Source organism: Sorex fumeus, unplaced genomic scaffold (genome assembly GCF_029834395.1).
Source record: "Sorex fumeus unplaced genomic scaffold, SorFum_2.1 ptg000081l, whole genome shotgun sequence".
NCBI lineage: Eukaryota > Metazoa > Chordata > Mammalia > Eulipotyphla > Soricidae > Sorex > Sorex fumeus.
The window spans coordinates 3054463-3198641 of record NW_026606138.1 but is presented as its reverse complement, the minus strand read 5'-3'; the positions used below and the strand labels follow the sequence as shown (position 1 = coordinate 3198641).

The following is a 144179-nucleotide window of genomic DNA, read 5'->3' as shown; positions in this document are numbered from 1 at the left end:
CTCTCAGAAAGCCTGGCAAGCTACCGAGAATACCCGTGATGTATTTGATATGCCAAACACAGTAACTACAAGTCTCACAATAGAGATGCTACTGGCCTGCTCGAGCAAAATCAATAAAAATGGTAGTGCAGTGCTCTTCTTTTTCAATTATATTTGTGGTCTGAGTTTTGAATTCTTTTAACTTAGTCTCTCTGTTCAGAGTCACTTATTTAGCATTACTTAAAAAATAATAAAATGTTGTTTTGTTTGGTGGAATGTAGTTCTGGAAAGAAAGTCAGTGGTTAGTGCTGTTAATGTTAGTAATAATAAAATTAAAACCGCTAATAGTTCTTGGTAAAGGTTTACCTAGAAATTTAGAAGGAAATATTTAGTTCGGAAGATGTCACCTGACGGTTTTTAAGTTACATTCTATTGTGTCATATTAAAAATAGCCTAATCACTTTTGTATATTTAAAAGTGTTTTTGTTGGACTGCACCCAATGTGCAGATAGTTTGCTTCAGGCTTTGTGGTCAGGAGTGATCCCTGGCAGTGATCAGGGGACCATGTGCAGTGCCTGGGATTAAACCAAGGCCAGCTGCATGCAAAGCCAAGTGTCTTATTTCCCTGTCCTATTTCTCTAGCACCAAATTTGAAGATTCTTAACATTCTTAGGACCATCTCCTAAATTTGTTTTTCTTGTCCCTGTTCCTTATACCTTGACTTTGTAATTCTCTGGCCACATTAAAAAGAAAGTATCGGTAGTCACCGAGATTGTAAAATCTTTTATATTACATAGTGCCTGGAAAAACATCCACTAACATAAAGTCACAACATAAAATTTTTTTCCTCCTCCATACTTGGGCGTGTTGTGTTCTGGTTGCCTGCTCAAAGCACATTATCAATTCATCAAGGGGACTGAATGAAGCCATAAAACAAGTACCATGGCCATGGAGCAATGGAGCTTTCTTAGAACAAAGACCTGACTCCATTTTTCCTCTGGGAAAGCACCTGTGAACGTGCCTGACAAGTAGGAAAACTCTGTCTTTTCAAACTCCCCTCCCCAACACACAAAAATGACATCATCAATCAACAGTTCTCTTTAGCAAACTTCTATGAAATGTGCTGTGGGGAACTACTTATTCTATGTCACATTATCAGCAAAAAGATTATTGAAAGGTAACCAGATATTTGACTGCCAGGAACATAAGACCATGGACCTAAGCCCCGGTTCATAACCTGGCTTCTCGGGTCCTACATGATTTAGTGCCATATTTCCCCAGATAATAGATCCCTTTGCACGGTGCTGTCCACATTGCCACACCTTCACCACAGCCATGACTGTGATAAAGCATAGGACAACCCACCCCCTCAGCTTTTACAGAAATTCATCTGAAAATCCCACTAACCTGTCCTCAGGCTTCAAGGTAAAAATTATATACCTTCATATTCAAGGTAAAAATCTTCCCGTTAGTATTTCAAAGATACCCTATTCTCTCCCCTTTGAGGGAAATTCTTTTGAGGCCTTGGATACCTTCTCCATCAAGAATTAACTTTGACTTTCTAACTCTAAAGAAATCAGCAAAGGATCCTTTAAGAATGCTTGACATGAAAACTTCTCTTTATATTTTCTCTGTTTCCTGCTACTATATTGCGTCATAGTTTTTAACCGGCTATGAATTTTAAAGTTTATTTGTGGAGAATGTCTTTCGCTAGAGAATACAAATCTGAAATAAAAAACCCATGCATTGAACCACCACTGACATTTCCTATAAAGCATCCCCAGAGAACAACCCTGGCGAAAGTTTTAACAACTTCGTTTCATGCTTGGCTGCTTAATTTGCAGGGCCCACTGCAAAATCAAACTGTGATAATGTTTAAAATAGATCAAAAAACAGAGTTAAATGTACAAAAGTGTGTATTTCCTTAAAAATATGCCAATATTGGACCAGAAAGATAATACCAGTGTTTAGGCACTTGCCTTCCATACCACTGACCTGGTCTGATCCCTGGCACCACACGTGGTCCCCTGCACACTTCCAGGTGTGATTTCTGAACACAGAGCCAGAAACAGTCCCTGAGTACTGCTGGGTGTGGCCATAAAACCCACTGCCCTTACCATATATATCAATACTAATAAGGCATAATTATATAATAATAATATATAAATATGAGCATAAACTTATAAACATGAGTGTCATTTGGTTGTCATTTTTGATTTATCACAATCACGATCATTCTGTTGTTTGTTGATTGCCTTGAGCAGGCACCAGTAATGTCCTTCGTCCTAGCACTGAGATTTTAAAAAGTGCCATATTCAAGGCTCTTTCAGGGTTAGGAGAATGAGACCCATCATTGATACTGGTATTTGGCATATTGAGTATGCCACGGGGAGTTTGTCAGACTCTGCCATGTGGGTAGGATACATTTGGTAGCCTGCCAGGTTCTCCAAAGTAAGAACAAGACAATAAGATGTCTCGTGGCGGCGGATTTGGCCGCTTGCTTCCAGGAGCTGGATTTTATAGTTTCTGGGTCTTGGCCGTTGATGGGATTACCTGGAGCCAGGGGCAGTTGGTGGGTGTGACGCCTACCTACTGGAAGATGGGGGATCTGGGTGGAGGAGGCCCAGTCCCGATCCAAGGAGGCTTGAAGATCTCAGCTCCGGGACCTGCGTGCCTGGGTTCCTCTGCCGGTTCCTTCATGTGTCTGGAGAGTGGTCTCAGCATGGCTGTGGCTGGTTCCAGAGGTCTGCAGTTGCCGGGGCTCTGCTCGGGGCATGGAGGGAAACTCAACCCGCCCCCCTCCATGGGGCCCCGGTGAGGACAGCCAGGCATGGGGGCAGGAAGCTCTGCACTGTTCTCTTCCGGGAGCTGGGTTTTGATTTATATAAAAAGTATCAAATATTTTATATTTGTGTGTATGTGAGAGTGTGTGTGTGTGTGTGTGTGTGTGTGTGTGTGTGTGTGTGTGTGCGCATTATCAGGAATAAAACCATTGCATCAGTCACAGAAAGCATGCACCGTATCACTGAGTCTCTCCCCTGGCCATGTGTCAGATTTTGATTGTCAAAGTTTCTAGCTTGGATTAATAAATATTTCTTAGCTATTTAAATATATTGCCAGCCTCATTTCTAATTGAGGAATTTAAAGTGATGTCTCTTAGAATGGAATAACGCAAACTATTTTATTTATTTTCAAAACAAATTTTACTTTTGAGAATGCTACACCTGCTACTAAACTTGTTAAGAATATTTTATGGATCATGACAATACGGGGCACATTTTAGATAAATTAGTTCAAAATATAAATTTGAGCAGAGCAAATGATTCTAATGAGACCAATTTCCAGAAAGGTGACTTTCTGTCACCTTTAAAGGGAGGACACAATTAAAATAAAATTAACTAATTTTAATTCTTCAAATAAATCAATTTGTGTAAGTCTGAGTTTAGTTCTAAATGTAAATGCATTGTAACGGTTCCTCTGACATTTCTTGTAATTTGTAGGGTTGATACAAGAAACCAGAAGTGGTTTCATAATTTGTCTACAGCTTAGAGTTCATCATTATGTATTCCACCAATGTATCTTCAATGACAAGGGACTTTTAGATAACTGTCCTTTTCTTAATATTTTGTTAGTACAAATTTTGATGTGAAATATTACTATTTTCCAACAACTGTGACATTTTTTAGACTTCTTTTCTATTTCTTTTCTTGATATGCTATTTTCTTTGCAATGCTGCTGAACTTGCAAAAACAGAAAACTTAAAATTTCCAAAGAATACTGGCAACTCCCTTATGTGCTTTAATTGGGCTATCCACTTCGTGTGGTGGTGGTGGGGGGCACTGATATTTACTGACTAGTTTACTGTCTCATTACCACCAAGACCTAATCCAGAGCTCAGGCCTGAAGGTAGTAGCCACAAAGATGCTACAAAAAGGGACTGATGATGGAATAACGGCAAGTGAACCTCCCTCTGGAGTCACAGGATGGCTCCCAGGCACAGTCCTTGTCTCCGCTAAAAGTTAAAGATGTTGTGCTCACTGCTGCTGCTTCTGCTGCTTATATAAGATTACCAGAACACCGGGCCCAGGTCCCAGCTACAGTGGCCCTCTTGAAGCCCCCCCCCCCCCCCCCCCCCGTGCATCTGATAGGGTGTGCAGGCAACATAGGTGCCTGAACTGCTGCTAATAGCACCTGAAGACTTTGCACTTCGGAGAAACTCAGAGGAACTAACACGGTGCTCACAAGCACACTCCATTTGCCCTGAAAACTTCATCTACAAAGCTCTTATTCAGAACTAGGAAATACTTAGAATTTTAGGATTGGCTTTCTCTTCCAGCCTGTGTTCTCCCTTGAACATGTATCTCGCTCACTTGGCCCTGTTTCTTTGTTTGTTATTTCTACTCTAGTGAAGATTGTGTCCTCTCATTCTATCCTCTCACATCTTTCTACACAAGTTTTGCTCAATGAAAACTACCTTGCTTTACTAAAGAGAGAGAGAGAGAGAGAAACGGAGAGAGAGAGCGGGGGAGGGAGGAGAGAGAGAGCGAGAGAGAGGATTTCAATACTGTGCCAACAAAACAATACACTAGGGATTCAGGGATCTTTTGGCGAGGTGGAATCTGCAAGACTGCACATGGTCACACAGGCAGGAAGCATCCTGCTAGTATTGCAGGAATTAGAACAAAGTCCTTTGGGCCTTAGTCATCAGCAAATCCCAAGCTGTGCTCTGCAGAAGAGGTGTCTGTGAAAAGGGGAATGGCCAATGTTTCATTCTACAACCCTACCACGGGGATTTGGAGTGCACATTAGCAAATTATAGGCTCTGAAAATCCTGAGTTAAAGACTGAATTTCACTTAATCCAACCCTTTTTCCATTTAATCATCTTTGTCTGGCACCAGAATCCCATTTACATAAAACACCTCTAAATATCTTGGGTAACATTACAGGTCCACAGAATATATCTTAGAAAAGTTGTGTTAAACTATTGTCCAGGCTCCATTCAAAGCACCCTAAAGGCTGATTTGTATTCTCTAGCTCAGAATGAACTTTCTCTTTCAATTACCATCTTCATAAAGATAAAAGGAAACTAAGTCTATCAGATTTAACACAGTGTATAAAAAGTATATGAAAATATATGTTGTTTGGCAATAAACTTTCAGTTATTTAAAGTAACATTATTTTTAAAGATGCCTAAAAGTTATTGCCCTGCTAAACTGAAAAAATATATATTAGGTTACTCTAGAGCAAAAACAACCACTGTTGATGCGGATATGGGAAAACGAGACTCTCTTTCATTGTTGGTGGGAATACTGACTGGTCCAGCCCTTCTGGAAAGCAATATGGGCATCTCGCAAAAAACTAGCTTCCATATGACCTTACAATACCACTTCTATGACTCCCAGGGGAGCAGGAAATCTCAGTAGAAATGATGTCTGTACCTGTATATTCATTGCAGCACTGTTCACAACAGCCAGAATCTGGAAACAACCCGAGTGTCAGAGAAAAGAGGGTTGATTGAAGAAACTGTGGTACATCTACACAATGGAACACTCTGCAGCTGTCAGGAGAGATGAAGTCATGAACTTTGTGTATAATTGGATAGACATGGAGAGTATCATGCTAAATGAAATGAGTCAGAATGATAGGGGCAGACATAGAATGACTGGACTCATTTGTGGAATATGAAATGACATAATATGAGACTAACACCCAAGGAAAATAGAGACAAGGACCAGGAAGATTGCTCCACAGCGGAAGCCTGCCTCATGAGCTGGGAGAGTAGGCAGCTGGGATAGAGAAGGGATCACTAATTTAATATAAGTTAATAATGGTTGGAGGAATCACTTGGAGTGGGAGATTTGCTAAAAGTAGACTAAGGACCAAATATGATCGACTCTCAGTATCTATATTGCAAACCATAAAATGCCCAAAAGTAGAGAGAGAGTAAGAAGAAAATTGTCAGCCATAAAGACAAGGGGTGGGGTGGGATCAGGTGGGGGTGGCAGGTCGGATACTGGGGACAATGGCAGTGTAGCATGTACACTGGTGGAAGGAGAGGTGTTTGATCAATGTATGACTGAAATTCAATCATGAATTTGTAACTGTATCTAATGGTGATTCGCTAAAAAAATTTAAAAAATTTAAAAAACTCATACAATTATCTTTTGATAAACTGCTATACAGAGCCACTAAAATCCACTGAACCTATCCTTGAGATCAAGAAAATATTTAAACCACAGTCAACTTCATTAAACCTTTTTAAAAAGTAGAATATAGGTGGAATCATTCCAATTTTTGGAATCTTCAATAACTTTTCACTTCACCTAACAAAAACATGGAAACTTAAAATGCTCTTCTAACTTTTGTTTATTTTAGGAACACATATTTCTCTTGAATCATTATGTACCACTATACTGCTCACTTTATTTGCCATATATCAGCTATACTGACTTTCATTCCTTAATTAGACAACTATTCATTGAAACATTAAAGGTAAAGGTAAAGGCCCTCCCGTTGATCATCGATTTGCTCGAGCAGGCCCAGTAACGTCTCCATTGGAGACTTTGTTGTTACTGTGTTTGGCATATCGAATACCTCACGGAGAGCTTGCCAGGCTCTGCCTGGCATGCGGGCGAGATACTCTTGGTAGCTTGCCGAGCTCTCCGAGAGGGGCAGAGGAATCGAACTCGGGTCGGCCATGTTGGCCGCGTGCAAGGCAAACGTCCTACCCGCTGTGCTATCGCTCCAGCCATTGAAACATTAAAAAAGAAAAATGAACCACTAAAAGAAGATGAGGATTATGCTCTCAATAGAACAATTAAATAAGGAATTCAGAATACATTATAGGATATTTCAATGGGTTGAGTGCCTGCAAAGCATGGTTGCATGACAGAGTCTTGAGTTGATCATGAGCACCACATGAATCCCTGAGAGTGACACCCAGTATGGCCTAAAACAACAACAAAAAAATCCCAGAGCCTACTGAATTATCTCTTACAGAGAAAATACCCAATGTTTGCTTGTTTATTGTTCTATACTTTTCATTGACACTTCATTGCTTTCTACCACCTTGTTTGCCAAATGTATGAAGACATACATGTGCTTATTGGCAATATACCTGAAAACTTCTCTCCAAAATTAAAGAAAAAAAGAGCCCAATGAAGATGTAACTCTGAGAGAAGAGAAGGCAGATGTAAAAAATTGTTTTTAGTTCCAAAATTGCATCTAGGGCCAAGTTTTTTTTAAATGACGGATATAACTGTTTTTGAAAAAAAAAGTATCCATTTATGCCAAGAAATGTTCAGAGAGTCAGATTATTATGGTGTGTCTCTTGTACCATGAAAGTAAAATTTGAACTTGGACCAATAACCTTACAAAAGCCTTCTGGACAATAAACTATAGATCTGTGATTTTATGCTTCATCACAGTGAATTACAGCTACAAAGTTCAAAGACCTCTCAAGTAATATGTAATTTACTACCTTGTCTTAGCTCATGCTGGAGGAGCTGTGTGCAACTGGAGAAATGAGACATTTCAAAGTGGAATCACCTCTTTAAAAATCTCTTCTAAAATCTTTCTTTTCCTAGGATCAAATTAAAAATGAACAGAGAAAAAAGTTAATGTTTTCTACCCAACTCATATATAAACCTGATTCACTTGAGAATGCATGACTGTATTACCCCTAACATTTCATCACACCTTTTCTTTCACTTGAAACTAGCTGTTTCTTCTTGAATTTCAAAAAAACACTAAGGAAAATCTATGAGCATCTTATAAGTTCCTGAATCACAATAAAATCCAACTTTATATCTCTTCATTTTTAAATATAATAATGAATAGACATCTTAGTAAAAACACCAAACAAGACATTTGTCTAGTGGGGACTTATACACTTAATTTGATAATTCCAAACCTTAAACCCATTTATTTCTAATTTAGAAATAAAATTGTTTTTAATATTATCACCTAATGTGACTTAAAGATGGATAACTAAAGTTGAGTGAAGATTACATGTTGTTCAATAAAATGAAATAGTTGTCTCAAGTCATCTCAAATAAAAATAATTTTCACATTAGAACCAAGTAAATAAAAACATAACAGCAAAGTTACTAAACAGATTCTGGATAGTCAGGAAACCATAATTGCATGGTTATAAATTTAATTTGTTTTTTTTACTAATCATCCAGCTAAAAACGTTGACAGTTTACATATTTTATGTTGTCTCCAGTAGTTACTAGACATTAATGAATATATTAAAACTAGTATAAGACTATGAGCCAAGAATCCATAAATATCATGTTCATAAGACATAACCCAGTGCCATGCATGATTTATTGAGTACATTCTCAATAAATATGTATTATTTACAGAGAAAAAATGGAGAAAATAAAAATAATGATGAAGAGCAACTTAAAAATAAACTTTTTAAAGCTAAGTAATGTCAGTATTTTTTGTATTGTTTAATTTGGAGCGTCTATTTGTGGGGGTGAGAGTTGGGGAAGTTGGGTCATATCTTGTGGTACTTATGGCTTGCTCTGTGCTCTGTGCTCAGGTGTCACTCCTAACACTACTCAGGAGAACATATAAGGTATTAGGCATTGAACCTGGGTCAGTCGCATACAAGGCTAATATCCTACCAGTATACTATCTCTTTAGCCCTGTAACTTCAATTTTTTAATCCCAGTGTTTGTTTTGATAGGATTTTAAAGTTTTGCTTAATGGGACTGGAGAGAGTACAGCAGGTAGAGCACTGTCCTTGCAGAGTCCCATCAAGCTTCAGTTCCTAGAATCCCTTGAGCCTGCCAGGAGTGATCCCTGAGCCCAGAGCCAGGAGTAATCCCTGAACACAGCTGTGTGTGGCCCAAAAACTAAAATAAAAAAATTCTATTTTTGTTTTACTTTACTGGGATAATAAGGATAATGCCACAATTTCTCTTTTATACTTCTCTTTTATATAGAAAATACAATTATGTTTTGATATTTTGTAAAAATTTCTTTATTTCATGGTATTAAATATTATAAAAATAATGCAAATTCATTTGTCATGCCAAATGATATTATCACTCACAACAGTAATAATCTTTCCTTCTCTCCTACCTTTTTTTGAGACCTGATGTGACAGTGTTGGTGCTTTGGTATAAATCCTTCCACACATTCTGTGCTTGAATACAAACTTCTCCAGTCACCACCTTTCCAATCCATAGATGAAACATACTTAACTCACCACAGTTCTGCTCCTGACTCATTGCTTTTCTTCAGACAATACCTCAATCATCACTTTCTCTGTGCATTCCTTTAAGAACTGCTAAGTAAACTTCTCTTTTGAATAGAAAATCAAAGCCATTCATACATATCTATTCTCTCTAACTAAACTCTTTCTAGTAGAAAATCCAAGCCATTCGTAAAAGCCTATTCTCTTCTTCTAGTGTGGTGTTCATAAGCATATATCTAGAAATACTCAACAACCTATTACAGTACTGTGTCCCCGTGCAATATTTATCATATGCAAGTGTGTTGTGCAGTGGATGTCCCCAGTATTCCCTTTTCTCCTATCCACTGCTCAAACTACCCATCTTGGAAGTGGCAGTTACACCTTCAGAGAGACTTACAAAACTTTGGGTAAGTCTTAGAAATAATATAGTCCTGACTTTCATTTGGAAAAAAATTTCCTTCCTCAAGTCCAGTGATCTATCTTGAAAAAAAAAATGATCCAATGATCTATCTTGAAAGAAAATCTTGAAAAAAAATTTTTCCTTCCTCAAGTCCAATGCATCTATCTCTACTTTGGAGGATGCATGGAAGTGGTATATTACTTAAGTTTCAAAACAAGCCTTATCCTCCTATCTGGTGACAATACTTAGCTCAGAGATAGGCATTTTACCAATGCTACCACAAGGAAAAGAAGCCTAAGAGTTTTCCTCTAATTCTTGAGGAGAGATGTTCTTTTGCTGCTACTTAGTGTGAATCCAGAAGTATACTATAACTGTAGACAGGTTGATGATTGTCTTTGCCACAGTGTCAACAGAGTTTGACTTAAGATGGTCCCATCTCAGAGGAAGATGAGATGAGTGAAGAAAGATTTCTACTAGAACGTTTGATCATTTTAAATCTAGTAAAACTCTTTACTGAGGCAATAAATTTTCTTTTGTCTTTTAAGACAGTTTGAGTAGAATTTCTGTCACTTGATACTGAGAACCTGAGTTATATCTATACCCCTCCCACCAATAAATCCCACATCTCTCTGATTTTACCTTATGGAGGGCAAATATCACTTTCTATCTTGTTTTACCCTCTTATCCAAACTTTTAAGTTCCATGGGGTAAAGATGCCTCTATTTTTCTTTGGTGTCTTCCAAGACCATAGCACAAAACCTCATACTTAATAAATTTTGAAAGACTGGATGGACAAAACAGATTCAATGGCACCCAGGGGGCAGATGGGAGAAGGTGAAGACATAGTTCCTTTCCTTAAGGAGTTTATAAATTACTATTAATTATTCCCAGATGGAGGTGTACTCATCCTAATTCATCAGCTCTAGCTATGAATTTAAGAACCTATTAATTATGTGTTTCTAGTGGATGGGTCTACTATAAATGTATGCTTATAGTGTGTCTTCTCTAAATGATACTCTTTTTATTCACCCTGAGTTTTTTTCATTATGTTCAACCTGACTTCCCCCTCCCGTCCCACTTTATCTTTGGGGGTCTGGCTTGCTGGCTTAGTTGAAATCTCTCCAAATATCCTTCCAGTCACATGATATTCATCCATCAGTATCCAAGCAGGACTTCAGGGGAAGGGAGAGTGGAGGGGAGAGAGGAGAGAAGACGAGGAAGGGAAACCACATGAAGTGGGCACAGTCCCAAAAACATTTTTGAAGTCTCTGGTGAAACTTTTTCTGGCATCACTACATAACAATAGCACATCATTTTCATTAACTTGAACAAACAAAACCAAAAAGAGATTAAAAGCCAGTACAGATGTGATATAACTTTCCATTCTTGGCCTGGGTCTCGGCCGCGCCGTATGGAGCCACTTCCACTCACAAGGCAGGACATGTTCTTTCAGTCTGTCCTGGGACAAACAGCACATGGCACCAGGACAGCTTCACCGCTTGGGATCATGGCACTTTCCTCACTCTACTCTTCCCAACTGTGCTCTTCTCTGATGACTGATGTGCTCCTGGTGCTCTGTCCTCCACCTCCCATCTTTCTCTTCCTTTTGTTACTAACTTGTGCAACAATTCCAGCACCTACCTTGCTCCTAGAGTGCCTCACAACTCCCTTTCCTTCCTCTTCCATCAGATACTTCCTTTAGCAGAGCTTTCCAAGGCTGACCTCATTCCAAATTATGTTTGCACACCCTGAGTAGCTTTATTGTTATCTCATGAATCATGACCATCTGAATTCCATTTCAATTTCCTTGGGGAAAGGCCTGTCTGGTGTGTGTTCCACACAGTCTCACATAAAGAGATGGCACTCAATAAATAATAAATTGTGACGATAACAATACTATGAACATACTCTCCAGAAATAATTCACCGAGGGGATGACTGTTGGACCTGTCCCTTGGTTGAGGGATGGAACTTATATAGTCACAACGGACTGTGAGTCTGAGGATACTTCATATGCTCTGTACTGGTGGTTTCTGAATTATAAGAAGCTGCAATTTCTTCAAGATTCCAGAAAAAATTATATGGGGGGGGTGTTGTAGCAATAGCACAATGGGAAGGGCATTTGCCTTGCACATGGCTGACCTGGATTCGATTCCTTCATCCCTCTTGGAGAGCCTGGCAAGCTACCAAGAGTATCCCACCTGCACAGCAGAGCCTGGCATGCTCCCCGTGGCATATTCGATATACCAAAAACAGTAACAAGTCTCACAATAGAGAAGTTACTGGAGCCCACTCAAGCAAATCGATGAACAACAGGAGGACAGTGCAGTGACAGTGCTATATATGTATACACACACACACACACATATATATACATACATACATACATACATACATAAATATATATAGGTTTGGGGGCCACACCCTGTGGTGCTCAGGGGTTACTCCTGACTCTGAAATTAGAGGTCACTCCTGCGAGTTTGGGGGACCATATGGAGTGCCAGGGATTGAACCTGGGTTGACCACATGCAAGGCAAGCATCCTACCCACTGTACTCACTCTAGTTCCAGGATTATAGAAAGATTTTCAATATAATAACTAAGCAGCTGCAAAAAGTTTAGTAATATAATTTTTCTGCTGAAAACTATGAGATAACAACAATTACATTGTTCTTAAATGCCAAAATATCAGACCAGAGAGATAGTGCAGTCTGTCAGGCGTTTACCTTGTACACAGTCAACCAGAGTTTGATTATCAACACCCAATATAGTTCCCCTAGACTGCCAGGAGTGATCCACAAGTACAGAGCCAGGAAAAAGCCCTAAGAAGTGCCAGATGTGGGCCCCCAAATGGGACAAAAAGCCAAAATATCTCAGGGATACATTATTAGATGATACGGGTTCTAGTGTTGATATGGAATATTTACCTAATTAGACTGTATTTTTAAAATCTTCTTATTTCATGTGAAATGATAATAGCCTCTTCTCCCTCACTTGTAAGGCTGGCAGAGACTCAAATAAGATAATAGATATTGAAGAGTAATAATTGCATTTAGCAGCTCATGTTTTATTATATAGTGACCATAGGCCATGCACTATTGGCAAACAGCTTCTATGAGTTAACTTAATCCTTACAATGATCTTAGAGATTAGATATTACTTTATTTTCACTCTATAGATTAAAAAATCTCTTAAAGTTAGACATAGCAAGGAATTTTCTCAAGCCTTCACAGCTGGAAGGTGATGGACCAGTTATTGTTAATGCACTTTGAATTTAGAGACTATTCTGTGGCCTAATTCAGAACTTCATAAACTGAAACAATGTGAAGCATTATTTTAAAAGACTGTGGAAATATGAGGTATTATTATAAGAGATAACAGATGCTACCATAAATAAAGGTAATTCCTCATAGTACAGATATAAATCAATTCTTCCTTCACTTCATGAGAGAAATCTTACCAGGATGCATTCAAAGTAAAATAAACATGATCCATAGCATGACATCTTATACCCTTAGGACATTTACTACTTCTACTACCTCATAAAAAAATAAAAAAGGGAAAGAAAAGAGAACAAGTTAATGTCTCCCATGATTCATCTACGTTTCCCTCAGAGAAGCATCCACCCCTATAATGGGTTGAGTCAGAATCAGCTTTCCTCCATCAGCTTCCACGCCTGCACTCCCCCTTCTCCTAGTGAGAGCATTTCATCTCAACAATCTGTGTATGACTAGAGTTTAAAGGTGATGTTTTTCATATGCAGAGCTTTCTTCTGTAGCCTATTAGAAGAAATCATGACTCCCTCCTTGTAAGGAAAAACTCAGCTACTGCTTACATTATTGGGTAACCTGGTTTTCCCTCAATATGGTACCCTCCTAGCATTCTCAAGGTGTTTTAACTATGCACAAGGATGGCATTGTTTGTAAGATTTTATCCCCAGATAAAACTACCCCAAGTAATGGAAGATGGAGATTGTCAGTGTTAGAGGGTTGGCTGTTTTACCAAGAGACATTTATCTAAGAACATTTTTGCCTGGAAAGATTACTTCAGTAAAGGTATGCTTCTTGAGTAGGTGACTAGATCATATCAAATAAATCCCAGCTTCTCTTCATTCTTTTCTTTTATCATTTTCTTGTCTAGGAATAACCAGTCATCAAACAGCAATATCTGCATAAGCTGTTTAAACAAATAGTCGTGAATGTCAAAGTACCTGGATTAAAGGTGTTAAAATACAAGAAAGAAACAAAAAAATAAATAAAACAAATAAATCAATTTCAATTTTTCATGTACCTAAAAAAATTAAGTGCTGAATTTCATCAGCTTTAAAATGCCTCCTTTGCACCCCCTCCACCCCGCCATTTCACTCTTTTTAAAGATCATCTGAAAATGTCTTACCAGCTGATTATATGTCAGTATAATTTTTTTATAATTTTATATAATTTTTTCCTTTGTGGTATATGAAACAATGAAACCTCCTACAAAGATAACAACTTAAACTCAATGGAAATGTCAAGTGGGAGACATGAACACCTTTGCAGATACATTTTTTACACTTGGTACCACATGAAAAATAAATTATTGGATTATTTCCAACACTAGCTAAGGGCTATCAAAATGCTTTGACAGTAAAAATGCTTCCTATTGATCGCATACAAGGAAAACTCCTTTCATATTTTAAATAAAGATTTTATTTCTTTTACTTGTTTGGTGCACTTGTTTCTAGTTTGGTCTTTATTTTTATTAATTAAAATTCTCCTTGAAATAGCCATATAATCTCCACTACATATATAGTATAACAGCCATGTTAACTTGAAGATGGTCTTTTTTCAGGTGTTTGCTTTTTTCATATTAAAAAAATTTGTTTCTGAGCTTACTTTAAAAAAGTCTCTCCTGAACACAAGGGATTGCCTTGCCACAGAGGCAGGGTGGGATGGGGGGATGGGGGTGGGAGGAATATTATCCATGGTGGTGGAAAATGGGCACTGGTGGAGGAATGGGTATTTGATCATTGTATAATCGAAACCCAAGCACAAAAATTTGTAAATCTACAACTGTACCTCATGGTGTTTCACTAATAATTAAAAAAAGAAAAAAAGAAGAAAAAAAAGAATATCATAAAAAAAAAAGTCTCTCCTTGCTTTTCTTTCATTTCTGTCCATCATTGTTGGGTGAAAACCGCTTCCTCTAGACATTGCTAAGCACACTTTTCTCCTCCTTATAAACTTATATCCAAGTCTTACCTGTTTATCCTCCAACTCTGCTTTCACCCCTCCCTGCTCAGAGCTTTCTCTCCAAGCTACCTGTGTTTTGGAGATTTGACAACCAGGACCTGCCTTCAGTGCCTCTGCAGATGTGTCACAGGTTTCTCTTGATGACTTATGTTAAGACGCTGGGCTTCCCTATTTTCTTCAGCATTTAAGTCACTCTTTTTTTTGGCAATTGAAGTTGTGAGGAGGGGAGTACTTTTTCTCTTCTAATGTTTCCATGTGGGAACCTTTACTCCCAGGCATAAACAATATTGGAGCAATCCCGTTCCCTCCCTTCCTCTCTCCTCACCAAGGGAGAGGAGATGATTGATCTGACTAACAAACCCTGGAGAGAGAACCATGCCTGCTGGCCACTTCCCTTCTGTTTTTCCCTCTCCCTGCACAAGAGGCCTCTCTGAGCTATTCCTGGGATAGCTTTACCCTCTGTCTGGGGAAAAGTCCCAGTTGTCAGAGAGGTCTGTCTGACTGAGCCTCGGAAATCCACAGAGGTGCCACCACAATCTGCTTTTTTGCCAATCCAACTTTACCAATGTAGTATCTGATGCCTGGGCTTTTACTCTTTTAATATGACCTAAAAATAGAACCCTGAATAGAAAGGTTTGGAAAGGCAGTTATTTGGCATTCCACAGCTTCATAAGGAGATGTACTATTGTTTTCTTTTTCTTTTACTTTTCAGTTTTCTTTTTTGCTTCTTTTTCCTTTTCCTTTCCTGTTTCTTTTTTTCTCACACTTGGCTCTACTCAAGCATTACTCTGGCTCTGCACTCAGGGATCACTCCTAGAAGTGTTCAGGAGGTCATAAGTTGTGCTGGGGATTGAACCCTTGGTCAGCTGCATGCAAGTCAAGTGCCTTGCCTGCTCTACTATCTCTTCAGTCTCATCTTTTCTTTCTTTTTTTCAGTAAAATAAATAAAAAAATATTTTGTTTCCATTCTTTTTTTATCCTATCTGGTAACCTCAGTTCTGTGACTGAAATCCATGTACTATTATTTTGTCTTATCCATATAAGTTTTGTTTCCTTCTATCCATGGATAGCTGAGATCCTCTGATAGCTTTTTTTCCTTCTGAATTAATATAATTTCCCTGAGTTACTTCCATTTTACTATAAGTGACTAAATTTCATTTCTTATTGCTGAATAACTTTCCATTGTGTATATTTATTGTGTCTTCTTTTTGCAGTTTAGAAGGATTGGTTTTCAATCCCAAAATGTTCACTCAGACTGTGCTAAGAGATACAGTAAATGACAATTGGGATAAGGAATTTTGAAAAATCACAAGTCTCTTCTAAGAAAATTATCTGCCTGCAAGTATTGTTGCTCCTCATTTCCAGTGATATCCAGCCTTAGGGAAGGGAAGAGGAGATAAAGATCTTTATGCCTTTGTTAGATGCCAACAAGTAGCGAATCCTTATGGAGTTGGATATCATTAGACTGTTTTCAGTTGACAGAACTGAGAACTTGAATAAATGCCATTGTCACCTTATTACAGATAAGAGAAACAAGATTATATTAGTCTGCACAAGCTGCTATAACTAAATCACTTAAGTAACAGAAATTCATCTTCTGATTGTTCAAGGGACTAGAAGTCTAAGATTGAGATCAAGATTCCATTGCAGGGGGCTGGAGCAATAGCATAATGGGTAGGGCACTTGCCTTGCACGTGGCCGACCTGTGTTCGATTCTCAGCATCCCATATGGTCCCCTGAGCACTTCCAGGAATAATTTCTGAGTTCAGAGCCAGGAATAACCCCTGTGCATCTGTGCATCACCGGGTGTGACTCAAAAAGCAAACAAAAAAAATTACATTGCTTTTGGGTCCTATGAGACCACTCTTTCTCATATAGTTTATCCTCTTGTAATGGAAGGAAAGGGAAAGCCACAGAGGCACAGAGAGGGTTTTTGGGTAGAGAGTCAAATATTCACTATTTCTTCAGTATTCAAAAACTAAAACAAGGCATAAGCACAAAAACCCGGTCTTCAAAAGTGAGACATTGTAGGGCTTATAGCCACCTACACAGTGTCTCATAGAGCTACATACATATTTCAGCCCTCGCTAAAAAGAAACACAATTAAAAGCACATAAAATTCAGGAAACAAAAGGATCTTGAGAAATGTTCATTGTGTAAGAGAAAATGGAAGAATTCGTTAGCCAAGGAACAAGAAAAAAGGGAACACTTGGAAAATGATTTTAAAATAATGAATTAACAAAGGAATAAAATTTGTAAAGTATAGAGAGGACAATGGGGGACTGGAGAGATAGCACTATAGACAAGGTGCTCCCCCAGCACTGAGCTTCACCAGGAGTGATCCCTAAGTACTGGGAGTAAGCTCTGAGCACCACCGGTATGTTCCACTGTACCCAACCTCAAATAAAAAAAATACAAAGATGTTTATAGGAGGAAGAAAGACTTTGAGAAAGAATAAGGGAGTGGGTCTGAGAGATAGGTAGCCCAGGAGTTTCAAAGCTTGCCTTGGACATGGCCTACCCATATCAGTTCCTGGAACCACAGATGGTCCCTGAGCATAGTCAGGAGTAATCCCTGAGCAAATCTGGGTGTGACCTAAAAACCTACCATCCCTGAGTAAAAAAGAATAAAGAAGAGAGGAGGAGAAAATAATAAAGTAGAAATTTCTATGTTAACAGCACATACCCTGGATCAGAGATTTTATTTTATTTTTTAAAGAATACCAACAAAATTAGTTGGTATTCTATGTCTTAATAGCAATTTTTATATAGAGAATTTTAAAATAAATATATTGTAAGAGTTAAGAAATCCAAAGATAAAGGTATCATACAGAAAGGAGCTAATAAATAAATATATTCACTTAAGTAATCTGCTTTTGAGCCTGGACTCATTGTTTTATGTTATGATTTTTATAGTCCACAAATGAGTGCCATCATTCTATGTCTGTCCTTCTCCTTCTGACTCATTTCACTCAGCATATTCTCCATGCCCATTCTTTTATAAGAAAATTTCATAATTTCATTTTTCCTAACTCCTGCATAATATTCCACTGTGTAGATGTACCATCAGAGATTTTGAACTGGGAAAGGAGGTAAAAGTTAAAGGGCTCAGATTAACTTGATGTTTCCTTGAACTATTGGTGTCTCATTAATAGGGTTTTTCAGGGTCTAGAAAACCTCTATATAGCGGTAGGGTGTTCGCCTTACAAGCGGCCAACATGGCCGACCCGAGTTCGATTCCTCCGCCCCTCTCGGAGAGCCCGGCAAGCTACCGAGAGTATTCGATATGCCAGACACAGTAACAACAAAGTCTCCAATGGAGACGTTACTGGGCCCACTCGAGCAAATCGACGATCAACAGGAGGGCCTTTACCTTTACCTTACCAAATTTTTTAGGTTCAAGAATCTAAGTGGGTGTTTGCACCAACTCACTATACTTTGCATAACAGCTTAATCGTTGGCACAACGTGCTGTTCAAATTTCATTCAATCTCAGTTTATTATCTTGCTTATCTTCTTTCTTTTGGGCTAACCTTATAATTTGCAACTTTCTCCCCACCCCTACCCCCTTCTAAGTATGTGGTGGTGCCTTAAGTCCTCTGAACTTCTGTGACAGAAAGATTTCCTTGACTAGAATATTTGCCAGCATTGTTACTAACAACAGCAATGGTAGATCCAAAATGGTAACATTCAGGGGCTTTCTGTTTGGCGCCAGCACAAATAGCTTTTCTATCATTTTAAACTAAATTTGCAATAAGTATACCATTCTCTGGAAATACAAGTGTTTTACTTTAAGAAATGTGTTTGTGTGGACTAAGAAAAAAAAGGTTAAATGTTTTTTGTTTCTCCCTTGACAGGTTCGTGGAAGGCTATTGAAAGTGTATAGGCAATGCCTCTGTCTTGTGAAGAACCTGGAGGAGAAAAGCGAAAGAAATGATGCCCAGAGAATTCACAGGTTGAATTTCCTTTCTCAAGTTGCTGGAAGAAGCTTGCCTTCAATTTCATATTTACTGGAGTATTTGATGGATAAAAAATTTTAAAACTGATCTGGGCTATTCATAATAGCCAGAACCTGGAAATAACCCAGCTACTTGAGAAAAGATGACTGGTAAAAGAAACTATGGTACTTCTATGCAATGGAATACTATGCAGCTGTTAGGAAAAATGAAGTCATGAAATTTGCTTAAAAATGATGGACATGGAGAATATCACAATAAATGAAATAAGTCAGAAGAGGTACAGATATAGAATGATTGGATTCATTTTTGAGATATAAAAAGATATAATATGAGACTAATGGCAAAGATAGGAGGATTAGTCAATTGTTGAAGGTATGCCTCAAGTGCTCGGGGGGAAGGCAGTTGGGAGAGAGAAGGAACTATTGTGACAATGATAGTTGGAAATAAGCACATTGGATAAGAACTTCATCCTGACATTAAAAGAACAAAAGCAACCAGTGCTGGTGTGGATGTGGGGGTAAATGGATGCTCTTTTACTGTTGGTGGGAATGCCGACTGGTCCAGCCTTTCTGGAAAACAATATGGACAGTCCTTCAAAAACTAGAAATTGAGCTTCCATATGACCCCACAATACCACTTCTAGTAATATATCACAAGGATGCAAAAAAGCACAGTAGAAAGGACATCTTTACCTATATGTTCATTGCAGCACTGTTCACAATAGCCAAAATCTGAAAACAACCCAAGTGCCCTAGAAGAGAGGACTGGTTAAAGAAACTGTGGTATATCTATACAATGGAATACTATGTAGCTGTCAGGAGAGATGATGTCATGAACTTTTCTTATAAATGAATAGACATGGAGAGTATCATGCTAAGTGGAATGAGTCAGAAAGAGGGGACAGACATAGAAGGACTGCACTCATTTGTGGAGTATAAAATTACATACCATGAGGCTGACACTCAAAGACAGTTGACACAAGGGCTAGGAAGATTGCTCCATAGCTGAAAGCCTGCCTCATGAGCGGAGGGGAGAAGGCAGCTGGAATAGAGAAGAGATCACTAAGAAAATGATGACTGGAGGAATCGGTTGGGATGGGAGATATGTGCTGAAAGTCGATAATGGACCAAACATGATAACCTCTCAGTATTGTATTGCAAACCATAATGCCCAAAAGTAGAGAGAGAGTATGCGGAATAATGTCTGCCATGGAAGCAGTAGGAGGGTGGGAAAAGGGAGTATACTGGGGATATTGGTGGTGGGGAATGTGCACTGGATGGAGGGATGGGTGTTTGATCATTGTATGATTGTAACCCAAACATGAAAACTTATATCTATCTCAGTGGTTCAATAAAAATTAAAAACAAAGAACTGTGTACTGAAAATAGAAAAGGAACAAACATGATAACATCTCAGTATCTGTATTGAAAACCATAATGCCCAAAGAGAGAGAGGGAGAGGGACAGAGAGAGAGAGAGAGAGAGAGAGACAGAGACAGAGACAGAGAGACAGAGAGACTGAGAGACAGAGAGAGAAAGAAGGAAAGTGCCTTTCATAGAGACATACTGGGTGGGGATGGGTGGAGGGAGGGAACATGGTATTGGTTGTGGGAAATGTACATGCGTTGGTGGATGGTTAGAATACTATGGGTGGGTGGGTGGGTGGATGGTTGGAATACTATGACTGAAACCGACTATGAACAGCTTTATTACTGTATTTCAGTGATCCAATTTAAAAAAACCGAGGTGGACAGATAACACAGCAGGTAAGGCATTTGCCTTATATCCTACTTACCTGGGTTTTGTCACTGGCATCCCATATGATCTCTTAAGCCCACCAGGAATGATTCCTGAATACTTCTGGGTGTGTTGACCAACCCCGACACCCAAAATAAAATCAGAGGCCATTGGACAGTCAGGTTTGGGCTCCCAGTGACTAGACACACAGGCCCTCATGGGATGGGGGTGGAGCCGGCAGAGGAAAAACAAATGCTGCATGATCTTCCTTTATCCAAGGAGTACAGGGAAACAAAATAGAAGAACAGATAATACTGAACATGAAAAACTCTTGACCTTGTAATAAAAAAATTATTAACAAGCACTAGGAGGAGAGATCCCCGAGGGAGATTAGATTACAGGTGAACTACGGACAATGGTGAAGGTTCATAGGCACTTTTGTGATGGTGAAAGTGCAGTAAATCAATATCATAAACCTTAGCAATATTATAAATAATAATGTGCATTACCTAAATAATAATATTTTAAATGTTTAAATTGTTTCTCACATCTAAGTACCTCCATTAGCTCTAAATAATCTCTTTAATAAATTCTCTCTGGCTAAATTTGAAATTGCTCCACAACGGTGATTATTTCATTCAGTTATTTCCTCATGTAAATGGTATGTGTTTAGTGTATGCTTTTTGAAATTAAAGTAGCAATAAAATGAGGCTATTAAGGAAGCATGCTGGGGGCTGGAGAGGTAGCACAGCGGGTAGGGCGTTTGCCTTGCACGCGGCCAACCCGGGTTTGATTCCCAGCATCCCATATGGTCCCTTGAGCACCGCCAGGAGTAACTCCTGAGTGTATCACCAGGTGTGACCCAAAAAGAAAAAAAAAAAGGAAGCATGCTGAAAGAACCAACTGAAAAAAAAATCAAAAACTCTTCAGAAATGTCTTTTTGTCTAAGAACAGAGTGAGAGATGCAGAGATAATAATGCAGAACAGAACAGCCATTACCAGAAAGCTGCTTGAGAGGAATTTGAGATTAGAAGAGTCTCCTGCGTTCCAGACAGACCACTGTCCAAGAAGAAAAGTCTAAATCCCTCAAGTTCCTCTTAACATATATATGTGTATTTTGTCAATAGTTATTTTTTACTTTCCAGTATGGGACCCTACTTATTTTAGGCCCCCTCATACAAAAACTTGAATTATTTCAAATCTTTTCTCCTGCTTCCTTCTGCTTTACATAGTCAGGCACAAAAGAACTTTGATACATCTACACAATGGAATACAATGCAGCTGTTAGGAGAGATGAAGTCATGAAATTTGCTTAGTGGATAGACATGGAGAGTATCATGCTAAGTGAAATGAGTCAGAAGGAGAGGGAAAGGAATAGAAGGACTGCACTTATTTCTGGAGTATAGAATAACATAACATCAGGTTGACACCCAAGGACAGTAGATACAAGGGCCAGGAGGATTGCCCCATAGCTGGAAACCTGCCTTCTGAGTGGAGAGGAGAAGGCAGAAGGAATAGAGAATGGATTTCACTAAGAAAATGATGGCTGGAGGAATCAGTCAGGAAGGGAGATGTGTGCCGAAAGTAGATAATGGACTAAACATGATGACCTCGAAGGAAGGAAGGAAGGAAGGAAGGAAGGAAGGAAGGAAGGAGAAAGAAAGAAAGGAAGGAAGGAAGGAAGGAAGGAAGGAAGGAAGGAAGGAAGGAAGGAAAGAAAGAAAGAAAAAAAGAAAGAAGAGGAGCAGGAGGAGGAGGGAGGAAGGAAGGAAGGAAGGAAGGAAGGAAGGAAGGAAGGAAGGAAGGAAGGAAGGAAGAAGAAAATGTGCAAATGGGGAAACATTTCTGAAAAATCTGAAATTTTTATTTTTTTTTATTTGTCTGTATTGCAAACTATAATGCCCAGAAGTAGAGAGAGAGTATGGGGAATATTGTCTGCCATGGAGGCAGGGGGAGAGTGGGGAAGGGGGTTGTATACTGGGGAGATTGGTGGGAGGGAATGTGCATTGGTTGAGAGATGGGTCTTTGATCATTGTGTGATTGTAACCCAAACATGAAAGCTTGTAACGTTCTCACCGTGATTCAATAAAATTTTAAAAATTACGCTTATCTTGGGCTGGACAAGTAATACTACAACATAACTATAAATTTCTAAATAAAATGGAGGAAAACAGGGATATATATCCTGTATAGAGACATGGTAGGGTGGGACCTGGGGGGAATTCAAGAACAAGAATCAAGGAAGAAGAGATTTCATGTGGCAAGAAGGGGATAATTCATCTTTTAGTCCGAGCAAAAGATTTCTCAGAGAGGACGAGTTCTCTGATAAACGTACACCTGGACACTACTGCCTCCAGCTACATTTGCCTGCATCACACGAAGAGGAGTGACAATCGATATCTTGATTAGGAAAAAACAATTGGAGACAAAGACGAGTATTTTTAGTGTCAAGGCCCTTTATCGTTCTTTACTCAAAAAAATCTCTATTCTTTGAGTAATTAGTTAACATTCTTCACTGGCCTTAGTTCACCATACCAACCAAGATCTTGATGATTGGAATAGGCCTATTCTGGTCATAATCTTATACAGACCTCAACATGCTGGGTCAGGAGTATCTAGAATCGTTGAGCTTCCATTTGACCCAGCAATTCCACTTCTAGGAATATGCCCTGGGGTCACAAAAACATAGCAGGAATGTCATCTGCACTTCTGCACTATTCACACTAGCCAGAATTTGGAAACAACCCAAGTGCCCGAGAACAGACCACTGGATAAAGAAACTATAGTACATCTACAAAATGGAATGCTATGCAGTTGTTAGGATGGATGGAGTTATGAAATTTTCTTATAAATGAATGAGCACAGAGAGTATCTTGCTGAGAGAAATGAGTCATAAAGAGATGGATAGACATAGAATAATTGCACTCATTTTGGGACATAAAAATACTATAAGACAAATACCCAAGGACATTAGAAACATAGGTAAGGAGGATTGTTCCGTGATTGGAAGCCTGACTCAGGTGCTGGGGGTGGGGGGAGAAGGTAGTTGGGCTAGAGAAGGAACCACTATGACAATGATAGTTGGAAATGATCATTCTGGACAAGAACTGCTTGCTAAAAGTAGGTAAAGGAACAAATCTAATAACCTCTCAGTATCTATATTACAAATCATAATGGCCCAAAAGACATAGAGAGAGATAGAGAGATAGAGAGAGAGAGAGAGAGAGAGAGAGAGAGAGAGAGCGAGAAGTGCCTGCCATAGAGGCAGGCTCAGGGTGGGGGTTGGCAAAAGGGTAACTGGGATCATTTACGGTAAAAAATGTACAGTCGTGGAGGGATGGTTGTTGGAACATTGTTTAACTGAAACCTTATCATGAACAGCTTTGTATCTGTGTATCTCAGTCACTCAATGAAAGAAAGAAAGAAAGAAAGAAAGAAAGAAAGAAAGAAAGAAAGAAAGAAAGAAAGAAAGAAAGAAAAGGAAGAGGAGGAGGAGGGAGGGAGGGAGGGAGGGAGGGAGGGAAGGAAGGAAGGAAGGAAGGAAGGAAGGAAGGAAGGGAGGGAGGGAGGGAGGGAGGGAGGGAGGGAAGGAAGGAAGGAAGGAAAGAAGGAGGGAAGGAAGGAAGGAAGGAAGGAAGGAAGGAAGGAAGGAAGGAAGGAAGGAAGAAGAAAATGTGCAAACGGGGAAACATTTCTGAAAAACCTGAAATTTTTATTGTTTTTTTAAATACCCTAGTTGTGATTTTGTGATTTTTAAATACAATAATCTTCCGGGGAATTTTTGTTTTTGAAAGTGCTCATTTGACTCTTGTCTTAAAAACGTTAAAGGTGTGATGATAGTCTTCAAATTTGAATGCCTAGAGATTATCTGAGTAGAATAACAGTAATGGAAAGGGTAGGAAAGGGTATGTCATTACAAACTTCGTCACTCTGGTGTGATATTTGTATGCTTCATGAAAAAATTTTATGAAACCTTCAGAGAATAGAGAGAGTATATAAAAATCATGTTTTCTAAGATTTATTATCAAGTATAACTTTCTAATTCTGTGGATACCTTAAAGTGTACTTTACAAAGAGCCTAAACAGCAATTAAAGATGAATAGATCTCCATGATATGTATCTTTAATTTGAAGAACTCCTTTCCAATTGTCAGTCATGATCTTTTTGAACCACCTTGTAAACATAGTCATTACTATATAAAGATCAATATCATTAATATTGAAGAAAAGCATGATTAATAGTAATGATATTATTTACATAAACCACTCATAAATACCAATCTCATGACTTAAGACATTTTCATGAGGATGGATTTGGGAAATACTTCTGTTCATCAAACCCTCAAAGAGAAAGAAAGAACATATAGTACTATAAAATTTTGCTTTGTATTTTATAAAACTTAAGAATGATACTATAAATCTGACACAAAAATCTAAGTACATAACAACTAACTCACTAATTTCACTCATGAATCATGTTGGTCCTAGTTAAGTCACATGGAAGCCTCTCTGGGCTCTTCTATACCACATTCTTTGTTAATTTGGATCTCACCCTCATTTCTTGATTTATTTTTCTTTCTATAATAAGTCCCAGAACAATGATGCTGGGTCATGTACCTTGATCTCAAATTGATGATCATTGTAGGTCAAAAGTCTATAGAAGAAAGGCAACGTTTTCTGATGAAATCACATGAGTTGATGAAATCCATAAAGAGCAGCTGTTCTTCAATGGAGTTAACCAAAATTTTCTAAAAAGTCACCCCCAATTTTTTATCTTTTGGGACTGGTGGTGGCCCAAGTTTTGTGCTTTAGTGTGTGCTTTAAACATTTTCAGTGTGAACTTAGAGAAGATTTTAGAGAAATACACTTAATAAGGTATTGATTACCCGGGTGAAATCTATGTGATTTCATCAGCAAATTCTTGCCAGCCAGTTAAATCTTGGTTCCTACATTAGTTGTTTATATGTCCTCTTATTTGCCTTTTATTATCAAGTTAAAATATCTTTCTTTCTTTGACTCTCCCACACCAGTAAAAACTGCTTTGTTACACAAGAAAGGAAACGAGACAGAGAGTAAAGCCAGATGCTCAAAGATTGAGAACTCACTCATGAAGATCTCTTTGGGCTTATCTACAGAATATTCTTTTCTGCATGTTTCAAAGACTTCATACAATCTCACATACAAATAATACTTAATATTTAAATATGATGTTCATTTCACAGCTAATAGACAAGGCTTACAATCACTGTCCAACTCATAATTGATACAAGTTGTACAATTTGTAAGACTATTTTTGAAGAAGGATCAGGTGGATAAGTAGGATCTTACTCTGCTCAACTTTTTTTTAATTTATAGTTTTGAAATTTTTATTTTCTAATTAAATCACAGTGAGATTACACAGTTACAAAGTTATTCATTATTGGGTTTCAGTCATATAATGTCCCAACACCCACTATCTCTTCACCAGTGTATATTTCCTATCACCAATGTTCCCAGTTTTCCTCACACCCATCTCCACCCGCCTCTATGGCAGGCACTTTTCTTCTGTCTCTGTCACCAGTGTTTCTCTCTCTCTCTCTCTCTCTCTCTCTCTCTCTCTCTCTCTCTCTCTCTCTCTCTCTCTCTCTCTCCATCTCCCCTTCCCTTTTGGGCATTATCATTTACTTATACTTTTTTTCCCCCACAAAATTTAGTGCATTATCATTGAAATAAATATTCGGTTCTTATTTTTATTTTCCCTGAGAAAGAGGAATATTATGGCTTCTAAAACTCACCCAATTATAGAAATAAAAATTAATATGGCCTACAGAGTATTGAAGAGTCCAGAGAAAGATCATACAATATTTCCTGTACCTTTTTTTTCTTTAAAAAAGTGATTTAAACTTGTGGATATTTGCACCTGGGAATGCTTTTCCACTAATCATCCAAAAAAGACTATGAAGTTGGTATTATCAATTTACTGGCAGACTCTGAACTGAAGTGGTATTTCACACATAATGTAATGGTCTTCCTTGATTCAAAACCTCCAAGCAGGGTTGGAAAGAAGCCAACACATCTGCTACATATCCCTGGATATATCATCACCATCTAAATAGAGATACATTTTGAAACTTGAACATTTTTAGAATACATTTTTTCTTCATTTGTTCTTTAGAGAATTTAGAATTATTTCCTTGTCATTTTATTTCTAAATTGCCAGGGTGGAGTCATTCCCACCATTTAATTTTTGTAAGCACTTCTAAATAAAATGTGAAGATAAACATCTATAGTTTAAGCATTTTGTTTTATAAACTATAAGACAGTAATGATTTTATAGAAAGTATTTTTAATGCCATATCAGAATTAAAAATATGTTCTAAAAGGCTAAAATATATCCTTTTGGTTCTCTTCACAGAAAAATTCTCTTTAGGCTTATGTGAATTCCAGAGACTAACTCTCTCCCAAGTGTTGAAAAGATTAAATACTTGTGCATGCCATTGAAATTATAAAGGACTTTAAACAAAATGTTTAGATCCCTCCTACAAGTCAATAGAAAAAAAGAAAAATCATTAGAAAATTTCCAAAGGACTTAAACAGATATTTCAAAATTTTATTTTCAAGTGTCCAATAAACATAAGCATATGAAAAAGTGATTAACTAAGTCATTAGAAAAAAATTGAATTCAATTCACAACTATTGGTGCATAGTCACTGTTATGACAAAGACTCACAAATATTACAATGATGTGGAGCAACCAGAACTCTAACATTGCTGGTGGAAATAAAATCACTTAATAAAAAGATTATTATTGGGTAATAAGAGAGGTAGTACATATAAATTTTCCTTTCATCTGCCTGCTCCCCATTTTGAATCCTCTACACTACATATCAAGGATTCCTACTACATATGGTTCCCCAGAATCACCAGGAGTTACACCTCAGCAGAGAATCAGAATTAGCCCCTGAGCACAGCCAAATAGGATACCTCCTTCAAATAAAATCAAGATAGTTTTCTAAAGTGGAACGCAATTTCCTCCTTAGACATATGTCTAATGCAAATGTTTACATATATTCACTGAAAGATGGGTAATAGAATGTTCTCAATTGTACCACTTTGTAACAGTCTCTGACTAAAAACTATCCTCAAAAATTCTAGTAGTAAAATAGAGAGATAAATTGTATTGGGGTGTTACAGTGGTGTCCTATCAATAATGGACCAAGCAGTCCTCAGTTATATGACACTATGTGAATCATACTCCTGAGTAATGAGCATGAAGGAAAGAGAATAGTGGGAGGGGTGATAGAGAGAGAGAAAATATTACAAAAAATTTAAATTAAATGTCAATTATAAAATTTGTTTAAAATTGTGAGACATTTAAAATGAATACTTATACACTGTTTTAATTTATTTGAGGTAAATACTAAACACAAAACACAGATACATTTCTGCAAAGAGGCATGCAATTTTATCCCAGTTATGGGCATCAGGCCACTATTACATGTGCTCTAGGAAAACTTTGAACGTTTATAGTCTATGTGACTAGAAATCCTAGAACCCATAAATGTGTAACTTACTTAATTGTGCATGACCACCATTCCTAGTCTACTATAAAACACTTTCATTTATTCATGAATGGAAAGATAACAAGCATTTAATTTTCCTTCTTAGATTTCTATACTTTCCACACTTCCTATAGTAGCAACATTTTTTTTTGTTTATTTGTTTACTTTTGGGCTGGAGCAGTAACAGAGCAGTAGGGCATTTGACTTGCAAGTGGCTGACCGGGCTGCCCTGGGTTCGATTCCTCCACCCCTCTCAGAGAGCCTGGCAAGCTACTGAGAGTATCCCACCCACACGGCAGAGCCTGGTAAGCTACCCATGGTGTATTTGATATGCCAAACACAATAACAAGTCTCCCAATGGAGACGTTACTGGGCCCGCTCCAACAAATCAATGAACAACAGGAGGACAAGGACAAAGACAGGGACAGGGGCTTACTTTTATTTATATTTTATTAGAAACACAAATTAGTGCTTAGGAATCACTCCCAGGGGTACCAAGGGGACAATATGATACTGAGGATTAAAGCCAGGAGTCCTGCATGCTAGACACTTATACCAACCCTTTGAGTGCTCCCTCACAGGCACTGTTGTTTTTCTAAAATTTCTTTTAAAATATAAAATGATATACATTTCAGTACACATTTTGATTGTTACACAGCAAAGTTAGGAACTACAGTTTCACTGTCAATTTTTTTCATTGGTGGCTATCAAAAAGAAGTAAAAGAAAAACTATTTTTTAACTTCTGGATCAAAGTGAACCACAATAATGCAATGAATGTACAGATTTAAAGCAGAAACATAGAAAATTAACACTGGGCTTAGAAGCCACACCTAACAATTACGCTTTTATGACTCTCTTGCAACCCTCCCCATTCTTCAATGCCTGGTTCAACTTTCAAATGCTATGATGATTAAGAACTTCTGGACCATGTTGTCAAAATTAGCTTATTTTTATTCTTCAAACTTCAAGTTAATTTTATTTCAGGAGACTGTCTGAATGTAGTCCCCACTATTACAAGTTATGCAGTCAAACTCTCTGTATTTGAGAAACTCACAGCGTTAACAATAGATAAACTTCACTCTGGAAAAGTGTGTTAAGAATCATTGTATCTCCTCTGTCAAGTGCATATCCAGGTTTTTTCCTAATTGGCGTAATTGATTCACTTATTAACAAATTCAACCTGAACTGGCTTGGTAAACTCTTTGCAAATAGGAAGACCAGGAACATTAAACAATAAAATCTAGGAAACCTCTCTACTGCACCTATTGTATGCTTAGTATAATAAAGAGAACATTCATTAGGTCATCGAAAATCACATGAGGGTATTTCCATATTAAGAGGTGAAGGAGTCAAGTCTTCAACGCAATGGGAGGGAATGGATGTAACAGATGACCACCTCTCACAGCTTCTAAAAAAGTTAAAACTTTAATTGAATAACAAGAACTGAGATTATTCATTTAAAAAAGACTATTTCAGGAAGCCAGGTTTCACATGGGCAAGGAGGGCTAGCTATTTGGGGAAGGCTTGAGCAGTTTCTCAGACTTGAAACACACGAAGGCCTGTGTTCCACACACCAAGTCCTGCAATTCTCTACCCAACCTGCAGGAAGCAGAATCGAAGAGAGGACTGGGAGAAAATATTCCTCCAGAAACACTAGACTTTCAGATCTTCTTTCTAACAGTCACTGGAGCCAGAATAGTCATTTGAGAAATAGTCCTACTGAGGATCAAAGTTACATTATCAAGTGAAGCAAGTGTTCTGGAATTAAGGTATAAGTTACTAACATTATGAATTCTAAATGTTAACAGAAGCAAGAGAACAAGTAAGAGAACAGCAGCTTCTCTTTGATAAATGAATTCCAGGACAAGAGCTTCAGGAAAACTGAAGAGTTCTGGAATTCACTGGTCAGAATGATTATACTCAGAGAAGTATCATATCAGATTCCAAACAGGAGTTATAGGAGGAGCTGGCATGGGACCATGGCCATCTCAGAGAAGGCTGAGCCAGAAGTTAAAAGTTCCCAGGCCTTAAATCACCTCTCCCAGTATCTAATTTACCTAATTCAGACTCAAACTCATTGCTATATTTATTAAATACCTATTTTTTTGCAACAAAAATCACCATTTCTCATGTGGGAAATCTAATGGAATTTAGAGAAAATATGTTCTAATTTCCATGACTCAAGGTAATAGTCACTGTACAATAAAAGACATTGTATGTCACAAAAGGAGAAAGTTTCAAGATGGTGTTGTTTCTTTTTTTCTTCACTGAAAAACATGAGCAGCAGAAGAAACTCACTTATTTCTTTTATGGTTGCTTCTGCACTCAAACTTAAGCTCTTAGGCCACCAAAAAGAAATTTTTTAAAAAATCTTTGCAGTTTTGCAAGTGATCATAGTTAGCCTGTTAGTGAGAGCAGATGGAGAACTGTAAGAAAAGGGGAATGGGTTTACAAAAGCGCCTCATGAACTTTAACTTGCCTTAGGCTCTAATAAAATGTTAATTAAAATGCATTAGGAGAAACAGGGACAGCAGTAATTAAACACAAAAAAACAGCATTGAATTATTTCAAACCATGCCCTTCATCTTTACACCTGCACAGAGACAAGAAGTCATATGGAAAAGATCTCGCTTCATTGCTAAAGGTCAAGGTTCCAGCAAACCACAGAGGGCAAAGATTTTCAGAGGACAGGCTGAAACATCTGCCTGAGGTCAAATTTAGGGGAAGGGTTGTAGGAAACATATTTCTCTTGATTCATGTTCAAATGCATCTCAAATTAAAAATGCTAGAAGACGACTGGAATAGAGAAGTTTTGGGTGCAGAGGTACAATAGAGGAGTTCAAGAAAAACAACTTGAATAAAAGGAGCCAGTTCAAAAGAGCTATTTCTGCGTCCCCCATACCTATGCATTCTTGTGTTTTTCCATTGTCTGCCATTTATTCTCCATATTTTGAAAACACAATTTCTAAAACAGTCTCACTGAAATTAAACAATGACATGTAATGGGTTTGTAGTGCAGAAGCGAGGAGTAAGATGGTCTGTCACATTCACATTCGTGGACCTTAAATTCCTCAAAACTTTTCATACAACAGTGACGTTTGTTTTGCTTTTCTAACCACAGGCAAAGAACTCCTAAGGAGGAAAAACTGTTCAGAAAGGAGCAAGTTTTGGTAAAACAACATAGCAACATGCATAATGCAAAAAAAAAAAGTTAAATTTAGTGATGGATGAACATCAAACGATTTTAGCCCTGTTTCAATTTAGATATTTATTCAAAGCATGTCGGAATGATCTAAACCTCGTGAGCCTACATAATTGAGCTTAACATATTTTTCTTAGCAATTTTTCCTTGCAGCATTCTCTTCCCACTCTTTCTCCCTCACTCTCTACCCCCTTCCTGTTGCTTTGTATAGAATTTGGAATGTCAAAGTCAAGGAATACACAAATATGAAAACACACATGACAAAATTTATAAACTTGGGTTCTTTCTGCGAGACCAGAGTGGAATTCCGTTTTCATTCCGACACTTTCCCTAAACCATCACGTTAAATCTGCTTCTCTTCAGGCCACACAGGATGGGGAGCCAAAGTGTCAGAAGTCCCCATTGTCTTCATAGAATTTTTTGTGGATAATGATGGAACAAGTACCATCTTGGATATAAATGGTAATTTCTTTTAAGAACTTTCATTCACATTTATTTTTCCTTTTTGTTTTCTTTCCTCTTTTGAAATCATAGTTTAAGTAGTGTCCAAACTTCTGATGTTGATACCTAAAATTACTGCCCACGCCAGCTGCTGAAATGCCCATGACCCTCTCCTCACTCCCGTCTCTCTGCAGCAGCCTCCACTGGTTATTTTTTCTAATACTTTAGTTAAAAATACACACTTCTGTCACCATTGAGTAAAATACAGAAAATTTGGAGTCTACAGTTCTTCCTGGGATCTCAGATTTGCTACTTAGTTGCTTTAGATAAGTGTTCCTTTTTAGTAAATTTGTGAGAATATTTACCTCCTGAAGTGGTTGATGTTAAAATTTTAAAAAATGTTACACTTGAGAACTTTAAAGAAAGTTTTCATGCTAAGTTTAAATAAGAATAAAAAAAATAAAATACATGAAGTTTCAAGGATTTGCCCTAAAGTCATAGTCAGTAGAAAACCTAATCAAAAGGCCCCTTATTTTCATAGTTTTAATCCTTTCCTTTCACTCAGTTCTTGATGTCAATGTTTTAAGATACACCGTGTGAAATCTTTATTGTAGTAACACTTTATGAACCAAAAAAATTACCTGTCAGGAACAGAATCAGAAACAGGATTTTTAAAAAAGTGAAGAACAACACAAATTTAAAAAACGATGAACAAAACAATTACAAACAAAGAATTGTTGGGGCAAGAGAAATAAATCTACAGGCAAAACAGATGCTTTGGTTGTAAGTTGCTAGGCTTAGTCCAGAGCACTGCATGATCCCCTTGACACTGCCAGCAGCAACCTCTGAGCAGAGTAAAAAGTAATCCCAAGCATCACCAGGCATGTACCTAAAACCAAAACCAAACCTAAAAAAAAAACAGAGAGAATTATTCAAATGTTCCGTTTTTTCAAATCTTGAGGAGAGAAGAGGAGAGAAGAGGAGGGGAGGGGAGGGGAGGGGAGGAAAGGGAAGGGAAAGAAAAGGAAAGAAAAGAAAAAGAAAGAAAATAAAAGATAAAAAAAGAATATGGGCTGGAGATATAGTGCAGTGGGGAAAGAGCTTGTCTTGAATATAGCCAACATGGCTTCATTCCTTGACATTTTATATAGTCCCCCAAGCATTGCTAGGATTTGTTTCTGAGTGTAGAGGCCACAGTAACCCCTGAGCATTGCCAGGTGTGACTTCAAAACAAAACACATTAAAATTAAAAATACATCTAAAATACTATTTACATCATTACTAAAACATCTTAATATAGAAGTTTTAAAACATTAATCATACGATTTGCTAACTATTAACAAACTGGAAAAGGAAATATGGGCCACTAGACACAGTCAACATATAGAAGACATTGTTGACTACACATGACTAGTTACAGAGCAAAGTTGAGGGTCACATATGCTTCACGTAAATTTAGGTGATGCCATCACATATGTTTCGGCCCCAAGACCTCTAATCATTTGCTTTACAGGATAAAACTGTGTGGGTGGTTGTGTGAGAGCGCCAGCTATCCTGAGGGAAACTTTAAAGGGAACCAGCTACTAGATGGTTTGATTAGTCCTTCACCCCTATACCCAGGTTGGATGACTGATTTGCATGTCAGGACCTCTAAGGACTTCCACCAGAGTTTCCTCTGGCTTCACCCTGCCCAGGCATAGTTCACCATATTTTGGGGCTGGAGCAATAGCACAATGGGTAAGGCTTGCACACAGCCAACCCGGGTTCAATTCCTCTGTCCATCTCGGAGAGCCTGGCAAGCTACCGAGAGTATCCCGCCCGCACGGCAGAGCCTGGCAAGTTTCCCATGGCATATTCAATATGCCAAAAACAGTAATAACAAGTCTCACAATGGAGACCTTGCTGGTGCCCACCCAGGCAAATCAATGAACAATGGGAAGACAGTGCTACAGTGCTATCACATATGTATCAGAATCCTAAGGCTTAATGTTTAAAAATACATCACGTGGTAGAGGTCAGGGATGTGACTCAGTATAGTGTGCATGCCTTGTTTGCATGAAACCTGGTTTTAATCTCCACCACTCCCCAAAACAACCAAACAAAAATAATTTCATTTATTGTATTGTAAAGATTCAGAAATTGAACATATAGAGCCATGTTAGAACAAGAAAGAGGGAATCACAGAATTAAAATTTTAATGATGTAATTGAATAAAAAAATATTTCATCACTTAAAGATTCAAAAGTAGCAATTGTTCTGCAGAAGAGAATTAGGATTGAATTCCCTGATTCTGCCCTGAAAGGTTATAATTTAAGAATTCTAACAAGTCTGCTAAAGGAATAATGAAATGAATGTTAGCTAAAAAGAGGAAGTTAAGAACCTGAGATCCAAAACTGAGATTCGTGTCCATGAACCTGATAGCTATGCAGAGCAGCATATACGCAGTAAGAGTGGAAAGAAGATCCCCAAAATATTTTATCTTTTTTTCCCTGTTTTGGTTACCGATAGAACTCAAGACCAAAGACAAATCCATAGCAAAGAGTTGGTACCTAATAAATATTAATGGTTTTGATGAATAAATCTATAATGAAAATATTAGCAATGAACAAATTTATTATAGACTATGAGCATGAGAGAAACTAAGATCAAGTGCAGCAGAAGAAGCTGGGGAGAGTATGAGTGACAACCGCCCCTTGAAGAAATCAGGTGATATCCTATCATGTGTTAAATGGGAGCTATTGATTCAGCAGGACAGGAATGGTTGAAACGATCATATTTAAAAGGTACTAACTCTGGGATACAACAGTCGGGGTGAAAGTCCAAATTTCCCTATGTATTTAAAAATTAATAAGACTGTTACTTCATAGATAGAGAACTGTAAAAAAAAATGTGCCCAATGCTACCTTGAGATCCTATTTGTACAATGTCAAGAATGTCCCCAGGAGGGCCTAGTACCCCATGAATTCTAATGCCCCATGTCACCTATAGATGGTGAATGAATATTTGGTGGCTTCTGGGTATGCTTGACATCCACTGAACAGGACAGACATAATCTGTAGGAGAGCAGTTTGGTTACAGGCATGTTTTTTATTATTATTATTAGTGAAACACCATGAGGTACAGTTGTAGATTTACAATTTTTTGTGCTTGGGTTTCGATTATACAATGATTAAATACCCATCCCTCCACCAGTGCCCATTTTCCACCACCATGGATAATATCCCTCCCACCCCCATCCCCCCCATCCCACCCTGCCTCTGTGGCAGGGCAATCCCTTGTGTTCTCTCTCTCCTTTTGGGTGTTGTGGTCTGCAAAAGAGGCTTTGAGTGGCAAACATGTTCAGTCCATAGTCTACTTTCAACATGCATCTCCCCTCCTGGGAGGATCCTCCAAACACCCTTTATTTGGTGCTCCCTTCTCTATCTGAGCTGCCCTTTCCCCTAGAATGCCCGGCTGGCCTCTAAGCTATGGAGTAATCCTCCTAGTGCTGATCTCAGCTATTCTTGGGTATTAATCTCATATTTTGTTACTTTATATTCCCCAGATGAATGCAATCTTTCTATGTCTATCCCTCTCTTTCTGACTCATTTCGCTTAGCATGATACTTTCCATATTGTACCACTTGTATGTAAATTTCATGACTTCATCTTTTCTAACAGCTACATAGTACTCCATTGTGTAGATGTACCAAAGTTTCTTTAACCAGTCATCTGTTCTTGGGCATTCAGGTTTCTTCCAGATTCTGGCTATTGTAAAGAGTGCTGCAATGAACAAACCAGTGCAGATGTCACTTTGACTATACATTTTTGCCTCTCTGGGATATATTCCCAGGAGTGGTATTGCTGGGTCAAATGGGAGCTCAATTTCTAATTTTTTGAGCATCGTCCATACTGTTTTCCAGAAAGGCTGAACCAGTCGACATTCCCACCAACAGTGAAACAGTGTCCCTTTCTCGCCACATCCACACCAGCATCGGTTGCTTTTGTTCTTTTGGATGTGGGCCAGTCTCTGAGGTGTAAGATGGTATCTCATTGTGGTTTTGATCTGCATCTCCCTGATGATTAATGATGTAGAGCATTTTCTCATGTGTCTTTTTGCCATTTGGATTTCTTCTTTAAGAAAGTTTCTGTTCATTTCATTGCCCCATTTTTTGATGGGGTTGAATGCTTTCTTCTTGTGGAGTTCAACCAGTACTTTGTATATCCTTGATATCAACCCCTTGTCAGATGTGTATTCGGCGAATATCCTTTCCCATTCTGTAGACTGTCTTTGTATTTTGGTCACTGTTTCTTTGGAGGTGCAGAAGCTTCTTAGTTTAAGATAGTCCCATTTATCTATCTCTGTTTTCACTTGCTCGGCCAGTGGCGTGGCATCTTTAAAGATACCATTAGCTTCAATGTCATGGAGGGCTTTGCCAACTTTGTCTTCAATGTATCTTATGGTTTCTGGTCTGATGTTGAGGTCTTTAATCCATTTTGATCTTACTTTTGTACATGGTGTTAGGCAGAGTTCTGAGCCCACTTTTTTGCATTTAGCCATCCAGTTCTGCCAGCAAAATTTGTGAAAGAAGCTTTCCTTACTCCACTTCACATTACTTGCACCTTTATCAAAGAGTAGATGAACATATGATTGAGGGGAGATGTCACTGTATTCAACCCTATTCCATTGGTCTGCAGTTCTGCCTTTGTTCCAGTACCATGCTGTTTTAATTATTACTGCTTTGTAGTACAGTTTGAAGTTCGGGAGGTTGATTCCTCCCATTTTCTTTTTCCCAAGAATTTCTTTAGCTATTCGTGGGGGCTTATTGTTCCGTAACATTGTCAAAATGGCAATACTTCCGAAAGCATTGTATAAATTCAATGCAATCCCTATAAGGATACCCATGACATTCTTCAAAGAAATGGTTACAGGCATGTTTTAGTGTGGATCAACAGTTTCTGCTGTAGCTGCCGAGCTGGGTTGCATCTGCCAGACATCATTTCATTTCATTTCATTTCATCATCCTGTTATTCGTCGATTGCCTCGAGCAGGCCCCAGTAACGTCTCTTTCATCCTAACCCTGACATTATATTCAAGGCTCTTTAGGAGAATGAGACCCATCATTGTTACTGGTATTTGGCATATTTGGTACGCCACGGGGAATTTGCCAGACTCTGCCCTGTGGGCAGGCTACATTCGATAGCCTGCAAGTTTGTCCAAAGTAGGAATAAGATAATAAGATGTCATAAAAAAGATGTCCTGATAAGATGTTGCTTGGCCGAGACATCTTATCTGCCAGACATCAACTGGGTAATAAATGGAGATTTTCTAACTTTGATCATTTTCCCAGCCCAATACTAAAAACTAACACAGACATTCAAACCCCCAAATCTTTTCCCATTATGTTCTTCACTCTTCTTTAGGCCATTATAGGTCTATCCTGATAAGGACAAAACTGAGACATGATACATGATACATGATAGCCCTAATCTGAAACTAGAAAACTGGAAAACAGTTGCAGGAGAAACAGCTTGCTTTGAGATTCTTGTGACTGGCGAGTAATAATAGTATGCAGATCTCCAAATGTCTTGTGTTAGAGTTCTTTATTTACAATGCACAATGGTCCAACAATCTCCATGTTCATGACAACAACCTAAGCAATTTAACTCATGACCAGTGTTCATATATTCTATATTCCCCTAACACCTTAGCTGTTTCTGTTGTCTGGTTGGTTTCACCTTACAAAAATGAGGGCTTGAAATGCCAATCTGATTGATTTCAAAATGACCAATCAAATCACTTTGATAATGGTTAACCTTATAATGCCCACTAAGCTGATGCATACAAAGGTGTCCACATCCTTCATTATCACTGTAACAAAATTCCACTGCAATAGCGTCTTCTAGAAAATCCACAATTGGTACCACTTATGGTTTGGCTTTCCCATGGAACATGACCTCTTGGTTGGAAAAAGTCATATGTCCCAGACTGTCATATGATTCTTCATGTTCCAGTGGAACATTCTTCAATGTTCCAACCTACTGTTGTGCTAATATCTTGCTCATAGTAGGAAGACTGATGACAATTCATGAATCTCAGATAAATTCTCAGTCCCTTAACTTCTTGTTGTCAAATTGTTAATCACTGTCTTGAGTCAAGGTTGGAATAATTGAGCCTCCTAAAGGCATACAGCATTGAGAGAAGTCAATATCCAATGCAATCCTTTGTATACAGTATTGAGAGAAGTCAATATCTAATTGTCCTATGAGAATGTTATACTACCCAGATCATTTTTGATTCAAAGAATGATATTTTAAAGATTACATGATTTGTAAATCAGCAAATTGGCTTCAGATCTAAATTTTTAAATAAACAGTTAAGTCAATCAGCCATACTAATGTCTTTTCTTCGTCAGCAAACTATAAAAAGCAATGATAACTGTCCTTCTATAAATTAATCTCTAAAAATTTGGAGAACCTTAAATCATGAAATGAAAAGACTCAGCAAAACCCATAAATTGAGGTTCCATAGACCTTCAACATTCTCTAACAAGGTGATTTGAGGGACTAGAGCAATAGTATGGCATGTAGGGGGCTTGACTTGCATGAGGCCAACCTGACTTTGATCTCCTGCATCTCATGTGCCTTTTGTGCCCCAACAGGAGTAATCCCTGAGTGCAGAGCCAAGAATAAATCCAGAGCATTGCTAGTGTGAAAATCCCCCATCCCAAATGATGATTTGAAAACTGCGTTTTTTGATAATGTAGTCCTATAGCAGACATATTATACTCATAATAAGAATGGTTAATTAACTACAAAATCATCCTCTTTTGTGATGCTTAAAGAGTTTTCTTTAGTGGATTGGAAATAGGTTAGAAAAAAAAGACAGCTAGAACCAAATTTACTTAAATTTTCTGGGATTTTACTGTCATGTTACATACTGTGAAAATAAAAAACAGTCTTTATGTACTCACCTGTAAAATGTGAGAACTGGCTCATGATTCCCAAAAACATTTTGTTCAAAAAGTTCTATACCCATATTCTTACCAAAAAAAGTGATAGTTTAAAAAACTAAATTAAAAAGTGATAATTTAAGGAAATGCTTTGCAAGATTACAATTGTAGCCTAAGGAAAGAAATCTATACCATCTGTAAGTTTACAGTAGTTTTAAACATGTTATATGAAAAAATAATAGTATTTATAGTAGACATCCTAACTATGAACACACCCTCAGGAGATTCCAAGTCCAGTAATCTCTTTCATTATAAAGTACAGTTTAATGCTTTGATTTTTAGGGATCTGTCATCCACAATAGTCAAACACCAACCACCAACAATATAACTAACCAGTGAACCATAATTAAAAATGTCACTATGTTTGTTCCTGGCTCAAATATTACGACTGAACTCAGTACATTAAAAAATTCCATTCATATAATTGATTGTGTGTGTTCTTTATATTAAAGCCTCTGAATTAAGGTGAAAATAAACTTTATTAATTGTTTTCAGGCATATAAAATTGACTAACTTACTCCAACTAGGCAAAATCAAAGCAATCAACTCATTTTTTCCCAACTTTGACCACTTCATAGGAAAGGAACTCATAAATCTAGTCCAAATAAATCTGTTATATATCAGTTCAGAGAAATCACCCACGCCCAGCTCAAACCTAGTTCAATTGACCAATTCTTTTATCTCTATGATGTTTACATAAATCTTATCACAATCATCTCTCAAGGTTTGGCTTGAGGACTGCCAAAAGAATAATAATAATCCCCCAAAGGTAAAAATGCCATGTTAAACTTCACCTTTAATGGTTCTAGAATGCTAAAGAAAATCTTCAGTGTATGGTACTAGATGTTGTCTTCTATATTTATGAATTTATGACCGCTTTAACGTGTGAAATGTCTTTCTACTCTCTTTATTTCTACTCTTGATGCACATTCCCCTAATAACACCCACTATTACTGCCATTTTTTGGCATGTATAAGCAAAATTACTTGGTGTATCCACAAAATTTAGATAATGTTAATTTCTTAAATTTATCCAAATTGGCTAGTTTGAGTGAGCATATTCCTAAGCCAAGCCAAATGTGTTTTGTGTTTGAGTTCAGATTTTAGAGGGGATATATAAAGTTTAGATATTGATACCAAGAAGCATCTCCAGGAAATTATTACACAAAACCCATTCAGACAAGTAATTTAATGTGAATACTCATTGGAATAAGTAATGAACATCCCATTAATTCAGAATAAGTTTTGCCTTTAAAAGAATAATTTTTTAAAAACTCACTTTTAAGAACTTGGGTTTGGGGCTTAACACAAATGGGTTATGGAAATTGATGGCTTAATCACAGAAGTAAGTCAATATTTGAGCATTGAAAGGGAAAAAGTATGCACATTATTTCAAAATCCTCTTATTTTTAAAAAAGAAACTATTTCTCCATTTGTAAGAGCTAAAATATGGAGGGTTGAGCTTCTCTAATTGAGACCTCAACCTCCCACCTTCAAAAGGATCTTTGCAAGCAGATAGCACATGTCTGCACTTCCAATGTGACTTTCCAGTAATTTACTGCTTCCAAACTCTAACCAGTTTCTTTGTAATGTTCACAGTTTCAGAAGAAGGCTCTGCTCAAGTCGGAAATAGCAGCCCACCTGGCTCCATTTATCCCCCTTTCATATTAAGGAAAATGTAACCCAAAACCTTTATCTTCAACCTTTAAACATTTCACACAGGCCATTTGGGAAATTTATTGTCGTTTTAAAGAGTCTTGTCTTTTTCACTCAGTGTACCCCACTACAAAAACCAGCTCAGTACCTGTCAGCCATCTGGTCCCTGTGTACAGACCAGGCCAAAATTTCCAGATTTTCTCCTTGGAGTTTGCTCTGTAGAAAACGAATCCGATTAGGTGAAAAATAACACTGGAAGAGTTACAAGCCATTATTCTGAGCACATATGACATTTGCTTTAATAAGTGTTCCCAGTCTAACTAAGCTTTGAACTTCAGATCTGCCTGGGTGCTGGGGATTGTTTGCAATAGTTGTGTAGCCAACATGACGACACAGTTGGCTGAGACCCAGATATTTTTAATCAGCAAAAAACTATAGTGTATGAAAGATCTAAATGGCCCTGCCTTTTCCATGTCAGAAGTTTCCCGGAAATGAACAGTGATCCTAGCACTGAGCAGACAAAATTTAAATCAAGCTTTATTGTGGGACGTCAGACATGTACTAAAAACCACACCAAAGAGAGTGCTATGGTGTCTAACAAAGGTCCTTTTGGGAGACAACTGAAATAAGGTCCTATGTCTTTCTCACAAATTATAATCCAGGTCTTTCCCCAGCAGGGTGGATTAGCAAGTTATTACACAAACAGGGAAAATTTTTACTGATAAATTAAGGAACCCAAATGTATTATGTCATTAAAGGAAGCATAACTGTGAGTGCATCAAATAAAGAACAGAGTAAAAACATAGAACAAAAGCTAACTAGAAGAATTTTCTTTATGAACATCTTTTGTTTAACACTCCATTTCTTTTTCAGCTGAAATTGCTCTGAAGTGTGCTAAAAGTTAATGAGTGAAATCAAAAGTAAGACTGGTAGAATACTCTATTTTGAGCTTGTTTTTGTTTTTGGCCACACCCAGTGGTATTCAGGGCTTCTCTTTATTCTGTGCTAAGGGATCACTCCTGGCAGTGCTCAGGGGACTGTGTATATAGTCAGAGATCAAAGCTAGGCCAGTGACGCACAAAGCAAGTGCCCTACCCGTTATATCATTTCTCTGAACCTGATAGAATACACTGACGCTCCTGTATATGGACATAAAAGTTAGTAGTGTTGTGTCTAGGTGTCTAAAAAGTTTGTTTTGTACTATTGTGATCCATCAATTCTTTTAATTTTTCAACAGTGTAAAAGAAGCAAAGATACTTTTGTAAGCAGATGTCATTGATATATTTGTAGAAAAATAATTTAAATATATGAATAAGAAACACAATAATTGGCAAACTCCCTTTCTCATTGTTGCCAGTTTTGTAACACTTTCTTAAGATAATAATTATATTATTATAGGAAATATAAAAACTAAGCTATAATCCAAGTCTCAGCTCTGGCAGTTGAGAAATCAACTTTCACCCGTCTGATTGACCTCCTTCTTTAATGACACACTAGAGATTTTTTACATTTGAAATAATTATTACACAATAGTTTGTTACAATAATCACCATTTACCTAACACTTAAAATGTAAATTTTGATTACAAAGTTTCTTAGAAAAACAATAAATTCTCTCTTAAAACAGATATAAAGGGAGAAAAATCAGTTAATATGAGACAACTTCTGCAGAAAACTTTAATTAAATTTAAGCATACATGGTCTAGAAAAATATATTGTAGGAATATGTAAAGTTCCATCCCAATGGAAAACCAGCAGGACAGTTCTGTTGTACAAGAAGGGAGACATCCACAACATCGGCAACTATCGCCCGTTGTCTACAAGCTGTTCGTTCAAGTGATCCTGAATAGGCAGAACACTAGACGAAAGACAACCATGCGAGTGAGCTGGGTTCCAAAAAGGATTCAGCACAATCGACCATATCCACATGGTGATCAACTCATTGAGATTTCATGAGTTCAAGATGCTGCTCTGTCTAATATTCATTGATTTAAAGAAGGCCTTTGATTCTGTTGAGACTGAAGCAGTCATCGAAGCCCTAGTCAAACAGGGAGTTCAAACTCAGTACATCAGGATCCTCCTGATGAGCTATATTATGGATTCACCACCAGGATCTCACCATTCTACAAAAAAAGTGATCATTGACGTAAAGAGAGGGATCTGGCAGGGTGATACCATTTCACCGAAACTTTTCAGTGCCACCCTCGAGAACGTCATGTGACGACTGGAATGGGAAGGAATGGGAGTGTAGATAGAAAGTCGGCAACTACACCATCTCTGCTTCACTGATGACATTGTTCTAGTAACACCAAACATTAGCCAAGCAGCACAAATGCTGGCCAACTTCGACCATGAGTGTGGAAAGGTTGAACTGCAGCTGAATCTCACCAAGACAATGTTCATGAAAAATGAACTAGTCCCTGACGTTCCATTTGCTCTCAATGGAACGAACATCTCTGAATGCAGAAGCTATGTGTACCTGGGTCAAGAACTCAACATGAGGAACGACTTGGTGCCAGAACTGTGCAGGAGGAAGAGAGTGGCTTGGAACGCCTTCAAGAGCTGTTAGGAGGATGAAGAACCTCTGACTCTAGGCACATCTTTTCAACTCCACCATTGTTCCTGCACTAACATACACCTCAGAGACCTGGTCCCTACGAAAACAGGATGAGAACGCTATTCAGGTATCCCAAAGAAGAATCAAAAGAGCTATGCTTAGAATATCACATTTTACTCAAGTGAGAGAAGGAATCTGGATTTCTGACCTCCATAGACAATCAAGAATCAGGGATGCTGTCTTCTTTGCCAAGGTGTCAAAAATCAGATGGGACGGATACGTAATGTGATTTAGAGAGAACCACGGGACTAGAGCTGTTACCGACTGGATTCCACGGGACATCAAAAGGACATGTGGCTGCCTACCTACGAGATGGTCAGACTTTTTCGTCAAAACCCTGAATGAACAGTTTGAGGCTTTTCGTGTTCCTGGAGTGAACAGATGCCACTGGGCTACACTAGTACATGACAGGGACAAATGGAGACATTACTGGAGCTCTCTCGAGCAAATTGACGAATAACGGGATGACAAGTGATACAAGGAATATGTATTCTATAAAAGACATTTCTAGAAAAATTCCAGATAAATAATAACTTGAATAGTAATTTGCTTATGTTTAAAACAATATTCTTAATAATATAAATTAATCAAGTATTCAAAGAGACTTACTGGATACCTCTTCTAGGCACAGGTACACACAATGTATTTATTCTCATGGAAAAAAAGTGGTTTGAATTGAACTGGGCTTTCCACCTTGTCTCATCCTATATTACACATTTACTTTATATTGTGCTTCCATACTAGATTCTTGGAGGAAATTGTTTTAGACTGTCTCAAAGTCTTCATATCTGCACCTGCCTTATACTTGATTTTTCATAAATATCCACTGAAGTAATATATTAATATTAAATTTGATTATTTTGTAAATGATAGATTCAAGACTCAATGCCAGACCTCTCTGTAGAGATTATATTTTCCAACTAGCTTGTTCAATGGTGTTTGTGGATGCTTCAAATTAGGAAGAGCTTCCTTTAATCCAATAGGGGTGTACCCATTCACTAGAATTATATAAAAATTCTAAAAATCAGTAAAATCAGGTGTTCAAATTTCCTTAAGTTATTCTGGAGATCGGTGACAACATAATTTTCAGAAGGAAATAAAACTGACGCCAAATTGTTTATACAACATAAGACAAATTACTGAAAGATAAATGTGAAAAGAAATACCAGGAAAAAATGATTCTTCAATTCATTCTAGATGATCAAATTATGGTGACTTTAGTTTTTTTCTATTTATTTTTCTCTATTTTCCAAATGTCCTATTGTAGTATATAATAACCATAAAAATTTCATTTTTATCACCTAAGTAAAAATACTAGGGGACTATAAGAAGACCTGCTTGGCAAAGAGTCTTTCAGACACAAAGAAACAGAGGAAAGGGTCTCTAGAAAATTAGATCAGTTGACCCTGAATTTTTGTATAAAGAAGAAAACTTTGGAGTAGTTCTAAAGAAAAATTTTCACTTAAAACTTCGATTTCATTGTTAAGTAATAGGGAATAGTGGGGGGTACTTGAGTTGATTTGAGAATGGCATTAAATGATCAAACCCCAAGTAATTATTCAAAATTAGTATAAATTAACCACTGTACTAATTATATTTTCTGTTTTTAACTTTAGCTACTCTGTCATAATGCATTTTTTTTTTGCTGTTTTGTGCTAAGGAAAATCAGTGTTCTGGAGCTACGCAATATCAGGAATGAAACCCAATGTCTCAGAAATGTAAGGTGTATGTTCTGCTTCTTGAGCACTTTTACAATGCGTCATCATTATATCTTATACTTTCATGCAAGGCAACTTGCAAAAAACTTGTTCTGCTAAGAAGTGTGTCACTGTCAATGTAACGGTACCCATGTCTTTATACCTTTAAACTTGTTCTGCTAAGAAGTGTGTCACTGTCAATGTAACAGTACCCATGTCTTTATACCTTTCAGAAAAAGATTCTGGCCTTCTTAAAATTGTAAATTTAGGAGTTCGAGTAGGTAGTTGTTTTCTCTATCCTTTGTGAAATGAACTTATGATTGGGAAGTTGAGTATAGCATAAGAATATGTTCCCTGATATTTATCTAGTAAAAATTTTACTTTTAATTTTAACACTGAGAATTTCACATTTTCTTTTGGGGGATATGATAAAGTAATAAACATGTTTCAATTCATATGGATTCTGGCTACAATAATTAGAATAGGACCAGCAAGATGGCTTGTGCAGTATAGTTCATTCCTTGCATGTTAAGTTCCTGGATTGGCTCTCTTGGGTATTATGGTCCCTTGCACCACTAACTCCACAGCACTGAGAATGGCCCGAATCTCCTGATCACTGCTGAGTGAGGGCACTATTTAAAAAAAGAACTCTTCAAGCTGACTAATCAATCTACTTTTTTGAACAGAGATAACATTCAGAGGAATTCTCAAAATCAGATAGTTCTCCTTCCTAAGTAGTATGTATCCTTCATAAGTAGGGATTCAGAGATATCATGAAAATAGTTTTAAGCTGGTTTATTCTGAAGGAAAATAAACTATATCTGTGCTTACCTGTGTAAGACCACATACCCACTGACTCCACTATGAAAATAGAGTTTGTTCTTTCCAATCGAGCTTGAATGACAACATTTTGTGCGATGCCTATTATATTAGAATTATTAAAATTTCAAGTAGAAGAAATCAAGTAAGTTCTTTCAGGAAAAAATAATGATCCAGGGACCCAAAATATAGTAGAGCAGTAAGGCATATGCCTTGTACAGATGGTTGACCCGAATCGAATCCCCAGACCACCACATATGATTCCCAAGAGTGCTAGGAGTGATCCCTCAGCACAGAGCTGAGGTAGGTGTGCCTCAAAAAAATAAAAGCACCGGTAGGTGTGCCTCAAAAAAATAAAAAAAAAAGAAAAAGAAAATTATTTCTATAATTTAAAAGTCAGGGCTGGAGCAATAGCACAGCAGGTAGGGCACCTTGCACATGGCAGACCTGGGTTCGATTCCCAGTGTTCCATATGGTCCCTTGAGCACCGCCAGCAGTAATTCCTGAATGCATGAGCCAGGAGTAACCTCTGTGCATTGCTGGATGTGACTATAAGGGCAAAAAAAAAAAAAAGGCCAGAGGGCTGGAGCAATAGCACAGCAGGTAGGGTGTTTGCCTTGCACGCAGCCTACCCAGCTTTGATTTACATGCCTCTTGGGGAGCCCAGCAAGCTACTAAGAGTATCCCACCTGCATGGCAGAGCCTGGCAAGTTCCCCGTAGCATATTCGATATGCCAAAGACGGTAACAACAAGTCTCACAATGGAAATGTTACTGGTGCCCGCTCAAGCAAATTGATGAATAATCAGAGGACAGTGCTACAGTGCCCTATAAACTTACAATATCTGGTATGGGCACTGGAGGAGAGTGCATCTTTTCTCCTGACCAGTTTCATAGAGAGTCCTTTGTCTTTAACAGGACTAGTGTGGATTCTATGCCTATTACTCAGCCTGTCACTGACACCACTTTGGTAGGTAGTGCCCAAGAAAAATCTGTTGTAGGCAGAGAAAATAACAAAGAAGCGATGGCAGAAGTTTTTGGGCTAGGGGCATGAGAAACATAGGGTATCACAAAGCACAACATTCAGAGAAAATGCTGAGAATGGGGTAAATAACCAAAAGACATCCCAGAGTTGGGGAAGGACTGGATAAAGGAGGACTTGCTATTTTATTGTTTGAGTTTGGAGTTTATCCTGAAATCAGGGTGGGATAAGGGAGAAATCATTGAAGAATATAAAACAAGAGACTAATATGCCCTGTTTGCCCCAGTAACTGGATTATTCTCAAACTCGGGTGAAGGATACATTGGAAAGGAAAAAACATACACATAATTGTAAGTTTCCAAATAAAAAGAGATGTGGTGGCCCGCACAGGGGACTCTAGCGTTCAGTGGCTGAGAGCCGGCTCCCCAGACTGAATGGACTACATATGAAGGACTGGGGAAATGGAAGAACAGGAACTGGAGCCCAGGCTGGTCGGCTGTCTATTTCTCTCCTCTCCCCAGCATAGCCCGATCTCTCCCTTTACAGCACAGTTGTAGTCATTGTTTTGGTTGTAGTTCCAGTCATCAGTTCCATCATCCTAGTCTCCTTGTAGACTGCAGAGTCCTCTGCTTCCAGTCATCATCGTCGTCTGGTTCTCCTAGTCCCAAAGTCTCCAAAGTCTCAGTTCTCCTGCTCATCTTCAATGTCTCATCCTTGACTTTATAGTCCACAATGTCTAGTCCTCAGGGTCTAGTCTTCAGCAACTAGTCCCCAGCATCTAGTGGCCAACATTTTCAATATCTTGTCCTCAGCACCCACTCAGCATCTAGTCTTCAGCCTCTAGTCCTGACTTTCTTGTCCCCAACATCTTGTCTTCGATATCTTCAACATCTCCACTTTCTCGTTCCTCTTACCCCTTACAGCATAGTTATGTATAAATCATGAAGGGTGGGGAGACAAAAGCAAGGTTGAATATTATCATAACAACAAAGCCCAATGTAAAGCCTCTCCTTCAGGAGATTAACTCAAAGACAAAATCTCAACTGAGGATTCAGCACTCCAGATTACTAGGAAATCCATTCAAGGGTGGGATTCCATCCAGGGTATATTGCTTTCACCTTTCCTCAGCTAGTAATCTAAACAGTCATAGTAAATTTACGTCTTATAATATTTCTAGCAATGTCATTTTGTATGAACACAGTAAGAGATATATTAAGCTTAAAGGTTGGCTCTTCCTGGGGACTTCTCACTATATATTCCAAATTATAGTCCTCAGGCCAGGTTAGTCTTTCCTAACCCCAGTAGGGTCTTTATTCAGTTACTTCTTTTTTGGGTCATGGCAGAGTTTATACATGACCGTGCTTTTAACTTATGGAGAAGTATTATGCTGCTTGGCCTGGCCCATTTCGATGCGAGGGTAGCTCACAGCTTGCCCTGAATCCATCCATTCCCTTCGTCAGGACCCTGCACTTGGACTGCTAGGAACTTAGGGCAACTGAAGCTCAAGTCAAGTAAATATGGATGCCCAGGAGTTAATATTATTTTGTGGTCAATTAACTTCCATGTTACATAGCATAGCATAGCATAGCATCAATTGTTTTCCTGTGTCTATACAAAAAGGACATTGCTAAATAAACCATGCAAATGACTTAAAGGAAAGAGAAAAGCAATATAGGATTATTAGTAATTGATGGAATTGGGTATAACTCAGTTGCACTGTTGTGGGAGTGGTTCAATAAACCTTAAGCTCCCTCGGGGAGGAGCAAGGACAACCAATGTTATCCGACACATAATTTTGACCATTACTAAAACATTTAAACTAAGATACTGTAAACTATTATTCACAATCTTGTTCTCTACACTTAAATTCCTTTACAGCTCTAATCTGTGACTGTACATCCTTAATTAACTCGTTAAAATAAAAGCAAAATTAAACTTTATGATAAAATGACACATCTATCTTACATGGTGTTGTTTTAATAACACAGTATTTGACTTGCTGGTGGATTTAATGAGGAATATATAGACAATTAAATAGCTCTGAGGCTCTAGTCCCAGGACTTTTAAGTTTACAGATAATAAAGGTATATTTTTAAAATAACACAAAATGAAGCTTAAAATTTAACAGTATAAATGATAAAGTGTTTCAAGAACTAAATGTAAAATGACAAAATCATAAAATTGCTTAAAGGAAAAATAAATAAGTCATTTCAGGGGAGAAGATATTACTGCAAATTCTATGCTTCTGCAAAAAGTCCTAAAATTATTAATCTGGATTTGTGTCTAGACATTAAAATATTCTGAACTTACACTTACACAGAATTGAAAAGTTTATTTTTGCCCAAGAATGCTACAAATTTTCTAATTCAGGCTCCAATTTCTCATCTTCCTTTCATGCTCTACAATAGGAGTTGGCAAGTTTTTCTGTAATGGATAAAGGAGCAATTATCCGAGTCTTCACGGGTCAAATGATCTTCATTGCTAAATCTGCCATTTAGCAAAACATTCATAAACAAATGGGTAGAGTTGTGTTCCAATAAAAGAACATTGAAATTTAAGCTTTACATAATGCCATGTCACAAAATATGCATTTTCTTTGTTTTTTCACCAATTATGAAAATAAAAGAAGAAAATCATCTAAGCACGCTTGCTTAGAATGATGGGTGGAAGAACTCTGAATTTGATCTGAAGTTTGTAGACCCTTGCTCTATCCTAAACCTGGAGAACCTGACTTTTCTCACATTAGCAGCATCATTGAACACATGAAATGCTTCTGCGTGTTCATAGCAAGCATCTTTCCTTTGCCAAGTTTTGTTCAGACCATTTTCATTAAATAAAATAACAACACTTAGCATTTTTCTCCCTAGTAATTATACATTTATTATATCCTTTAAGGCACTTTAAACTTTATTTTAAATAAGTAAAAAAGATGTACTATTGTTCATTATAAGAGCAAGTCAAGTTTACCTTGAGATTATATTCATATTATACTTTAAAATAAGATGCTCATGAAAGCAAATTTATATCTGGATTTCTGGTGTTTATACCCATTCACATGTATTTATATGTGTACTAATCAAACATGATCTAAAAAAAGTAAAGTAAAGGCCCTCCCGCTGATCATCGATTTGCTTGAGCGGGCCCAGTAACGTCTCCATTGGAGACTTTGTTGTTACTGTGTCTGGCATATCGAATACTCTCGGTAGCTTGCCGGGCTCTCTGAGAGGGGCGGAGGAATCGAACTCGGGTCGGCCATGTTGGCTGCGTGCAAGGCAGACGCCCTACCCACTGTGCTATCGCTCCAGATCTAATTTCTAAATAAAGAGTAGACCAACATGCGAAATGAGTCAGAAAGAGAGGGATAGACATAGAAAGATTGCATTCATCTGGGGGATACAAAGTGACAAAGTATGAGATTAATACCCAAGAATAGCTGAGATCAGCACCAGGAGGATTACTCCATAACTTAGAGGCCAGCCGGGTATCCTAGAGGAAAGGGCTATTCACATAGAGAAGGGAGCACCAAATAAAGGATGTTTGGAGGATCCTCCCAGGAGGGGAGATGCATGTCGAAAGTAGACTATGGACTGAACATGTTTGCCACTCAATGCCTCTTTTGCAGACCACAACACCCAAAAGGAGAGAGAGAACACAGGGGATTGCCCTGCCACAGAGACGGGGGGATGGGGGGATGGGGGTGGGAGGGATATTATCCATGGTGGTGGAAAATGGGCACTGGTGGAGGGATGGGTATCTGATCATTGTATAATTGAAACCAAAGCACAAAAAATTGTAAATCTACAACTTTAAAAAAAATAAAATAAAATAAAGGGGAAAAAAAGAAAAAAAAAAAAAAAGAGTAGACCAACATGTTAATTTATTTTATATTTTATTGACTTGAGGTCATACCTTGTAGTACTCAGAGGTATTCTAAGCTCTCTGCTCAGTAGTTTTCCTGGGGTTTCTTGGGGGACCATACATGTTGCTAGGGATTCAAATTAGGTTTGGCTATTGCAGACACATTCAAGGCAAATGCCTTACCTCCTGTACCTCTCCGGCTTAACTTGCTTAAGTAGTATGAGCTTAAGTAATATGAATTACCTTTGATGGTGTCAAAATTACTAGATATTCATTTGTTTGAGTCTTAAGTATAAATTCATTTTTTAGGACTTATGGCTTTTCTTTCCAACATCTTAAAAGATACCATTTGCAGAAAGTTGAAAGAAAAAACATGCCTGGTTTAAAATATAAGGCATAGGTTCCTAGTATGTGGCTATAGAGTTAGAGGGCCAGCAGTGGAAAGGAAGGCACTGGGCAAAAATTCTGAAAGACAAGGTAGAATAGTACAGAATTAAGCTATTTCAAACTCCACAGTTACATCCAAGATGATCCCATAGTTTTGGATTCCCTTTGTGAGTCAGAGCATAATGTTTCAATTCTAAAAATATTAGCTTTCCTTTTCATCTGACGCCACCCATTGATAAGATTACTAAGGGAATAAATGGAATTATTCTTATTTCCTGAGCCTTTTATCCCCTTTCAAAGGGTCAAGTTCCTAGAGCATGGTAGTAAATGAACCATGATAGAGCAGTTTGTGGAAATTTTTACTTGACCTGCAACTTAATTGTATAAATAATTCTAAACAGTCATAAAACGACTATGCTTGAAAGATAATTGCTCATTGAGGTAGCAAATAAACTCTGTCCATGCAAATTAGTAAGGATATAATATCCAAAAATAAGACTCATATAAAATTTGGTTTCTAGGGGTCATTGTTCATATGCTTGTTTAATTATATAACTTTCTATGTTAGAATGTAACACAATGTATTTTTAAAGAAGAAAAATACTTTAGTGTTCCAGGAACTTTTTATTTTATTTCTCTTAGGGGAGCATAGAAAGAGTACATAGGCAAGAGGCTGGCTTGGGAAAGACTCAATATAACCTAAGGAAAGAAGTACCAAAGGAGAAAGATAAGTATTGTGGTGGTTTTGATAAAGCACAAAGGGTTTTATTTTTCTTTGTTTCTCAATGGATAATCGGACTTCCTGTTGTCTGTCTTCCGTTCTTGTATTATAAAATATTTATGGAATTCATTGAACATTAACCATTTCTAAATTATACCAGATGTTTAAAGTACTAAGATAAATAAGGTATAAACTTTGACCCCACTGTTCTGAAAATCCTCACAGAGACATAAACATATTAGCTAGTAAATTTTATATTAGAATATACTTTATATTTTACCTCATTATCATTCTCTCTAACAATTTCATGGTCTTCTTCATATATACTAGATAGAGTTCCTTTGAACTGTAATGGTATCAAAATCTATCTCTATTTCAGAACTAGAGTTTTGATAATATCTAACTAGTTAATATTTTTTATTCCTATAGACTAGTGGATGCTTTATATCTCACTTTCTGTCCTATATTATTTTTCTTTATTTTTGTGTATTTAAGGTAAATATTTCCTGTCCTGTGACTTACCTTTTCATCCTTCCTATTTGTCTTTTTTTTGTTTTGTTTTGGGGTTGCCCTTGGATATTCTCAGTGCTTATTCCTGTCTCTATGGTCAGGTACCATATGTATTGCTGGAACTTGAGCCTGGTTGGTTTGGCTTTAAGGAAGGTAAGCATATTAATTGCTGTACTGCACCTCCTCTCTGGCCCCTCATCAGGTTGGTTTTTGTTTTTGTTTTTTTTTAAGGTTAATGTGTTCGGATGCAGGGAATGACTCAAGTACATATAGCATGTCATGAAGTCCTGAGTTCAATTGGGGAAGCATTGAATAGAACTCCTATTTTTAAAATTTGAGGTTACTAAATATTGTGCTTATTTGAGCTGCCCTTTCCTATATCACACTTATAAAGACATTCTGCTATTTTCTAGGAGTTTGGTTTCTTTTACAGTTAGTCCATGGTACATATTGAACGAATGTTGTATATGGTTTGAAATTGTGTTTAGATTTTTACAAAACAGAAGTGAGGTGTTCCAATAGCATTTATTGCAGACCTGTGTGCCAATTTTTAGGTTACCCTAAGCTTCAAATGTACATGATTTATGTTGTTTTTATGTTGTTTTATAGTGCAGGGAGCTTTGCAAACCACATTATTTGCTTTGCAAGCTGTCTTGCAGTTGAACTCTACTGACAGGGGTCTCTAGAGAGAAGCCTCAGAGTTAGAGGAGAAGGATAGGGCCAGTTCATTGTTCGTTTTTTTTTTTTTTTTGCTCAGGGTTACTGTGCCTGGTGGGTTTTGTGAGTGACTTTGGGCAATAAATGTGTCCCCGACATGACAGAAAAATGTGTTCTGCACCAGCAAAATACCCTCTCCAGAGGCTCAGAACCCATCCCACAGACCTCTTCTTCCAAAGCCCAGTCATAGGCACTAACTAGCTTAGCGTCACTTCTCAAGAGCCTGTCTGCAAGCCCTTTCTCTCCAGTCTGAAGCATTTCCCTTGATCCCTTTGATCATAGTAGTGGCTGCCTTATGCTCTCTGCAGTTGTCAGACTTCTCCATTTGCTCTGTTTGTAGTTTGATACATTTTATTCTGTAAACAAAGATATATATTAAATTCTATTTGTACAAATTACTGGCTTGATTTCATCTACTGAGGGATCATTGTCTGATATAGCATCTATTCTCTCATTGACTTTTGGCCAAGTGTTACCTTGCAGATGACTTCATAGATGTTCCTGAGCTCTATTCAATGCCTATTTATTTATTCTTGTGCCAGTACCACAATGTTGGAATTAGTGTTATATAGTAAATCTCTGTATGTAGTAGTATAAGTCTTAGAGCTTTGCTTTTTTTCCAGGTACTTCATTCCCAACAAGATTTTGCAATTTATCAATTTCCATTTTATTTATCTATTTTAAATGTTTAAATTATGTTGACTTTTGAGTTACACCCTGCGATTTTCAGGAATCACTTCTGGCTCAGTGTTCTGGGTTGCTATGGCAATGCTTGAAGGAACCAAGTGGTACCAGAAACTGAACCCAGGGCTCCCCAAGGCCAAACATGGAGTTCAGCCCTTTGAGTCATCTTCACAGCCCTTAATTTTCATCTTAAAATGTTGAGGGTTTTTGATTAATATTTTGAATCTACAAATCAGTTTGGACAGAATGAACATCTTCCAATGCTGATACTTTTTCTCATGAGAAATTAAAAGTTACACTCATGGACACAATACATACTTCTACTTATTTAGAAGTTTTTAAATCTTTACAAATATCTTTACTACAGTCATTATGCTTTTTAACCTTTCATTAGTTATGATCCAAGGAATTTTACTGTTTTATCAACTGCTATAAAATAGAAATTTTAAAAGATTTAGTTTTCCACCTACTTGTTGTTAGTGTATAGAAACCAGTTTTATTGATATCAAGCAATCTGCTTAATTTATTTATTAATTCTAATAGTTTGTAAGGTTTTTTTTTTCAATTTGATATTCACCTGTGATTCCTAAGGACTTACTCCTCTTAAACTGAGTCATCTGGGGCCAAAGCACATATTTTAAGTAGGAGACCCAGATTTGATCCCCAGTACCAGCACTGAGCTTATGATAGCACCTGAACTCTGCCATAGATGACCCAAAAACTAACAAATAAACTGAGTTGTCAAATGTATGCATGTAAAATTTTCTATATCTTCTTTTCAAATGTCCGAATAATCAGTTTTTTTATTATTTAATCTGGAAAATTATTTTCTTTAATTGATAAATATAACTAAGGGTTAATCCATTTTAACCCTTTCAAGGAATCAACTTCTCACTTTGTTTTTGTCGATTTTCATGACATCTCTTTAGTTTTATTGATTTCTTTAATATTTTTGCTTCCCCTGCTTTTTTTGGGTGTGCTTTTTGTTGGTCATACCCCGTAATGGTTAGTTTAATTAATGGCAAATAAGAAGTTCTGCAAGAAAGCGTAAAATAAAGCATTATTTATGTCTGTAATATTTTTATCTGTTTTCCTTTTTAAAGACGTTTTTCATGTCCCTTCCCTTTAGTTGTTTTTGTTATCCAAGGTCACACACATTTGATTGTGAAATTTGTTGTATTTGATTATAGTGTGCCAAAAACACACTTGGTTGTGGTGCTGGTGTCTCAAACAGCAAATCCACAGGGCACATGGCACTAGAAATCGAACTAGCAGCCTCTGGCTTGAAAGGAAGGACTTTGCTTCTGAGCAACTCCTAAGCTCCCAAAGAAACAAAAAAGTTTCCATAGCAGTCCATAGCAGTCTTTGAGGACATAAAGCAAATATCTATAAAAGTTTTGTGAAGAAATGCCCACCCACCCCACCATCCCAACCCACTCCTACATACTAGCCAAAGCTATTTTGAGGAAATGGTAGGCATTGCATTCTCTGACTTTTAATTATAGTATAAAGCTATAGCAATCAAAACTGTTGTACTGAAATAAAAGCAAATTCTGAGATCAGTGAATTAGAATCCTAGAATTAAACTCCAGAGCTAAATCCTCAGATATAGAGAGAGTTAATATTTGAAAATGGAGTGAGGTATTTAAAGTGGAAAAAAAGAAGAATTGGGAAATTGGGACATGCAAAAAAAAAAGAATTGGGAAATTGGGACACTTATATTATACACAAAAATTTAACTCAAAATGGATAAAATACAGAAGCAAAACTAAAGGATAGTAAGCACATGAAAAAGTTCTCATCACTTATCATTAGATAAATGCAAATCAAAATAATGAGTTATCATTTCATGAGAATAGCCAGAGAAATAGTACAATGACTTGATGTAGCCTATTCCAGTCTGATCCTTGGCTTCATACATGCCCCTGGGTTTCACTATTGTAGCCCTGCAGACACATGAGCAGTGCTAGTGTTGGTCTGGGGGCTTGAGTATCAGTATCACTGCACCCTCAGTTACTCACATTGAACTATTCAGCATGATTGGCTGAGAATCCCATAGATCTCCTGGGCTCCTCTAGAGAGTTTATAGAAGGAAACTTTACTAATTTTGATAGGACTATCATCTAGATCAGCCTCCACAGAAACCAGTATGGAGATTTCTCAAAAATTTAAGAATATCAGAAATTCCAGAATGACTCAATGTTTCCACTCTTTGGTAATCACTCAAAGAACACAAAAATTTTAATTTTGAGGCAAATTTATTGCATTGTTCACTGCAGCCTCAAGTTTGCTCCTAATCACAGACATTTTTTTCTATTTTAAAAACACTTTAATAAATACGTGTTTGATATGTTCTGTATATATGGAAATATAATGAAGAGGGAGATTTCTTAATATTGAAACTGTGAGTCAAAAGTAAATTGAATAGGTAGTTTTGTCAGATATTTCCAAATCTTCTTCCATAGAGGTTGAGTCTTTCTGAAATTCCACTTATTAGGCTTGCTTTTTACATCCTTGCCAAAAAATTACATCATTAAGCTTCTGGATGTTTGCCAATCTGAGAGCTATGAAGAATGTAACAGTATAGTTATAATTTGCAGTTTTCTTGTTTTCAAAGGTCTTTGCTTTTCATTTTTTTATAACATTTGTTTCTTTGTATATACTAATCATTTTCCTTTTGATTGCAAATAATTCTTTATATATGAATGAAAGTACCACTCTGAATTGCAAATACTTTCTCCCAAATTGTCTTCATATTTTAAAATATTTGGAAGTGTAGTTTTATACAAATAATAATGTGTGCAATACACAAACTTATATTCATTAACTTAAGTTTATTCTTTTTCTTGCATCTTCATATTATGAAATAGTTTAAATAGAGAACATATTCGTGGGTTACTTATGACTTATTATGGTGTAGTGCGATTTGTAAATAAAATTATCTTTTATCAAAATATTTCCAGTTACCTAATATTATTTATTAAAACTTATTTTCACCATAGTGATTTGAGATGCCAACTTTGCTATAAACTAAAATGCTTGAGGAACTTAGATATATTATTCTTATTCACTAATCCCATGATTATTTTAATGATAGTGGCTAAAATGCATATTAATATCTAATATATATTCAGTTATTTTGAATAGTTTTACATATAAAATTTAGACATAGTTTGTGTATCTCCAAGAAAAATTGTTTTAACTTTTTTTTAATTGAATCACCATGAGATAGTTACAAAGCTTTTATAGTTTTCAGTCATAGAATGATTGAACACCAATCCCTCCACCATCATGCATTTTCCACCACAATGTTCCCAGTATACCTCCCGCCTCCCCCACCCCATCCCACTTCCTGCCTCTGGGGCAGGCACATTCCTTTTTACTTTTTCTCTACTTTTAGGCATCATGGTTTGCTATACAGATACTGAGAGGCCATCATGTTTGGTCCTTATCTACTTTCAGCACACATCTCCCATTCCAAATGATTCCTCCAATCATCATTGACTTAGTGGTCCCTTCTCCATCCCAACTGCGCTCTCCCCCAGTACATGAGGCAGGATTCCAAACCATGGAGCGATCTTCCTGACCCCTGTCTCTACTGTCCTTGGGTGTTAGACTCGCATTATGTTATTTTACATTCCACAAATGAGTGCAGTCATTCTGTATCAGTCCCTCTTTTTCTGAACTTTTTCACTTGGCACAATACCTCCATTCCATCCACTTATAAGCAAATTCCATGACTTCATCTTTTCTAACAGCTGCATAGTATTCCATTATGTAGATGTACCAGAGTTTCTTCTACCAGTCATCTGTTCTCAGGCACTTGGATTGTTTCCAGATTCTGCTAATTGTGAACAGTGCAGCAATAAACATACAGGTGCAGATGTCATTTCTACTGTGTTTTTTGCATCCCTGGGATATATTCCCAGAAATGGTATTGCTGGGTCATGTGGAAACTCAATTTCTAGTTTTGGGGGGAATGTCCATATTGTTTTCCAAAAAGGCTGAACAGTCGGCAATCCCATCAACAATGAATGAGTCCCATCAACAATGAATGAGTCCCTTTCTCCCCACATCCGCGCCAGCACTGACTGTTCTTGTTCTTTTTGATGTGTGCTATTTTCTATGGTATAAGATGATATCTCATTGTTGATTTGATTTGCAACTTCCTGATGTAGTGATGTAAAAATGTAGTGCATCTTTTCATGTTGCCTTTTGGCCATTTGAATTTATTCTTTGAGGAAGTTTCTATTCACTTCTACTCTCCATATTTTGAATGGTGTTGGAGGTTTGTTGTTGTTTTTTTTTTGTAAAGTTCTACCAGTGTTTTGTATATCCTGCATATTAACCCCTTATCTTATGAATATTGGGTAAATAATTTTTCCCATTCCATGGGCTTTCTCTGTATTTTGGTCAGTTTATTTTGAAATAAAGAAGTTCCTTAGTTTAGTGTAGTCCCGTTTATTTATCTTTGTTTCTACTTGCTTGATCAGTGGTGTTTCAACCTTGAAAATGCCTTTAGCTTCAATATCATGAAGAGTTCTACCTATATTTTCCTCCATATACCTTATGGACTCAGATCTAATATTGAGGTGTTTAATCTATTTTTATCTAAATTTTCTGCTTGGCATTAGACAGAGGTCTGAGTCCTTTATTTTATTTTATTATTTTTTTTTTGCATGTAGCTGTCCAGTTTTCCCAGCACCACTTGTTGAAGAAAGGCTTTCTTTCTGAGTCTGTGTCAGAATACTCAGCTCTCTTCCATTGGTCTGAGGGTCTACTTCTATTCAAATATCAAGTTAAAAATTACTACTGCTTTGTAGTACAGTTTGAAGTTGGGGAAGCTGATGCCACTATCTTTTTCCTCCCCAACGATTGCTTTAGCTATTAGTGGGAGTTTATTGCTCCATATAAATTTCAGGAGTGTTTTTTCTATTACTTTGAAAAATATCATGGGTATCCTTTTAGGGATTGCAATGAATCTATATAATACTTTGAGGAATACTGCCATTTTTGCAATGTCAATCCTCCCAATTCATGAGCAGAGGTTGTGCCTCATTTCCTAGTGTCCTCTTTTACTTCTTGAAGTAGTTACCTTAACATTTTTATTAATTATATGCATATGTATTAATTATATTATCAACGCATTTATGATTATTTTGCTGCATATTCTTGACCAGGAACAAGAGTTGTATTTCCATTGGTTAAAGTATTTGCATCTTTAGGAATATTTAAACTTTCCTCAGACAGACTTTGAAGTTTGTGGTGTATCTAATCCTAAATGAAAAATATTTAGGGATTATTGCATGTTTTAAAAGGTTATGGTAGGTGGTACACAAGTATTTTGAAAAAGTCCATGACATTTAGAAGCACAATAAAACAAGTCCTTGAATAGCAGAAATGAATTAAAGGCATGGTTCCCAAATTCAACTGCACACTAATTCAAAATTTCTTTATTGCTATCTGGGTAATGGTATTGAGATAATTACTTGGAATAAAATATGTAAACTACCTAACGTTGAGCCTGATTATATACAGAATCTGCTAAATAAATGGTGCTTTCCTCCATTTTTGTTCATACATGATATGGTCTTTTCTTTTCCTCAGATAATTGAATTATTTATTTATTTATTTGCCAGCATTTCACCAGCATTACTCTAACAAGAAATTCAACACAGTAATTTGATTGAATTATATCCAAAATGTCTATTTTAATTTCCATTTTTCTCTGGAGACTAAGAGGTCTCATAATAATGCATTCCTTCTTTCCTCCCTGACTAAAAAAATACAAGTTTGTCAGTTACTAAATCAGTATATACATGAATACCATATAATCAGAAATAAACATGCCCATGAGAGTAATCTGGGTAATAAGAAAAATTGAATTTCATATTTCTCAAGTATATTCTGTTTCTGGGTTAATTTACTTATTTTTATGGTTACATACTTCCCGGAGAAGTTGGTCCTTCCAGAAGAAACTTGCTTTTTGTATCTGAGTGTTAGTGTTATCTTTAAATATCTGCAAAGTTCTTTCCAGGGTTTAGAGTTTTAAAACACTGAGGAATAATTAAACAGGATAAAAATGGAATTACAGTTTTGCCGTGTGTGATAGCACAGTGGTAGGGTATTTGCCTTGCACACAGCCGGCCTGGCTGAGCCGGGTTCAATTCCTCCGCCCCTCTCAGAAAGCCCGGCAAGCTACCGAGAGTATCTCGTCCGCACGGCAAAGCTTGGCAAGCTACCCATGACGTATTCCATATGCCAAACACAGTAGCAACAAGCCTCAAAACAGAGACATTACTGGGCCCACTCGAGCAAATTGATGAACAGCGTGAGTACAGTGACAGTGACAGTTTAGTGAATTTACAACTCCATGCAGTTGCTTTCTCAGTATAACTAGTCACCACAACCTAAGACTTGTTTTATGAATTTGCTGCTCATTTTACTTCTGAGTGATTATTTGTTTGAGTTTGCTTGACTTGCCTGTTGTGATATCAGGCATTTTTTTATTTAAGTGTCCATTTGTCAGTTATTAATGACTCCTATTATTAGCTTCCTAGTGACTTTTTTTTTTTGCTTGTTCACTAAATTCCTGACCATTTTCTACTCAACTTTTTCCATGAAAGCTAACTTGTTTTCCAAAACCACCAATTCTGCAGAACTAAATGTTCTAATGAAATCACTTTAAATTGTGTCACACATTACTCCTGGACTTATAAGCCAGGTGCAATGTCACATTCACCTTGGTTAGTTATTGTCCTTGACTTTGTCACAGCCGATGTTCAGATTGTATTAAATAGCCATGAGTTATTTGGCTCTCTCACCTTCTGGCAAAGCTGAAAGAGCTATCTCTGTTCTTTCCAATGTGTTATTCATCATCACAATGGGATCCTAAATGAGGCTTAAATACTGGAGTACATGCCTTGCATGATTAGTACCCTGATTTTGACCACTGTAGTGATATATTTAAGAATGCAAGCTCTAGGATTCATAAAAACAGTGCAATGGCTTAGAATGCCTGCCTTGAAAGCAAATATTCCTAAATTCAAGTCCCTGATGATTTCACATGCATCAAGTTCAATCCTGGTTTTGTTGACTGAACCTGGTAGTTCTCTTTTCTGTGCAGGAAGCAATTTACGGACACACTGCAGTCATATGTGGGGCACCATCACAAAGGGGTGAAACCCCTGTTGAACACCACAACTAAAAACATTTGTGAGCCCTACCATCAGGAAATATTACCCTCAGAGAATACTAAAACCAGATGTGTGCCTCAACTAAAGACTGCAACTCTCATCAAATCATATACAAGCACCATAACTAAATGAACACAAATCTCTGAGCACTACAGCCAAGTGTTTGAGCACCACAACTTGATACGTCAATCTGGCCAGTACCATAACTAAAAATATGTGAGCACTTGTGTGTTCACAAAATAAATGAGTGTGTGTGTGTGTGTGTGTGCGCGCGCGCGCGCGCGCGCGCGCGGTCTCTCTCCTGCCACAAGCATTTGGTGGCTATGAGCTGCATCCCCATCCCGGCCTGCAGCCAACGCAACAAGTGCATGAAGAGGGGAACGGGGCCACCATGCTGGTAGCTGATCAGTTGCAGTTTAATTCGATTTCATCTACCTCTATGTACTTCCAGTCTTACCCACTTCTGTATTCCTCCTGTTCCTCATGCTCATCTACCCTCGCTCCATCTTGCAGCCTTAGTCTAGAGCTCAACATCCCCAAAGGTTGGGGAGCAACTACCCCTAGGTCAGCTAGCACAATCAACATATGTAAAGCTCTTCTTTTAGGGGAAGGTCTTCTAAAAAAATGATACCCGGCTAAGAGATCCTCTCAAGGGCAGAAATTCATCTAGGGGTATATTTCTCCTTTCCTCAGTCCAACTACCATTTAAACATTCATCTTAATTCTACTTTTTAATAATATTAGTCATTTTGCATGGACATAGTAAGAGATACATTAAGCTTATAGGGTGGCTCTCCTGGAGACATCTCACTATAGTTCCCAGACTACAGTGCTTAGGCCAGATGAGTCCTTCCTAACCCTAAGCAGGGACCTTGTCCAGTTGTTTCTCTTTGGATCATGACAGAATTTGTTCATTACTATGCTCTTAATATATAATTAACTGTAATGGCACTTGGCCAGGCCCGTTTTGAAGCCAGGGTAGCTCATAGTTTACCCTGGGTCCATCCAGTCCCTTCGTCAGGACCCTGATTTTGGGGTGCTAGGAACTAAGGGCAACTGAAGCTTAAGTCGAGTAAACAGATGCCCAGATGTAAATATAATTCAGAGTCAACTAACTTCCATGTTACAAAGCATAGCATTCACTGTCTCCCTGTGTCTATACAGAAATGTCATTGCTCTGAAATAAACTATGCAAAGAACATAAGGGAAAGAGAAAATCAGTATTTCACTTACAAATAAAAATCCAGAGATTTCTGGGGAATTTGAGTTTACAAGTCATAGGTACTGCTTTGGGGATAAAGGTGATTAACTGGTTGGGGAAGCAGAGCACAGAGAAGAGGTTAACGATAAACACAGAGGAATGGAAGTGCCTCGGGAGCACTGTGATGGGTGTAACCTAATAAACCTAAGCTCCCTGAATTCAGGGAGAAAGGATAAACCAATGTTATCCTACAAGCACCATAGCTAGGTATGCATGTGAGCCACAATTGTCACAACAACAGGAATGACAGAAAAAAGAATGTGACTATGCATTAAAAAAAAAGATAAAATTTCACTATCACAACAGAGGTACAAAGCAAAGAGAGACACTAAATGGTGTTTCATTTCACTCAGTCTCTCTCAATCTTTTTAACTTGAGGTTTAATTCAATCTAACACCAAAGGTTATTTGATTAATACACCACACCAAAGAGAGTTTTGCTTCTGAGAATATGCAAGTTAGTGAACTTAAACAACAAAGACCTTGCCAGTTAGAGATGAGGATTGTTCCAGTGTTCACACAACTGCTGTACCAAAGACCCACCTGAACACAGGATCAGACTTGAAAGAGTACGGGTGTAAATAACATTACTTCTATTTTGAATAAAACTGCATATTCATATTCCTGGTCTCTCTCAAACATTTAATAGGACTTAAAGATACCTGTGGTTTGGTTCCAAAAGATATTTTAACAGGATGTCTCCTGTTATTCAGAGCACCATATTTTAAAGTTAAAAAGATAAAACAAATTTTTAAAGGAAGTTGAGTGATGAGAGCTTGACAGATCCATGGATTCATTTCTTGGGCATGATTTGGCAGATCATGAGCATAGAAAACATCATACCAAATATCTAGAAAATTAAAAAAAAAGATTAATATGAGATCTGTTGGAAAACACTGGAGATAGTATAAATAGACGGAAAGCACATTATATAGAGAGAAGATTTCTGGTTCTGAATATTTCTTGTTTTTCCTAAGTCATTTCCCTGGGTAATTAGAACTGCCAACGATACAGTATTGAGGAAGCTCTTCAGGTTTTTCTATGATATTTTATGTGTGTCTTAATCAAGGTTTTAGCTGACCCCATCTGCTTCTAACCAACCCTATTTGATTGTGTTGCAGGGTTGTCCATGGTGCATGCCTCCTTTCTTGAACTTACCTATAACCTCTTCATAGGACATCTCCTTATAATTCTGGGAAAATAAGGCCTCTGGAGGCTAAAAAACACCTATTGCTTCTGCAAAAGGTCAGTGATGATCTGTTAAGAGCATTTGCATGCAAACTAGTAGTCTTGAATTTCTCTTGCCATAACTTCTCGCATTGCCTAGAGGAAATTTTTTTTTTAAGTAGCTAAAAACAGTTTCTAAATCTATGGAAAAATCGTTTTAATTCAGGAAATCCCTTTGAAGCGAAAGTGCACAGCTGAAAGTCCGGGACATTATTTTCATTTTTATTAACTGACTCTCCTAAAAATGAGGGATTCCAAAAACTTTCCTAATTGACTCTGCAATTGGTAACATGTATGCCAGACTTTGATGCTGAAAAAGACAAAAAAGACCTAAGAAACATTGCAGATCTAGTTTCCTTCCCAGCAGCGCCCCGAGGAAAGGTGGTAGGAGTTGGAGAAGCCTTGTATGCTGAGTTATCCCATGCTCCAAGTACTCTATGGTATTGCCACTTCCTGCTATTAATTCTTTCCGGGAAATGCATTTCAAATGAGAATTGAGGCCCCATTTTCTACAAAAATTCTAATTTATATTGAGAATGTTCTAAAAGTCAGAATTGAAATGAAAATTCTTCCCACACATCCCTCTTTCTCTGTCTTCCTTTTTAACCTTGATCTCAAGCTTTAAGTCTGTTAGATAAAGATCAGGAAAGAACAAAGAAAATGAACAGGGTAATGGGATAAAGCAAGTATCATCTTTTATGTCTTTGAAATACAAGATCACTATTTATCAGCAAATTTTACATGTATAACTTTCTTTTATTTTACTGCTCCTAGGAAAAAAGTGACTCATAAAAAGTAGCAAAATTAACTAAACTAGGCAAATTTTCAAATAGTAATCTAAGGTCACAATAAACTTGCTAAATTGTATTTATGATTTTCCACATTGTCAAGTATTATAGAAATGAAAATTAAAATAATCATTATTCTCTCTTCACTACTCTACTCCTAGCTTCTCAGTCAACTGCTTTTAGCCTACCATCAATGACGACCAGTGACTCTTCTTGATTTAATAAAGTGTTGATCATATTTGTGTGTTTGCTTGTAAGTTTCTATAATCAAATAAGGAGAAATATGATAGCCTGGGTATTTAATTTAGGATACTGAGAATTGAAATGTCTAGTGATAAAATTTTCTTACCGAAAGAAACATTTTTCACAGATATTTTTTTAAATTTTTTTTTATTTATTTATTGAATCACTGTGGGAAAGGTTACAAAGCTTTCAGGTTTATGTCTCAGTCATGCAAATATCAAACACATTTCCCTTTACCAATACTTATTTTTTACCATGAAGAACCCCAATAAAACCCCACCCCCCACCCCTCCCCGTCCCTGTGAGGCAGATGAATTCTAGTTAACACTCTATCTGCTCACAGATTTTTTTTACCTTAAAAGTCTGAATAGGTAGACTCAACAGAGCCTTGAAAACAGTTGATCCACTCCATCAAATTCTCTAACTAAAGAGACAAATGTTAAAGGTCTAAGTGTCTAACTGTGGCAGTGTGGTATTTTATGTTGCATTTTGTGGTATACATGTGGCAGAGAGTGGGTGGGTTGTTGGGCCACACTTGGTGTTGTCAGGGGTTATTTCTGGCTCTGTGCTCATGGATCACTTCTGGCAAGCACAGGGGACATATGGGATGCCTGGGGATCAAACCCAGGTCTACCACATGTAAAGCAACTGCCCTATCTGTTATACTATGACTCCAATCCCAACATAGCATTTTTCTATGGAGAAATTTTGGCTGTTTTTTTTGTAGGGAAATACTTATCTGTGTTTCTTTACTCTATTTATTAGCATTTTTTTCCCTTTAAGTATAATTGTTTCTTGAATTTACAATGGAGAACAGGAAAAGAGACAGACCTAAATGTTTGACAGTTAGTATCAATAACTAAAAGGTAGAAAAATATACATTTGATATGTTTTTATAGATTTATTTTTGTATTTTTATACATATATTTTTATAGATTTTTGAAAACTATTGTCAAAGCTCTTTTTTGAATAAAAGAGGGAATTCAAAATGTTTTCCTTTTCAATCAAAAAAGATCTGATTTTTAGATTGAAAGTTTGAATAAAAAACTCATGAACTGACCATTCATTATATCTTTATATAGTCTAGAAATCAAATTTGATGGCCATAACTCAAAATATGTTATATGTATGATAATGTCATATAAATTCATACCTATTGCTCCATGGATGGGTTTTATTATTTCCCTATATGGTAAATAATACACATCTTTATAACAACTAATCGTATATCTAAATATATTCAAAAACATGTAGTATAGCAATTTCCTAAATAATTTCTTCTTGTAGTTCTAACTTTGTATTAAAATATAGGATCCTAAAAGATAGTACAGTAGGAAGGATGCTTGCTTTGCAAGTGGCTGACCTGGGTTTGATCCCCAGCATCCCATAAGGTCCTCTAAGCACCATAGAGAGTGACCCCTGAGTGCAGAGTTACAAATGAGCCCAAAGTTGGAAGGAGAAGGAAGAGGAGAAGGAGGAAGAGGAGGAGGAGGAGAAAAAGGAGGAGGACTTATGTTGATACTCATATATAACCTGCTCTTTCATGTCTGCTCTATCACCACACATATGTGTGCTTTATGTTATACATGTCAAGTTTATACCTTTATGTCACTAGTTCATATTTCTAATTACCATTAATCCAGAATACTATAGCTAAGAAACTAAGAATAGTTTACATGTACAGCAATAATAGAAACAGACTTAATGTACAACAGCACTTGACTTTGATCGCATAACCATAAAGAAAACCATATATCTCTTGACAGAGAATGCTTCATATTGAGGGTCATTAATTTAGGCTACAAGAAAGTAATATTTAACTGCCCAATTTACAACTTTCTCTAATGGTTAGCTGGAAAAATTCCACCACCCAAATGATCACATAAAACACTAAATTGCTTCAATGCCAGTTAAAATTCCTCTCTGGCAATGATGTGGCACAAGTAAGAGGCAAAAAGCTCTGAGAAAACTCTTGAGGCTCGTTGTACAATGGTCCATGAGAATTAAGTGGCTATCACTCAGCTGAGCTAACTAGCACTCACGAGCAGTACTAACCAGAAAGACATTTCACACTTTGTGCTAAGAATGCTTGCCAACAAGCTAAAATTAGACTGTGAGCGAATTCAACATTTTTTAATGTAAAAGACAAATTTATTATTAAAAAAATAGAGTATCTATTTCAATTCATTAGGTGAAATTTTTTAAAAAATTCCCTTTTTAAAAAAAATTGAATCATCATGAGATACAGAGTTACAAAGCTGTTCATGGTTGGGTTTCAATTATACAATGCTCCAACACCCATCCCTCCTCAGCGTACATTTCCCACCACCAATGTCCCCAGTTTCCCCTCTACCACCCTCATCTCATGCTGTCTGTCTCTCTCTCTTTCTCTTTCTCTCTTCCTCCTTCCTTCCCCCCCCCTCTTTTGGGCATTATGGTTTGCAGACTTTGGGGAAGTGGCTCAGTAGGTTGGAGCACTTGTTTTTTTTTTTTTGCCTGCAGGAGCCCCAGGTTTGATCCCTGGAACCACATGATCCCCCAAGCATTGTGGGGTGTGACTCCTCCCAAATAAAACTATAATGTTATAGTGGCAAGGTATTATTTACTAAAGGTAGAAACCAGTGATATTAATCTTTTATTTTATATTGGGGAAGGATGTTGAACTATATGAAAATTATATTCGGAAAACACAGTTTATATTCAAATAATTATTTTACTAAATCATTTTGAGCCATGAAGTAGATAGGGCTGGAGCAATAGCACAGCGGTAGGGCGTTTGCCTTGCAAGCAGCCAACATGGCCGACCCAAGTTCGATTCCTCCGCCCCTCTCGGAGAGCCTGGCAAGCTACTGAGAGTATCTTGCCCTCACAGCAAAGCCTGACAAGCTCCCCATGACGTATTTGATATGTCAAACACAGTAACAACAATTGTAAAAATGGACACGTTACTGGGCCCGCTTGAGCAAATCAATGAACAACGGGAGGACAGTGCTACAGTGCTACATGGTTTGCAATGCAGATACTGAGAGGTTAACATTTGTTCCTTTGCCTATTTTCAGCATGCACTTCTTACTCAGAATGATCATTTCCAACTATCTTTGTCATAGTGGTCCCTTTTCTATTCCAACTGCCTTCTCCCCAGCTCTTGAGGCAGACTTCTAATCATGAAGCAATCCTCCTGGCCCTTGTTTCCTTATATTAAAATTCACCAAGATCTGGGACTGTTAAAAATAAGACTGTAAAATAGTCTTATCTCATCATTTTGGCAAAAAATTTTAGTCATATTTTAAAGTATGGCTAATATTTTAGAAAGAAAAATGCCAAGAAATTTTATCAAAATAGAAATTCTATTCAGGGTTTTATTTTTCAGTATCAGTTATCAAATTGGCAAAAATAAATGCATAAAACTTAAGCAGAACTTCTTTAAAAACATTTCTGAATTTATAGTTTATATAATAAAGCAAATTAAGGACAGCTCTTGCTGCTTTTTAAAACTTGTTAGATTTCTATAGAATAGAATAGCAGGAAAATGGTTCCCCACATTTTTCAATGTTATTTTTAGGAAAATTGGAGGTTGCATTTTGAACTTATTTTTCTTCTAACTTCAGAAAATTTAAACTCAGGAGCTATTTTTCCATGGAAAAAGGGTATCTGGAGCTAACAACTGTATGGATTGGATTCTTTTTTCCTGTAGAGAAATCAAAACCCAATGCTGTTACAGGGAGAGATTGAGTTTTGAACTTGGAACCCAGTGATTTCTCTGGTGACTAGGTTTTCCTGAACTCACCATAAGGATTTGCTAGAAGAATTAACGAACAAAAATATGAATGAAAAGTCAATATTGCAAGATCATACTATACCTCAATCATTGCCATTCCAAATGCTAGTCCAATCACCATGTTAAGATTGTCTTTAATTGTCTGTTTTACAAAACTTATACATGTCTGTTTAAAAAGTAAAACATATAAAAAGTTAGCATTAATGAAACTTTGACACTGAGTGGTGCTTAGAGGCTACTTGCATGTTTTCCCTTTCAAAAATTAACCATTTAATTTATAAATGTTGGAATTTTTACAGCTGGCCTGAAATGTTTTAAGTAGGGGTTAAATGGTTTTTTGGGGGGGCTTTTGGGGTCATACCTGGCAATGCACAGGTGTTCCGACAGGCTCTGCACTCAGGAATTACTCCTGGCGGTAGCTCAGGGGACCATATGGGATGCTGGGAATCGAACCCCAGTCAGACGCGTGCAAGGCAAACGCCCTATCCTCTGTGCTATCACTCCAGCCCCAGTAGGGGTTAAATTTTTGAAAAATCTTATTTTAAAAACTAAAACTTACATTATAATTAGTTGTCACCTAACCAAGAGCTTGCACACCATATGGTCCGCTGAGCACTGACGGGAGGAATTCCTAAGTGCAGATCCAGGAGTCACCTCTGAGCATCTCTGGGTGAGCTCTGCCTCACCCCAAAACAACAACAAATCTTTTTTTTTTACATTTTGGTTGTTGTTTTATCTTTTTACATAGTGACAGTAATATACTCACCATGAAACTGGATATCCATATCATGTTTTTTGCCCTCCAAAAAAACTGCAGTTGTGATTTTTTAAAATATATTAGAAAGCATTTGGGAAGCAAAATGTTTCTTTTACCACCTAGTTGCTGAACTCATTCTAGAGTAATTATTACCCTTATTGCATAATTTTTAGGTTTATAATCTGCAGTAGAAAGCTCCTGGTTGTGTATCAATCAATTATAATGTAAGTAAGTTTTCTCTTTTTTTTAATTTTTGGGCCACACCTGGCAATGCACAGGGGTTACTCCTGGCTCATGCACTCAGGAATTACTCCTGGTGGTGCTCAGGGGATCATATGGGATTCTGGGAATCAAACCTGGGTCGGCCATGTGCAAGGCAAATGCCCTACCCACTGTGCTATCACTCCAGCCCCAAGTTTTCATTTTTAAAATAATATTTTTAAAAAAGTTCTTGCTATTTATGATAGTTACTTTTATCCTAACAAGAAAAAAGAGAAAATATTGAACATTACTATGTCCCTATTTAAAACATTACAGACCAGCTGTAAAAATTCCAACATTTATAAATTTAAATGATTAATTTTTGAATGGGCTGGAGAGATAACACAGTGGTAGGGCGTTTGCCTTACACGCAGCCAACATGGCCGACCCGAGTTCGATTCCTCCGCCCCTCTCGGAGAGCCCGGCAAGCTACCGAGAGTATTCGATATGCCAGACACAGTAACAACAAAGTCTCCAATGGAGACGTTACTGGGCCCGCTTGAGCAAATCGACGATCAACGGGAGGGCCTTTACCTTTACCTTACCTTAATTTTTGAATGGGAAAACATATTAAAAAGTTAACAATAATGTTGTCTGTATTGCCAGAAACATGTATCATCCTTATATAAGATGGTAAAACTTACAAGTGCAAAGGGCTAACAGAAAATACTGCTATTTTTGAAATAAAAGTTTATCACAGGGCTGAGAAAGACATTCTTTTCCCTTCATTCTAAATGGATCTCTTCTCTTCTGATCCAAAGGGGTAAATTTTCACGGGTCACATGGTCACAGTCCTCCCGTTGTTCATCGATTTGCTCGAGTGGGCCCAGTAACGTCTCCATCGTGAGACTTCTTGTTACTGTGTTTGGCATATCGAATACATCACGTGTAGCTTGCCAGGCTTTGCCGTGTGGGCGAGATACTCTCGGTAGCTTGCCGGGCTCTCCGAGAGGGGCGGAGGAATCGAACTCGGGTCGGCCATGTTGGCTGCTTGTAAGGCAAGCGCCATTCCTGGTGCTATTGCTCCAGGAAGTTATTGCATACTATATTATCTTAGTCACATTCATTGTATTTAAAGCGTTTTCTGCCCTTCTTACCTACATCCCTTAGCACCAGATTGTCTTGGGGGAAAAGGGAGGGGAAAGTATGAATTATAACCACTCCAGACTTTTCTTTATTTTCCAGACTTCTTGCAAATGACATAAGGCAATTGGAAATATTTTTATGAATTTATGATCTTCCTTTGGGAAACTGCTATAACTATCAATCTGTTGATTTCATTTTCATTTCATTTCATCATCCTGTTATTCGTTGATTGCCTCGAGCAGGCCCCAGTAACGTCTCTTTCATCCTAGCCCTGAGATTATATTCAAGGCTCTTTAGGAGAATGAGACCCATCATTGTTATTGGTATTTGGCATATTTGGTACGCCACAGGGAATTTGCCAGACTCTGCCCTGTGGGCAGGCTACATTCGATAGCCTGCAAGTTTGTCCAAAGTAGGAATGAGATAATAAGATGTCATAAAAAGATGTCCTGATAAGATGTCGCGCGAATGCGGCCGCCCGGTTCCAGGAGCTGGATTTTATAGCCTCTGAGTCTTGGCCATTGATGGGATTACAAATAATCTGTTGATTATTTGTGAATAAAGAATATGCATTATTTTATAGGATAATGTCAGACTTTTCAAAATCTACGCTGGGGTGGGCAGGGAGGTTAACGGGTGATGAGCAAGGCTAAGACCTAGAGGCCACTCTTGGTGAGTGCTGGGGTCTCTGAGTCAGTGCAACTCTGGGAACCATATGTTCTAGGGACCCAATTCAGGGCCTCTCATATGTAATGCAAATATTCTACCACTTGTGACCTCTCCCTGGTGAGAAAGAGATATCCTTAGTTGACTCAAAATTAAAGAGAAAATGAAACAGAATGCAAATAGCAATCTGCAAAAAGAATTTATCAATAAGAAAAAATGTAATTTTTAATCTACCCTATATAGAATGTATATTTCTTTATACCACATTCATCATCTCTTTTCCTTAGGGATATTGTAACACTAAGATAAGGAGAAATGTAAATAACATTTTGGGGGTACACCTTGAGATGCTTAGGGCTTACTACTAGCTCTATGCTCAGGGACTTCTGACAGGCTCCTGGGACCATATCAGGTGTCAGGTATCAAACCTGGTTTGGCCACATGCAAAGGAAGCACCTTACTCTCTGTTGTGCTATCTTTCCAATTACTGATTCAGTTTTAAAAGCTTAGAGGACTTACTATTTCTTAAAGGTACACACCATTAAAATAACACAGTAATCTCTAGTGATACCTTGAATTTCTGAATTTCTGTTGCTATGTCTTCCTTTTCATTTCAATCAATTCTTTCATTTATGTTTTCTTTGTGAATATAACTAAGAATTTGTCCATCTTGTTAATTTTTGGTAAGTGAGCTCTTGGTTTCATTGATCTTCTGTGATGACCTTTCTGCTTCCATACTGTTGATTTCTGCTCTAAGCTTTATTATTTTTCTCTTGCTAAGTTTGAGCTTCTAATTTCGTTATTTTTCCGGTATCTTCCTCTCTTTTTTCTTTAGTGTTGGTTTGGATCACACCTACCAGTGCTCAGGACACTTCCCACTCTGTGCTACATTTTCCTTCCAGCATGCATTCAATCCTTTGAACTATTTCTCCAGCCCAAATATCATAATAGGTATAATTCAGTTATTAATTTGGACTTTTTTGTTTCCTGATAAATACATTGCCATGAAGTTTCCTCTTAGGACAGCTTTTGCTATGACCCACAGACTTGTAACTTGTATCTTTATTCTCATTTATTTCCTGGATTTTTTGAATATTTGGAGAAACTCAAATACTTTAAAGTAAATAACTTAAATAACTTAATATTAAACAATCAGTAGGTCAAAGAAGACATTTTTTGATTTCTTCTTTGACCTACTGATTGTGTAATATTAAGTTATTTAAGTTATTTATTTAAAGTAATTGAGTTTTTCCAAATTTTTCCAAATCCCCTGAATTTCTCTCTATACACTATGGTCTTAGAAGATGCTTTCCATGATTTCTATCCTCTTGATTTATGGAGACTTATTTTGCGCTTCAGCATGAATGTATTTAGAGAATACTGCATATTTAACTTTCACAAATCACACAAATCACAAATCATCCTGTTATTTGTTGATTGCTTCGAGCAGGCCCCAGTAACGTCTCTTTCATCCTAGCCCTGAGATTATATTCAAGGCTCTTTAGGATAATGAGACCCATCATTGCTACTGGTATTTGGCATATTGGGTACGCCACGGGAAGTTTGCCAGACTCTGCCGTGTGGGCAGGCTACATTCGGTAGCCTGCCAGTTTGTCCAAAGTAGGAGTGAGATAATGAGATGTTATAATAAGATGTTGTGTGGCCGCAAATGCGGCCACGCGGTTCCGGGAGCTGGTTTTTATAGTCTCTGAGTCTTGGCCGTTGATGGGATTACACGGCGCCAGGGGGCCAGTTGGTGGGTGTGACCCCCGCCTACTGGAATTTGGAGGATCTGGGTGATTTTAACTTTCAGGAGTCTTAAAACCCTATATCCATCTATTAAGCTTACATCTTCCATTTCTTTCTCTAAGCCAATGCCTCTTATTCATGTTTTATCTAGTTGATATATTTAATTATAGGAGAGCAGTATTAAAAATCTATCAATCTTTTTGTGCAGTGGTTCCTGATTTCAGTTTCCTACCATATTTTACAATTTCTCTTTCTTTGATAGATATCTAGTCCACTATTTCACTCAAGTCACTCAACAACCTTACCATTGTCACATTTAAGTCCTCATATAAAAGGTTATATAGCTCCTGGATGCTTGTGGTACTTGCTAGGCTTTCATAGTCACTCATTAACTTTGGTGAACTCCTCTATTTCTTCATTGTGCTGTGAAGGATAGGGTGAGGGTCTGTTTTTGTGCAGTTGTGGGTAGTGACTATAGGTTCATGTTCCATATGGAGTCTGTGTCACTGTATTTGTGTTTTATCTAACCAATGTTGTGAATATTCAGCTGAAATCAGTGCTGACTCTCAATGTTATTGATTCTCGTAGCTTCACCCTTACACCATTGTTTGAGTCCTTGAGATTGGGCAACCATGAAAATCAGAATCAGCCTTCCTTGTTCTTTGGGTCAAATCTCTTATTTGAATCTGAGTCCTGCATTCAGATGCATATTCCAAGATTCCTCACTTGAAAATTTTCCCAAAGTTATTTCTGGTCGTAGCTGTGCCTGTCCTTGGTAAGGTCACACATAGAATCCTTTGGATATATCTGTTTTGCTGCAAGTTAGACCCAATGAAATTCGCAGATCATGTGGCCCAGTGACCACTTAATTTATTAAAGAAAAAGATACCTACTTTTGGAGCAGCAGCAATAGTACAGCGGTATGGTGCTTGCCTTGCACAGTGGTAACTGAGTTCAATCTCTGGCATCCCAGAAATAATTCCTGACTGTAAATCCAGATATAATCCCTGAGCATTGCTGGATGTGTCCTTCGCCATTCTCTCTCAAAAGATCTGTCTTACGATATCAAACTACAACAACCAAACTAAAAATGTACCTGTCGAGGAATCAGGCTGGGGGTTTGGGATCTGGGGCTGGAAACTGGGGATATTGTCGGAGCAAATTTGACACTATTAACAGGATCAGTGTTAGAATATTGCATGCCTGAAACTCAACTATGAATAACTTTGTAAATAATGTAATAAAAAGCTAATTAAAAAATTTTTATCTCTTTTTGGGAAGGGCTTTCAAGTAGTGTTTCTGAAGTGTGAAAGTTACTTCCTGTGTTTTCAACCAAAAAGGCTGGTGGTTGAATGCAAGGAACTTAAAACAGAGTGCCATTTGGGTCGTGGAGTGCCACTTACCTGAATCAGCCCCAGTGGTTCTCAGAGACCTCCATATCTAAACCCAGCAGTGCTTGGAGGTCTCTGGGCTACACCCAATGATGTTCAGAGGACCAACTAAAGCTGGGGATTGAACCAATGTCAGTCATAAGCAAGGTATGTCCTTAACTTCTGTACTATCCCTCCAACTTCTACTCATATTTTTTTTTTGCCTTTTTTGGAGGGGAGGTCACACCTGGCGATGCACAGGGGTTACTCCGCTCTGCACTCAGGAATTACTCATGACAGTGCTCAGGGGACAATATGGGATGTTGGGAATCAAATCTGGGTCTGCCGTGTGCAAGCCTACCCGCTGTGCTATTGCTCCAGCCCCTCTATTCATATCTTTGAATAAGGATTTCTTTGCTAGAGGTGATCCCTGAGACTTTTATATCATGATTACAATTGTAATTGTTTCAATAAAATTTTTGTTCACCAAATCTATTGTTTCAATACAATTTCATTGTGAAAGGAAATTAAATGAACCACTTTCTATGTAAAATTTAATTTAGTTCTTACCTGTCTGAAAACACTTCTTCCACCATAATTTACACAATCATCTGCTTCATTAAGACAGTTACATGATTTATGATTTTCAGCAAAATTGCTTCCCCAGTCAATAGCTCCATTTACCAAACCACAGCATTTATACTGTTTGATGAAAAGTAGATATACAAAAACAGCCATTAGAGAGTACAGAAAATTGGTAACACATTAAATCATATTCTTCTGAAATAATTAAGATGAATGTTGTACCAAGACAAATGGTTCACATCCCTACCTCTCAATACAGAAGCAAAAATGGAAGATTCCTTCTCCGTAGACTTAATACAAATGAAAAAAAAAATAGAGTTGTAGAATGCAAGTCTAAAGAATTTCAAGAAAGGCTGAAAATTCTTCCATCTACTTTTATTTTATTTTGCTTGGGGCAACACCTGGCTGTGCTCAAGGTTTGCTTCTGACTCTAAGTTCAAGGGATGGCTCCTGGTGGGATATAAGGGATGATTTGAGGTACTAAAGTCGAGCCTGTATCAGTTGCAAGTGAAGCACTCTGCCACTATCTTCTTTCTCTATTAGAGAAAGAATATTTTACATCGAATAGAGAAAGAATATAGTGGCAGAATCTAATCTATGTATCCTAGATTTTAGTAAAGGCATTTCTATAGAGAAGAAGAGAGTCTAGTTATCTGTAAAGAACTCTGGTTCCAAAAAGATAAGTGGTTTTTAACGTTTCCCAATTAAAAAAAATACAACAAAGTTTCCAACTCCTGATCTCTGATAATTTTTGGAAAGAGAAGGAAAATGCTAAAAGGTTTCTCAGAGAACCAAAATAATGACCAGGGCCTTGTACAATCTGGTAGTGAGTGCAAATAATGGAAGAGAATTATAGAATAATGCAAAAAAATTCAAATCCAGAATGATTCAAAATATGGAGAAACAACGAGGAAAAGGAAAAGGGAGAGAAAACCAAGACATGATAATCCAGTGGCTCAGGGTATATAACTTATAAGATTAAAATAAGTATCCCTCATTTTGCTCTCCTATCTTGTTCTCTGTTAGAGAGAAAATTCTTCAAGAAGAAAGGTATGGGAAAATGCTAGGGAAAATGGAAACAATACTGGATGGCTTTCCAGTCTTTTTGGAAAACAATGTGGGAATTCCTCAAAAAACTATAATTGAGCTTCTATAGGACCCATAAATACCACTTCTCAAAATATACCCCAGAGGTGGAAAAATACACAGAATTAATGCACTATGGACTTCTATGTTCATTGCAGCACTGTTCACAATAGCCAAAATCTGGAAACAATTCAAGTGCCCCAAAGAGAAAACTGGTTAAAGAAACAATGGTATATCTGTTCTCCTGTTGTTCATCGATTTGCTCAAGCGGGCCCAGTAACATCTCCATTTTTTTTTGAGACTTGTTGTTACTGTGTTTGGTATATTGAATACGTCACAGGTAGCTTGCCAGACTTTGCCACAAGGGCGAGATACTCTCCGTAGCTTGCCAGGCTCTCCAAGAGGGGTGGAGGAATCAAACCCAGCTTGGCTGGGCTGACTGCGCGCAAGGCAAACACCCTACCACTTTGCTATCCCTCAGCCCAATCGTATATCTATACAATAAAATAGTACACAGCTGTTAGGAAGAATTAAGTTATAAAATTTGCTTAATAAATGGATTGAGTACCATGCTGAGTGAAATGAGTCAGAAGATAATAGACACAGAAATATTGCACTCACTGATAATATTAAAAAAAAAAATGGGAGGCGTCCCGCAGACGCCGGGCAACAACGCTGATCAGAGCCTCTCTGCCTCTCCCTTTCGGCCACCCAAGTCGAGCTGGTCTCTTCTCCCCACCAGAGTCTTTTCTCCCGGGACACACACCAGGTATCTGTAGGGGTGTGGCCACTTTAGAAGTGGGCGTGGCTTTTTAAAAAGTGGGCGTGGGCTAACTTTTGGCGGGCGACTGCTTATGCGGCCGCAGGGAGTTTACTCAAATCAAGAAATCTCATCCCTACACCTACACAACAACATGAAGAAACAACGCAAATCTCCGCCATAGGAGACCACGAGGAAATAAGTTCAGAAGCCTCACGAGGTGCTAGCCACCTTAGGGACCTCTCTGACAAGGAATTCAGATATGAAGTCATTAAGATGTTCAATCAACTCGATGAAACAGTCAGACAGATATCCACTAAATTGAAAGAGGACATGAAAGAAACAATCGATCGCACAATCGACAAAATACAGCAAGAAATGAGAGCCAAAATTGGAAAGCTTCGCACAGAAATGGCATGCATCACAGATTCCCTAGATGAAGTCAAAAACTCACTCTCTGCCCTCAAAAATAGAATGACCACAGCTGAGGAATGAATCAGTGAACTGGAAGATCAGCTGCACCAAGCCAACACGCAACAACAAACAGTGAAAAAGGACCTCAAAATAGCTCTACAGAGAATCAGAGTCCTACGAGACGATTCCAAAAGAAACAACATTAGAATCATTGGACTACCAGAAGCTCAGGGTAACAATCCCAATGAAAAAAACATGCTTAAACAAATCATCACCAAGAAATTCCCAGAGCTCCACAATACAGCCATTCAGATTCAAAAGCACGAAGGGTGCCAGCTAAGAGACCCCAACAGAAACACTCCAAGACTTATTATAGTTAGGATGATCGATGCTGCCGATAGAGACACAATACTGCAAGCAGCAAGGGCAAAAAAGGAAATCACATACAAAGGAGCATCCCTGAGATTCACAGCAGACCTATCAGAGGAAACTCTCTAAGCCTGAAGGCAGTGGCGAGATATAGTCAAAAAACTCAATGAAATGAATGCTTCACCAAGAATACTCTATCCGGCTAAACTCTCACTCAAAATCGAAGGAATGCTACACTATTTTCTAGATAAACAGCAGCTCAGGAACTTCATACACTCAAAACCAAACCTAAAACAAGGCCTAAAGGGGCTACCATAAGACAAGACAAACCCTACAACCACAACACACCCGCACAGAAAGATGACACAAAACCCCATAACCATACTCTCTCTCAATGTCAACGGTCTAAATTCACCATTTAAGAGACACAGAGTGGCAAAATGGATACAGAGACAGAACCCAACATTCTGCTGCCTACAAGAAACTCATCTCAACACTCAGAGCAAACACAGACTCAAAGTCAAAGGATGGAAAACAATCCTGCAAGCAAACAGCTCCTGCAATAAAAGCTGGGGTGGCCATACTAGTATCCGACAACATTAATTTCACCTTGAAAAAGATTAGAAGGGACAGTGAATGTTATTTTCTCTTCATCAGAGGATACGTACAACAGGAAGAAATCACACTCTTAAATGTATACGCACCTAATGAGGGAACAGCTAAATATTTAAAACAACTGCTAACAGATTTTAAGGAGGACATTGCAAGCAACACAATAGTACTTGGATTCTTCAACATTGCCCTATCACCTCTGGACAGATCAACAAGAACAAAACCCAGCAAGTAATCATTGGCTCTGAAAGAAGAAATAGAAGAGAGAGGGCTTATAGACCTTTACAGGGCTTTACACCCCAAAAAGAAAGAATACACATTCTTCTCCAGTGCACACGGAACATTTTCCAAAATAGACCATGTGCTAGGACACAAAACATACCTCAACAGAATCAGGAAGATAGAGATAGTATCAGCCATCTTTTCAGACCATGATGCACTGAGGATAGAAGTGAATCACACACAGACACGGAGAACCAAATAAAACACCTGGAAGTTAAACAACTCGATGCTGAACAACAAGTGGGTCAGGAATGAAGTTAAGGACGAAATCAAAAGATACTTGGAAACAAATGAGAATGAAGACATGAGCTACCAGAACCTATGTGATGCAGCAAAAGCTGTATTAAGGGGGAAATTTATAGCTCTGCAAGCATATCTTAGGTCGGTAGAAACGATGCACATAAACAACTTGACCTCACAGCCCAAGACCTTAGAAAAGGATCAACAGAAAGAGCCTAAATCAGGCAGAAGGAAAGAGATCATAAAACATAGATCAGAAATCAATGACATGGAAACCAAAGAAACAATCCGAAAGATCAATGAAACCAAGAGCTGGTTCTTCGAGAAAATAAACGAGATAGATAAATCACTAGCAACACTCACAAAGAAACAGAGAGAGAGAACCCTAATAAACCGAATCAGAAATGAGAAGGGGGATATCACAACAGAAACCAAAGAAATCCAAAAGATCATCAGAGACTACTTTGAAAGTCTGTATGCCACGAAACAAGAGAACCTAGAAGAAATGGACAAATTCCTGGACTCCTATAATCTCCCAAAGCTGAATCAAGAAGATCTGGAGTATCTGAATAGACCTATTAACATCAACGAAATAGAAACTGCAATCAAAAGTCTTCCCAAAAACAAAAGCCCGGGCCCAGATGGATTCACTAGCGAATTTTTCCAAACATTTAAAGAGGACCTGCTGCCAGTTCTTCTCAAGCTTTTCCAGGAAATTGAAAAAACGGAAACTCTCCCAAACAGTTTCTATGAAGCCCATATCTCTCTAATACCAAAAGGAAACAAAGACATCATGAGAAAAGAAAACTACAGGCCAATATCCCTGATGAACACGGATGCGAAGATTCTCAAAAAAATACTAGCAAATAGAATTCAACTACTCATCAAAAAGATCATACACCATGACCAAGTAGGATTCATCCCGAGGATGCAAGGCTGGTTTAACACTCGGAAATGAATCAACATAATCCACCATATCAACAAAAGAAAAGATAAAAATCATATGATCATATCAATAGATGCAGAGAAGGCATTTGACAAGATCCAGCACCCATTTATGATGAAAACCCTAGCTAAAATGGGGATAGAGGGGACATTCCTCAATAGAGTTAAAGCCATCTACCACTAGCGTACAGCAAGCATTGTCCTCAATGGCGAGAAACTGAGAGCCTTCCCTCTAAGATCAGGGATGAGACAAGGATGTCCACTCTCTCCACTGCTGTTCAATATAGTACTGGAGGTAACTGCAATAGCGATTAGGCAAGAAAAAGATATTAGGGGCATCCAGGTAGGAAAGGAAGAAATCAAGCTCTCACTATTCACAGACGATATGATACTATACCTAGAGAATCCTAAAACCTCTACCAAGAAACTTCTAGAAACAATAGGCTTGTATAGTAAAGTAGCAGGCTATAAAATCAATACCCCAAACTCCATGGCTTTCCTATATTCAAATAGTGAAAGAGAAGAAAGTGACATGAAGAAAACAATCCCATTCACAATTGTGCCCCAGAAAATCAAGTACCTAGGAATCACCTTAACTAAGGAAGTAAAGGACCTGTACAAAGAAAACTACAAAATGCTACTTCAGGAAATAAAAGAGGAGACGAGGAAATGGAAAAATATCCCCTGTACATGGATCGGGAGAATTAACATTGTCAAAATGGCAATACTTCCCAAAGCACTGTATAAAGTCAACGCAATCCCTATTAGGATACCCATGACATTCTTCAAAGAAGTGGAGCAAACACTCCTGAAATTTATATGGAACAATAAACCCCCAAGAATAGCTAAAGCAATTCTTGGAGAAAAGAAAATGGGAGGAATCAAGCTCCCTAACTTCAAACTCTACTACAAGGCAGTAATAATTAAAACAGCATGATACTGGAACAAAGGCAGAGCTGTAGACCAGTGGAACAGGATTGAATGTACTGACATCTCCCCTCAAGCATATGACCATCTAATCTTCAATAAGGGGGCAAGAAAAGTGAAGCGAGCAGGGAAAGCGTCTTTAACAAATTATGCTGGCAAAACTGGACGGCTACATGCAAAAAAATGGGCTCAGATCTTTGCCTAACTCCATGTACAAAAGTAAGATCTAAGTGGATTAAAAACCTCAACATCAGACCAGAATCTATAATGTACATTGAGGAAAAAGTTGGCAAAACCCTTCATGACATAGAAGCTAATGGTGTCTTCAAAGATGTCACACTGCTGGCCAAGCAAGTGAAAACAGAGATAGACAAATGGGACTATCTTAAACTAAGAAGCTTCTGCACCTCAAAAGAAATAGTGACCAAAATACAAAGACAGTCTACAGAATCGGAAAGGATATTCGCCAACTACACATCTGATAAGGGGTTAATTTCAAGGCTATACAAAGTACTGGTTCAACTCCACAAAAAGAAAACATTCAACCTCATCAAAAAATGGGGAGATGAAATGAATAGAAATTTTCACGAAGAAGAAATCCGAATGGCTAAAAGGCACATGAGAAAATGTTCCACATCATTAATCATCAGGGAGAGGCAGATCAAAACCACAATGAGATATCACTTCACACCACAGAGACTGGCCCATATCCACAAGAACAAAAGCAACTGGTGCTGGAGAGGATATGGTGAGAAAGGGATACTCCTTAACTGCTGGTGGGAATGCCGACTGGTTCAGCCCTTTAGGAAAACAGTATGGACGAGTCTCAAAAAATTAGAAATTGAGCTCCCATTTGATCCAGCAATACCACTCCTGGGAATATATCCCAGAGAGGCAAAAAGGTATAGTCGAAGTGACATCTGCAATTGTTTGTTCATTGCAGCACTCTTTACAATAGCCAGAATCTGGAAAAAACCTGAGTGCCCGCGAACAGATGACTGGTTAAAGAAACTTTGGTACATCTACACAATGGAGTATTATGCAGCTGTTAGAAAGGATGAATTCGTGAAATTTACATAAAGTGGTACTACATGGAAAGTATCATGTTAAGCGAAATGACTCAGAAAGAAAGGGATAGACATAGAAAGATTGCATTCATCTGGGGAACATAAAGTAACAAAATAGGAAACTAACACCCAAGAATGGCGGAGATTAGTACCAGGAATTTTACTCCATGACTTGGAGGCCAACCACACATACTAGGGAAAAGGGAGCTCAGATAAAGAGGGGAACACCAAATAAAGGTGTTGGGAGGACCCTCCCAGGATGGGAGAAGCATGCTGAAATTAGACCAAACATGAAATTAGACTAAACTATAGACCAAACATGATTGCCACTCAATGTTTCTTTTGCAAACCACAACACCCAAAGGGAGAGAGAGAACAGAGGGGAATGCCCTGCCACAGAGTCAGGGTGGGATGGGGAGGATGGGGGGTGGGACGGATACTGGGATGCCTGGTGGTGGGAAGTGGGCACTGGTGGAGGGATGGTATTTGATCATTATATAATTGAAACCCAAGCACAAAAATGTGTAAGTCTGCAACTGTACCTCATGATGTCTCACTATTAAGAAAAATTTTTAATAAAAAAACATTGCAACTAATACTCAAGGACAGTAGAAACAAGGTCTATGGTTAGGAACCTTCCTCAAGTGCTGGGAGAGAGGTTAGGTGGCATAGGGCTTGGACCACTATGACAATTATGATCAGAAGTGATCACTCTGGATGGGAAATACTGCTAAAAGGGAGTAAGGGACCAAACATGATGATCTCTCAGTATCTGTGTTGCAAACCATAATTCCCAAAATAAGAGGGCGGGGGAGAGAGAGAGAGAGAGAGAGAGAGAGAGAGAGAGAGAGAGAGAGAGAGAGAGAGAGAGAGATCTGCCATAGAGGTAGCCTCGGGATGTGGGGAGTGGCAGGAGAGATATTCAGTATTTTGGTGGTGGGAAATGTGCAGTGGTGGAGAGATGGGTTTTGGAACATTGTATAACTTAAACCCAATCATGAACAGCTTTGTAACTTTGTATCTCATGGTGATTCAATTTGAAAAAAAAAAAGAAAAGAGGAAATGAAAATATATCCCCTATTCATGGATTGGGTGGATTAATATAATCAGAATGGCAGTACTTGCAAATCATATTGCCTAAACATAGAGAGAAAGAATGAAAGAGCCTGCCATAAAGACAGGGGTGGGGTGGAGTAAGGGTGGCAGGATGGAAACTGGGGATATTGGTGGTAGGAAAGGTACACTGGTGAAGTGATGTGTGTTCTATCATTGTATGACTGAAACTGAATCATGAAAGCTTTGTAACTCCAACTCATGGTGATTCAAAAAAAAAAACCTACAGCAAATTTAAATGTGAGGTAAAGACATAATATAAACTTATCCAAAATGAAATATTTTGGCTAAGTAAAAGAATATATTTAGAAGGGAAAAAATGGCAATATTCCCCCCAAAGCTTTGTACAAATTCAATGCAGTCCCTCTAAGAATACCCATGGCTCTTTTGGGGGGGAGGGGTTGCTAAGCACTTTATCTATTTTTTGCTGTTTTTTTGTTTTTGTTTTTGTTTTAATTTTTATTAGTGAAACACCATGAGATATGGTTGTGGACATTACAAGTTTTTGTGCTTGGGTTTCAGTTATACAATGATCAAGTACCCATCCCTCCACCAGTGCCCTTTCTCCACCCCCAATGATCCCAGTATCCCTGCCCCCATCCCCCCATCCTATCCCACATCTGTGGCAGGATTCCCTTTTGTTCTTTCTCTCCTTTTGGATGCTAAGGTTCGCAAAAGAGGCATTGAGTGGCAATCATGTTCGGTCTATAGTCTACTTTCAGCATGCATCTCCCATCCTGGGAGGATCCTCACAACACCCTTTACTTGGTGTTCCCTTCTCTATCTGAGCTGCCTTTTCCCCTACCATGTGCAGCTGGCCTTCAAGCTATGGAGTGAAACTTCTGGTACTTATCTCAGCTATTCTTGAGCATTAGTCTCCTATCTTATTACTTTATATCCTCCAGATGAATGTAATCTTTCTATGTCCGTCTCTCTCTTTCTGACTCATTTCACTTAGCATGATACTTTCCATGTAGTACCACTTGTATGTAAATTTCATGACTTGATCCTTTCTAACAGCTGCATAATACTCCATTGTGTAGATGTACCAAAGTTTCTTTAACCAGTCATCTGTTTGCGAGCACTCGGGCTTTTCCAGATTTGGGCTATCGTGAACAGTGCAGCAATGAACATAGAAGTGCAGATCTCATTTAGGCTATACTTTTTTGCCTCTCTAGGATATATTCCCAGGAGTGGTATTGCTGGATCAAATGGGAGCTCAATTTCTAATTTTTTGAGAATCATCCATACTGTTTTCCAAAAAGGCTGAACCAGTTGGCATTCCCACCACCAGTGAAGGAGGGTCCTTTTCTTGCCACATCTGCGTCAGCACTAGTAGTTTTTGTTCTTTTGGATGTGGGCCAGTCTCTGTGGTGTGAAATGATATCTCATTGTTGTTTTGATCTGCACCTCCCTGATGATTAATGATGTAGGGCATTTTCTCTTGTGCCTTTTAGCCATTTGGATTTCTTCTTTGGGAAAGTTTCTGTTCATTTCATCACCCCATTTTTGATGGGGTTGGATGTTTTCTTCTTGTAGAGTTCAAATAGTGCTTTGTATATCCTTGATATCAACCCCTTATCAGATGAATATTGGGTGAATATCCTTTCCCATTCTGTAAATTGTCTTTGTATTCTGGTCACTGTATCTTTTGAGGTGCAAAAGCTTCTTAATATAAGATAGTCCCATTTGTTTATCTCTGTTTCCACTTGGATGGTCAGTGAAGTGTCATCTTTGAAGATACCGTTAGCCTCAATATCGTGGAGGGTCTTGCCAACCCTGTCTTCGATGTACCTTTTGGATTTTGGCCTGATGTTGAGATCATTAATCCATTTTGATCGGACTTTTGTGCCTGGTGTTAGGTCGAGGTCTAAGCCCATTTTTTTGCATGTGGTTGTCCAGTTATGCCAGCACTGTTTGTTGAAGAGGCTCTCCGTGCTCCACTTCACATTTCTTTCTCCCTTATCAAAGACAAGATGTTCATACATTTGGGGTTGTGTGTACAGATATTCCACCCTGTTCCATTGGTCTGCAGCCCTGCCTTTGTTCCAGTAACATGCTGTTTTAATTATTACTGCTTTGTAGTAGAGTTTGAGGTTGGGAAGGGTAATATCTCCCCACGTCTTTTCCCCAAGAATTGCTTTAGCTATTCGTGGACATTTGTTGTACCATATGAATTTCAGGAGTGCCTGATCTATTTCTTTGTAGAATTTCATGGGTTATCCTTATAAGGATCTCATTGAATCTGTATGGTGCTTTGGGGAGTATTGCCATTTTGACAATGCTAATTCTTCCTATTCGTGAGCAGGAGATATTTTTCCATTTCCTCGTGTTCTCTTTTATTTCATGAAGTAACGTTTTGTAATTTTCATTGTAGATGTCCTTTACCTCTTTAGTTAGGCTGATTCCGAGGTATTTGATTTTCTGGGGCACAATTATGAATGGGATTGTTTTTTTTTTTCCTGTCATTTCTTCTGTCTCATTATTTGCATATAGGAAGGACAATGGCATTTTTGTAAAAGAAACACATCAAAAACTCCTTAAATTTCTATGGAATAATAAACTCCTCCAAATAACTAAAGCAGTCCTTGGGAAAGAAATGAGAGACATTTTTTTTAATCCAACTTCAAACTGTACTACAATGTGATAGTTATCAAAACAACATCGGTATTGGAATAAAGACAAACCCTTAGATAAATGAAATAGACTTGAATATCCTAAGATAGACCCTCAGGAATATGATGAGTGAATCTTTGATAAGGGAGCAAAAAATATTAAGTGGAGCAAGGAAAGCCTCTTCATCAAGTGGTGTTGGGGAAACTGGCCAGATACAAGGAAAAAAATTAGTGCCACGCAAAAAATAAAATCAAAGTAGATTAAAGTCTTTGATATCAGACTTGAATCCATAAAGTTCATAGAGAAAAACATAGGCAGAACTCTCCATGATGTTGAATCTAGAGGCATCTTCAAGGATTAAACAACACTGACCAAGCAAGTGGAAACAAAGATAAACAAATGGGACTGTATTAAACTAAGAAGCCACAGCAATTCAAATGAAACAAGATCAGAATACAAGACAGTCCACAGAAAAACATTTACCCAGCATTCATCTGATAAGGGATCAATATCCAATATATATAAGACACTGGTAAAACTTTACAAGGAAAACAACTCCAACCCCATCAAAATATGGGGATAAGAGATGAACAGAAACTTTCTGAAAAAAGAAATACAAATGGACGAAAGGCACATGAAAAAGTGCTCTGCATCACTAATCAGATCACTAATAATCATATCACTAATCTGCATCACTAATAATCTGTGGAGATGCAGAACAAAATAAAAATGAGATATCTTCTCACTCCACAGAGATTGGCACACATCAAAACGAACAAGTACTGCTGGCTTGAATACAGACAGAAAAGTACTATCATTCACTGCTGGTGGGAATACCAATTGGATCAGTCTTTCTGGAAAATAACGGGGACATTCCTCAAAATACTAGAAATTGAGCTTCCATATGACCCAGCAATACTGCTCCTAGGGAATATATCCTAGTGACCCCAAAACACAATGCAGAAACGCCATCTGCACTACTATGGAGCACTATTCACAGTAGTCAGAATCTGGAAACAAAGTGCCTGAGAGCAGAAGAATGAATAAAGAAACTTTGGTACGTCTACACAAATAAAATACTATACAACTCTTAGTAAAATGAGTCATGAAATTTGCTTATACATGGATGGTCATAGAGATTATTATGCTGAATGAAATCATTCAGAGAGAGAGAGACAAACATAGAATGTTTGTACTTATTTGAAGGACAAATAATAAGCATAGTATGTGAATAATCACCAAAGACAATAGAAACAAGGGTCAGGAGGATTGGCCCATGGTAGGAAGCTTTTCACAAAGAGGGTGAGTGCAGTTAGGACAGAGAAGGAACCACAATTACAATGATTGTTGGAAATGACCACTTTGGACAAAAATTGAGTGCTGAAAGGAGGTAAATGATATGCACAATATCCTTTATGAATTACGAACCATATTGCCTAATGGGGATAGAGAGAGATAGAGAGAAAGAGAGAGAGGAAAAGTCTGCCACAGAGGCAGGCTATGGGGGTGTTGGTGGAGTTGTGGGTGGAGAGAAACTGGGGACATCAGTGGCAAGAAATATTCTCTGGTGAAGATGGGTGCTGGAACATTGTATGACTGAAACTCATTTTGAAAAATTTGAAACTGTTTGTCTCACAGTGATTCAATAAATATTTTTTTAAAAAGCAGGAATAAATAATCTGGGATAAGAAGAAAGATAGAAGAAAGAAAGAATTGAGGATGCAACTATTGGATAGCTAAGAAAAGTATAATGTAATGGAATTAAACAAGAACTGATACATATTAGGAATTAAACAAGAACTGATACATATTAGATGTCAACTCTTAGGTATGATCATTAAACAATTTTTATAAGCTCTATTCAAACAATAATTAGGAAATGTTCTAAAAAATTCATCTGGCAGATAAAAACCCTAGGCCATTACAACTTCAAAACAGAACTATTAGAAGTCATGTAATAGATTTTTATTTTAATTGCAACATGTGGAAACATTTACTTTTTCTTCTGAATCTATAGAAGGACTAAATGGTGTATATTTTTAGGATGTAGATTTTATTTAACATGATGAATTAAAATAGCAATCATGCTGGGGTGTAATTAAGATAAGAAAGGCAAAAATTGTAACTTAGATCTTTAAGATTTGATTATAGACTAGCATAACTATAAAATATTTGAATTAATAAGTATATAGATTAAATAATGTATGTAAAATACATTTTTCCTCTAAGATTTTAAGAATTCTAAGAGCCAGGGATGTGAATCAGTGATAGAGCCTATACCTTGAATATCTGAGAGCCTGGGTTCAACTTCTAGCATAGCAAAATTATTTCTAAAATATATAGAATATGAATTCTACTTGTAGCTAACATGGTGAAAATTATGGGTGGAAGTATGTTTAGAAGGAGTTTCACAAAGTCATATTTTAGTCAATTCTTCAAGTAAATGTGTATTTGGAAACAAAGAGAAATGTATAAAGATCATTTCACAGATGTGAAATGATGTGAAGGCAGGCTAACAGAATTGTTTGTGATCCTAAGAAGAAAAATCATACTGGATTGAAGTCTTTTATAGTCACATTTAGCAAAGTTAAATAATTAATTAGGCTCTCAGATAGTAACATACCTTCAATCAACACCTATACAAGTTTTGACTTTACCCTCAATAGAAAAACAGAAAAAATGTCTTCAACACTCATTAAATAATTGACAAGTCAAACAATATGCGCAACAAATTCTAACCCTATCACTTCTTAGCTCAGACCTTTCCAAACCCAAATATCTGTAAAATATGGAAAATGAGAACAATGGTATTATCCATCCCATAGAGTTACTGGTAGAATTAAATGGGCAACTAAATAAAAAACCTGGTACATAGCAAGCAGCAATAAATTCTGGAGGGGACAGGGGAACATAGCCAGGAAAGGGCAGAACAAGAAAATACTGAGAAGGAATGGGAAGATAGACTGGGAGGAAGGGGGAGAGAGAGATTAAAGCAATTGCTGATTTGACTCAATCTTTCCTAAATATTTATTTTTCTTCCAAACTGTTTCAGAACTTGGTAATAAACTAGAAAATAAGCAAGAATATTGTATGTTTCTTATTCCATTGTGGCAGAATAATATCAAAATTGAGTTTTTAATCTTTAGTAAATAAGCCTTTTAAGGAAAAAATTAGGAAAACATGCCTGAACTATGACCAACTCTCTAAGTAATCTACAAAATATAGTTACCGTTTCTTGATATGCAATCAGAATTTCCTGGAAATGCTTTGCACTTTCATCTGTTGATTCCAAAAGCTTGACGTTTTTAGACATAGACTCTCTAAAAATGAAGTCAATCTGAAAGTTGAAAAAATATGCATTGTTAAATCATTACACCAGTAGCAAGTATTATCATTTTTCACACTTTTTGAAAATCATCAAATATATGTGTACACACCTGAGATTTGAAAGCAAGTGATAAGATGCCTGCAGTCACCTGCATGATTAAGAGCACAAACAAACTTACAAAAAACTGAAAGACAAAAAGAAAAAGGAATGAATTATACTTTCCCTAATATGTTCAGTAACATCTTGAAACATTTCAGCCTGACACTTCTTTCTGCAGTTAGACTGTATAATAATTGGAATATTAACCACATACTTCATTTATTCTTCCCCATCAAGAAACTTTGGGGTCATTACTATAAAGAAATATTGATTTCAAAGACTGACCAAGGAAAGTGATTAAGACAAAACAAAAGTATTGATAAAAATTAGTGGGATCAGCATGATGTGAATGGAATAAAGTTTGAAAGCCTTGATGAAATTATTGAATATTATTCTTTCTCCTTCATCAAACACTAAATTGGAACTGGGTTTAAAACCATATTTCCACCATTAAGAATAACATGCAGGCTTGTTACAAATGTAAATTTCTGAAACTTAAACCAGATTGACTAAATCAGAATTTTGGAAAAGCAGTTCACAAATTAACTTTCTTAAAAAAAAAAAAAAAACCTTAACACAGCTTCCCAAGTAATTAAGTCACCCAAATGCAAAGGGGCCTTCTAAATTACAAGGCACCCATTTTGGCTATTGTAAAATTCCCTTCAAATCCTGTCTCCTCTCATTTAAAAAACAGTAAAATATGTTTGTATTGACCCAATATCATAAAAATAGATAAAATCTGATAAACTTATGTCAGATATATGTGTAAATAAGTTGATGATATCGTCTAATAGGTTTCTATGTTCACCATTTTTTTCTGTATATGTTAAAATCAATGTCTGTGGTTACCCCAACATAATCATCCTCCTTGAAGATTTCTAAGTGACAAATCTGATCTCACCCTTTTATCTTTTTTTTAGCATGAACATGATTTGACAACAGTGCACATTCAGACTTGACTTTCATCATTTACTGAAAATAAATTATATCACTTCAAGCCATATCCAAGGGCTTGCAATACCCTAAACATGTTCCTGTTGCATCTCCAGGATCTACCTCTGGAAAGTTAGTTACATCCTCCATCAGGCAAATGCCTTATTTATTTCTTCCCCAGACTTGATAGTCGCCTCCTCTATTCTTCTTGGACCTTCTCCCATGGTAGTATAACGCTTGCCAGCCAATTTCTCTCAGTGTTTTAGTACATAAAGGCTGTTTATAATTTCTTGCTCTATTTGGTATAGAGCAAACAATGGGTAAAAATGCACAAATGAACTAATGAATGAATAAAATGTCTACTCTCAGCACATCTTTTCCCCTAAACTAAACTATTACCTTCCACAAACAAAGCTTCTGAAGTTAAGAGTTTTATCCATCTTGACAAGTCTTCTGGATAGAAAAAGGAAACAGAAGTTCCTTCAAAGTCTAAATTCTGGAACTTGGGATTTGCATGAAGAACTCACCACAAACAAGGAAAACCGGTTTTCAGTAAGGGCACCACAGCATCCCAAGAAACCCAGAATCATGATGGTAGCACTCACACCCATCAGGATACTTATACCAATATTGGGGTTAGAAGAGGCCTCCTTGCCAACAATCTGAAAATTAAAAAAAAAAAAGACTTAAGATTCTTTTCCCTTGATGTTCACTTGTTAGACAGTGAAAATCTACCAGGTAATTGCTATGTCCCAGGTCTTTTTCCAGGACCTTGAGATACTACAGAGACCAGAGCAGTATTTTTTCTTAACACTGCTATTATACTAAGATGTGAGTAATGTTTCCAACTTTGTACTTTTCTAAGACGATATATTGGATGTTTGACAGAATAAATGCAATAGACTTTCAAAACCATTAAAAACAAACATACATCTAAGATCTAATCTTTAGTTTGCACATTTTATGTTGCATGGACGAGAGTAACACTATAAGGCATATGTCTTCGTGACTATTCATTTAAATTAGAAAGTATGTATTTGTGCATGAGAGTAATATTATAAGGCATGTATCTTCACAGCTATTGATTAATTAAATTAAATTAAATTAAAAAAAATAAATTCTCAAACTTTGGATAAATCCAACAGTATAAATGAATCTCATAGACATTGCATTGAACTAAGTAAATAGTATTTAAAAGAGTGACTCTTGTGCAATTCCAGTTATATCCTGTTAAGAAGTTTATAAAATCAAGCTATAATAATAGAAATCAGAATACTAGCTTTGAGTTGAGTAGGTGGGAAAGGAGTTATTGAGCTCTAAGATATATGAGAGAATTGTTTAGATTAATTAAAAATTGTATTATTAATTTTAATGTTGATTACATATTTCTACACATTAACCTAAACAAAGACATTTAGAACCACCTATGATACTCAGCTTTATAATATACTCCGAGCCTGTGTGAAGTCCTGGATTTGATTTCTGGCACCACATAAACAAACAAATAAGAAACAAGCAAAAAATATTGAACATAAGAAAAAATATAACCCCTTATATTTCTACTAATTCTATATGCTTGCTCCCAGAGGTAAAGTTCACAGAGGCTTCCAGATTCTTTTTATTTTACCAAATATTAATTAATATAATATTGAAGAAAAACATCCTACAATCATGTTTAAGTAAGCTACCCCTTGCAAAATTTAGTTTTACTCTCTTTCTCTCTCTTTCTCTCTCTCGCTCTCTCTCTCTCTCTCTCTCTCTCTCTCACACACACACACACACACACACACCCTTCATCACCTTTAGAATATCCATTCTCAGTGTATCACTCGCCCCCTGAGAACTCTAGAAATCACTCACAATCATAATTACTTATGAGTGTGTTAATACACAGGTGCCATATGTCATCCATCTTTCTTCTTATCTACTGGACTATTGATTGTAAAAGATAGAAATGTGCTGATGTCTGATAGACTTTTGCCCAACATGTCCCCAAATGTTTTTTTTCCCCAATATGTATCACTCAGGGATGTGGGAAGAAAGTCAGTTGGGCCCTTCAGTACTTCAGTAGTAGCTATTAACATTTCCTTAAAGAATAAAGACCCAGGACGCTCACCATCCCTGAGCCTCTTCCTGATCCTCCCCAACGCTGTGCCTGGTCTTCTTCCCCAAGGTTGTACTCCCCCCACACACCAGGTACCCGTAGGGGGTGTGGCCTCTTCAGAAGTGGGTGGGGCTTCTGTAGAAGTGGGCATGGACTAATTTTGAGCCACAGGTAAACTGCTCATACCCAGCAATCTCGTGTAACATCTCAGTCTCCATACCTCCACACCAACATGAAGAAACAACACAAATCCCCACCACGAGGGGAGAACGATGAAAAGAGTACAGAACCCTGAGTAGGTGCTACTCACCTAAGGGACCTCTCTGAGAAAGAATTCAGATATGAAGTAATGAAGATGTTCAAAGAACTCAATGAAACAGTGAGACAGATATCCAGTAAATTGAAGGAGGACATGAAATAAACAATGAATCAGACAATTGAGAAAATCCAGGAAGAAATGAGAGCAGAAATTGGAAAGCTACACACAGAAATGTCACGAATAAAAGATTCAATGGATGAAATAAAAAACTCAGTCTGTGTCCTCAAAAGTAGAATGGCCACAGCTGAAGACAGAATCAGTGAACTGGAAGATCAGCTGCACCAGGCCAACAGGCAACAACAAATAATGTAAAAGGCCTCAAAATAGCTCAAGAGCAAATCAGACTCCTAAGAGATTACTCCAAGAGGAACAACATTAGAATCAATGGAGTACCAGAAGGTCAGGGAAACAATCCAAATGAAAAAGTCATAATTAAACAAATCATTGCTGAAAAGTTCCCAGAGCTGGACAATGCAGCCATTCAGATTCAAGGAGCCCGAAAGGTGCCAGCTAAAAGAGACCCTAACAAAAACACTCCAAGACATATCATAGTTAGAATCATGGATGCCATGGATAGAGACACAATACTGCAAGCAGCAAGGTCAAAGAAGGAAATCACATACAAAGGAGCACCCCTTAGATTCACAGCAGACCTATCACAGGAAACCCCCAAACCCAAAGGCAATGGTGGGATATAGTGAAAAAACTCACTGAAACAAATGCTTCACCAAGACTATATCCAGGTAAACTCTCGCTCAAACTCAAAGGAATTGTACACTATTTTGTGGATAAACATCAGCTCAGGAACTTCATAGACTCAAAACCTGTAGGGTGACATTGCTTTGTCCTTCTTCCACAAGAAGCTTAGGTTTATCTGGTTACACCCATCACAGTGCTCCTGAGGCACTTCCATTCCATTGTGTTTATCTGTAAACAGTCTTCCCTATGCTCTCCTCCCCACCCAGTTAATCAGCTTTCCCCCTAATCAGACTGTTAATTTGTAAAGTCAGTTTCCCAGAATTCTATGATTTTATATGTATGAGTGAAATATTGCCTTTCTCTTCTCCTTATGCCTTATGAACAGTTTACTTTAAAGCAATATTCTTTTTGTATAGATACAGGAAGACCGTTAACATTATGCTTTGTAACTTGGGATTTGATTGGCTTTGAATATTATTCACTCTTGGGCATCTGCTTTCTCGACTTAAGCTTCAGTTGCCCTTGGTTCCTAACACCCCAAAAGCAGGGTCCTGATGAGGGACTGAATGGACCCAGGGCAAGTGTTAAGCTACCCTGGCAAAATGGGCCAGGCCAAAGTGCCATGATTTTTAACTATAAGTTAAGAGTTTGATCATAGACAAATGCTGTCATAATCCAAAGGTAAGGATGAGACTAGGATCCTGCTAGGGTGGGAAAGACTATCTGGCCTGAGCACTGTAGTCTGAGATCCAGATGGCCCTAGGAGAGCAATTCTATAAGTTAAAGATATTTCTTACTGTATCCATACAAAATGATTTATATTATATATGCTTATATGTTTGCTAGACAAGGAGAGGAGATACACACCCAGGAGAATTGCTCAAGGGTGGATTGATCTGATAATGAGGATCTGTCCTAGGAGCGGCTTTCCCTGAGGCTAAGATTTCTATCCCTATTGATTGTGACCCCACCTATGTGTAATTGTTCCCCTGATTCCTCTTGGAGAGAGATATAATGAGACTGCAGAAATGGAAAGAGAGAGTGGAGGCAGAGAAGGAGACCGGTGTAGATGGAGAGAGGATCGGAATAAACTGCGACTAATATCAACCAGCCTGACCCTCGTTTCCTTCCTCCGCCTGACCATCACCATCGACCTCTCCAGGGTGGAAGAAGGGTGAGACTACCGAATGCGGGTGGCGGGAGAGATAGAGCCACCGCCACTGTGTGCTGTGCCCCCTTTTGTGTGAGTTTACACAAAAACCAAACCTAAAAGAAGGGCTAAAGGGGCTACGATAAGACAAGACAAACCCTACAAGGACAACAGACCCTTACAGAATGATGACACAAACCCCATAACAATAATCTCTCTCAACATCAATGGTCTAAATTCACCAATTAAGAGACACAGAGTGGCAAAATGGATTCAGAGATAGAACCCAACATTCTACTGCCTCTAAGAAACTCATCTGAACAGTCAGAGCAAACACAGACTCAAAGTTAAAGAATGAAAAACAATCCTGAAAGCTAACAGTTCCCTCAAAAAAGCAGGGATGGCCATACTAGTATCAGACAACACAAATTTTAGATTGAAAAAGATTAGAAGGGACAGCGAAGGCCATTTTCTATTTATCAAGGGATATGTACAACAGGAAGAAATCACACTCTTAAATGTATATGCACCTAATGAGGGAACAGCTAAATATTTAAAACAACTGCTAACAGATATTAAGGAGGACATTGCTAACAACACAATAGTAGTCGGAGACTTCTATATCACCTAATCATCTCTGGATAGATCAATAAGAACAAAACTCAGCAAGGAAACACTGGCGTTGAAGGAATAAATAGAAGAGAGAGGGCTTATAAACCTATACAGGGCTTTACACCCCCAAAAGAAAGAATACACATTCTTCTCCAGTGCACACTGAACATTTTCCAAAATAGACCATGTGCTAGGACAATACCCATCTAACAAGAGATTGATATCAAGGATATACAAAGTACTGGTTGAACTCCACAAGAAGAAAACATCCAACCCCATCAAAAAATGGGGAGATGAAATGAACAGAAACTTTCTCAAAGAAGAAATCTGAATGGTTAAAAGGCACATGAGGAAATCCTCTACCTCATTAATCATCAGGGTGATGCAGATCAAAACCACAATGAGATATCATTTCACACCACAGAGACTGGCCCACATCCACAAGAACAAAAGCAACTGGTGCTGGTGTGGATGCTGGTGGGAATGCCGACTGGTTCAGCCCTTTTGGAAAACAGTGTGGACGATTCTCAAAAAATTAGAAATTGAGCTCCTATTTGACTCAGCAATACCACTCCTGGGAATATATCCCAGAGAAGCAAAAAAGTATAGTCGAAGTGACATCTGCACTTGTTTGTTCATTGCAGCACTGTTTACAATAGCCAGAATCTGGAAAAATCCTGAGTGCCCGAGAACAGAAGACTGGTTAAAGAAACTTTGGTACACCTACACAATGGAGTACTATGCAGCTGTTAGAAAAGATGAAGTCATGAAATTTACATAAAGTGGTACTACATGGAAAGTATCATGCTAAGTGAAATGAGTCAGAAAGAGAGGGACAGACATAGAAAGATTGCATTCATCTGGGGAATATAAAGTAATAAAGTAATAAGTAGAGACTAACATGCAAGAATAGCCGAGATAAGTACCAGAAGGTTTATACCATGGCTTGGAGGCCAGCCGCACATGTTAGGGTAAAAGGCAGCTCAGATAGAGAAGGGAGCACCAAATAAAGTGTGTTGGGAGGATCCTCCCAGGATGGGAGATGCATGCTGAAAGTGGACCATAGACCGAACATGATTGCCACTCAATGCCTCTTTTGCAAACCACAACACCCAAAAGGAGAGAGAGAACCAAAGGTCATGCCCTGCCACAGAGGCTGGTGGGAAGTGGGGGATGGGGGTGGGAGGGATACTGGGATCATTGGTGGTGGATTAAGGTCACTTGTGGAGAGATGGGTACTCGATCATCGTATAACTGAAACCCAAGCACAAAATTTTTAAGTCTACAACTGTACCTCATGGTGTTTCACAAATAAAAATTTTTAAAAAATAAATAAATAATTTAAAAATTAAAAAACAAAAACAAACCAAAAAAAGAATAAAGACTCAGACATAGGGTCTTTTTCAGAAATTACTTTTCTATCAGAGAAACATCTTATGACAAGATGACTTTGTCATGAGATGCCCTGCAGTTCCTCGCACCCATGGCTCCTATCCCATACATTAACTAAGAATAAAATCTCTCAAGTGTCCTATTCATTCTAAAATTTGCGATGTAAATTTACATCCTAGATTTTTTCTCCTATTGGGTCGGAGCAATAGCATAGCAGGGGGGGCGTTTGCCTTCATGCGCTGACCCAGTGTTCGATTCCTCTGTCCCTCTCGGAGAGCCTGGCAAGCTACTGAGAGTATTCTACCCGCACAGCAAAGCCTAGCAAGCTACCTGTGACGTATTCTATATGCCCAAAACAGTAACAACAAGTCTCACAATGGAGACGTTACTGGTGCCCACTCAAGAAAATCAATGAACAATGGGAGGACAGTGACAGTGACAGATTTTTTTTCCTATTAATATGTCAGTTGTTAATTTGTTTGTATTACTTGGTAAAAAAAAAACTTCAGAGGCTTAGGAAAGTTTTTACACTCAGCCCCAGCTTAGGTTATTCATGAGTTGTGAGACTAATAGTGAGACTCTATCTTGGAATCTACATAACATGTAGATCAACCCCTTTCACAGTAAGAACAAAAAATTTTATTACTAATGTGTTAGACATTTTTTAAAGACATATAAAAATCAGTTTGTAAACTTTGATTGACAATGAATGGAAAATAATATACTGAAGTTGTGATTCATTTAGTCCTGGAAATAACACTGCTTGGCCTCAATTTCCCATTTATGAAGAGTATAATTTGATTAGCTTTGTAATATCAAAGGCCTTCTTTATCTTAAAGTCTACAGTTGCAGACATTTCAATTTACTTTAATAAAAGCAGAAATTCATCCTAATGCATATTGTCTTTTCAGATTTTGGTTTTATTTTTTTGTTTGATTGTTAATGTTGGATATAAGTGAGTTTCGTTACTAAATGGACATAGCATCTGGGTCAAAATGCATTAATGACAAACAATAGCATTGGACTCTTACTTAGCCTGCTCAGCAACAAATACTGCTTCATTAAAATTTTATGACCAATGCAAGCCAACCCCTGAGAAGACTGACACAGTGGAAGTCTCAATGAATGAATTCTCAAGACCACAGTCAAATAACACAGACACAAAAATAACAGGTCAAATATCTCCAGGTGGGTTAGTAAGACAAGTTCTTACTCAGCAAAACAAAGCTCTTCTATGAGACTATATGGATATTGCAACTCATAGGCAGAGATTGGTCATAATGCTGTGTTATTTTGATGGCATCTTTCTATTGGTGGCTGGGGTTAAGATAGGGCTGTCACTTTTCTAAATTCTTCCTAACAAATGGTGTTTTTTGAGAAATGAGTGGAACTCTGAGTTCAGATGTTCTGCAAGTCAAGGAACAACTGAGCTTCAAAAGCTACCTTGGATGATGGTTTGCATCTTAGGACAAAGGGCAAATTTCTAAAGGAAGACAATGACTGCCTGGCAGAAGAAAGCTCAGGCTCCTCTTCCAAGTCTAAAGAATCCCCTGGGACAAGAGTGGCTTCTGGGAGGCTTTGCTTCATGGTAGAGAGTTTCTACTGAAGGTGAACAAAGCATCCCCTGAAGCACAAGATACACTGTACAAAAAAGATGTGCACAAAGCAATCTCTGATATTCTTCTTTGTGTTCATGTTCATTTCTCCTAGAACTACTGTCATTGTTCATCCATTTGTAAAGTTCACTTCCTTCTAGTCTTTATTCTTCCTCATGCTTTTGGATACATAGAAATCAAGTCAGTTTCATACTATGTCAACTGAGTAATGTTGTCCCAACAGATTCTGCTTTTTTGTTTAGGGTTGGAGGCTGACAGAGCACAGAGTTGAAATATAACTACAGATGCTGTCTAATTCTATTAATTCACTCTTATCCCCAGATACAAAGTAACACCCTCTCAAGGACAATGGTTCGCCTTTAATACATTCAATGTGTGTAATTTCTCAACAGACTAAACACCAAATTTGTTTACCAGAAACACTGAGGAGAAAAAAATGCTCCCATATCAACCAGAAACAAAATAATAAAGTACAGACTGCACACACATCTTTAAATGGCCAAACCAACCTCTAAATTAGGGGTCTGTTAATTTCTATGCTTAATTATGAGCCTCAAAATTAAATATCAGTTTCTACACGACCAAACTTTGCATGATCCAAATTTTAGAGCCCAAGGCCATCAAGAAATCAGTTACATTTAGCAAGAGAATCACAACAGATAACTGGCTTTTAACATTTCTTTCAGCTAAACTGCCTCCAAAGGCATCAAACTGCAATAAGTTTTCATAGACTATGACTGGTTTAACTGCTTACTTCATCATATCTTGAAAATTATCAAATAGGGCTTTCCTCTTAAAAATGAAAATTGCATTTGGGTAATAAATTTGGAAAGGTTCTAATAGTAAAATAGAAGTTCCTAAAGACTGTCCAACGTCCATACAATCAATCATACTTTAAATTTTAGAATTCCTGGAACGAGACTGCTCATATTCTACACCACTTATGTACCAAGAGTAGCACACAACGTTTGATAGGGTTACAAACATGTTAGTAATCTCTTATACAAGGGTTTAATGACTCCAGGATGAACTCCAACAATCCTCACACTTTCCTCTAAGGAAAATTTATTGGACCATTTTTAGCAGATTATTCGTAATAAGAAATACAAAATTAATTGTTTCAGTTCTGCTTTGGGGGGCACAGTTTGGGATTTGGGGTGGAAATGTTTGAAATATGGTGGTGGGAAGGTGCAATGGTGGTGGGGTTGGTGTTTGAATATTAAACGAAATCAATTATTGTGAACAACTTTATAAAAATAAATTTTTTTAAAGTCCATACAATTTTTTAACTGAGGAAACTACCTTGAATGAGGTGAGATTAACAATTTGAAAGTGGGATGGGGAGTAGAGGCAGTGAAGTATTTTAGACAAGTGAGAGAAACTATTGGAAGCAGAGGCACAGGGTAGAGATAACCGCAGGATTGTAGTACACTGGGTAATACTAACAAAGCAATCCTCTCCCTTTGCACTCTTCTCACAACATACTTCACATTTGTGACCCTCTGGTATGATGAGGACAGAATTCAAAGGCCAGAGTAAGAATTAACTTTGAAGTCCTATTTTGTGAATAATACCTTTTTATTCATGAGAACGATATGCAATAGTATCAGATACATATTAAGAAATTTTGATTAACTGAGTTGTAAAATCATACAGCATTACAAATGACTCCATGAAAAAATTTTTAAGTGCTGTTGAAATGTTATTTATTATTGTTATTAATTTCATCATTAAAAGAGAACTTGACCATTTTAGGGGAGAGTAGAGAAATTTGAAGTTGTTTACCTCTCTCATATTCATGCCTCTTATTATCCAAATTGTTATTCCCAGCATCATGGTACCACATAGCTGCAGAAAAGAAAAGAGTACAAATAAGATGAACTACAGCTCTAATTTCATATAACACCTAGCCTTCTAGTTAGAGGTATTAATCGTGACCTGAAAGACATAAATGAAGGATACAAATTTGCACAAATTGCTGTAAAGTTCCATTGCAACTGGCATTTTAATAAGAAAGCATAGTTATGTTTCCCATCCACAGTTCATTCAAAATATAGGAAAAGAAATAATCTCTACTATAGAAAAAGAAATTTATATACCAGCTCTGTTTTTGCATAGGAAAGATACAAAGACATAACAGATTAAAGACAAAATATCTTTATCAGAAACCTGGATTGGTCTCTGAGCAGCTTAGACTAAATATAAAGAAAATACTAATTACTGAATGTTACTTTAACATTCAACAAGTAAGAAGTTGGGATACATAGAGAACAGTAAAACTGTTGGACAAAATTTTAATTAAATAACATTCTTTGTACTCAAATAAACTTCATTTTCTTTTCATTTCTTTATTTTTTTGCTTTTTGGGTCACACCCGATGATGCACAGGGTTTACTCTTGGCTCATGCACTCAGAAATTACTCCTGGCGATGCTCTGGGGACCATATGGGATGCTGGGAATTGAACTTGGGTTGGCCGCATGCAAGGCAAACGCCCTACCCGCTGTGCTATTGCTCCAGCCCCTCAAATAAACTTCCTTTAAGAATAAGTTATTTTAGGTGGTAAAGCTTACTGAAAGAAGAGGTACAAAGAGAAATTTAAGAATCTCAAATTCCTTAATAACTTCACCAGATTATTTAATTTGTACCAAGGCCAATATAAAAAATGATACACATTTTACTTTTGTGTAAAAAAAACTCTTGTATTTCAAGGCTTTTGCTTATTTTTAAAGGACATATGTGTTGCACCCTCAAAAAAAAAAAACCTTCAGTGGTCTATTATTAGAAATGTTGAAAATAGGCTGAATAACATACCAGACACAGCAGTCTTTGGGGAACTTTCTAGAACATTCTGATTGTGTGGTTTTTAAAAAGAAAAATATTTGAGTACCCTCAAACCTAACAACTTTGTAACACCATTGATTTCATACATGGTTGAGACATACCCTAGAATTCCAAAACAGCATTTTAATGACTTTTAAAATATTTCATTTGGTGGGGGAGGACAAGGAGGGTATTGGGCCACACCCAGCAGTGCTTCAGGGCTTCTACTTTCTGTATTCTCAGAGATTGCTCCTGCTCCTGGCAGTCCTTAGAGGCCCATGTGTGTGCTACAAATAGAACCCAGGTTGGCCACAGGCAAAGTAAGCACCTTAACTAAGCATTGTATTATCTCTCTGGCCCATATTTGCTATTTAATGACTTCACATTGTTTTTATTTTTAAATGAAAGCAGAGTTAAGAATTTAGTTAAGATATAGGGAATGAGTGGACAGAAAACCAGAGGATATGTGTCAACTAAAATATTTCAACAATCAACTAGATTTAAACTCTTCATTTTGGATTAAAAAAAAGAGTAGAACCCTGGGACATAACAAACACTTCATGATAATTTAGCATTACTCTCATCATTTTTCCTGACTGCATATGTCAATACTTCAATCAAACAATAATAATGTAGACACATTATAAAAAGCAAAACAGCATTAGAATAGTTTAGAGTCTAAAACATTAGGCTTCCTTTCTTTTCCTCCTTTTCAACTAAATTTAATTGCATTGCAGATGAAAATAAACCACTCTTTTAGCAGTTCTTTCATAATAAGTCTGTAAAACTTATATAAAATAATAATAAGATCCTTGGAATTATTTTCAGTAATGACAGAATTGTATTGATAAATTGCTGTTGTTTATTCATGGCAAGAATTCTAATTTTTTATGCTATGCTAGGGATCAAACTCAGGGCCTCACATATACAAGGCAAGCTCTATTGCTGAACTACATCCCTAATCCTGGACTTTATTTTATTTTCCAATTTTTATTTAGGCATCATAATCTACAATCTGTTAGTAACAGAGTTTTTTTTATTATTAGTGAGACACCATTAGGTACAGTTGTAGACTTACAATTTTTGTGCTTGGGTTTCACTTATACAATGATTAAATACCCATCCCTCTTTTGACATACAATGGTCTAATCACATCATCCACCATAGTAATAGTATTCTCCCACCCGTGTCTCAAGCCCCCCTTTTTTGGCTTTTGGGGTCACACTTGACAATGCACAGGGTTTACTCCTGGTTCTGCACTCAGGAATTACTCCTGGAGGAGTTTGGGGGACCATATGGGATGCTGGGAATTGAACTCCAGTCAGCTACATGCGAGACAAATGGCTTACCCTCTGTGCTATCGTTCCAGCCACCTCAGGCTCCTCTTCTAATCTGCAACCCAGCACCCTTGAAAACTCAGTTCTGTAGGTCGATTCATGGAGTATAGTACCAATGGCAATTTTTTTTGCTATGTTTCTTTATATTCAACATATAACAAAATCATTTTGCATTTATTTGTTTCTCTTTGGCTGATTTCCCACTGCATGACATCTTTAGTCACATCTATGTAACAGTGAATCACGTATTATCTTTTCTTGTAGCTGAGTAGTTTCTATTGTGCATATATATCACAGTGTCTTTATTCATCTGTTCTTGGGCATTTGGATTGTTTCCAAATTTTGGTTACAAATGGTTTGAGAAAAACTGGTTAGGCACATGCAAAAATATTAATTAGATTTCTATCTTACACCATACACAAGTTAGTTTAAAAATGGATTAAATGACCTCAATATTTGACTCAGGTCAAATGTTGAATTCAGATTGATAAATTATATCAAGGAAAATATAAGCAGAACTCTGTGATGATGACCCAATGGTTAATAAAGCATATGGAAAAAATAAACATGAAACTATATCAAATTAAGGGCCGAAGCAATAGAACTCCGAATACTGCCAATGTTATAGGGAGGTGCAAGGACTCGTGTGCAAGGGCTCAGGTACTTGTGCTCAAGCAGCCAAGATGGAAAGCAGGCCAAGGTACTGAATGGCCAAATCCAGAAAATACCTTATTTAAGGGAACAGAAAAGAATGCAGAGAAGCCCTTAGATTATGGGAGGGCGTTCCTACAGAAGAATTCCACTTTAATACATTTTTAACAAAGATGGATGGGTGAGCATTTCTTTATTATGTCCCAAGAATACAGGTCACTGAAATGGGGGAGAGGCTGCTGAGATGAGTATCTTCTGGTGTCAATTCTCAGCAGGGCGTGTGTCACCCAGGTTATCAGGCACCAACTAGGCCACCCTCAGGAGATTCCATGGCAATAATTCCCTTTCTTTAGATACATATTCCTAGTCTTATTTCTCTGTTCCCTTTTTTCCTCTATAATCAAGAATGAGCCTTAAGCCTCAGAAGTCTGAGTACTTCCAGGTGTGGCCCCCAAACCAAAAATACAACCCCGTAAAGCAAAACAAAAAGCATCACAAGGATATTTAAAAGAGTTTTATTCACAGTAGTCAGAAGTTTGAAACAACCAAAATTTCCTATTGTATTCTATCTCTCAACTGGGGCCCTATTTGCTCTCTATGGGTCCCCAGTTTGTCCCAAGGGATTCACAGATGAGTAACATAAATGGGGGACCGCAGCATAAGATGGGCAGTAAGAGGTTGACATGCAAGTCCTCACAAGAAAGAAACTAACCAAAGCCATGGAAAACCACTGGGAAGGAATGACTGGAAATGTCAAGAATTCCCCCACCATCTGGTCCTAAGGAGTAAGATGGAAACCTTCATCAGAAATCTTTACTTGCAGATACATCGTCTCAGGGATGAGTCCATGGAGAAATTTATTGAACATTCACAGGTGTGAAATGATATCTCATTACAATTTTGATTTGTGTCACTTTGCTTCCAGGTGATAATATTTTTATGTTTTGTTGTTTTATATATTTATATATATGATCATCTAACTATGTCTTAGAGAGGTGTCTAATAATCTCTACTGCTTATTTTTGTTGAGATTGTTTGGTTGGTTAGGGGTTTTGTGAGTTCTTTATTTTTATTTTACTTATTTATTTTGGTTTTAGGGATACATCCAACATATTAGGGCATATTACTGGCTCTGTTCTCAGGGTTCATTCCTAGTGGTGCTTGGGGGAACATAACTAGTACTTATAAACCAAGTCTGTAAGTATGCAAGGCAACTACCTTAAGTTCTGCTCTATCTCTCTGGCTGTACTTTGTGAGTTCTTTATATATCTTGGATACTGGCCCCTTGTCAGATATTTGCTGTGAAAAATATTTTCTCCTATTCAGTAGGATATCTTTCTTGGGGTTTTGTTTTGTTTTCAGTTTTGGTTTTGGTTTTCTGTTTGTTTTCTATGGGTGCTAGAGATCAAATCCAAGGTCTCCTGCATGCAGATATACGTTTTACCACTGAGCCACAGTAAGAATATAATTTTTATTTTATTGGTAGTTTCTTTGCTGTGCAGAAGATTTTTGCTTTAACTATCATTTATTTATTTTTGCTCTAGTAAGAGCAAAAAGGATGTATCCTTTGTTGTTGCAATTGTGTCCTTGAAGATATTACTGAAGTAAATAATGTAAAGGCCTTTCCCTTGTTTTTTCCCTGTGTATTTCATGGTTTCAGGATTTACATTCAAGACCTTAATAAATGCTAAATTAATTTGTATATATGATGTGATATATATGTACATACATGTTAAAAATATATGTACATATATAATAGTCTATCTTTACATCCAATTTTCCAGTATCATTTAAAATACTCTCTCCACTGTATGTTCTTGGTTCTCATATTATAAATTAACTGTTCACATGTGTGTGGATTTATTTTTGGGTCCAATTTTATTACATTGGTCCAGATGTTTATTTTTGTTACAAAACCATACTGTTTTAATTCCTATCATTTTATAGCATAAAGCCGAAAAAAGTGATGCCTCTTATCCTTCAGAATTCTTTGGATATCCTGTCTTTTATGGTTCCATACAGATTTCAGTAATGTGTATTCTGTTTACTTGAAGATTGCCAATGGAGTTTTGATAGAAATTACACTAAATCTGTTTATTGCTTTGTGTATGTTGTGCATTTTAACATTGTTATTCTTCAACAGATTCCAATAATCTAAATTTTTTTTTTAAAACGGTTGTAGTATAGCAAAAATAGCCATAAAAGAACTACTATTGCATGTCATTTCTTGGTATATAGGCTCTAATAAAGTATCATTTTAATCTTCATAATTAGTCCTGCTGGAAAAAATCACTCATTTTTCAAATGCAAAAGCAAGGAAATACCAAGAATCACAAATACCTTAGTGATTATGTTTCCAACACTGAAACATAATCACTAAGTTGAGAGGTTTTATGTTTGTTTCATAAAATTGCCTATACAATGTTGAGTAAAAGATGTTTTCTTAAACATTTGACATTTTTATGAATTCTGTATATGTTGTTAGCTCATTTAATCCTCAAAACAACCTCACAAGGTACATACTTCTATCTCCTCAATATAACCAGTGAGCACATTAATGATAAAGGTTAATTAGTGTCCCCGTGAAGTTCAACCTGTACTATCAATTACTGGACTTTAATAGCTATTGTCATTGTCATAGTGCTCACACACTGACTGTGGAGAAGCAGTTTATATATTAGTGAAGTTTATAAATTTCAGTCATTTTTAAGTCTTTATCTTGGAGGATTTTATTTAGCTGACAGAATAAAACATATTTTTTTGTTTTTTTTCAAATGTATCCCTCAAAGACAGAATAGCAGCAGTGCTGGTAGATGTGGCAGAAGCTGGGAAAAGCATTCGTAATGCCCGTCTGTCCTTCCCCAACTACAAGACCAAGATGACTGCCCTCCGGCATCCTGATGGATCTATCACATCTTCCAGAAGGGCAATGGAGAAGATTATTCATGACTTCTATTCAGATTTCTTTAATAGCCACGTCCACTTGCCCACATACCAAATTCCGCAGGATGGATATGTCGTTCCCAATGTTCTTCCTTCCGAAATCCAACACGCCATCTCGTCGGTAAAAAAACAAAGAGCCCCTGGCCCAGACAAGGTCAGACCTGAACGCCTGAAGAACTTACCATCAGTGATCATCAATACACTGGCTCGGCTCTTCACACGCTACCTGTCTGAATGCAAAGTTCCGTCCCAATGGAAAACCAGCAGGACTGTACTACTGTTCAAGAAGGGAGACATCCATGACATTGGCAACTATCGCCCAATCTGCCTATTGTCTGTCATCTACAAGCTGCTCACTCGAGTTATCTAGAATAGGATTGGAAGAACACTAGATTAAGGACAACTATGCGAGCAAGCCAGGTTCCAAAAAGGATTCAGTACCATCGACCATATCCACATGATAACCAAGATCATTGAGGTTTCTCAGGAGTTGAAGATGCCACTCTGTCTAACGTTCATTGTTTTAAAGAAGGCCTTTGATTCTGTTGAGACTGAAGCAGTCATCGAAGCCCTAGTCAATCAGGGCGTTCAAACTCAATACATCCGGATCCTCTGTGAGCCGTATTACAGATTCACTACCAGGATGTCACCATTCTACAAAGAAGTGATCATGGATGTCAAGTGAGGAGTTCGGCAGGGTGATACTATTGCACCGAAACTCTTTAATGCCACCCTCGGGAATGTCATGCGATGACATGAATGGGAAGAAATGGGAGTGAAGGTAGATGGTCGGCAACTACACCTCCTCCGCTTTGCTGATGACATTGTTCTAATAACACCAAACATCAACCAAGCGGCACAAATGCTGACCGACTTCGACTGTGAGTGTGGAAAGGTTGGATTACAAATGAATCTCACAAAGATGATGTTCACGAGAAACAGTCTCGTTCCTGACACTCCATTTGCTCTCAATGAAACGACCATCTCTGAATGCAACAGTTATATATACCTAGGTCGAGAAGTCAACATGACTAATGACCTGGCACCTGAGTTACACAGGAGGAAGAGAGCGGCTTGGAATGCCTTCAAGAGCATTGAAGAAACAACTAAGAGGACAAAGAACCTCCAGCTATGAGCACATCTCTTCGATTCCACTATTCTTCCCGCATTAACATATGCCTCAGAGACCTGGACCCTACGAAAACAGGATGACAATGCTATTCAGGTCTCTCAAAGAGGAATCAAAAGAGCTATGCTTGGAGTATCACGCTTCACTCAAATGAGAGATAGAATCCGGAGTTCCGATCTCCGTCAACACTCAAGAATCAGGGATGCTGTCTCATTTGCCAAGTCATCAAAAATCAGATGGGCTGGACACGTAATGAGATTTAGAGATGACCGCTGGACTAGAGCCATTATTAACTGGATTCCACAGGATGTCAAAAGATCATGTGGCTGCCCACCTACGAGATGGTCAGACTTCTTCATCAAGACCCTGAATGATCGGTCTGAGGCTCTTCTTATTCCTAGAACGAGCAGATGCCATTGGGCTACACTAGCACGCAACAGGGATGAATGGAGACATTACTGGCGCCCGCTCGAGCAAATCGATGAGTAACGGGGCATCAAGTGATCAAGTGATCCCTATTTTACAGTTATGTCTCTTTTGCATTAGCTCTCTTAATTGCTTTCAGCACACCAGATCTAGAGGACAAGTTGTCACAGAAATACAATGATGAACAACAAAGCGCTGGTTTGGACATTCCCTAGGTAATCACTTTCTTTTCCTCTCTTCAGCCACTTCTTGCATTGACTTCCTCTAGTTGCTAATACATTTGACTTTACAGCTTGAAGATTCCTTTTCACCTAACACATTTGGAATCAGTAATGCTGTGAATTCTGTACTCCTTTTTAAAATATTTAGCCTTTCTATAGCTCTCTGCTTCTGATAATTATTCTACCAGATCTATAAGTTGAAAGAAGCCAGTTTCATGCTTACTCAAACCACTGCACTACTTTGAGCATCTGTTATACTCCCAAATTCTGACTTATGTGACAGCAGCATATGCTTTTGACACAAGACTCAAAGGAATAGTTTTTCTATTTACTATTTATGTTATCTAGAGTAACTCCAATTCTCTCTAACTTGCATCAGTCTCTAGCATGAGTTTTGGAATGATTTTCATTTTCATATGTGTTTCTTCAATTACCAGTTCTAACAAATTTAAAGCACTGCTTATTTATATGGGATATTTCAAATTCACTCAAAAAGAAACTGGTATGTTCAACATAAATGTCCATATGCATATCTAGTGATATTTTAACATCTGGCCCTACTTTGCAAAAGCTTATTTTGTAAGTTACACCAGAAAGAATGCATTTGAAAACAAGGCCATGGATATCTATAAGAAAACCACATCAATACAACCATTAAAATTTTGCTTAAGTAAACATTAGGAATGTAACAAATTGCTAATTTCCTAAGAAGAATTGTAAAATTCTAACAGACAATTCTGTATGGGGGCAGGGGCAAGGGAGGAGAGAAATAAGAATAAAAATGGAATGGTTCATAACCCCTCCTGCTATCTACATTTTGAATTAAAATACTAATTTTACCTGTTGAGTGAGAAATGAGAAGTAGTCTTTACAAATGTTATTCTCACTCAAAGATGCCATTTCAAAAAGTCCTACAAGATTGTAGGTCTCAGGACTCTGCTGTTGGGAGGATTCAAGCTTTTGATCTCAGAGAAGTTGAAAACATCTAAGTGAAATCTACAGTCTCAAGAAGACTTAATACCAGGAGAAAAGAGAGAATGGCAACCATAAAATAATCATAGCACCCTGGGAAAGCAAAGGCAATGTATAGTAACTACATCATATACCATTCACCTTGAGCTCTAATTTGATATATGTAATTCTAAATTTGTAACACTTCTTTCTTTAGACTATAATTTTGGTTTGAATTTATACATACTCCTAATTCCAGAGAAGCTATTTAATAAAATTTTGGGCTGCAATTGTTCACACTTAAATGTCTGTTTATCACTACTGGATGATACTATCAAGTAACTTATTTTAAAATATGCCAAATGAAGAGTAAGAAGCAGTTTTGCTCATTTTTTAAGTAAAAGCTAGGTAACACTGGTAACCAATTCCCAGTAAATGAGAAACTTCTCATTCAAAATATTCCAATTAATAGAAAAAAGGATTGGAGTAATAGCACAGCAAGAAGATCATTTGCCTTGCTTGCGGCCAACCCAGGTTCGATTCCTCCGTCCCTCTTGGAGAGCCTGGCAAGCTACCAAGAGTATCCCGCCCACACGACAGAGCCTGGCAAGCTTCCCGTGGCATATTTGATATGCCAAAAACAATAACAACAAGTCTCACAATGGAGACGTTACTGGTGCCTGCTCGAGAAAATCGATGAACAACGGAAGGACAGTGCTACAGTGCTAATAGAAAAAAGATTATGCAGAATATCATGAATCTGATCATTTTAAAATAAAAGATTAAGGTTGTTGAGTATTATAAATTACTACTAATGTTACAGACAAAAAAGTGACATGGTCAGACATATGTGTCTCTGATGAAAGAATACAATATCACCTACAACATGGCTGTTTCTCTAGAAAGTAAAATCTGAATTTTACTAAGCCACTGAATACATCTGCTAAATTAGAGATTATGCCCAAGAAAACATTAAAAAAATAAAGAGTATGCATTTAATAAATTCCAGACCTTCAGAAGTTAAATAATACATGCCACACAAATAAACAAAAATTTGAGGTAAAGAAAGTTATGAAAACAAAATTAAAATTAACATATCAAGGAGACAAAAGCCAATGATAAATTACATATCTTAATTGTATCCTGACTAAAACAGAAACATTTATGAGACAAAATAAATGTGAATACTTTTAGGCATTTAATTGCTAATAAATTCATATTTAATGTGAAATGATATGGTTACAATTTTTTAATATTCATCTTTTAAAAGTATGTGTTAAAACCTTACAGAAGAATTTATAAATCTGGGATTGCTTCAAAATAATATAGGACAGAAGAAAGGATGAGTAGAGGAACCAGGACAGATTGAATATGATTTGATGGGTTTCTGGGGACTATCATTGGTTTACAATTTATCTAGATTATATTATTATATGGGCTGGAGCGATAGCACAGCGGATAGGGTGTTTGCCTTGCAAGCGGCCAACATGGCCGACCGGAGTTTGATTCCTCCGCCCCTCTCGGAGAGCCCGTCAAGCTACCGGGAATATCTTGCCACACAGCAAAGCCTGGCAAGCTCCCTGTGACGTATTCGATATGCCAAACACAGTAACAACAAGTCTCAAAATGGAGACGTTACTGGACCCGCTCGAGCAAATTGATGAACAACAGGAGGACAATGTTTGTCTGTGTGTTTGTTTATATTATTATAGATTATAATAATCTAATATAATCTAATTTCATATATTAGATTCACATTTCTATCCTATGTATAATACTATCACTTCTACTACCAACATTCTTGTGCCATTTTCACCTCTGGAAAGAATCTTCTGGGGTTCAGAGTATTAAGGTGTTAGCCTTACATGCAGCCAACCTGGGTTCAATCCTCAGCATCTCATACAGTCCCCCGAGCACTGCCAGTGGTAATTCCTAGGTGCAGAGCCAAGAGTAACTCCTGAGCTCTGCTGGGTTTGACCCAAAAAGCCAAAACAAAACAGAACAAAAAATTCTACTTATGACTCCCACTATCCCCATTTTCATCTAGTAACCACTGTAGTTTTTTAAAATCTAGGAAGTAGTTTGTTATTTTTTCATAGAGTATTTTATGATTCTGCATACTAAATTATTTTTTAGTTTTTTAAATTTTTTTATTTTATAAAGTATTTCACAATATTTGATTACATTTAGTATTCAAAAACCAATCCTACCACCATTACGCCTTCCTACCACCATATTTAGGGTGTTTCCATCTCAAGCCCCAAGCCCCAAGCCCTGACCCTAAGCACAACTGAAACAGTATACTTCGAGTTGTCTGTTATGAAAAACTGCTGAAAATGCTCCCAAAAAAAGTATCTATAGAGGAAACAGTGTGAAGATTGTTCTATTTTGGCAGGGGTCAAAACAGACATTCTTTAGGATATCACTAACATGTTAAAGGTTGAGTGATGTGAGCTTTTCTATACATATATATGAAAATATGTATATATAAGTATATATATGTATTTCCATCTATGATTGGTTGCCTACTATTTGAACTCCATTAAATGTGGTGTGGTACTCTTGGATGAGATTACACGGCACCGGGGGCAGTTGGTGAGAGTAATGCCTGGAAGATGGGGGATCTGGGTGGAGGAGCACCCAGTCCCAATCCAAGCAGGCTTGGAGATCTATGCCCCAGGTCCCACACACCTGGGTTCCTCTGCCAGTTTCTTCATGCATGAGGCTCTTCCGAACGTGTGGAGAGTGGTTTTAAGCATGGCTGTGGCTGGAACCGGAGGTCTTCAGCTGCCGGGGCTCTGCTCGGGGTGGGAAGGGAAGCTCAACCCACCCTCCTCCAAGGGGCCCTGATGAGAACAGCCAGGCGCGGAGGCAGGAGACCGCATTCGCGGCCAATCAACATCTTATTATCTAGGTCTTACTCTAGAGAACCTGGCAGGCTATCAAAAGTATCCTGCCCACACGGCAGAGTCTGGCAAACTCCCCGTAGCGTATTCAATATGCTAAAAACCAGTAACAATGATGGGTCTCATTCTCCTGACCCTGAAAGAACCTCGAATGTGGCACTTTTTAAAACCTCAGGGCTAGGATGAAGGAGACGTTACTGGGGCCTGCTCGAGGCAATCGATGACCAACAGGATGACAGTGACAGTGATACTCTTGGATAATGGGTAGGGAGTATCTTATGATGTATCCAGGAATAGGTTCACTTGTGCATGAGCCTCGGCCGGAGCATGTGGTGAGCAGCCTTGAGCACAGCAGCAGTTGGGTTCTGGAGGTTTTCAGCTGCAGGGACTGGGAACCTTGGGACGGGGAGGGCTCTCATCCACCCCCTTCTGGGGAGCCCTGAGTGAAACAGCCTGGCATGGGGTCCAGTGGCATGGTTATGGTGGGTGTCATGTTGCTCCCTTCTGAGAGAAAAAGCTGTGCGATCTGGATGGTGGCCAATGATGAGATTATTTTAATAACCATTTTTATTTCTGACTTTTTTATAACTGTGTCATTTCCACTGATTTAACCGTGGTTTTTTGGGGGAGGAGTCTGGGGGTTGGTTTTTTTTTTATTGCTTTGGGGTCACATGCAGCGATGCTCAAGGGTTACTCCTGGCTCTGCACTCAGGAATTACTCCTGGCGGTGCTCAGGGGATCATATGGTATGCAGAAGATTGAACTCAGATCAGCCTCATGCAAGGCAAACACCCTACCGGCTGTGCTATCACTCCAGTCCTGATATACTTTTGATTTGTCTCTAAGTCTTCCATATATCTTAAAAATACAATCAATTTCCTGATATACAGGCCTGCCCTTCCTGTACTTTATTCCCCCATTCTCCACTGTTAAATAGTGCTGACTTATTTAATGCCAATAGATTTTCAAGATAAGCTTTAGATCTTGTTGAAACACAAATCCTGTTGATTAAAAGGCAGCATCCTCTGTCACATCAAAACACTAACTTCAAATTACTGACGCATTCCATACTGACTTAAGTATATCTTTTTATGACTAAATAATTTTATTGTTTCTCTCACCTATGACAATTACTTCTTCTGTTTTATATCTCTTCTAATGACACACTTCTATGACTATTATCTAACATCTCCATTTAGTTACCTGTTTGAAACCCAGATTGTAAAGGCTTAATAAGATTTAGTGGTTTGACTCTGGATGAGAACAGAGCACATTTTCCCAGAGTCCTTTAAACCCAGGAATCCTGAAGCCTGAGCAATAGTGCAGCAGGTAGGGCATTTTCTTTGCACATAGCTGACCCAGGTTCGATCCCTGGCATCCTATATGGTCCTCCAAGTACCATCAGGAGTAATTCCTGAGTTGTAGAGCCACAAGTAACTCGTGAGCATCGCTGGGTGTGACCCAAAGCTCAAAACAAAATAAAACAAAAAACAAGGAGTCCAGCAAAATTTACAACTAGGAATAATTGCCCTTTAATTAAGAGATATTTTTTTGCAGTGATTGTTTTGTAACAACACCAAAACATTTATGAAATGTTTATCCTCACAGATCTTGAAGTGCACTTTTTTTTGGTCATTGGCTCATTTTCAATTACTGAAATAATCAAAGAAAGAACAAACAAATCCAAACAAGTAAAATGAAAAATAGACTTTCTTTTTCCTCCTATTTCTCTTGTACCGTGTCTTATCTCTCATATGATCAAAGATTCCTTTTCCTGCATAAAATTGATATTTAAAAGAAAAACACTTACCCAGAAGATGAAGTTGAAGATAAACAAAGAACATTTTACCAACAAATTCACACCTGCCATGCTGGAAAATGATCAGGATTCTAGATGCTCTTAATTTAACTGTTCATGAAAGGGAGGAAAATAGCCCAGTTATTAAAATAGAAGAAAATCAATGTAGATTTAAATTTCACAAGAACTATTTCTAAGTGGGTATATTCTTTTGTTTGTCATGGTCCCTGGGGCACCCAGTCAGGACATGGATGATCCTTTCTCAAAAAAAAAAAAAAAAAAAAAAACCTCTCCTCTAAAGTAACCATACATCAAGTTAGGGAAATAGCAATAGATTGGGCAAAGAATGACTCACAAATGGTAGGTTGCTGGATTTTAAAAACCCCAACCTCACTTCCCAGCCCTCTATTTTGACTATAGGGAAATAACATTGTTTTTGTTCTGAGATAAATGGACATTCTGTTTCGACTCATTTTTTTGCATTGCGTTTTCTCAAAATTTCTTCCAGATGCAATAAAACACATTTAGGAATGTGCAAAATCTAATGTCTTAGACACAGTGACCTTTTGTGTTTACCTCCAGAACAATCAAGCAATGGAAGATGTATCTGACTTCCAAAACAATTTCAGAACAATTCTATGCCTAGAATACAATGTAGTTGGGAAAATGGGGAGGGACATGTGTTGCAGTGGAAAAGAAAAAACTTTCTGATCTTTCCTATATTGTGTCCTTTTAAAAAAAATATTTAGGCTTTTTTTTTCTTTTTGGGTCACGCCGGTTATCTTTTATGGCACTGTACTTTATACACTGTGCTTTCTCTAGTAAATTACATACAACTACAACCCTTCTCCACCAACACTTTCTGAATTTCTGATCTCAGACAAAAAAAAAATCCAAAATAAGTAGGTGGTCATAGTTCAGTGATGACAAATTGTACATTTTGTTTCTAGTGCTAACAGAAGACAGCTGTCCCAGGTAAAGGCAAAATCTTGGATCTAATCAAGGAGGTGTAGATTGCTTTTGTGTAAACAATTTGGTTCATGCTAATTTCCACATCCTGCCTCTTAGAAGGAGTTCTATTTCCTCTCTAAATAAAATAATCTATACTGCAAAAGGTTTCTGGGAAAACAATTCTTTAAAATCTTTGCTAAACTCTGGACAATGAACAAGCATGGACTTGTAAAAACTTGAATTTTTAAAAACTTTCTAATCTTCACAGAAATAAAATGTGCTTTGAAACAATTTCATTATGATAATATACAAAATATATCTACTATATTGGCAGCAAAAATATTTAGTGTTAAAGGCTAAATTTAGAATGCTTTTTAAATTAATATTTCAATTAGTATTAAAATAGTTGTTTTTTTGTGATGACTCCTGCTAGAAAATGGATATGTTTTAATAAACTTCTACTGATATAGTAATATATACAGGATTATCCATAATTGAGGTGGTTTTGATTAATTGAAAAATAAATGAATTTATAATTCTGGAAAGGATTATTCCTTAGTGGTAAAATTAAAAGCAGGATATAGATTTAAATGTTTTATTGCAAAAATTATATATATTGAGCAGCTACCAAAATTTAGTTTAGAATAGATTTTTATAGATGATAAATCTTAAAAATATTTTTTATTCTTTAAATCCTTAAACTACATATAATTGTAAGTCAATATTACCTTTACCTTTTACTATATCACGAAAGTAAAAAATATAGTTTTCAGTTAAATTATTAGTGCGACCTAAAGACAATAATAATAAAAAGACAATTACTATGGAATAGGATCCCCAGGCCAATTGAAAATCTTTATGACGTAGTACATTTTATATTTGCATAAGTTTTACCCACCTTTTTACTTTAGCTTGGGTAAATACTATGTAGGATCATTTTGCATTCTCCTCCTTCTTATCTTATATCCAATCACTTCCCACAGATTACTGAGCTCTAAAATTCTCCTCAAATCCATTTCCTTCATCTTATCCTTTGCAACTGTCACTATTATCTTTTTATTATCTCTTGCTTGAATTATTACAATAGAATCTTGTCTCATGACAATCTATTCCCTTTTGTTTTTCAGCATTCCAGAATTATTTCTTTTTGTACATTACTCTCTTTATAAAATGCTCATTGATCATGTAATTCTGACTTTAAACCAATCCATATGATTTCCTGTTCCCTAGAAGTTAAATTTCAGCTTCCTAGAATGATATTTAAAGTACCTGGTAAGCAGACACTTATCATCTTCCATTTCACTAGGTTTTAATAACAGCATAGTTAGACACCTTAGACCATGGAAAAGAGAATGAGATTCCTTGTTCTCAGAGCAGAGAAAAGTGCACAAGTAGCATATTATTTGCTCTATAGAAAAGAACATGTTCTCAAAATCATTATGTAAGGAAGGTCGAGATTTGGGATTTGACCCACTAAGGCAGACACGGGAAGGAGGATCGTGTTCCTCTCTATAAAATAACAAAAAATTTATTTAACAAATATATTGAATGCCTGCTTACTGTATTCTAGCGAATATACTAGATAATCCTGTAAATATTGCAGTTTATAAAACAGGATAAAAACCCTGACTGTTGTAAGTGATTTTATTGTATATATTACACACACACACAAACATATATATAATTATATAATATAAATCAGGTAAGTAGATTCTAGAAAAATAAAAATAGAAAGTCATAATAGAAATTTCATTATAATGTGACCACAGACAGGTATTTTTAGTATATCACTTTATTACTATTAAAATTTGTGTTTTCAGACAACTTCTTCTAGTTATTAATTCAATTAATATTTATAGAATTACTACAGTGTTAGCCCTTAGCATATGGCAATGACCACAGAGACAATGCTGCTGATATCCCAAATAGCACAGTGGTAAGGCGTTTGCCTTGCACGTGGCCAACCTGGCCGACCGGGGTTCAATTCCTCTGCTCCTCTTAGAGAGCCTGGCAAACTACCAAGAGTATCTCGCCCACACGGCAAAGCTTGCCTAGCAAGCTCCCCGTGATGTATTTGATAGACCAAACACAGTGACAAGTCTCACAGTGGAGACGTTACTGGGCCCGCTCAAGCAAATCGATGAACAACGGGAGGACAGTGCTACAGTGCTACTTTCCTGAAAGGAAGATAATCTTTGTATTTTTGTTTTCAAATTTTAGTTATATGTATGAATAAAATGGGCAGTGAAAAAGCAGATCATGTTTTCTCAAGAAAAAAATGTCATCATATCCTCCTTTATTTTATATGTTTTATTATCAAGGTTGAGCTAGAGCGATAGCACAGCCGTACGGCATTTGCCTTGCACGCAGCCAACATGGCCGACCCCAGTTCGATTCCTCCACCCCTCTCAGAGAGCCCGGCAAGCTACCGAGAGTATCTCGCCCACACGGCAGAGCCTGGCAAGCTACCCGTGATGTATTTGATATGCCAAACACAGTAACAACAAAATCTCCAATGGAGACGTTACTGGGCCCGCTCGAGCAATTATCAAGGTTACTTTATGCTATAAGGATCTTTCAAAGCAAATGTCAATATTCACATTATATTCTAAAAAGCTGGTAGCAGTAACAGCAAAAATGAGTTAACTTCACCCCACACACACATGTCTGTATTTAGTTGTGGACATGTAAGTTCATAATGTCATGTATTTTAAACAATTAAAGAGAAGTCCTGATACTTCTCATCATTTCTTATTCTGAAAACCCTTTTTGTCTTATTTTCAGAAAATTGAGGTGGCTCACTTATGGGTTTCATGATATCTAATAGGAACAGAGTCTTGGCTCTTGTCCTGTAGTTTAATTCTAGCATTCCTGAGGCCAACATTCTTCTTATGCTTTTATTTGAACACAATGCTCTGTGCTTCCTATCCTGTGTGCTTATGGATCCTGGCTCATAAAAGCCTTTCGCATATTCCCACTGGATATGGGAAGCATCTGGTATGATAATGATTCCTTTCCTTCCTTTGCAGGACATTTTGAAACAATATCTACTTTTAATATTAATTCCATCTTAAAAATAAAATGTGACTTGGAATTGTCATTGAAACAGTACAGTGTTTGTGAAGAATAGGTACTCAATATCCAAAATTATTATCTCCTGTTAACATTTTTATTTTAAAATATTGATGATTTGCACCTGGACATAAAATTACTAGTCATATAAGTCACACAAGAAAAATATGAAATATGCAATATGAAACTTTCATAAGAAAATAGACTCTACATTACAAAAGTAAAGTAAAGGCCCTCCCGTTGATCTTCGATTTGCTCGAGCGGGCCCAGTAACGTCTCCATTGGAGACTTTGTTGTTACTGTGTCTGGCATATCGAATACGTCACGGGGAGCTTGCCAGGCTCTGCCGTGCGGGCGAGATACTCTCGGTAGCTTGCCGGGCTCTCCGAGAGGGGCGGAGGAATCGAACTCGGGTCGGCCATGTTGGCTGCGTGCAAGGCAAACACCCTACCGCTGTGCTATCACTCCAGCCCAAAAGCCTATGTTAATTCTTTACAAGTACACTGTAAAAAAATGTTCATTACCATTAATACTTGAAGTGATTTCACAAGGTGAAAATTAAACTAGAGGATAGAGGGTAGGTCAGGTAAAAAGATCTCTCTGAAGTCCCTCAAAGCTCAACTTTCTCACCCTTTACTAACATGGTCTGCGTAAGACACACTCAAACTAATCTTAAGACACACTCTCTTAAACTGATATCTGAGTTAGAAATCAATTTTTTAGTTTATTTTTCATGAAAAGTGCACCTATATGCTATTTTATATCAGAAAATCTCTGATTATAAATTCTTTAGCTATAAGAAGCAGCAAAGAAATCAATATATATTTGATAGATATACCATATAAATATATAGATTATGTAATGTATTTATATTATATATTTATATAATGTAGTGATATGTATTATAAATATATAATATACCATATGAATATATAAAGTATATAATATAAATACTTGTATATTTCAATATATAACTGTACCTGTAGATAGATTTTTTTTTGTAGGAAGTAAATGAATAAAGAAATAAATTGTCAAGTTATGGTGGGCTGAGTCTAGAATCATCTGAGTGATTTGCAGCATTCCATTCCTAAATATTAGTGATATACCATCAAATTCTTTTTGCTCAATAATGACTTCTCTCTCCTCTATTCTGGCTCTGCCCTCTCTGTGACCAAGGTGTTTCCTTAGGAAAGCACACATGAAAATTGACTAAGCATCCATATGCAGACTTTAATTATAATTCAGTACTTCTGAGATCACATTGCAATGTCATTTTTCATTTAAGCAATTTTACTTGCTTAGACATGGTTGTTCTTTGGTTTATTCTTGTAGATGTTACTAGTGGATATCTCAGAGGTTGCCCCTATTTTCCTTTTTTCAAATCAAGACATGTGTCCACGTACAGATTACAATACACAAGAAAAGAATGAAGAACTCAAAACAGAGCTCTGTAATCAGCAAGGTCATTGGATATCCATTCTGTACTACAGACTGACTGGTTATTTGCTTTTTAAGTGTAAATACCAACCTTCTTTTCCATACGTACTCTTTCCATCAGTCCTACTTGGTTATTTCACAAGATACACATTAGCTGCCAGCCATGAATACGATGTCATATAACATGAGTTAGAATATAAAGAAGTGAGTGGAGCTTGGTACACAAAATAAAAAGGAAGAGAAGAGAAAAATAGAAGATGAGAGGACAGCTAAATGCTAGTATCAGACATCAACTTCTTGAAACTGAAGGAACCTAAAATGTTACAATGAGTTTAAAATAGGCTTATCCTATGCAGTCATAAGCATAGACTAATGACTTTTGCATAATGCTAATTATGATATCACAAGTAGTGGGGGGAGGGGAAGATAACCTTCTCTCAAGTATTTTGACTGATATAAGAATGAAATTGACACAAATTAGAGTAAGAAAAGAAAATAATTAATTGTATAAATGTATTATTACAGAGGTCTTATGAGCATGTACCTGTGGAATGACCAATGTATAAGATTTACATACTTTTCAGACAAAGGGACAATAAATAGATGAGCAGTTTATAGCACAATATATTATTTTTTCCAATAGACACTAAGTGAGGAATTTATCAGAGTTTATTTATATAGGGTCTGGAGATTATTAGTATATCAGTTATTTCTCAAGCAACTTTAAGTAAAACTAATAAACATGCCATGCTGGCACATTTGGGGTGAATTACCCTGAACCCTAATACAACTAAGAAAGGTTTAAGCAACCCAGAACCCTGGGGGTGTATTTTATGAGTTCTGATTTCCAGATGACAAGAAATAGCAGGAAGCCATTGTTAAATATCATGGATCAAGAAATTTTAAGATTTCACCTCTGATGATTGTTGTTAATTTGAAATAATAATTTTTTCGATTTGCATTTCATGGGGGAATAGTGCCTAATACCAGAAAGGCATACACTCAAAGGAACTAAACACCCCTTTCCACAACCAACACCTTTATAAGAGGCAACAAAATAATGCTAAAGAAATTAGATTCTAATTTGACTATTTTTAAACACAGAGTCCTATTTAGAATATTTGTCATTAGTGCTTGGAAGACCTAATTATCTCAATGTGGGGAAAAAATGACTGAAATTCACCTAGAGCTAAAGGCCTAATGCATATTTCTGAAAGAAGAAGGTATAGATGCATTTTTCTGACCCATCCAATATGCGAGCAAGCTCATACAATCCATGTCAAATTAGAGAGCTTATCTAAGATATTTAACCCACACCCCTAGTTGCATACCAGCCCTCGCCAATAAATGCCACTGGGTATGACTCTAAACAGTAGCAATAACAAAGCGCAAAATCCAAATGTAGTTTTTCCAGAAATTAAACACAAATATGGGCTGGAGCGATAGCACAGCGGGTAGGGCGTTTGCCTTACAAGCGGCCAACATGGCCGACCCGAGTTCGATTCCTTCGCCCCTCTCGGAGAGCCCGGCAAGCTACCGAGAGTATTCGATATGCCAAACACAGTAACAACAAAGTCTCCAATGGAGACGTTACTGGGCCCGCTCGAGAAAATCGATGATCAACGGGAGGGCCTTTACCTTTACCTTTTAAACACAAATATACCATTCTCTTCAGTTCTTCTCACTTATAGTTTAGGATTAAAATGGCTTTCCCTGATCTTCCCAATAATTTTCTTATTCAAAATTATTCTTTTAGTCGCCCGCTCCTCTCTGGAAAGAAAGATGGCGGCCGCACGGGAGCCTTGTGGACAGCAGGTTTGAGCCAGGGGTGGTGGGAGTGGCAGGGACATCATGGGAAGGGGAGCGTAATGGGCCATCCTTCACGCCCAACTGAGGTCGCCAGCTGCCCCCCACGAGCGGCTCTCCAGCACGGCCACGGCCCCGGAGGCACAAGGACTTAGCACAGAGAGCCACCTGCTTGGAGCAGAAAAGCAAATGGACTATGTGTTAAACCGCGCCACCAAGCCTGCCCGGAGGGGAAAGTGTGTTGGCCCACTCGCCCGCTCCTCTCTGGAAAGAAAGATGGCAGCCGCACGGGAGCCTTGTGGACAGCAGGTTTGAGCCGCGGCTGGGGGTGGCAGGGACCTCATGGGAAGGGGGGCGTAATGGGCCATCCTTCACGCCCGACCGAGGTCGCCAGCTGCCCCCCACGAGCGGCTCTCTGGCACGGCCACGACTCCAGAGCACAGAAACCAATCTCTTAACTATCTAACTTTTCATAGAAATTTTTCCAGGGTTAATAAGTAAAATAGCAGAAATCCAAAACCGGCGACATCATTTTATTCTTAAACCAAGTTGTAGAAAGCAAATCATTTCACAGCGCTGTTTCAGCATGTCTGATTGGGGAGGGGGCGGCGTCGTAAACTCTAAACAATAATTGTGCATCTTCTATTGAAACAATGTATCTAGTCAAAGTAGATAGAGTATTAACTAGAACTCATCTGCCTCACAGGAATTGGGAGGGGTGGGAGGTGGGGTTCTATTGGGGTTCGCGGTTAAAAATAAGTATTGGTAAAGGGAAATATGTTTGATATTTACATGACTGAGACCTAAACCCGAAAGCTCTGTAACTTTTCCCACAGTGATTCAATAAAGAAATAAATTATAAAAAAAATAATAAAAGACAGCATAAAAAAAAATTATTCTTTTAGATGTCAACCCTAAGAGCCAGGGGTGGTGGGAGCGGCAGGAGTGGGAGTAAGAAACTGAAAAAAAAATCCTAAAAATCTGAAAAACATTTTTAAATAAGCTATTATTGGGGTCATCAAAAGTTCCTTTGAATAAAACAAAGCCAAGGGATATTTGCTTTGCACAATGGCGTGTTGACTTCTATTTTGGCCTATACTTATCATTAAATCTTTTAAAAAATGTTCCACAGGAAGCTTAATGATTTTTTTAATATGTGGAAGAGACCCAAAGTCTTCCTGCATATGAAATTTATTTATACTCTATTCATACTGGAGACCTTAGAGAATCAGAGAATTCCGTAAGTATTCTGCCCTCTTTTCTTTTTACTCTTTTTCTTTCTTGAGTTAATGAGTGTGAAGTAGTATTGCTAAGGCAGAAAGACTGGCTTAGCCAAGTTTTCTCAAAAAGGAATGTGCAAATCTGAGCTCTCTTTTCCAGAACTCGAGCTATCAGTCCAGGGCCTGGTGTAGAAGAAGATGTAACCTCTAGAAAGTTCAAGTTTCTGGAGATTCACTAATTTTCAGCCAATCCCAAAGGACTTTATGAAAAGGAAATAGTTCATAAAGCAATTCTCTGTGCTGTAAGATTATGTCACTCCAAAGCTTTGAACCGTCTCATGGATTCCCATCACAATGAGAATGAAATCCAAAGCCACACAAGATGGGCCCTTGGCTAACCCACTGACCTCATTTCTTTCCATTTTCTTCCTCACTCATGCTGCTCCAGCCAGAATCAAATCCTTGATGATCCCTGGACTCATCCCAACCAGGGCCTTCCAATTTCTCCTTCCGTCTCAGGATCCCTTTCATCTACAAAGCTAGATAGTTCATTCTCCAGTTTTATTTACATACACATACACACACACACATATATGAACACACACATTTTTTCCTTCTTTTTAACAGAATATAAACATCAGCAGATGAGGAACACCACAAGATATGTTTTTATACATGCAAAAAAATCTATAATTTTTATGAAACTTAATAAGCCTATATCATGGCATATTTCCTTATTTTCTGAGAAATAAGGACAAAATCTAAAGCATTGAACTTCCTACTTTCAAAATATATCATAGGGCCAGAGAGTTAGGGCATTTGCTCTGCACACAGCTCACCTGGCTTCAATTCCCAACACCTAATATGTCCACCATTGCTAAGAGTGATTCCTGTGCAGAGCCAGGAGTAAGCCCTGAGCACCATTGGGTATGGTGTGTGTTTGCACACACGTGCACATGCATGCACACACTCATACACACACACACACACACACATACACACAGATACAGTAATCAAAACAGGATATTGGGAAATAGCTGAAAACCCTGAAACACATATCTTTCAAGTATAAAGCCTTGAATTTTGTCCTTGGCACTGTATGGTCTCCCAAACAACAACAACCAGGGACACTGGTGACTCCAGTGCTGTTAAGTTGAGGAGTCTAAACAGCATCTTATTGTCAGGTCCAAATGGTGAAACATCTGGCCTGGTTGGTCCTCTGAGCCCTTCTTAAGATCTTCCCCAAAGATGGGTATATAAACAATAGAGCAAAACTGTCCAGAAATACACACAGAAATGCTCAACTGATCTTCAATATGAGTACTGAGAAAATACAAAGAGAAGAAGAATTGTCTCATTGAACTGTACTGGAAACAATAGATATCTATGTGTAAAAGAATAAAATCAAATTGCAATTAGACACCACAAAAATCACCCACAAAGGAACTGTAGTGTTAGTACATGACCAACATGGTTCAATTCTGGATACTGTATACGCATATCCAAGCTCCACCAAGCATTATCTCTGAACACAGAGCTAGGGAAACACTTTACCACATTGATTTTGGCAGTTATTTCATGGATATAACCTTGAAAGTACAAGCAACAGAAACAAAATTTAACACCTAAATGTATACAGTCAACAAAACAAACAGCAACCTATGGAATGAGGGGGAAAAAAGACTTTGAAAATCATGCTTTTGATTAGAGATTAATCTTTCGACCATACCAGAAACATTAACAACTTAACAACAATGAAAATACTAATGATATTTTTATGGTTATTATAAATATAATCACTGAAATAAAACAAAGAAGCAATCCATTAGTTCAGTAATATGAAAGTTATATGAGAGAGCTAAAATAGTTAAATTGACCAAATTATATACTAATGAGGGTTAGTTATTGGAAGATTGGAGAGAGTGAAAAATGAAGTTAGTAACAGGAAGTAATACATCTATGAAGAGAAGATTATTCAAAGAAAAATTTTAATGTTTCATTTGAATGACTAACTTAGTGAGAAGAAATGGCCTGAAAACTTTGTCAGTAAGGGTCATAATATCCTCTTTCCACCCTAAAAAAGAATGCTTGTTGCTAAAGAGGCTTAATTACTGTTTCAAAGAGAAAGGAGTAGAGACAATCCCAGCTTTTAGGAAAAGAAGGGTTAGAGAGTCAATTAATACTCAACCACTTCTTTTACTTCAAAATAATTAAGAAGCCAATTTGGCACACACTGTGTGTGTGGAAGAGAGGATTCCTATGTTGGATTTAACAGCCATTAAAAATAAAGAAATATAACAAAAATAGATCGCCAGACAAAAGATGCAGCATAAGCAAAATTACATGGACAAGGTAGATCATGATTATGGGAGAGTTAGATCCAGCCCCCCTCCTTCCCCCCAAAAGAATGAGTTTAGAAAGAACCTGGCTTTTATCCAGGAAATAGAAAATAAAGTAAAAACAAACAAATAAATAAATAAATCTTAAGAAAACAAAGGAGCAGTGGTTGAGAGTTTTCGTGAGAAGAGATATCCCTATCAGCATCTTCTTTCGTCCTATTTTAACTTAGGCACGTGATTTAAAATCACTGTGTCACTGTCACTGTCCTCCTGTTGTTCATCGATTTGCTCAAGCGGGCCCAGTAACATTGTGAGATTTGTTACTGGGTTTGGCATATTGAATACATCACGGGTAGCTTGCCAAGCTTTGCTGTGCTGGCGAGATACTCTTGGTAGCTTGCCGGGCTCTCCGAGAGGGGCGGAGGAATTGAACTTGGGTCGGCCATGTTGGCTGCATGCAAGGCAAACACTCTACCCGCTGTGCTATCGCTCCAGCCCTGTGATTTAAAATATTGTTAGCAATAGAGATTAAAATACACCCTGTACCAACACCATACCCTCCACTAGAGTGTTAGTATTTCTCCACCAACATCTCAAGGTCACCTCCCATGCTACTTATGCCCCTTGGCAAACTCAGTTCTATAGGCAAGAGTTGTTACCATTGCCCATTTTTTTATTCCTTTACTATGTTTCTTTATATGCCACATGTGAGGTCATTCTGTATTTTTCCCTTTCCCACTGACTGACTTCACTTAACATGATACCCTCTAATTTCATCCATGTCTCAACCAGTCGTATGATTTCATCTTTTCTTTTTTTTTTAAATTTATTTATTTATTGAATCACCGTGGGAAAGGTTACAAAGCTTTCAGGTTTAGGTCTCAGTCATGCAAATATCAAACACATTTCCCTTTACCAATACTTATTTTTTACTATGAAGAATCCCAATAAAACCCCACCCCCCACCTCTCCCAGTCCCTGTCGGGCAGATGAATTCTAGTTAACACTCTATCTGCTTTGAATAGATTCATTGTTTCAATAAAAGATTCACCACTATTATTTAGAGTTTACCCCCCCCCCAAATCAGAGATGCTGAAAAAGCATTGTGAAGTGATTTGCTTTCTACAGCTGGGTTCAAGAATTAAATGTTGGTTTTGGATTTCTGCTATTTTACTTATTGACCCTGGAAGTATTTCTACTGAAAGTCAGATAGTTAAGAAATTGGTTTCTGTGCTCTGGAGTCGTGGCCGTGCTGGAGAGCCGCTCGTGGGGGGCAACTGGTGACCTTGGTAGGGTGTGAAGGATGAACCGGAACGCACCCCTTCCCATGAGGTTTTAGTCGCCCCCACTCCCCCGGCTCATGCCTGCTGTCCACAAGGCTCCCATGTGGCCGCCATCTTTCTTTCCAGAGAGATGAGGGCGAATGGGGCAACACCCTTTCCTCTCCGGACAGACATGATGGCCTGGATAAACGCATATCCCGTTCACTTTTCTGCTCCAAGCTGCTGGGTTATGCATTAAGTCCTTGTGTTTCTGGGGCTGTGGCCGTGCTCCAAACTTAACTATGATTTTCAGAGAGAAACGTTGGGTGGTTTACTTCCCATGGATCACTTTGTATATAGAGAGATGTCACGCGGCCGCATAAGCGGCCACGCGGTTTTGAGGAAAAGTCCTAGTTCCCGCATACTCGAGCTGTGCTTGTAGAGGCTTCTGGTCACCAGGGTTCCATCTGGGGGAGGCGGGATGCGGTACCTACCCCATCTGGGACTTCCCGATGATCTCGGCTCTTTTTGGAACCTGTTTTTTTTTTTTCCCCTTCGGGATCTGTGGATCCCGCCCTCCATGTTGTCCTTCTCCGATTTCATCTTTTCTTATAGTTGAGTAGTACTCTAAAAATCAAATTAGAGTCTAAATTCTTTAGGATGATTTCCTTGCCTCCTATAAAGGTGTTGGATGTGGAAAAGGGGGTTCAGTTCCTTTGTGTAGTTCTTTTGAGTGTATGCCTTCCTGACTTCAGGCCCTATTCACTTGTCATTAGCACTGCACTGCACTGTCCTCCCATTGTTCATCAATTTGCTCGAGTGGGCCCACTAACGTCTCCATTGTGAGACTTGTTGTTACTGTGTTTAGCATATAGAATATGTCACGGGTAGCTTGCCAGGCCTTGTCATTAGGCACTTAGGTTATTTTCATTTTTTAGCTATTGAAAATAGAGTTGCAATGAACATAAGTAGGCATCTATCTTTTTGAATTACTGTTTTTGTGTTCTTCAGAGATATCTGAGTGGAAATATATGGATAGTTTTTCCTATATAAAATTATATATATATTTTTAATATTTTGATAAATACCCATGCCATTTCCATAGAGCCTGAATAATTTTGATTCCCACTAACAATGTGGGTCGCAGTCACGGTCACAGTCCTCCGGTTGTTCATCGATTTGCTAGAGCGGGCCCAGTAACATCTCCATCGTGAGACTTGTTGTTACTGTGTTTGGCATATTGAATACTTCACGGGTAGCTTGCCAGGCTTTGCCATGCGGGTGAGATACTCTCGGTAGCTTGCCGGGCTCTCTGAGAGGGGTGGAGGAATCGAACTCGGGTTGGCCATATTGGCTGCTTGCAAAGGCAAATGCCTTACCCGCTGTGCTATCGCTCCAGCCCCAACAATGTGGGAGGGTTCCTTCTTCTCCATACTACCACCAGTACTGATTTCTGGCCTTTTTTATATGGGCCATTACTATAAAGTGAGATAGCTCATCATTTTGATTCACATTTCCCTTATAATAAATGGAAGTATTTTTCCATGTGCCTGTTAACAACTTCTTTTCTTTGAAAAATTGTATGTTTAGTTCTTCTGCCTAAGTTTTGTCATTGTGTTTTTGTTAGTTCTTTGTATAATTTGAATATTAGCTCTTGTTTCACTTGCCATTAAAACTGAATTTCCCAAAGACAACACTTAAAGCCAACATTGTGGAGCATATTTTCTTATGTTTTTCCTGGTATATTATGGTTTTGATTCTAACATACAAATCTTCACTCCATTTTTATTTTATTTTTGTGATGACATGAAAGAAGGATCCAGTTTTATTCTCAGACATATGACTATTCATTTTCCCAGTATCATTTACTGAAGAGACTTCCCTTTCTTAAATTTGTGTTCTTGACTTCTTTAGCATAAATTAACTGTTCAAAGATATATATTTGTTTTAGAATTTCAATTTTAGTCCACTGATGTGCATATGCACGTTAATTCCAACACTATGCCATTTAGATTACTATAATTTTATATTATAGTTTGAAGTCAGGAAGTGCGATTTCTCCATTCTTTTTTTTTCTTTTAAGATTACACAGGCTATTTGAGGGTATTTTGTTCTATTTTTCTGACGAATTACATTGGGGAGAGAAGTTAGGGTATGATCGAGTACAAAAGAACATGTGCTTTGCCAACTTGAGGTTATAAATTTAACACATGGCTTGCCACCTGCATGCACAGAGCATGATCCATTAGCTCTGTGATCTGGGCTGCCACCTCTTCCCCTTGCTCCCCCCACCTCACTTCACTCCCCGCACTGAATAGTGTGTCATTTCAGAAGTACCAGCCAGATGTGTAAAAGCACCACAACTAAACTGCTCAAGCTCTGGCACAAACCATGACTAAGTGTACAAGCAAGAGCCACACCAGATGTGTGAACCCAGATGATCACCATATTCCAATGTGTGAGCATGACAACAGGGAAGGGGTGATTCTGGCCATGTCATTACAATAGCAAAGGAGAAGTAAGCTAAGGAGGAGGGAAATACCATTGTTATTTTGATAAGGATGACATTTAATCTGCATATTGTTTATGATCATGGCCATTTTCAAACATTATTTCTTTTCATCCAAGAACATAATATTTCTCCATTTACGAGTATATCCTATTTATTTTAGGTGACTTACAGTTTCTAAGGTATGCCTTTTACCTTCATTGTTACCTTTATTCCCAAATACTTAATTCTTTGAGTCTTGGCCGTTGATGGGATTACACTGTGCCAGGGGGCCAGTTGGTGGGTGTGACCCCTGCCTACTGGAATTGGGAGGATCTGGGTGGAGGATGCTCAGCCCTGATCCAAGCAGGCTTGGAGATCTCAGCCCCTGGATCCGCATGCCTTTGTTCCTCTGCAGGTACCTTCATAACTCTGCGCTGTTCTCTTCTGGGAGCTGGGTTTTATAGCTGGCAGAGTCTCCTGCCCCGGCGCCTCGCTTTCCTCGCCCGGGGCCCCTTGGATGGGAGCGGGTTGAGTTTTCCTCCCCGCCCCGACCAGGGCTCTGGCAGCCGAAGACCTCCAGAACCAGCCACCACCATGCTGAGACCACTCTCCACATGCATGAAGGTACCGGCAGAGGAACAAAGGCATCAGGTCCCGGGGTTGAGATCTCCAAGCCTGCTTGGATAGGGGCTGAGCATCTTCCACCCAGATCCTCCCAATTCCAGTAGGCAGGGATCACACCCACCAACTGGCCCCCTGGCACCGTGTAATCCCATCAACAGCCAAGACTCAGAGACTACAAAACCCAGCTCCCAGAAGCACCTGGCTGCATTTGCGGCCACGCGACATCTTATTATGACATCTTATTATGACATCTTATTATGACATCTTATTATGTCATTCCTACTTTGGACAAACTGGCAGGCTACCAAATGTAACCTGCCCACATGGCAGAGTCTGGCAAACCCCCCGTGGCGTACCCAATATGCTAAATACCAGTAACAATGAGGGGGTCTCATTCTCCTAACCCTGAAAGAGCCTCGAATATGGCACTTTTTAAAAAATCTCAGGGCTAGGACGAAGGAGACATTACTGGGGCCTGCTCGAGGCAATTGACGAACAACAGGAAGGTCGTGATCGTGACTTAATTCTTTGCTACACACTTTTCTTGAATTTTTTTATTTATTTCTTTTGTAGTTCATTAAACAATGACCATATCAAAATTTTAACAGATATTGGCCTGTCACTTTACTGAATTTTTGTTTCTATTAGTTCTTTAGTGTATCCTTCAAGGTTTTATATGAATTTTTTCATATTACCTGCAAATAGTAAAAGTTTGGACTTGTTTCTCAATCTGGATCCCTTTTATTTCTTTGTCTTGCTTAATTGCTCTGATTAGAACCTTAAATAATATATTAAATAAAAAAAGGAAGGACAGAAATTTTTTTAATCACTTTGAGATACACAGTTACAAAGCTGTTCATGATTGGATTTCAGTCATAAAATGCTCCAACACCCAGTGTATATTTCCCACCACCAATGTCCCGTTTCTCTCCTGCCACCCCGACCTCCTGCCTTCCTCAATGGCAAGCAAACTCCCTCTCTTCTTCCTCCTTTTCTCCCTCCCTCTCTCTCTTTCTCCCTCTCTTACTCTATCCCTCTTCTCTATCTACCTATCTCATATAGAAATTCTTCTCTTGTGGCTGGTATAAAGAAAAATATTTCTGTTTTTCTCCACTGACTGGTGTTTGTTAGCTGCTGGTTTATTCACATAAGGTCTATACTATGTTCAATTTCCTTTTGTATTCATATTGTTGTTGTTGTTGTTGTTGTTGTTAAGTTTTGGTCTTGGTTTTTGGGTCACAGTTGGTGGTGTTCAGTGCTTATTCCTGGCTTTGGGTTTAGGAGTCAAATGTGATGAGGCTCTAGGAACCATACAAGGTGCCAAAGATCAAACCCATGTGGGCCACATGTAAGGCAAGTGTCCTACCCACTGTGCTTTCTTAAAACTCTCCTATGATCTGACACCTTGGGGCTACTATGTGGTAATGCACCCAAAGCATGATTTCTATTCCCAAATAAATACCTTCCTGATTACATGACAGTCTGATTGTTTCTCTGGTGTAAACTGCAGCATAAAAATGACTATATTTTAAAATAGGGTCGGCGATCTCGTGGTAAAAATACCATTTTCTGGGCAAGGTGCCTTCAGGTGAGCCAAATAGCAATTGCTTCACAAGTTGCTGTTTGAGATACCACTGAGACAGTGGACACACTGATCACAAGGACCAATCAGAGGGCTTGCCAAAGGACAGAATCAGTAATCAATTATGAATAGCCAAGAATAGTTTAAGCTTATTAAAGCTAATTCACTCTTGTCTTACCTCATCTTCCTGTGTTTTATTCTGATAAAAGTTTCCAAATTTTGCCATTTCGTGGGGCACATTAAGTGCTTATCATTTAGTGTATCCTGAATTGCAATTCATTAGTCCCCAAATAGAAGCTTGATTGCTTCTAATTTTGGATTTTTGTTTTTAGATGAAAACGCCAAACATATACTGGGTAAGTGTTTTTATGCTGAGAAAAAAATTTAAAAAGTAAATCATGTAATGTCTACAAGGAGAGAGAGAGAGAGAGACAGACAGACAGACAGACAGACAGACAGACAGACAGACAGAGGAATATCTGCCATAGAGGCAGGCTAGGGAGCTGGGGAAGGGAGACAGGAGGGAAACTGGGAATATTGATGGTGGGAAATGTACACTGGTGAAGGGACAGGTGTTGGAACATTGTATAACTGAAACAAAATCATGAACAACTTTGTAACTGTGTATCTCACAGTGGCTCAATGATTAAAAAATAAAAATACTAGCAGGACTGGAGTGATGGGACACTGGTAGGGCACTTGCCTTGCACACAGCCACCCCGGATTCAACCCTCAGTAACCCATATAGTCCCCCTGGCACAGCCAGGTGTATCCTCCATCCCCCTCCTAAAATACGAAAATAACATTACTAGGAACATGAAATTAGAAAATATGTCTTGGTGTCACGCCCAGTGGTACTTGTGGCTTCCAGAGCAGAAACCTCTGTGCATGGTAGAAGGGAGGTGATGCCAGGATCAATACTTGGGAATTCTTTGAATAAAAGGCATGTGTTCTACCAACCTGTACCATGTCCAAGCCCCTAGGGAGCATTTTCATTCCTAGCAGTGGGTTCAGAAGAAAAAAAAATTAAAGCATGTAGAAAAACTACAATAGATGTGTAATGGTATCTCATTTAAATGACTTTACTATTTTTTCACTGCTTGTCTATATATGGATATCCTAATTTTTCAGAACTTTTACCCAGTTTTAAATTGGGCTTTCTGCTTTCTTATTGCTGTTTTGGTGATCAGTTTTTAATCAGATCTGACCTTTTTGCAAATATTTTCTCTCCTCCTGTGACTCATTTTAAGATTCTCTTAATGCTTTTACACTAATGAGATAAATAAACATTATGCGCTGGTAAACTGAGTCTCAAAACTCATTATTTTTAAAATTTGTTTTCCCAATTGAGAGGCGCGTTTTGTTAATTATATCTCTGAAAACGTGCCTCATGCTTCCTGCTGATCCCTTACATGGACTTAAATATTCTAGTCTGTCAAGAACTGTAAAACCTCTTAGATTTTATTTAACTTCTAAATTAACCAGCTAGTGTGTCACTGTTTAATAATTGCTATCAGAAAACACATACTTCTTTGCCAAAGACAAATGTCTTTTTTAATGTACAGCACATCAAATTTCTGAGTCTTGCATGAGTGATTTGGTTCCCAAATCCTACAGGGGAAACATACAGCAATCTAGGATATTGAGTATCCAGGAAGATTTATCCCACTGAGAAAGTTTGAGTTGAAAAAATTCCAGTCCTCAAAAGGACCTTCATTCATCTTAAAATTTTTCCTCTATCAGAAAGTAAATGGAATCTCAATCTTCTAATGTCATTTTTGAAAATACATCAGAATAAACATATTTTATTGTTTTTCTATGAAGATGTACAAAAATGTAAGACTTAAAAATTATTACTCCACTGAATCTTTCATCTCACTCATTAATGGTCGATGACCAGAATACATAATTAATTGAAAGGAGCATCTTATGTTTAATAAATTATCTTTAGTAATTCTCTATTTCATAAACAAAATATAGACTCATTTTTAGATCACTAAAGGTCATTCACCAATTTTTTATTTATTTTTTGCTTTTTGGGTCACATCTAACGATGCACAGGGGTTACACCTGGCTCTGCACTCAGGAGTTACCCCTGGCGGTGCTCGGGGAACCATATGGAATGCTGGGAATCGAACCCAGGTTGTCCGCGTGCAAGGCAAACGCCCTACCCACTGTGCTATTGCTCCAGCCCCAATTCACCAATCTTTAAAACTGCCCTTCATCTCAACTCCCAAAGACTGCCCATTAATGCTAAGCAATATAGACATTTTTAGCTTTTCTGTTTTATTTTATCAGCTCTATCTTTTTAATTCCTTTTATTTTCCTAGTCTTAAATGGCTTCCCACAGCAATAACATCATTAAAGACCCTCAGATCCACTTGTTGGAGTATTAATTCATAGATAAAATTTCTTTTAAAAAATAGATCACTTCCTTTTACCTAAAGTCTTACAGCATTATTTTTCTCCCCACCGGTCAATTTAATTACTGCTTATAAGAGATGTGTATTTTTATTTTTTCTCTACTAATTTGCAAGCAACCAAGGCCTCTATTTACCCAACTTTGTCTTTCATATCATCAACTGTGTCAGCAAATAATGAATAAATTAAAAAATCAGTGTTTCTGTTTTAGAAATTTCTAGATAGAAAAAAAGGTTTAGTATTGGAAAATAATCATCTTTGATCACTGAAACAATGTTGTCCCTATCATCACATTTTCTCATTAGCACCATAATTAGAGATTTTTTAAAAAGAATTTTTGGTTGTTTTGGCATGAAATTCAGAGCTTCCTTTACTTAAACCAGCTGTAATATTTTAACTTAATGTGGAAGTAACAAAGGAAAACCAATAACTGCATTCTAACTTGTCAACATCCCGCTTTTCATTTCTTTTATCTCCTAACTAAAATACTTCTCCAACTTTCCTACTTGACTTCCTTTGAGTGCTTTTATGTTAGCATTGCTCATCATGAAGTCACCTTGTATAACCCAGTTCTCCCAAGACGAGAGCAGTTTCCAATTAAGCTAACTAACAGCTGGTTGAAAACTGTCCACTGACATCTGAACAATACGATGTTTTCAAGAATGCAAACTTCACAACTGTTTTCAAGAAACTAATGCACAAGAAATTCAACTCACAGGGATGATGGTGCCTCAGACTATAATATAAAAGAACAAGGAAAAGCAGACAGAGATTTTTGTAAAGAGAGGGAGACGCAGGCTAAATTTGTTTTCCTACCGTCCTGAGTTTTAAAGTAAGAATTGGTTCTTATGAACTCAGAAAAGTGTTCTTTTTTCTACTCAACAAATATTTTTAGGTACCAATAAAGTGGGCTGGAGCAATAGCACAGCGGGTATGGCGTTTGCCTTGCACACAGCCAACATGGCCGACCCGAGTTGGATTCCTCCGCCCCCTGGGGGAGCCCGGCAAGCTACCGAGATTATCTCTCGTGCAGAGCAGAGCCTGGCAAGCTACCTGTGACGTATTCTATATGCCAAAAACAGTAACAACAAGTCTCACAATTGTGAGATGTTACTGGTGCCCGCTCAAGCAAATCGATGAACAATGGGAGGACAGTGCTACAATGCTACCAATAAAGTGCTAGAATCAAGATGCATGATAGTAAATATATTCTCATTCTTGGTAGAGTCTACAGTCTATGAGTAAATAGCTGGTACAAAGAAAATAAAGCAATACTCAGTTTGGACTTAAAAATCATAGTTGGTACTTTCAATGGATAAGATGTTAAGAGTGTCATTGGAAAAAGCTGGAAAGATAGTATGGGGGTCAAGTCACTTGCCTTGTATGTAACTGACCCTGGATTATTCTCCAGCAAAACATGGTCTTCTGAGCACTGGAGGGTACAGCACTGGAGTCCCCAGAGTGACTGGGATAATCCATGGCACCACATAGTCCAAGATGCACTATAGTCCTGGGCTTTGAAATTAAACCACCAGCCTAGTTGGCCTGGACGGAAACCTAGGACCTCCAAAACATTTGGAAATGTTCACCCCAACTCCCACCAAAAATGAAAAGATGTTATTAATGGTAAATAAAATCTACAACAAATTTTGGATAAATATTTATTTATAAAAAGAAAAAGTAATATATTTCATAGATAGAATGGATATTAGTGAGAGGACTAAGTGAGAATTTAAATATAAAGTTCTTGACAGAGGCTGGCACTATGTAAATGCCCATCCAGTGATAATTTTTGTTTCTGCTATGGCTATTGACCTTACACACTTGGTAGCCAGCCTGTAAAATCTATAGATCATTGAGTCATGTTTAAATCCTAACATTCTCAAATAATAAACATCTGTAGTTACATCTTTAAATGAAAGGGAAACAAAAAATTCTACAAAACCTGGAGAAAAATCTTATGAGAAATTCAGCATCTTTTTCCTTTTCCTTCCTTGGTTAGTTCCTCATCTGGATTCCTGTACTATGGCAGAACCTCACTAATTCATATGCTGATAATTAGAGATTTTACATTTGTTCTGCAAAGCAAATGAATAATGTAATCAAAATGTAAGAAGCAGAATGCTTAATTTAATTATGGAGACCTGAGAAACTCTAACCATGCACATTGGCATAAAATTAATGGCCTGATTACAAATGACTTGGATTTTTTCATTAAAGCAAGACAAGGAATACCTGACCTTTGAAAGCTTATATTTCTTAGCAAATCTTGCCATAAATAAACTATGGCTCTATCTTAGAATAATTCTTTTCTTCAGTTAGTCAAAATGAGTTTATTGTGTGGCCAGTTTTATACTGACCTGTTTCCTTTAATAACATTTCATAATTTTGACTCTGTTATTCTCGAAAAGTTAGTGGATTCAATTAAGGTGGACTCTTTTATGCTTAAATGATCTTTGTAATAGTTATAATTTGATAAAGATTGAAAGGGTGTTCAAGATGTAATTTTCCTTCCTTTATTATTCTGCCAAATCTTCCTTTCTATAATCCTCAAGACTATTCCCACATCTTTGATTCCATATGCCCAGAGCTCCATAAGGACCCCATATGATTCTGTACATTTAAAAAATACTGTCTTTGTTCTCTGACTCATGGGAGGAGATGAGTTGTTAAAGATTTGTGCAAGCTTTAGCTCAGAGATCCTGAAGTCAGTCTGCCCATTGTTAAAGATCAATTGGCAAGTTCAGCCCTTCTGGAAATTGGGATAGAAACAGACTTAGGTGAATGGCACAAACAAGATTTTATTTATTATGCTGAAAATAAGGGACATATTCAGAAAATAAACTGCTTATTTCTGTCATGGTCTCACTTTTAAGCAGAGCAAGCAGTAAGATCCCTGTCCTGCATTCTTTCATAACATAAAGAAGAAATATCTTAGCTCTTGTCCAAGGTAGAACTGTGCCTTCACAAGGATAGCAAGTCTTATTAGCATGTTAAGTCTTTGCTCCTGTGTATGGTTTTTAGTATGAAAATAATGGGAAGAGCCACCATGGGGTATGAGTCACCATTGACTTCCACTTCGTCATAAATCCAGTTTTATCCATGGGACTCTCATTTCAGTAGTAACCACCTCCCTTTCTTAGAGACTGCTTAGGGAACACATAGCTTTGGTCATTCCTCTTAAGGTGATAAACACAAGATAATGGGATAAAGATGTAAGTTAATATTCTGCTCCCTTAACAAGCAGAGTTGGAGTCAAGTACTTCACCTCAAGTCAACCTCCTTCCACCAAAGCTGGTTATATTTGTAAACAGAAGTTCTTAACCTGTCCTAAAAGATTAATGTGTTTTATCATTGAATAACCATCTTGATGTTCTATAGAAAGATGGTTTTATATCATTTCTAGAGTGTACTTCATTCAGATAATCTCATAAGATATTTTACTTTAGGGGCTGGAGAGCAAGTACACTGGGCAGGGCACTTTCCTTGTACGTGGCCACTTAGGTTCCATCCTTGTTATCCCATGTGGTCCCCTGAGCACCACTGAAGTAATTCCTGAGTGCAGAGCAGGAGTAAGCCCTGAGCATTTCTGGTTGTCACCTAAATTTTTTAATTTTATTTTACTTTAGTCACCATGACTTACCATGCTGTTGATGATAGGACTTCCACACCACCCCATCTCCACCCCCCACTGGAGTGTCTATTTCCTCCACCATGGTCTCAGGGTCTCCCCCACATGTTTCCTACATATTCAGCCATTTCCCATCTCCCCATCATGGTGACCTCAGTTCAACCTGTGAGACTAGTTCATAGATTCTATTGCTTTGGGTCATTTGTTATTCCCTTACTATGCTGCTTTATGTCCCATATATGAGAAATAATTCTATATCAACTATCATCTACTTGCTGACTTACCTTGGTATCTTTTAGTTGCATCCCTGTAGCAGTAAATTGCATGATTTCATTTTTTCATATAGCCAAGTAGCATTACTTGCTGTATATATACCACAGTTTCTTTTTCCTGTTATATGTTTTTGGACCCTTGGCTAATTTTCAGATGGTAGCTCTTTGAATAGTGCTGCAATGAACATAGAAATACAAATGTTTTTCAAGAGAGTTTTGGGGACTTTGGAGCAGATAACAAGAAGTGGATTGTTAAGTCATATGAAAGCTCAATGCTTAGTTTCTAGAGAAGTGTCCACATTGTTTAACCACCTGACATTTCCAGTAGCAGTGGATGAAGTTTTCTTTCCCCCTACATTTATGCCAGCACTGATTGTTTCTATTCATTGTGATGCATGCAATCTAACTGCTATGGTGTGATATCTCATTGCTTTGAGTTGCATTTCCCCTGGATCAGTGATGCTGAGCTTTTTTTTTTATCGCTATTGGCTATCTGTATGTCTTTCATAAGAAAGTTTGTGCTCACCTCTTCACATTTTTGGATGGTTTGTTTCCATGTTAAGATTGCAAGTGCCTTATAGATCTTGAATATTAACTCTGTGTCAGAATTGTGGTGGGTAAATATTTACTCCTGATCTGAAAACAGGTATATATGAACAGTTAATCTTTGACAAAGAAGCTAAGAGGTTGAAATGGAGAAAGGGAAGTCTTTTCAACAAATGGTGCTAGTCACATGTGGAAAATAAATTTAGAACCCAATCTCACACTATGCACAAAGGTCAATTCAGAATGGATTAAAGACCTTGAGGTTATTCCTCAATATACAAATTATATTGAAGAAAACATAGGCAAAATCTTTCATGACATTGACTTTAGCAGCATCTTCAACAATTTAATGTCATTCATGAATTGAACAGAAGTCAAAATAAAGAGGATTGCATCAAATTAAGAAACTTCTGCACCATAACAGAAAATAATGACCACAAAATATTTTTAAATGTTGAAGATCATCATTAGACATGTTTTGAACATACTTAAATAATTTTTAAAAGAAAGCCATGATGCTCATACAGACGTTAATGTGTATGCGCTAAAGATTCTACTTAATTCAATATTAATTTAAATATTGGTAAGAAATCCATTGGTAAGAAATTCATTTAAAAGAGATCTACAAATGATAATTTGTAGATCAAGAATATTGACATGAATGTACAAACTTGGTTTATTCCATAATGAGAAGAATCAACCACTCTCTGTTGTGCTGATTTTTTTTTTTTTTGCATCACACCCAGAGATGCACAGAGGTTACTCCTGGCTCATGCACTCAGGAATTATCCCTGGCGCTGCTCGGGGTACAATGTGGGATGCTGGGAATCGAACCCAGGTCGGCCGCGTGCAAGGCAAATGCCCTACCAGCTGTGCTATTGCTCCAGCCTCTTTTTTTTTTTTTTGGCCTTTTGAGTCACACTCAGCAATGTTCAGGGATTACTCTTCGCTCTGCATTCAGGAATTACTCCTGGCATTGTTCAGGAGATCATATAAGATGCCGGAAATCAAACCAGGGTCGGCGCATGCAAGGTAAATGCACAACATCCTGTACTATCACTCTTGCCCCTGTTGTGCTGAATTTATTTTCATGCTTGAAGAAAGAATGATTCCTCCCTGCTATCAATTATTTATAAATTAAAAAATTGTAAGATAGCTCAAAGACAATAAAAGACCCCAAACTTCCATAAAATTAGGATCAGTTTACCCTTACAGAATAGAATATAACTAAAGCAGCATATTTGTTTTAATTGAGGAACTGATTTTTCCTAGTTGTTTAAATAGCATGCATAGCATGTGTGCTTTCTGCTACCTACTCTAAAACCCACAAATGTGCATTGGAACATTTCTTTACCTCTAATCATATATAGTCTCTATTCTCAAATAGCCAAAGGGGCTGGAGTTAAAGTACAATGGGTAGGGCGTTCGATCCCCAGCATCCCATATGGTCCTCCAAGCACCGCCAGCAGTATTCCTGAGTGCAGAGCCAGGAGTAACCCCTGAGTACCACCGGGTTTGATCCAAGAAGCAAAATTAAAAAAATCAAATAGCCCAAGATATCACAGAGATAGTCTGTGATATGCACAAAGGAAGGTTAAAAGTGACAGTGGAGTTATAATACAGATTCATACATAGCTCAGTGAGCACAAAAATTATGAGTAATCTTCAGTATGAATATCTATGCCTGAAATTATCCTAAATTTATTTCAATTTTATTTAACTTAAATCTCATAGTTCCAGCTAGTAAGTGCAATTACTGACCTTATTTTATATACGGATAAATTGACACTGAGGAATGAAAGAAGTGTATTCACTATCTCACAGATCATAACTGATACAGCCAGACAGAGACCTAAGTATGATTCCTAAGAACATATCACAATCTTTATATGAAACAACTCACAAGGAATGGAGCACTTAATTCTACTTTAGATGAAGGGCATGGGTGAGACAGAGGAGAAAATAACAATTGCACTGAATTTTGAAGGATGGCTGTGATGCATTTCCAGTTTAATACAGAAGTTCCAGAAAGAGAGTTATATGAGCTAAAGTACAAATATTACTAGGAAGAAGCTAAATCATGAAAAGTCTTTTAGGTCAAACTAACTTCACTATTATTAAAACAATGTCATCAGCAAAGCAGAGGTGGTGTAGTTGCCGACCATCTATCTTCACTCCCATTCCTTCCGATTCCAGTCGTCGCATGATGTTCTCGAGGGTGGCACTGAAAAGTTTCAGTGAAATAGTATCACCCTGCCGCACCCCTCTCTTGACATCAACGATCACTTCTTTGTAGAATGGTGAGATCCTGGTAGTGAATCCGCAATACAGCTCACGGAGGATCCTGATGTATTGGGCTTGAATGCCCTGATTGGCTAGGGCTTCAATGACCGCTTTCATCTCAACAGAATCAAAGGCCTTCTTTAAATCAATGAACGTTAAACAGAGTGGCATCTTGAACTCCCGAGAAACCTCAATGAGCTTGGTTATCGTGTGGATATGGTCGATGGTGCTGAATCCTTTGTGGAACCTGGCTTGCTCGCATGGTTGTCCTTCATCTAGTGTTCTGCCAATCCTATTTAGGATGACTCGAGTGAACTATTGTAGATGACAGACAATAGGCAGATCAGGCGATATTAAAACAATGATGACATTGTTTTAATAACACCAAACATCAGCCAAGCGGCACAAATGCTGGCTGACTTTGACCGTGAGTGTGGAAAGGTAGGACTACAGCTGAATCTTACGAAGACAATGTTTATGAGAAACAGCCTCGTTCCTGACGCCCCATTCGCTCTCAACGGAACGACCATCTCCGAATGCAACAGCTATGTGTACCTAGGTCGAGAGATCAACATGACAAATGACCTGGCACCCGAGCTGCGCAGGAGGCAGAAAGCGGCTTGGAACGCCTTGAAGAACGTCGAAGCAATAGCCGGATGAAGAACCTCCGGCTCCGGGCACATCTCTTCGATTCCACTGTTCTTCCTGCATTAACATATGTCTCAGAGACCTGGGCCCTACGCAAACAGGATGAGAACGCTATTCAGGTCTCCCAAAGAAGAATAGAAAGAGCTATGCTTGGAATATCACGTTTCACTCAAATGAGAGAAAAAATCCGGAGTTCCGACATTCGTCGACGATCAAGAATCAGGGACGCTGTCTCATTTGCCAAGGTGTCAAAAATCAGATGGGCTGGTCACATAATGAGATTTAAAGACGACCGCTGGACTAGAGCTGTTACTGACTGGATTCCACGGGATGTCAAAAGACTGCGTGGCCGCCCACCTACCAGATGGTCAGACTTCTTCATCAAGATCATGAACGATCGGTTTGAGGCCCTTCATGTTCCTGGAGCGAACAGATACCATTGGGCTACACTAGCACGCAACAGGGACAAATGGAGACGTTACTGGCGCCTGCTCGAGCAAATCGACGACTAACGGGAAGTTAAGTGATTAAGTGATAAGTGAACTTCACTATGGTTATTAGAGAACTAACAAAGAGTTTAAAACTCTTTGTTTTTGGCAGGGGTTGAGTTCTGGAGCTTTTCAGTTGCCACAACTGGGTCCTGGGGGTGTAGTGGAGGTAGGAGAGGGGACTCGCCTGCCCCCTCCAACGGTGGCTCTAATGAAACAGCCTGGTGCAGGGTCCGACAGCATAGCTTGGTGAGTAGTTTCATGCTCTCTTCCGTGAGATTTATAATGAGTCACTGGATCATGTCACTGATGAGATTATATGGTGCCAGCCAGAGGTGGCTTATGGGCATGACTGCCGAGTTGCTGGAAACAGGGAAAAATGGGGGAAGGTCACCTATTCCTGGTTCCATTGAACCTGGAGTTTTCAGTCACAAGTCCCTGATACCTGGGTTTTTGCAGATTCTCTTGTGAGTGAGGCTTGGCCAGAGCGAGTGGAGAATGGCTGTGAGCTGAAAACACACACACACACACACACACACACACACACACATATGTGTATGTGTGTGTATATGAAATACAACAAATCTTCACACACTTTCCAACTTTTTGGACCATTTCAATGGTGTATGCATAACAAACAATACAAAATAAATTATTTCAGTTCTGCTTTGTGAAAAGGGTTGGGGTTCAGAATGGAAACATCCAAAATATGGTGGTAGGAAGGTGTAATGGTGGTGGTATTGGTGTCTGATTATCAAATGTAATCAAATATTTTGAATGACTTTATAAAAATAAAATTAAATTAAAAATATATGTATGTATATCTTTTAGAAATAACTATGCACTTTTTTGGATTACTCTTTTAATTGAATCACAATGAGTTACAAGGCTGTTCATGATTAGGTTTCAGTTATACAATGTTCTAACACCCATCCCTCCACCAGTGTACATTTCCCACCACCAAAACCCCCAGTTTCCCTCCTGCCACCCACCCCACCCACCCTTTCTCTATAGCAGGCACTTCTCTATCTATCTATCTATCTATCTATCTATCTATCTATCTATCTATCTCTCCTTTGGGGCATCATGGTTTGCAATACAGATATCGAGAGGTTATCATGTTTGTTCATTTACCAACTTTCAGCACATAGTTATCCAGAGTGATCATTTACAGCTATCTTTGTCATAGTGGTTCATTCTCTATTCCATCTGCCTTCTCCCTCAGCATTTAAAGCAGGCTTTTAACTGTAGATCAGTTCTCCTGGCATTTGTTTCTACTGTCCTTGTGTATTAGTCTCATGTTATGTCTTTTTTATTTTGCATTCTACAAATGAGCGCAATAATTCTATATCTGTCCTTCATCTTCTGACTCATTTCATTCAACGTGATACTCCATTCATTTATAAGCAAATTTCATGACTTCATCTTTCCTAACAGATGCATAGTATTCCATTGCGTAGATGTACCATGGTTTCTTTAACCAGTCATCTGTTCTCAGACACACAGGTTGTTTCTAGATTCTTTATATTGTGAAAAATGCTGCAATAAACATAGAAGTATACTAAGAAACTTCTGTATCTCAAAAGAAACAGTGACCAAGATACAAAGACATCCCACAAATTGAAGAAAATTATTTACCCAAAAGCCATCTGTTAAGGGGTTAATACTCAAGATATATAAGGTACTAGCAGAACTTTACAGAAAAACACATTCAGCCTCATCAAAAAATGGGAGAAGATATGAACAGGAAATTTCTCAAAGAAGAAATATAAATGGCTTAAAGACACATGAAAAAATGCTCTACATTTGATATGCCAAAAACAGTAACAACAAGTCTCACAATGGAGACATTACTGGTGCTCACTCGAACAAATTGATGAACAACAGGAGGACAGTGTTAGAGTGCTGCATTGTTATATAAAGTCTACACAAAGAGTAAATATATTTAAAATATATAAAGCACTCATAATTCAGCAAATAAACAATCCCATCAAAAACAGGGAGAGAAGGTGAATATTAACTCAGGGAACATATATAGATCACAAATAAACATATGAAAAAGTGGCCATCATCAAATCAAAACAAAAATGAGATATCAACTCATGTCAGTGAAAATTGCTTTTAACTAAGAGACCAGAAAAATTTGTGGGGATGTGGTGAAAAGGATTCCTCACTCATTATTGATGGAAATGTTTTCCAGTTCAGTCTCTATGGAAAACACTGTGGAGACTTCTTAAAAATTTTTAAGTAGAACTCCCAAATGGCCCAGAAATTCCACTTTTGGTGTTTGTCCCAAGAACAGGAACACAAAAACATTAATTTTTAAAAAATACATCTATGCCTCCGCTCATTGCATCACTATTTATAATAGCCAGAATATGAAAATAATTCAAATATCAAATGGACAGATGAGTGGATAAATTTTAGTGTATACAACATGGAATACCACCCAACTTTAAGAAAAAATAATGAAATCTTGCAGTTTTCACAACTTGGAATGAAGCTGGAGGTGTTGTTTAAGTGAAATAGTTCAGAGAAAGAAAACAAATCTCAGATCATTTCACTTGAGTAAGATATACAAGGAAAGAAAGCAAAGGAGTATGTAATAAAAGCAAATCCTTGATCTCTTACAATAGAAGTGAGGTTACCAAGGAGAGAAGGGGCTCTAGACAAGGGAAAATAGATGAACTCGAAGTAGAACAGTAGAAGAAGATCTTTGACACTTTGTAGAGTGGGTGGTTAAGGGTGTTAACGTGGTAGCGCTAACACTACTGGAGATTTACCTCTATAATCATTAAATATATTTTTATTTTGTATAGAACTACAGAAGATCTCAAAGAGCCAAAGCAGTTTCAGGAAAACAAGCAAACAAACAAACGGAAGTGAATGCATCACATACTCTGTGACTTCAAACAGTATTACAAAATTACAACAATCACAAAATTATGGTATTTGAATAAGAACACTTTAAATTAAAAGCCAGAAGTTCGTAGTCTAAAGCCATAAATAAACTCAGAAACTAATGACAAAAGAATGAAGAGCATACAGTGGAGAAATGGGTGAAGTGGGAACAGAGGAAGTAGTAGGAGGGAGACCACTTCTTTCAAAATTTGAGGCAAGAAAGAGAAAACGTATATGGATACAGACAAAAATAAAGTGATCTTTAAAAGCAGAAGTGAGTACAAGACATTTTAGTGCTGATTTATTTAAAATCCAGTATATTATGGATGTGAATCTTCACTATGTATTTGAGATACTCTTTCTACTTTGTAAAAGCTATCTCTGTTATTTTCATTTTCAAAATTTATATGCTCACAGATAGTAGGTTGATTTTCTTGCTACTTTTCAAATAACTACTGCAATAGTAAATGCAAACTTGTGCTTATTTTCACATGTACACTTAGGTACACACATACACACACACACACACATCTTAAACTACCAAAATACATTCAACTTACTCAAAATATTTCTTCAGAAAAAAATATAGATATAGCATTGCAAAGAGAGTTTGATATTCTATTTCTATTCTAATAATTAAAAGGTTATATTCCTCTGCATTTCTTAAGGAGGTTACAGGGTAACAGCAGTTTCTTAGGTATCTCTTGAAGATTCTACACTTAAGTATACTATGTTGCAATATCTTATGTAGCTATTTGAGATTCTACACTTGAGAAACTTATTGCTGGGAACTTTACTAGAGTCCGACAATAGGTTCCTCAAATTACATTTATCTATGCATGTCTAGTGCTGTGTTGTTCTGGGATGCCACTAATGTGTGTAAGGTCACTTCTTCCAAATGAGAAGACATAGCCCTGGAGAAATATATTATGAATAGCCTCTATTCTCTTTGATGGTTTTAAATTCTCAAGTAAAGGCAGTATTTTTTTCACATTGATATGGCTTTTATTATGCCATTCTTCATCCTATTTCAAATCCAAATAACACTAATAGAATTTTCATAATGTGTTAACCATGAGCTTTTTTTCCCCAAAATAAGTTTTTTTTGACTGAAGTTTTGTGTTTTTTTCTCTTTATGATAGCCTTTTTTTTTTAATTGAATCACCATTTCACCATGTGATACAGTTACAAAGCTTTCATGATTTTCAGTCATACAATGTTCCAACACCAGTCCCTCCATGAGGGACTCCGCCAAGGTCCCTTGTATTCTTCCTGCCACCCCCGCCTAGCCTGCCTCTATAACATCTATAACAGGCCTTCAGGCATTTTTCTTCTGTGTGTGTGTGTGTGTGTGTGTGTGTGTGTGTGTGTGTGTGTGCGCGCACACCCGCGTGTCTCTTGACAATATCATTTGCAATGCAGATTCCGAAAGGCCATGATGTTTGGTCATTGGTCCACTTTTTTTTGTTATTTTTATTAGTGAGACATCATGAGGTACAGTTGTAGACTTACAAATTTTTGTGCTTGGGTTTCAATTATACAATGATCAAGTATCCATCCCTCCACCAGTGTCCATTTCCCACCACCACGGATCCCAGTATCCCTCCCACCCCCCATCTCCCCCATCCCACCCTGCCTCTGTGGCAGGGCATTCTATTTTGTTCTCTCTCTTATTGGGTGTTGTGGTTTGCAAAAGAGGCAATGGGTGACAATCATGTTTGGTCTATAGTCTACTTTCAGCATGCCTCTCCCATCCTGGGAGAATCCTCTCAACACCCTTTATTTGGTGCTCCCCTCTCTATCTGAGCTCCCTTTTCCCCTAGCACGTGTGGCTGTCCTCCAAGCCATGGAGTAAAATTCCTGGTACTAATCTTGGCCATTCTTGGGTGTTAGTCTCCTATTTTATTACTTTATGTTCCCCCAGATGAATGCAATCACTTTTAAAAAAAACTTTAAGTGGCATTAAGGATTTAAAGCCCAGGTCTTTTTCTCTTCTAAATTCTAGAAAATTTAGTTGTACCCCAAAGTCTCGTCATCAG

The 144179-nt window shown here is 37.7% G+C and overlaps 1 protein-coding gene across 1 annotated transcript; it reads right to left on the bottom strand.

Annotated features, from left to right (window-relative positions):
- Positions 1-67901: 67901 nt before the first annotated feature.
- On the bottom strand, positions 67902-129176 carry TSPAN8 (tetraspanin 8). The gene is made up of 6 exons (XM_056130685.1): positions 129129-129176; positions 89618-89752; positions 88168-88242; positions 87960-88067; positions 74285-74416; positions 67902-67991 (listed from the first exon to the last, which is right to left on the bottom strand). Exons 1-6 carry the CDS (start codon positions 129174-129176, stop codon positions 67902-67904), a joined length of 588 nt encoding a protein of 195 aa, XP_055986660.1.
- Positions 129177-144179: the final 15003 nt, after the last annotated feature.

Coding starts and splice junctions, on each gene's coding strand:
- TSPAN8 (XM_056130685.1), bottom strand. CDS start 129,176: ATGGCAAAATTTGGAAACTTTTATCAGAATAAAACACAGGAAGATGAG. Junction 89,753..129,128: donor ATAAAACACAGGAAGATGAG/GTAAGACAAGAG, acceptor TTTAATTTTCAG/ATTGTTGGCAAGGAGGCCTC. Junction 67,992..74,284: donor GAAGAAGTGTTTTCAGACAG/GTAAGAACTAAA, acceptor CTTTTTAAACAG/ACATGTATAAGTTTTGTAAA.